The sequence below is a fragment of the Onthophagus taurus genome, chromosome 1 (assembly GCF_036711975.1).
Source record: "Onthophagus taurus isolate NC chromosome 1, IU_Otau_3.0, whole genome shotgun sequence".
NCBI classification, from domain to species: Eukaryota; Metazoa; Arthropoda; class Insecta; order Coleoptera; family Scarabaeidae; genus Onthophagus; species Onthophagus taurus.
In genome coordinates, this window is record NC_091966.1 from 18847001 (window position 1) to 18991179 (window position 144179).

General features: G+C 33.0%; 2 protein-coding genes across 5 annotated transcripts in view; both read left to right on the forward strand.

Moving 5' to 3' along the window:
* Positions 1–2543: 2543 nt before the first annotated feature.
* On the forward strand, positions 2544–65290 carry LOC111423045 (uncharacterized). Of its 4 annotated transcripts, none has more exons than XM_023056302.2 (4): positions 2544–3068; positions 63841–64005; positions 64085–64284; positions 64345–65290. In XM_023056302.2, the coding sequence occupies exons 1-4, from the start codon at positions 2838–2840 to the stop codon at positions 65105–65107; spliced, it is 1359 nt and encodes a 452-aa protein (XP_022912070.1). In that variant the 5' UTR covers positions 2544–2837; the 3' UTR covers positions 65108–65290. The 4 variants fall into 4 exon arrangements, with proteins under 4 accessions (XP_022912070.1, XP_071054151.1, XP_022912076.1 ...); XM_071198050.1 differs by lacking the exon at positions 2544–3068 and adding an exon at positions 23815–24028; XM_023056308.2 differs by lacking the exon at positions 2544–3068 and adding an exon at positions 56957–57017.
* A 29417-nt stretch (positions 65291–94707) lies between these two features.
* LOC111423025 (PAR-domain protein 1) overlaps positions 94708–144179 on the forward strand; it is a 172078-nt gene continuing 122606 nt past the window's right edge. The window contains exon 1 of the mRNA XM_071198070.1: positions 94708–95494. Within this exon, the coding sequence (XP_071054171.1) occupies positions 95401–95494 (94 nt within the window). The 5' untranslated portion in view covers positions 94708–95400. The remainder of the gene's footprint in view (positions 95495–144179) is intronic.

The window sequence follows — 144179 nt, forward strand, 5'->3', positions numbered from 1 at the left end:
TCTGCCTTCAAAGGAACCTCTTTCAAATAACCCGTAGTTTTCACGAATTGCTTGTCTGGCGACCATGTTCTATTCGTTGCCGCAAGTCTTCAAGATTGTTTACAGGTGTCGCGTATACTAAACTTTTTACTTTCTTAGCCCCAAAATCAAAAGTCTAGCGGGTTCAAATCCGGCGAACGTGCAGGCCATGCAATGGGACCCCCTCGCCCTATTCATCTCCCACGAAATCTTTAAACGACGAAAATGGTTGTGGTAAAACTATCGGTCCCAACAACCTATCCCCTACGACGCCTAACGCTGTTGATGTCTGGTTTCAACAACGGCTCGAGGATTCTCGTCAGACCACACATGATTATTGTGTAAAGTGAATATTCCATTTCTAGTAAAACCAGCTTCATCTGTAAAAAGTATGTCAGCTAAGAATCCTCAACGTTCAGCAGCTTCTCGTAAAAACCATTGACAGACTGTCAACCGTGTGTGGTAATTCGGAGGATTGAGGGCGGGGACACGTTGGATATAGTAAGGGTAAATAAGTTGCTCACGGAGAGTTCTCCAAACAACATATCCACTAGTACCCACTTGAGCCGAAATTCTTTTCACACTTTCTTTGGGATTTTCAGCAACTGTATTTAAAATTTGTTCCTCTATTTCCGATGTACATACGGATCTCTGCCGTCCGGTATTATAAGACCTTTCAAAGGATCCACTTTCTTTTAGATGGTGAAAAAGTGATTGAAACATAACATGTGAAGATAGCCGCCGATTGGGAAATGTTTCAGCATAGAAACGACGTGCTCTCAAAGTGTTTCCATTGGCACGGCCGTACATAAACACCATATCGCTCGTTTCAGCATTTGAATACAAGACTATTGCAAACGATTTCATTTCAGGTTTCGCAAAGTCAAATTACTGGAGTTTGGTTATTTCGTAATTTGAACCAAATGTCAAATTAATGTATCTTAGCAGATACAGCTCTTTGTAATGGCAAAATTTTGGTAAGTAATGGCCGTGCACTCGGTATAACGTTTTGTAATGGAATAACTTATACCACCTGGAAGCAATGGAAATATCATACTACTCTCAAAAAGAGACAGTTTCATACTGCATCGATTTGTGAAACTTATAAAAACCAAAAGTCATAAAAGATTCAACTTATCTAATAATTTACTTTAAAAAATGTCTTTTTTTTCTCGGAAACCTTAAGGAATACAACTTTTTTTTTTGTATTAATATTGTTTAGAATTAAGCTATCGAACCAATTGTTAAATAAAATTTTTGAATTTTCTGAAAAATAGTGGTATTTATTTTCACTGACGTGACGGTCCAACCGGAAGCAATGGAAACATCATACTACTCTCAAAAAGAGACAGTTTCATACTGTATCGATTTGCCTAGTATCAAATTTGTAGTAGTTATAGTTTAAAAGAAAAAACGTAGAGACCAGAAAAATTTTAACATCCTGTATCTCGAGAACGGTTGATTTTCGAACCCATGTTTATTAACACTTTTCGACTTGTTTTCGACTGTTGTACTACCTATAAATATTTAAACGTTATTTTAACATACCCTGTATAATCCCTTCCCTAATATACCGAGGACTTTATAACTTTATAACTAGCCTCACATAGAAGGCGCAAATATTGAGGTCCTAGAGGCTAATTCCTTTCCCTCTTTTTTCCAACTCTTACTTTATCTTTATCCCTTTATTTACTTTTACTCTTGTGTTATCCCAGTTATTATTTTCTTTTGATTTTGTTATAAATAAACAATTTCCAGGAAGCGATATTTTAATTTGATTTATAATAAGAGTCATAGTTGCTTGTCCTTTGTCGTTTCCCAGCCGAGTAATCTATTTGTTTTTATGAATTAACTTTTATTTTATTGACATTTTCCGAACATTTTATTTTATTTTATATTTTATACGCGCAGTTTGGTTATGATGTTTTTTACATATTTTTGCATGAAACATGTTTTTTAAAAGATGATACTGGTTATTGAAATCACATTAAAAATTCCGTAAAATCAGACGTAAATGTTAAAAAGGTTTCTCGATATAGTGATTTAGTTTATTATAACATAATTTACTTTTTGTTCTGATGGTATGATTCGAACAGTTTTTTGTATCTGTTACTGTTATTGTGTTTTTTTTTAAAAGTGTATTACCAAATTATTTGAAAATTTTCGTCTTATACGTTTCATTGTAAGTAAAAATAAAATTTTTTAAGTGTAAAGCGAGAGTAGTTTTATAATTCTATATTTAAACTGTTCTGTGTTTTTTGATAAATTTATTTTTTGTAGTTCTGATGATGCCTACATTGTTCAGGCATGATCCTACTCAGGCATCTGTTTAGTTCAAAAATGTACTTTAATATTAATTTCTCTTACATTTTTTATTCTGTTAATTTTGAAATAATAATGTTAATTTTTTTAGTTTATCTATTTGTATAAAAAGTTATACAAAATATAGTAAGTTGAAAAAAGATGGAACCATAAGGGTAGTGGTTCACCATAAACGAGCGCATGCTCCGAACGAATTCACTGGCGCGTGGTACGGAACTTTCAAAACAGTTCTCTTCGCTATTGCCCGCATTGCCTTTGCGGCGACAAGAAGTGTGTTTTAGAGAACTCCGCGTGTTTTTAAAACCCGGCATGTCTCAATCTCTTCCTCGAGAAGAACATCATACCTTTTCCATTCCACAAGAACTAAAAATCTATAAAGTGTATAACAATTGTTAATTATTTACTAATCATTCCAATTATATTATTAAGTTATTAAAGACTTTAAGAGAGTTATTCGGTTTTAAGTGAACATTGATTTGATCGAAACAAATTTTAAAATGTTGAATGAAAAGTTCGAGTTCAGTGCGGATTTTGACAATAACTTTAAGAGTTGTTTTGCGCGCTCGATGGCAGTGAATTCTCAATACAAGCAACGAACAAATACCGGCACCGTTTCATCGGAGATTTTCGCCCAGCTGCTACCAGGTTCCAATTCTTCCAAGAAGAATAGGGGTGGTTCAAATGCTGGCAATTCGACGGTCGAACCGGTACAAGTTAGGCTAAGAAAGGTAAGTTACAAGGTTATATTAAAATTAAAAATTGTTTGAATTATTAATTAATTTAAAATTATTTTTTCGTTTTTTATTCTCTTTGGTTGTGTTTTTAATTACGTTTGGCGGAGCGTAAAAATGGTAAAATTGTGTTATTCTGCGCAACTACTAGCGGCAAATTATACAGTAGTGTTAAAAGGGAAGGATTTTTCTTTTCTTTTATGAAACATTGACAAAGTGCATATTAGTCAAGCCTATGCAACTACAATTTGATTTGTTTAGATTGTTTTGAAATCATTACTTCACTTTAAAATTATTTAAAAATGAAATTATTTAGCGCATTGGTATTTTTAGTCAACCTATGGTAATTACTCAACCAAATCGAATTATATGAGTTCTTTAATAATTTTGAAATAATTATAAATTCGTCATAATTTACCCCATAGTTTCTGTCATCAACTCCCATGTAAATTACGATAATGTACTTTTGCATATGTATATTATGGAAAACGATTCTACGACAGTTTTATGACAAACTATAAATTAAATTCGCATAATCCTATCGCTTATATGCTGTGTGCTCATTGCGTTAACGTCTTCAGTAAACTTCATAAATCTTGAATAAACACTAATTAATAAACAAAAACTAGATTAAAAAATGTTAATGAAATGTTTGTTGGGACAAATTAAATCGGAAAAAAAATAGAACAAATCTTATCACTTAAGATGTTTCATAATTCAACTCTGCGTGAGGTCTTACAAAACCCGATAAGACTTCCTCATTTATCATTAATCCAAAAATTCATTTTCCACTTGACTACTTTTATTCTGAAAGAAAGAAAGAATCCTTACAAAATTTAATCGTGGGAAGCAAATATCGGGTGTTAATAAAACTCTCTCGGTAATCTAATACGGTCAAATGGGGTATTTTAAGAGACTTTAATTTTAAAACTAGGTACTTTCGTCACTTCATGAAAGAGTGATTACCTTCGCCGACCTCTAATAAAAAAACTTAGTTTTTTTTTGGAGTAAAAGTAGAACATCGACTTCAAGATAGACTAATAAAAATACCAACGAAGCGATTCGGTGCTCTTTTATGATGTCATGGAGGTCGCGTAACAACTTTACTCATGATGTCAAAATAAATTGTGTCACAGTTAATAAAACCACGAAGAATTAAGCAAAATAAACAAGACTCTAAAAATAAGAAAGAAAAAAATTAACTAGGTTGGAATTTTCGTTTTCCATTTTTGGGGTTGTAGAAAATAAGGGGCTAACTAGTTCTTTTACGTGCGACCTTATTCGTTTTCACGAGATGAGTCTTGAGCGACTGTTAGGTATCCTTTAATTGGAATTGACGAGTATGGACAGTTCCGTCATTGCTGGGAGTTTAAATAGAAATTCTTTCCTCTTAAAATGGGATAGCTTTAATTATAATAACGGTCCATTAAGAATGCTCTAGTTATAGAAACTAACAATTTAAGGATGTTAATTTATTTTTATTATTTTTTCGGAGGGGTTTCGTTTAAAAGTCTTTCTCCCCTTCTTCAGGATGTAAGGGATAATTAAGGTGACCCTGACCAATTTTCGAAGAAAGGAAAGAGTTTGTCTGGGTCTAAAAATAACACCTAGAAATTTTCTTAGAAAAAAGTGTAATTTAAAAACTAAATTCTTCTAGAATCCTTTTGTTTTTCTCTTTTTCGTGCGATAATGTAAATACAGTAAAACGTCGGGATAACAGACATCGTTAGAACGGACTTCGGATATAACGGACAAAATATTTTTAACTCATTAATATTAATAATATCTATTTAATACATATTTAAATATAAATGTTATTCATAGATAGAATCCAATTCGGGTTATTCCTAGGTTTCCCCTAGGAAGATCTCGTCGGGACACTTCGAGATGAGGGTGTAGAGATGAAGTAAAAAATTTATTTAATATAATTACTTTTTATTTAAAACACCATTACATGCAACTTGTTCCGGTAGAAGTAATAATATTAATATTTATTTGTGCATCCAAACTATACATTTTTTACACTCGTCATATAGAAAAAAAATTTACAAAGAGAAAAAAAGACGAAAGCACATAACACATAGTAAAATCACATGTAGATCATCATTCTTTGATTTGGTGTTGTCACGACCGACGCCCAATGCCACGAAATCCCTTTAAAAAAATGCATATTCAAGGAACTCCGAATTAGAATAGAAACCTCTCAACAGCTCTCAACAACCTATCAATGTTGCAAACTTGCTCACAGGTAAAAGTGTAACCGTTAAAGGTAATTTATTATAAAACTTGAGCGTAGTAAAATCTACGTCTTTTTATGACTTAGAGAGTCTGCAAAATTTACTCTAATATAATATATCCTTGCGTACCACTAAGGCTATTTTAAAAATCAGGTAGTACCACTGAACAAAAGAAAAACAATAATGATAATGCAAATATAAACTGTTTTGCGTACCACTTGAGAACTTCTCGCGTACCATCAGTGGTACGCGTACCATAGTTTGAGAACCACTGCTTCAGACCAATAGCGATTGACACAGTGCAAAGTAAGCAGTTCTCAACTCCAGCCTTCCGCAAAGTATACTTAAATGCTGCCCCCATGTCAATTTGGGGTCCAAGCGAACACCCAATAAATTTACGAATTGCTCACCCATCATATCTGGCTGAACGTCTCTTAGTGTAAAGACAGCTTCAGCTGTTTTGTTGAAATTCAGATTTAGGCCGTTGCATGCAAACCATTCCTCAGCCTCAGAGCGCGACGCCCGATTTGCTGCAACAACATCAATGATGATTTTATGTCTGCTGATTAAAGCAGTGTCGTCAGCATAGAATATGATTGAAGGCTTAGGTATTGAGGCAGGCAAGTCATTTATGTAAATGTGGAAAAGTAGAGGCCCCAACACTGACCCCTATGGAACTCCAATAAAAATGCACTTTGATATAGAATAGCTATCATTACAACAGACTATTTGTCTTCTGCCACCTAGGTACGATTGAATCATCTTAATACTACAATCACCAAAGTTATATCTACTAACTTCTTTATTAATAAATTATGCTTCACACAATCAAAGGCCTTGCTGAGGTCGCAGAACGTAGTTGTCATATACTCGCCTGTATCATAACAGCCTGTTGCCTGTTGTACAAAATCCATAATCGCGTCTTTCGTGCTACGATTCTGACGAAATCCGTGTTGACATGACGCTTTATGATTTTTTCAGGAGTGAAATTGTTCGATAATTTTCTATGACAAGAGGACCACCTTTATTAAAGACAGGAGTTACCAATTCTAACTTTAAAGCATTTTGTCTCATGCATTGGTTGATTAATTTTATTAACCCTAGGATGCATAAACCGGGCCTCTCAGGCCCGGCGAGCATTTAGTTACTATAGTTATTTTATTGGTTAAGTATCCTAGGGTTAAAGGCGATGATATTACATCTTTTATCAGCTATAATATTACAGCATATAATCCGTATACATCCCTAGAACAAGTACTTTTTAAAGAACAGATTATATCCCAAACCTCAATTACACCGACTGGCTCCAAGCAGAATTTTCCAGGTGGTACAGTGATATTCGATAGCAGCTGATTAAAGTTAGTTGTCAAATTACTCAGCCGAATTTTATTAACCCGTTCACCTACGGGAACATTTATAAAGTAATCATTTACTTCATTTGGGTCAAACATTGCTTTAATAGTACTTTTCTTATTTGATGACTGTTCACTATTTTCCACATATCTTGACACTATTTTGTGCCTATAATTTTTTGTTAGAAAGTTAATTTCTCGCTTTAGTTTCTCAAAACCTGTGACATTGTGAATATCTCTTAAGAAATGCAGGCGATTCCTCATGCGTTGAGATGTGCAGAAAACCAGCTTGTACTACTGCCAACCAGCATATCTTATTACTGTGCACAATTGTTTTTTTCGAAAATGCGCTATGAAGGATGAGTTCATGAAATGTATCAAATTTCTGATTGGCAGTCAAATTATCATGCGATATGAAATCCCAATTTATATCATCTGCAGTGTTATAAAACAACATTGCATCTGACCGGCGTCTCACGGTGTGCACTGCTCAATTTACACTGCATCATTAAAATTAATAAAAATATTATCCAAACAGTTCAAACTCCTGGTTGGAGTATTAAGCAGCAACGGGAAAAAGCAAAAGTAGCGAAGGTGTCAATAAGTAACTCGGCTCTTTTGTCGCCTGAGCCAAAATGAACATTAAAATCACCTTTATAATCACCCTCCGATGTGGTCCAACAGCTCGAGAGCCGATTCGAGTTGTTCCAGAAATTGAAAAAAGTCACCGTTAGATGATCTATACAGAATCACAACAACATCGCTCAAATCATGCAGCTGCCCTGCACAGAATTCAAAATAAATCTCTCGCGATAGACGATTCACTGAATTGATTTCCCTATACTTAACACCATCCTCGACCAAAATCAAGGTTCCGCCATGAATAAAATTGACTCTACAAAAGGATGTGCAGGATTTGTATTTGAGCAATTTAAGGCATCGTGAGTCCACCTCATTTAGCCAGGTCTCGGTAAAACAGAGAACATTATATGTTTTGTCACCGAAGTACGCATCAAGTTCGCTAACCTTGCTACGTATACCCTTTATGTTTGTATAAAACAGATTAAAAAGACTCTCCGTGTCACCACTCTTATGAACTACATTAATAAGACGAGGTGCAGCAGCATCGGACATTACAACACCAACACCACCCGTTAACAGTTGCGTCGGGTGTACTCGCAAGTCCGAAAATTCAAAGTATCTTTACCACTTGTAATACATTTTTTTAGAAGTAAAAGAAGTAAAATACACCATATTTTCTGAAGATTTCACACGTCTTTTTTCGCTTTTACCTATTTATAAAACTCCATGCTAGTCAGCTTTTAACTAGCACTGTAAGATTGATTCCACAGTCCCTGGCAGCAGTAGATTTCTTTCATCAGTCCATTCGGCCGACATCAACAAAAATACTCTTTTCACAGTGGCGTTGTGTGCGGGGATAGAAAACAAATACTCGCATAATTTTAGCACTTGGCATTTGCGGTCAAGATTTTCAGTTTCTTTAAGAAAATAAATCCACCTTTCTACCACGGAGTGTTTAGACTTCCTGTCTTCTGAATCACGCTTAGTTTCTAAAAAGCTCTTCTGATACATATATTGCTGAAAATAATTGTCGCCTGAAATCTCTAGTTCTTCTTTAATTTGGTGTAACACATTCCACTGGTCGCATCGATGAAGCCCCCGAACTTGGTAATGATATGGTCTCCACAAAAAGCGATTAATCTATCTAATGAAATTTGCAGCTGTCAAAGTGTCTAGACAAAACTTTGCAATAGTCTCCCATGTTTCGTTGTTTAGCGAATCAAACTTCAACAGCTTCTGTTTAATTCCGTCAATTCCAGTAAAGTATTGAACAACTAAAGGAAACATCTTTTCAGCTTTATGGTTCGATGTGTCAGTGCCTATGCAGTAAAATGAAACTTCTTGCAATTATTTTATGAATTAGGACAGGGAGTGTATTGCGAGAATATTTTTAACTATCGCTGTAGCTTTGGTCCTGGAGTAGACTGCTTGGCGGCGACTTTGGAGTCAGGATACATTGCGGCATTCAGTTTTACGATACAGTCAAAAGAGCTGAAGGATTGAGTTCTGCAGCAGCAACGAGCAATTCTTCCTGGGTATGTTCTTCAATCATAAATGTAGAAATAGGCTTTGATCTTGATGCTACCGCGATTCTATTTCTATGATTCTTCGTAGAAATGTGATGGCTCATCTGCCTTACCTCCGCGAGTTACTGACATGAAGCAGCTCAAAACTCGTAACAGCATTTTGCAACAAGAAGGTCCATAACGGCGACGGTCATCCCAGTCATCCCAGTTGCTCTATTCCATGTTCATTAGATAAACTCGAGTTATTCAGTGCTAGATTGGTGTATATTTTTATACACCAATCTAGCACTGAATAGAGTAGTAGAATTAACAATACCTAGGTAACACCTAGAGCTAGAAACATTCGGGTTTAGCCGTCTTAAGAAACGTATGCCTAAAGCTGAATATTTCTAGGTCTGGTGTTAGTTCAAGTGCTAATGTTAGCTCTAGTTTTAGTTTTTATTCAGCTCTAGATTGTTGTATATTTTTATTGAAGTAAAAGTAGAACTAACTAATACAGAACGCAACGGTGTGGATAGCTGTTCGAATTTGTATGCATTAAAATTATTCATTCTAACAGTTCAAAGTACAAATTAAAAAATTTTCGTGTAACGGACACTCCCTTCTCCGTATATATTTTTTTTGGTGCCATATAAAAAATGGAATGAAAACAAAATATTTCACCGAATTCCAAATTAAAAACCATACGTTAACGATTAAATTTAGACGAAAGACGAAGCGTTATGGTAGCCTTAACGCGTCAAATGTCGTCGTCTGGTTTTTTAATCCTCGTTTCGTGCGGAATGGTGGAATGCATGAGCCGAGAATAGTAACACTGATTCAAGAAATATCTCATTAATGAGCCTCCGGAGTTCTCTTCTCTTAGCTTTCCTCTACGACTTCGTTTTAAAAGATTCTCTTTTATTTCGGATTTCACAACGACAGCTCGTTTTCATTTTACGTTTGTTTCTACATAACGCCCGTGAGACATACTTTATATTACTTGGAACAATTTGCCAACGAAAAAGAATTTATAGTGAAAATTTATCACACGCCTCGTGAATGTTACCGAGTTGCATTGCTCTAAATACCATCCTTAAATGGTTTCGTAATAAAAATAAAGAGATAAACAATACGAGATGCCTTTTATGGAGATAAACAGTAACAGAGAGATGTTATCTTTATTTTTTTGGTCGACCCTTTTTGGTTTGGACTACCTCAACTTCTTCAGTTCGTGACGTTAATTGCAAGGTCGCACGAAAAAATATCGATGGAATTATTATGTAATCCTTTTTTGGTATTCAAATTGAGTGAAATTCGATGAGTCACCTGAAATGCATCGATATTATCTGTTGGAACGAGGTTGGCGATAATAATTATTTTAAGAAATCGAGATAAAACAAGAGATGAAAAGATTCTGAAATTTTCATCATAAATATCTAATTTATTTAATGATTTTTATTAAATGGGCTCAATCGTCTTAATTAATTCTATATTGGCTTTTATTAATTTTAACAATAACATAATTAAATCTGTACGATAGATAAATACCAGACAAAATATAATTGACAATTCGTTATCTTGACTGATTGCTGATTACCCACATGATTTCGATCCGAAACAGAAAAAGCGATACAATAAATCAACAAACAGTTGTAGGTTTCTTAGTTATTTTGGAGTAGCGTACGTTATAATTGAAAATGTAAATTTGAGAGTTAATATATGCGTGGTATTTATTTATTAGGATACAGCAACATGTTTATGGATTAAATATAATACCTGATTTTATTATGCTTAAAAAAAGTTAAATGTCAGTGTTCCTTTTTTGGTTTCCTTCAGCAGATTCTAAAAATAAATGTAGAATGTATCAAAATACTAGTTCTCAACTCACATCGAATCTACAAATTTCGGAAATTAATTTAGTAACCTTAATTAAAAAAAGACGACAAAAAACATTCAATAGCGTTCGTTTTGTTTTTATTAATTAGGGAGTAAGTTGGCATCTTTGTACTTTTGTTCGGTGCTTAAATTGTTATACAAATATCAGATATTATTAAGTCAACGAGTTTGGTGTTCTTTTCTGACGTTTTTCCTGAAGATGGGAATGATCTTCAAAACTAGCAATGACATGTGATTTTGTTTACATGTGATACACAAGAATTGTGCTCTTGCACTAAGACAAATAACACCAACTCGTAGGGTTTGATCCTCTTGAGTCTTCTCATCTGGTTCGTATTACTAAAGATTTGGATTTACAAGACATGGAGATGGACTAACAGAGTCCATCTCCAGTCTTATTTTTGGCGCGGTTGCCACCTAGGGATGTGGTGGTGGTGTTTACTTCACAACACATTCCTAGGCTAAAAACACCCCACTCTTCCCCATTAGGGTATTACCTAGGGGGAAATACATGGACTTGTCGGATGTTATCCACCCAGCATCACCCAGCTCCTAATAAGTACGCAGGAATTTCCGACAAAGTAGGTATCATCTTTCTTTCGGTTAAGTTTGAAATCACATGAAAATAAAAAAATTAACTTTTTAATTCATTGTAAAAAAAGTCTTAATTTACCAGAACCCAACCCGCTCAGGTGTCTTTTATGTAGCTGCATATCAAACTACCGGTAGGTGTGTCCATTTCTTTTTTCTTCTGGACCAGTTCCTGGGTCAATAAAGCACTTACTTTTGATCCGTACCTCTCCTCGGCCACCATATGGCCCACAATATTTATATATTTGTTTCCGGTGTTATTGGTCCAACCTCGACAGCCAGTTTGTCCGTAGTCATCCTCCATGTTTGATAGCTGAAGAGCGTGTGCTTATCCACTCTGGCGTTTGCGTGGGGCGATGAAGGACAGACCGCCTTACCAATCTTCCGTAGGTAGTTACAGAAGCAGCCGTAGTCCGTCAAAAATTGCGTGGTATAATAGTAATAGCTCCATGTCTGACTGGTACAACCCTACATCTGGATACAATGTATCCATACAGGCCTGAGAACTTACATTGACATGGTGGAGTCAACAATAATTTTTTTTTAATTTGATGTTTAATTTTCCTGTTTCCTTTTTGACATGCACCTTCTAGCTGACGTTAGCTTCTAGTGTTATACCTAAATATTTTGCTGTATTGGTATATGGTACTTAAATATTGTAAAATTAATATGGAGGAATTTAGCCTCAGCTAACTTGATTCTCTACTTTTATTAAGTGATGTTTGTAGAGTTATTGCCGCTTCTTCGTGATCTTTGCTGACGGATATTATAGCAGTATCATAGGAACATAGTAGATGGAGTTAGAGTACTAGTTTATATTACTTTAATTTCAAACTAAGTGTTTTCCTGATTAACTGAAGACTCATTCTAAGATATAAGCCTTCAGTAATTGTGAAAACTGGCTAGGTTAAAGCTTGTTTAATTTGTAGTGAGCCTCTTATACCACATTCTATCAAAAGCTTGAGCTACATCTAGGAATACAGTGGAACAAATATTTCTTCCTTCCAGCGACTTTTCAACAACATCTGTAATCCTGAGAATCTGATCTATGAACTGTCCAAACTGATCGTCTGCATTATTTCTATTATTTTCCATAAGATTCTCCTAGTCGCAAATAACTTCAACCTGATTCGACTGGAAAATTTCTTCGAGATGTTCAGGATATCTATTGGCGTTTTGAGTTTTACTTTTTCCTCACCTACGGCTACGTTTTAATTGATTCTGATGGATTGGTCTTAGTAGCTGTTAGTATTCATTTTTTATTTTCAAGGGCTCTAATTTCTCTAATCTAATCCTATGCAGATTGTTGGATAGTCATAACAAGTGATTTCACTTCATTATCTAACTGTTCATTTCTTAGGGACACCAACAAATTTATATTCTCTTCAAGTTTTATTCCAAAATTTCTCTCTGTCAGTTTATTTACCAATCTTGGAGCCAATTCGCTTGTATAATGAACGTAAGCAACGTAAAAGAATAATCAGACTTCATATCCCAGGCTTATTCCATCTACATAATATACTTCGCTGATACATTTCGTATTATGGAGAAATTTTGTTTGCCTGATGTTAATGTTCCTCTCTTTAGTTGATTGACTGCTTGAAGAAGCACTTTTTCTTTTGCAGTAGTTATAAACAATAAACTGTGGAAACAATAATTTGATATATTGGGACAGCTTGACGCTGTTCTGTTTTATATCCTATTCTTGTAAGATAATAATTGATTTATAAATGACATGTCAATATTTTCTAAACCTAAGACATGTTGCAATTCTTGTTGATGCTGTAAGATCCAATTTGCATTCGAAAATGGTTAGGTTCAGGGGACGGATTCGAATTAGTCTCATTGGAGGAGGTTAAGATCTCATTCTACGGACTTGACTAAACTTGTCGGCCTTTTTTTTTATTCACAAGGATTTTTCAATATGATTTTCCCAGTCGAGCTACTTTCTTATGAGCAACTTACGCATCCTGCACGTCTCAATGTTATTGATTTTATGAATCGCGTTACCAGTATAGCTGATAGCCAGAGCATGAATGTCTATACTGGACTCAAGAAAATCTTCCCCAGATGCCGTTCTCGCACGACCCCTATGCGTATATAACACACCGACATTCATTAATATTTCTGAACAGCGACTTTATTCTGTACATATTATTTGTCTGTACATTATTTGCTGTGCTACATAGATATAAAATGTTGTGAAACATTATCAACTCGAGCTTCTAGTTCTAATCTACGCCATGATCTTTTAACAAATTATTGTTTAATTAATTTTTATTGTTGCTGCAATCATTATGGGCCCTATTAAAAGCCCCAAATAAAATGTAAAATCATGTTAGAAAAAATTTTTAGTATTTTAAAGGTTAAAATATGAATGTTGTGATTTTGAGGTTTTCAAAATAAGATGTAATTTTAATTTAAATTGTGTGTAATGTATTCGTGCGGAATTAATAACACAACATATGGACTTAATTAAAACGTGTATAATGCAGTAACAGTCGTCTTCGATGTCATCAAAAAGCAGTTAAAGAAGAAAATTCTATATAAATACTATTTCAAAACTTCTATCATGATGAAATTGTAAATATTATTATATATTAATTCATATTTCTATATAAGTCAAAAAAATGTTAAATTATACTCAACTTAGCCGTTTTTATGGGTCACTGACAAAATTAGCAAAACGTCCTTCATCTACCGACAAAAAAAATGAATATTTTTACAGTAAATTAAATTTAAACGATTAAAGTCAATTAAATCAATCAAAGTAATCAAAATAATTAAACCAGTTATATGAAAAAGCAACAAAACGAAAGGTAAAGTATGGTTACAGCTCATTCTCCATGCCTTTATTTAATCCGTAATATTTATTATATAATCCGCTTAAGTCATGCAAAAAGCTAGTTATTATTTCTTTTACGCTTGTTTTTGTTTTAATCATCTCTAATATTATTATGTTTTAAACAGCTTACGATTAGAGTTCTTGTTTTGGGATCTTTTTTCTAGATTTTCCAGAAATAACCTTAGTCCAACATCGCAATTGCCATAGTATTCGTTACTATCGAATGGTGTTATAATATTTTGATTAACAAGAACATCCCCCATTATATTGTTTTTTTACCTTCTAACATGTCTTCACCCCTTTTTTTATTTATCACTTTTCCACTAATTCATCATACCAAGGTTCATAACCAGGTGATTTTATGTTAATACTGGTAATTTTAATTTTTGAGTGAAAATTATTACGATATTATGTTTTTGTGTTGTGTTTTTTGTCTGTGTAAGTTACCTAATTTTTATTATTATCTTTAAAAATCAAATCCTCATAGGCAGACTTTAATCGCTATCATGTTCTGACTCAATGTGGCTTTCCAGGTCGTCATCTATATCGCATTCGGCACTATCAGTTGCCTATTCGTAACTTTACTTGGCAATTTTAGTAAATTTTTGTCAATATCAAGATCGCCCAAATGTTCTCATTTTTATGACCCAGACTTCTCATAATCTATCATAGACATGAAAGTTGCATAAAGAATCCGTCGATTTGGAAGCATTCAATTGCATCAGAGGGGATTTTGAATTTTAATATTAATTATTGCAAAAATTAAACAATTTAAGAATCTGAAAATGTTACCAATCCTTCTATTTTTACATAGTTTATCGATTTTTTGAAAGACGGTGTTTCTATTCGATTGAGGGTAACGACCCCATTAGGTGTAGATTGACTTTAATTAAATTTCCAATCTCGTGGTACCACTAAAATTCCTTCTTTAAATTTTTCTTCCATGATATAAAAGTACACCTTTAAAGATAAGTTATGATGAGTCCATATAAACAACGTTTATTGACTTGGATTTTAAGTAACGTTAAAGACCTTTTTTTAACCTTTAATTCTTTCCTTCCTTGCACCAGCCCAAATTGTCCCTTAGTCTCCTTTATCTTCTGCCTCAACTCCCATCTGTCTGCTCATCACTATATTCTCACCCTCAGCAGCTGGTGCAGCTCAGCGCGTGTACCATTGCGCACTTTATCTTCCCAGCGCTTTCGAGGTCTGTCTGCCGGTCTTTTTTCATGCAAGCTAGCGACGGTTCTCTTTGCTAGCCACCCTACTAACATATCCACATTTCATACTACACCACAAATAATACAGTCCTTAAAAAATGTTGCAACGCAAATTTTTGCAAAGCAATTTACCAACGTGCTTGTCATATTTAAGTTGTAAGGGAAATTATTAAGTTGATTTTGATTATCATCACTAATATTTTCTAATTGTAAGTCGATCCCAACAACTTAACACGCAATATATAACTCGCAAGCCGATTAAAAATGCTATTTTTCACACATTTGGTCGTCTGAAGAATGAAGACTAATATCAAAACAAAGACTATTGTACTTTTTGATTGGATTCTTATAAGTATTTTCTAAAAAGTGTAGTAATTATGTCGATAACGTTGGCCTATTGGCCCGCACATACCAAACCTATTATTCCTAGCCCATTCCACTCAGTATTCAGTAAAATTATCCATGCTCAGTTGCTCATTCGAATTTCTCTTCCAGCCATTGTCCGTTTTAACTATGACATCGTGTCGTAACCCATAACAGTACACCTGAAGGCAAACTTCATTTTCCGAAGTGGGATATCCGATTTATCGTTCGATTAATATCAATCTTTTTGATGTAATTATGTTTTTGGTCCAATCTCACGTTGCCGGTTGTAATTTAACGGATTATTAAACGTAGAATTGTATACGAATTGAGAATGTTGCACGATAACTTGACGAAAGAATGTGTCCTCTAAGTTATTGTTCTCTGTTATTATTATTTTTTCCGGTCAATTTTATTACTACATAAAGATTTAGAACAATCGTCTTCGTGTATACGGCTTTCACTTCTAAGGCGGTTGATGATGGTGCATGGAAAATGTTAAAGTGTCAATGAAAGTGTATATTAAACCTTTCTTTTTTATACATTTATAGGGAATTAAATCGAGTATTTTTATAATGATGTATGTTTTATTTTTCTTAAAGCAAAAACAATGAAGATATTTTTAAGAACTACTTTGTTATTTAGCGCCCACGTCGACCTTTCAATTGACATTATACATTCTATAGAAAGTATATTTACACGATAATGTTCTTAATAAAAAGTCAATAATCAATAAATTTAACATTAAAGATTTAAATTATAATTAGTAACAATCTATTTTTAATTCTTCCTTCCGTATTACTTAGAAGTTAAAGTAAACTTTTAATCGTGTCTTAGTTTTCTAATCGATACAATCGTTTAAACAATTTTCTGAAAAGGTCGCGAAGTACTTTCACTCCACACTTTGTACTCGAAGTGGCGCAAATGTTATCAAATAGACCGGAAAACAAAGATAAGACAACAAATTCCATGCAATTTTTTTCGTTATAAAGACCACCTCGTATAATATACATAAATATATACCGGTCGAAATGAAAATGTTTATTTATAGAAAATTTTATCTGAGATGATAGAAATAGTAACAAACATGTTTCGTCGAATCGACTGACAGCTATATGCACGATTGCATTTATTTCCATTACCTCGAATGGTGAACGCTCCCGATTGATAAATTACAGGAAGCCAGCAGTAAACAAGACTTTAAAGTACAACTTAGGGCTTATTTTTGGATGCTACGCCTATTTTATTTTTACAAGGCCCGTAGCATAACAAAATAACCTTTTGAGATAAAAACTACTGTTAAAACCGGCAATCAAACGTAAAAGGTCATTAAGTAAGGAATTTCAATTCTCATAGAAAACAAGAATCTTGTAAAACAAAGAAATCACCAGTTTACGATCCCATTACCTATGTATAAACGTTGTTTAATTTTCAGTAAGCGTAAACAAGCATTCTTAAATGGTACGTTTGGAAAAATATTTGCGGTTAAAACTATAAATAATGATTCGGTCCAGTTTACCTACACAAATCAAAACGGTTTTTCTTTGAAGTAATGGGTTTTTACCAAGCTATTTCACAGTGTAGTTTACCGTGAAAATATTGTGGTTTTTAGTTTAATCTTGCGCCAGATATACCACATTCAATTAAACTATTTCTTTATTAGAAAATTTAAAAGAAAGTTGTCATCGTGTTATAATATAATTTAATCCTCGGTTACTGTTTAAAATTACCTGCAAAACGTTAGTATCTATAATGCGATGATTGTTCGTAGTTGCGAATGCATGAAATTTATGCTGAAACTGTTAACTATAAGAGATTAATTTTAAACCATTAATAGTAATGATTAATTTTTGATCTGAAACGAATTATTTGTATAATTTTAATTATTATGTATGATTTTTAACGATCGATAATAATAATTATAGTAAATTTAGAGAAAGTGATACACAATCAGTCGGAACCAATTATAACGTTGCTCACGTCGCGATTGTCACAGGAAAAACACAACACAACCGGATATTATAATAAACATCGAACTGGCACCGGCTTGAATCCAAGTTTTAATTGGCGCCGGTTATTAAATGAAATTATTATTTTTGCTACATTCACCAAATTGATGTCATTTACAGTTGCAAATCTAGGTGCGCCGGTTTACCAGCTCATAACAAATTAGTTTATCACGACCATTAATAATTATATCTACTCATATTTTAAATTGAAATAATTTTGTTTTCTAATTATAATAAAAAAAATCGAAGTTTACTTAAATGCATAAAATTTAAATACAGACAAGTTGAGGTATCAAGTTGAACTTTAGGTGTACGTTTTTTTAAAATCACCCCAAGCCGGAATCACGGTCAGTAAGCGAGAGCACTGCTTAAAAAAACTTTACACGCCATGCTGCGCCGATACCACCACGATGGTTGTTCCCTTTGGTAAAAGAACAACAGGAAAAAGCGAAATGGATATAGAGGATGCGCCTATTACGTGCGTACAGCTACAGACGAAAAGCACACGGTTTTTAAGTGAGGAAAGAGTGGTTTCCGGCGAATAGGTGATTATGTGTTCCGACAATCGTACAGTACATACATAATACCAAACCCACTCGAAGGAACTTTATTAGACTCTTGTTCATCGACGAGTCACCATAACACCTTGGTGATATGATAATTTTTACGATAATGTTTTCTGATAAACACCTTTAATTGCAAAAAACGTTGTAGGAAATGTAAATGGTAATAATTGACGGAAATATACGCGATAAATTCGTACATATTTTCTTAATCATTTGTTTGTAATTAAGATAAAACAAGGTTTTAAAAAAATCTATGTATTTAGTTACTTATGAGTTAATGTTATCCATTATATACATTTTATCACTTATTTATTAATGTTTATAAAATTGTTAACAAAATTAACAAACCGCAAAGTGGAAGTACAGTGATACAATAAAGTCTACATACACCCCAGAAAATAATATCTCAGCTCCTAAAATGTAATTCAATGAATTTTTTAAACGAACGATATTAGAAGTCTATATTATTTTAATATAAAGTCGAAACAGTTCGACTTGTGCTACGAAGTGAAGGCTACAGCAGTAGATTTAGTCGTACGTCTCTCAAGACGGCTAAACCCGAATTATTCTAGTTCTCTAGGTCTGGTGTTAATTCTAGTGATAGTGCTAGTGTAAAACTAGAACTAACACTATACTTAGAACTAGAAACATTCGGGCATAGCCGCACGTCTCTCAAGACTGCTAAACCCGAATTATTCTAGTTCTAGGTCTTGTGCTAGTTCTAGTGATAGTGCTAGTGTAAAACTAGAACTAACACTAGACCTAGAAAGATTCGGGTTTAGCCGTAATCTGAAGACGCACGGCTAAACCCGATACTTTCTAGTTCTAGGTCTAGTGTTAGTTCTAGTATTAGTTCAATAAAAATACACAACATAGTCATATCTTATGCTAACTAGCGCTACTTACCACTGTCTCTAGAACTAACAGTAGACCTAGAACTAGAAACATTCGGGGTTAGCCGCATGTCTCTCAAGACTGCTAAACCCGAATTATTCTAGTTCTAGGTCTTGTGTTTGTTCTAGCGATAATGCAAAACTAGAACTAACACTAGATCTAGAGCTAGAAACATTCTGATTTAGCCGCACGTCTCTCAAGACGGCTAAACCCGAATTATTCTAGTTCTAGGTCTCGTGTTAGTTCTATTGATAGTGCAAAACTAGAACTACCATTAGATCTAGAACTAGAAACATTCGGATTTAGTCGCACGTCTCTCAAGACGGCTAATCCCGAATTATTCTAGTTCTAGGTCTTGTGTTAGTTCTATTGATAGTGCAAAACTAGAACTAACACTAAATCTAGAACTAGAAACATTCGGATTTAGCCGCATGTCTCTCAAGACGGCTAAACCCTAATTATTCTAGGTCTAGTGTTAGATCTAGTTTTGGTTCAATAAAAATATGCAACATAATGATATCTTATGCTAACTACGCTTCTTACCACTGTCTCTAGAACTAACATTACAACTAAAAGTAGAAACATTCAGGATTAGCCGTTTTAAGTGACACACGGCTAAACGGAATGTTTTTAGTTCTAGGTCTAGTGCTAGTGTTAGTCTAGTTTTATTTGTTATTCAGCGCTAGATAGTTGTATATTTTTATTGAGCTATAACATACATTGATAGACTTTTTTTAGGACTGTATGTAGACTTTTTTGAGTTAAAGATATGATTATGTTTTATGTTCCCCTTGATTAAAAATAACTTATATAGTTTTTATGTAAAATATGGAAATAATATAGACTTCTTTACACACCCTCTTTAACATAATTATCAGAAGTAAAAGGATACCATGTCAATGGAAGTGCAGCATGCTCATGCCAATCTTCAAGCAAGGTGAAAAGAATAACCCAAGGTATTACATGGCAATTAATTTCTATCAAAAAATTAATGACCAGAATGATTCAGAAAGAGGTCAACTGTAGACGCAATCTTCGTTACCCAACAAATAATAATAATAATAATTCATTTATTGATCTAATAACAAAAACCTGATACAAAAATATAGTAACATAGCAAAATAAAAATTCTAATAATTAAATCAAGTCAACTCGGACGATTGTCAAAGGAGGTTTAGATAAACAACTCTGATTTTCACAATCGTCCGAAAATACTATGAATAAGAAGAGAATAGAAGAAAACAAGAAAATAGCTAAATCGAGAAAACACGCAAAAAAACCAAAACAAAATTGTTTTTTCAAGCAACATCAAAAATCAAATTGTAATTGTAACTGTAGGAGTGTAAAATTCACGAGAAGTAGAATCACGAACGCGCACCCTCATACTTCTGCCCTCCAAATAATGTCGAAAGAAATCAACGGTTTCATGGCCAAAACCCATAAACCTAAGAACAGGAAGCAATATTTGATGACTGATAGTGTCAAATGCGTTAGAATAGTCAAGCGTCACCACGGCCCTGGTGACAAGGCTAGAATCAGAGAAGCCCACAATGTCATCAGTAAGATTTAAAACAGAAATAGCGCACGAAAAACCCGGACGAAAACCCGATTGGGATTCAGGCAGAAGATTATATTGAGTTAGGTGTGTTCGCAGCTGACGATTCACAATTTTTTCAACAACCTTGGAAAGGAGTAGAAAACAAATCAGCCTATAATCTGAAGGATTTGGTTTTTTGGGTATTGCAACAGCAATAGACTGTTTCCAGATAGTAGGGTATACATTTTCTGTTAAACAAAAATTTACTACATGTAGAATATACAAATTTTAGTGCTATGCCACCGACTCCAACGGATTGGAAGAGATACTAATCAACGTGGAGTATAGATCGTCCTCCGTTATAGCCCAGAAGGAGAATTTAGTTTGAAAAGTAGTGGCCTTGTTGTATTGTAGTATTGATACACATCATAGTCGATATTAGTTTGAGGAACAGCGCCACCGAAATGTATCTTTAGCACCTTTAATACTCGGAAGAAGAGTTTGGGGAGAGCTGCGAGTCAAAGTATTCGCTTTTTCTCTTATCCGAGTCGTCGCGAAGTTTAATCATTTCTCTAATGGTGGGCGGCAACCAAGGAGGCCGGGGGAAATAACTGAGAAGACGATACGGTTTAACAATAGAGCTTTTATATGTTTCAATGATATTAAACAGGCTTTTGACAGGGTGAGAATAAGTAAATTACGTGCTATAGAAACGACACATACACCCGAATAGTGTGGCACTTATAAGTGAGATGAGTACTGGGGGTTGCGCTTACGTAAGAACTCACGAAGAGAGACTCACAAAAGGTTATACCAATTACGACTAGAGTCAGGCTTCAGTCAATTTAGAGATGGATGAAATAAAAAGATGGAAAACGGTACAGGTTGGGCGAGAACGATATAAGAATTGTATGCTAAACAGACGATGCTGCCTTAACCTCTGCAAACGAAGATAGCCTCCAAAAAGTATGCTATAATTTGAAAAAAAAAACGACAAAAAAGTGCAATATGGAAATTTCTGTAGTGAAAACGCAGTTTGCAATAGTAACCAAAGAACCAAAAAGGTGTAATTAGCGGTTTACAATCGTACCATAAGTCAGGTCATGCGGTTGAAATATCTTAGAGTATACATCACCAGCAATATAGGCCGGAAAGCAGAAGTCAGAACATAAACTACAAGAGAAACGGTGGTATCGGGGTACCTCCGGGATGTAATATGGAGGAACAATTGCTGGCCACTCTTTTCTAGACCGCATAAGAAGCGAAGGCATCAGCGAAAATGTGGGATTAAAGATACTTAAACAATATTTTGCAGTTTTGTAAATCATGTTAATTTTATTAAGGAAATTTAGTAGTTTATGCCAAAAATGTTTATTAAAACATCTAATTCATGGTTTTCAAAAATTCACATCAAGGCGTCATCTCTTTCTCTCCTTTGTGGTACTACAGTCCTCGTTGGGCCTTGGCATCCCTCAATTTCCATCTCCATTCTCCGTTGCCACCCTTTTCAAGTTTCTTATTTGCATTAGCCGTTTAGAGTTTGCGTCTACTACTTCCTCCCACCTATTCCTAGGCTTTTGCATGTTCAGTGATTTGAAGACATACAGAAAGGCAACATAAGGCTCCATAGCAAGAAAACGCAACTTTTTATTTTTGAATCGTCTTTTCAAATCATGAGTAGATATATTCCCAGGTAGCAAAAGAAATCCACACGTTGGATTTTTGTTTTCTTTGTGTTGATTTTGATTTGACCAAGACGTCATCCAAATGGAATCTTAAAGGTTTATATGCCACTCACAAATTTAATGTCTATTAAACGTGTAAATATATAAACTTTTAACATGATTTACAAACAAGTTTAAATGAGTGGCTACAACACAGAACATAGAAAGCACTCCTGCTTTATCACTTCTAATATTTGACTCGCATCTCTGTTCTGTAAGATATTACAAATTTAAAGTCGTCATTAATATGAGTGATATAGGATTTTAAGTTTTGATGTGTCGTTTTGTATGTGTTTCCGAAATGAAACTCATTACTTCGGGAAACGTGCTATTCCATAATGGGATCAAATTCAGTTAGCAACTGAATTATTTTTAAGAATTTACCGTTATTATATTCAAACAACTTCTCGCAAAACACTTTTATAAAATATTTTAGTAATTGCCACGATTCTTAGAAGCATATCGTTCCAATGATTTGTTTCGATATTAATAATTCTTTGAGCGGCATCATCTATACTTTTACAACACTTTAACCTTTGGTTAATTTCTAGCCATCATTTTTGGACTTGAATACGATTTATTGAAATTTTATGCTCTTTTAAAGTTTCGCCAAGGCGTTTCAACTTTTGCAATAGAAGCAGTTAATGCAGTTTTGTGAAAGTGAGTACGTTAGAGAGTCTCATAAAACCAGATCTCCATTTCTTAAAATTTTTGTAAAAGAATTTGCACTAAAATGTCGCCCCGTATTCTCTTTACGGTTTAGGTGGTTTTTATTTTACCAAAAACTTCTTTTGGCGTCTCCTAAAATTCCTAGTCATAATCCTGGATTGCTCTCAAAGTTTTTAGCACCTTTTTTGTTGGTGTCAGAATGTTTTTGAATTAATTTTAACTTCTTCATCAATAACATCTGACAATTTGATGATTTTTTAAATCGCTGTTTTATTATAAAGGATTTTTGGACACCGATTAAATTAAAAATGTGGAGTTTAAAGATTTTTATTCAATTAAGTCATTTCAACGTAATATAAATATTTTAACGTTAACGAATAAAAAAAGTTATCAGTTACTGCTGTTTTAACCGTTAAGTTAATTACCAAAGAAAACGCGTGGGAATAATGGTCGGTGTAAGTACAATGAGCCTCCCGCGAAGATGTTCTCTTTGATATTCTCGGAAACGCGTAAAACTCGACAAAACCTGGACTTTTCTTTTATAGCGTTGTCGTAGTTGATCTAAGATTTCTGTTTCTTTCTTTTAAGACTAGAACGCTTTCAATTCGTCGCTAATCGAATTCGATTTATTTTTTTTGTTTTCCTCGTCGTCGGATAGCACAAGCTGAGTGTACCCATGAAGCCGTTCTGCATAATTATACAAGTACGGTCTAACGATGGTCATAATTTATGATTGTTCACTGTTCGCACAGTTTCTGCGTTGTTACGACCTCACAAACTTGTATATAAGTTGCCTTCCTACTTATTCTATAAAATGTGAAAGTATGAAACGTGAATTGTCCTCTCGTATTGCGGCTGAAAGTTCTTATTACCGGCTTCTTGAATGTGTGTGTGAGGATTAATTGGATTTGTGTTCGATTAGAGTGTGAGAATACTTGTTGGTTTGTTTACACAAGCTTTTATAGTGAGTAAGCAATTTAAGTTTGGAATTGGTTTAATTAATGCATAAATGATTTCGATATAAATTGCTTATTTAAGTTAATAAGACTACATATTTTATGGTATTTATGTGTCAGCAGATTTTTTAAATGCAAGGTTACTTAGTTTAAAGAATTTGCTGTTTAATTTACATAATTATCACTTTATCCTTTCAATTTACACGTGTTAATAATATTTTATGTTCATAGTATTTACTCAGATTATTATTTTTTTGTTCTACATCTGCTACTTTATCATTAAAAGAAATAAGAGAAAGGGTATTCCCGTTAAGTCAATTTCCGTTCAATGTTTGGTTCCCAGAATAGACGGAAACGATTAAATTTTTACGTTTTGTATGTAAATGTAGAAGTCATCGTTGTTATTGTCGTCAACGTTGTAACTTTTTTCCTGCGTTTTAAAATAACTACTAATCTACTTATGATGTTAACTTCCGATTTTAATGATGTTTAAGTAAGTTGATGTAGACGAAAGTTTTCAAAGAACATGTAATATAATGATCCTTGTAGCCGAGTTTTATGCGTACAGTGTCGGGTCGGAAAAGGAAACAAGGTTATGCGTGTAACAACGTCGTGGAAAGTTTTTTTCTCTACTATGCCGTTGGAAAATTATGACAGGCGGATTACGCAGAACTTACAGGATGTCAAAGAAGAGAATCTTGCAAAACTAGAATTGGATTTCCTGTTTTTCTATTCGCGGTGGACTCTTTTCAATGTTGGTGGTCTTAAAAAATCCCGTTAACAACATACTTTGTTAATCTCATAAATTTAATCTTTTTTATATCATTTACTAAATTATTCCATGTAGATTTTCTCAGTTCATCTATTTTAGAATTCAGTCGTGATTCTCAACAAACCCAAGTCCGTTACATTGAGGGATTGGTACCAAGGTTGAATGTCCATTCTCGGACGTTAGAATGAAACCGAAGACTGACATCTCTAATAGATCACGTCCGAATACAACAAGTTACCAACTCACCCGAGGTCGTTCTCCATTATAGTAATTCTTTCCTGCCTATCTACCGGGGTACTCATACGTTTTAATAAACCTTCTCTATTACTGAAAAAAAAAAGAACGGAATGAAGGAAGAAGGAATAGAATGGAAGCCTCGAGCAACTAAACTGAATAGAAATACGCTCTATTGTATCTTAAGTAACTCAATATAATGAAGAAAAAAAAGTTAATTTTCGTAAAAACGGTGTTTTTAGATCTATTTATACTTTGGTTCTTTGAAGTTTGGCCCAAATTACAACGATGAGGCTTAGAATGTGCATTCCGGTCTTTGCTCATTACCGATTTAATTTCAATTTCGGGCTCGTGCTCGTGTGAAATTAACACTTTATGTTTGAGTGAGTAATGAAGACAATTATGAGCAGGAAACTTCGTACGAACATGCTACTTACTTAATTAATGATGACAAGTAATAGTTTAATACATGCATTTATTACGATATAGAACGATAAGTTTTAAATTAAATCTATTAATTCAAAACTTTACGCTTCCATTTTATCCGAGCAAGGAAGATTAAGTCTTATTTCTGCTCAAAAACCATTTGCGTTATGTCAAACGCTATTAAGGATCAAACGTTAACACGTGTAAAACGTCATTAGTCGCGACTTAAATGCAAAAAAAGGGTGCATGAAAGACAACATTCAGTGCGAAACTTTATATCTCGCCATGTGCATGCACCGTGCTGAGACCGTTAAGTTTTGTCTCTTGATTCGTTTTGGACAACAAACTGTGCTGCTGCGGTTGGTAGCGCGAACACGTTGTCTCTTGAAAGGTTTATTGCATCAATTACTTAGCTATCGCGCTCCCATTAAGGAAACGACTATTTTATGGATCAAAACTCAGCAACCAATTGACTCATTGACTATTTTAAGTGTTTTCAACGACCTCGCCCTTAATACAATTAAAATTAAAGCAAGAAAATAAGATAGATCAGAAACGAAAAGTTTACCGAACGTTTAAATCGCAGACGATTATCATTCAATGATAAGTAATAAGTTTGGAAATTGTTGCAAAATATTTAAAATCATAAAGAATTCTGTAAAATTTTATAAAAACCTTTGATATCAATAAATTAATTTAGAATTAAATTGGAAAACTATTTAAAATAATTTGAAGGTTTTAACAACTATTTAGAACCGTTTAAAACCTAACCCAAACTCTAATTAATTTGAGAATTGAGTCAATATGATTAAATCTAAATTGAAATCGATAATTTAATTTAGCGATTTGGGATTCCAGTTTCATCGTAGTGTGGATAATGAAATAAAAGTAAGTTTTACGATGATGATTGTTTATTTTATTTGTTTCGGTGCGACAATTGTTTCGACCAATATGGTCTTCTTCTTAGGCACGACTAAAAAATTATGAAAATTCTAATTTATGAGGTTTACATTCAAAAAAACGCAAGGTATATTTACCGTCAAAAGAGATTAGATGTTGAGACGGAGAAATAAAGTTGATTCAGTAATTGATTTACAAAAACGGTCGCAAAGGGGTTGTGTACATTTTAATTGATACATTTTCTCGAATCGGAACGTTGTTTACATTAAAGTTTGTTAAATGAAATCACGTTGAAAAGTGAGGTTATAAGTTTTAAACTGTAAAAAATTTAATTATTATTATTATTATTTCGATAATTTAAGTCTGCAATATTATAATTATTAATACAGTTTTAACATTTTATTTCAACATGCTATAAAAATACTTAAATTATCGTAACCAGACCCCGGCATTTTGAGTACAAATAATTATTTATTATAACCATCCTCATATCAATATAAAATAGATTCCACTTGAATAATATGATGCATTACAGTATTGTCGGAGTTAATATCGATGTCATATCAACTCTAGTTCCATGATCGCAAGCAACCTTGGCATTTTGAGTTCATGTTTTGAGTACATTGCATTACTAACCATCTTATGTCGATATAAACTAGACTCAATCGCCACGGCCGCAAGCGACTTCGGACTTTTAAATTATACTGACTTCCATAAAAATTGCAACACCTAGAATTTATTGAACGATTTTATTGACATTTTCGTCAACGATGTCTTTCATTAGAATAAACAAACGATTAAAATTTGAAAATAAAAGAACAGAAACTAAAAAGTTTTTCAATGAGTTGCTTCGCCACGATTTGTAATGCATTCATTTAGACGACGTTGCATGCTATCAATCAAGTGATCTATAGCTGCCTGTGGTATATCAACTCAAGCTCGTGTAAGTTATCTGGAGGTTGTGGTAAATTACCCAGTCGCCTACCGACCTCATCCCATACATGTTCAATGGGCGGCAAATCAGGCCACAGAGCAGGCCATGGGAGGACGGCAATGTTAGCTTCTCGCAAAAAAACATGTTGTAGCCCTTGTCGTATGAGGGCGCCCATTATCTTGTTGAAAAATGGGATTTTTCATCCCCTGAAGATATGGAAGCGCAACGGGTTTTAGCACATTGGCAATATAACGAACGGCGTTTAACTTGCCATCAATGAAGACCAAGGGTGACCTGCTACCGTAACATATTGCGCCCCATATCATCACTCCTTTTGTGGGCTGTGTTGCGTTCCACCAAAAATGTTGGATTTTTACGTTCTTCACGCATCCGTCTGACCCTTCTACGACCATCGTGGGCCCACAAGCAAAATCGAGACTCGTCACTAAACACAATTCGATGCCATTCTTGCGCCTAATTCGCTCTTTGGTTGCTCCATTCTAGCTTGCGTAGACGGTGAAGTGGTGTAAGAGGAAGACATAAAAATGGATCTCTTGTGACCAAAAATCTTAAGCGACGTTCTTCGCGATCTGTAGTCCTGCGGGGACGTCCAGATCCACGTTGTTGCACCCCTTCCTCGGACTATTTGGACAAACATCTTAATACCGTTGTAACATTGCGGTTTATACGATGAGCAGTTTCTCTTGGCCACGTTCAAAATTAGTCAATTGGGAAAAATGTTGATGTTGACGTACTCTTGGCATTGTTCAAGCCAGCAAAGTTCAGAACGAAATTGTTAGCAATAATTTGCAAAATCGCCAGTTAATTACACACTGATTTGTTTATTTCTTCAAATTTATTGTTACTAAGTGCAAAGGAAAAAACAAAAAAAGAATCAAACTACTAGCTAGATTTTATTCAAATTTTAATCGTTTGTTTGTTCTAATGAAAGACATCGTTGACGAAAATTTCAATAAAATAAATGCAATTTTTATGGAAGTCGGTATACAGCGTGTCCCGTATCTTCCGCATCAGAGCAATATACGGTTGTAGAATACATTATTCTGAAGCGATCTTTCTAATAAATTTTTTTCGAAATGTTTATAATAACCGCACGGGAACTGTTTAACGACGACCAATAACGGACAACTTTGATTCATCGAAAAAGTTTATTTCTCTTTCCATGACGAATTTATTGGTGAGTACACGTGGGAAACGAGTTATCATCGGCGTAGCGGACCGGCCGAGGGTGGCACCGATTACCTGAGTCTGATTTGCGATCTGCTGATTGGACGAAAAACAGTTCCTTTAAACAGTTCCCGTGCGGTTATTATAAACATTTCGAAAAAATTTTATTAGAAAGATCGCTTCAGAATAATGTATCCTACAACCGTATAATGCTCTGATGCGGAAGATACGGGACACGCTGTATATGATGTTTTATTATAGTGTTGAAGTTTGTGTCGATATCATATCAATTCCAGCGTCTTGACCGCAACTGATCTCGGCGTTCTGACTATAAATTAGTATTCATTATTATGTTAACCATCTTTATGTCACTATAAAATAAACTACATCGTCTTGGTTGCAAGAAACCTAGAAGTTTCGAACAATATCATGTTTTTTATAAGTGTAGTGACCAAGTTAATTTCAATATCACATCAATTCCAACGCCTCGGTTGCAAGTGACCTGGGCGTTTGGAGTATATATGATGCTTTATTATAGTATTGGCAAAGTTTGTGTCGATATCATATCAACTTCAGCCTCAACCAACTTTAGCGTTTTCAGTACAAATAATTATTCACTATGTTAACCATCTTTATGTCGATATAAAATAGATTTCATCGCGTAGGCCACAAGCGTCTACGGATGTTTGAATAATATGATGCTTTCTTACAGTATTGACCAAGTTATTATCGATACTATATCAACTCCAGTCTCCCAGCCACAAGCGACCCCGGCGTTACGACTATACATGATGCTTTATTATGGTGTTGACCAAACTTGTGTAGATATTATATCAACTTTAGTGTCTTGACGTTCTGTGTAAATATGATGCTTTGTTACAGTGCTGACCAGGTTTGTGTTGTTATCATATCAACTCCACCGTCTCGGACTCAAGACCTTGTAATTTTGAATACAAATAATTATTCATTGCAAAATTAACCATCAAAGGAATATCACTAAAGAACATAGATTTTGGTCTGGATTTTCAAATCAAACCTTTATGATAGAAAGAATTCCGAACAGCATTAACAAGTCTTTTGATAGAGGCTGAAAAAGACTGAATTAGATTCATGTCCTTTTTCACCAATTGTTAATCATAATAGGGCAAAAAGATCTGGCATAATTAAATTCAAACATTAAACTTTTCCAGTTCATATGTAAGATGCGTTAATAAATGTTTTATCGATGTGATTCCTGACATACACATTGACAACAGTGCAAATAATTTGTGTACCTATTGATACATGACCATCACACGAACACATTGTCTAAAAACTTGTTGAGTAATTACTTCTAAAGAGAAGTAATCTTATCGTAAAAAAGAAGCATCTGATTCCAAAATGATTCCACATTTAGCACCAAGAGCTGCGTTAGAAAGCTGGTAGCTGTCCTGTGAAACATTCAGAGATTCTGATGTGTTATTTAACACAAAAATACTTTAGGATAAAAGGAGAAGTGCGTATTCTAATTTTAAGGAAATAAAGGCTGGAAAATAAATTTTTGTATCACAAATAACGTGCGTCAATGTGCTTACTCCATGAGTTAAAAACTGATTGTTTAATGTCCAAGTCCGACAGACTGGGCAAAAGTGTTGAAATATGTATTTAAAATATATAAGTTCTAACTAAAGGATGTTCTAAAGAAAACTAAAAACTACAAAATTTATTGCGGTTTTTCCAATGTAATATCAATTTCGTGTTCCTACTGTGGAAGAAATTTGTTCTTTGCTATTGACTTTTTTCACTCGCGTGACTATTCGTTCCACTTAAACTCACATTTGAAACAACGAGAAGATAGATTATACTAACAGGTTGAGTACTTATCTCAAATCGGTTGTCTATTACTTCTTTTTCTTGTTGGTCCGTTAGATATCTCTTTATTCTTTCGTTTGGAGTACGTCCTTTAGAAGTTGTTCTTCATTTTTAAAAATTTTTCAGTACATTTTGGACCTCTTCTGTTTTGGGTAGTGCTGCGATGAAGCCTGTAGGTATCTCTTTGTGTAAACTCTCAAGCCTTTGTTTGCCGTCTGGCGGCAAACAATTAAATCATGTACGTATCGTAACCACACAGTTTCTTCGAACAGCTCGTAAAATTCTCCTTTTCTGATTAAGTAGATGATGGCAGGTGAATCTATCTATATGGGACGTACCTCGGCAAATTCTTTGGTATATTTTCCGTTGTAAATCCTTCACGTCTGATAAAAGGTGATTCCATGTTGACGCTAGCTTATCTGTGGTGTAGATCCAAGAGAATGTTGCCGATTTTTTCCACAAGATGTATTTAATCTTTATCGTATAGGAAAAAGGCAATTTTTCTTATATTTTATTATTATGCTTTTCTCGCAATTTACTTGCACGATTTAGTGTAATCTCATGTAGTCTCAGCGATCACAATTAAATTTTTTTACGGTTAACTGCAAAAAAAGCGATTCCTCATAGATATTATGTAAACTTTTCTCCACACTTAGGTTTAATGTCCTGTTTTTTAATATGTCTTTTATTTTATTATGATTTTAATAAACTTTCGTGCCTCATCTGTATCATTAATGAGCAGTTATTTAAATGAAATAAGATGCAGATATTTTCGTAGACCTTGGTCGTTTATGAAAAACGTCGGTATTGGTCACTATTTTTTCAATTCCATTTTTAGTTATTATCTTTAAATTAGTTTTCCTATAATTTGGCGGAGACGTTAATGCAATTCACTAAATAATTATGAATACTATAATAGTAAAATGTTACTAGCGAAAAAGCATCAAATTCGAATTCCTCATGTTAAAACGTTAAAGGTAACGGACTGTTAAAACTTTAGAAGTTATTGCTTCATAATTTAACAGCAATAAAACTAAACCGACACATGTTCGTTTTTATATGTTGTGTGGTGAACCGTGGAAAATATACGTAGCAGATATTGGCGATTGACGAGAGTGAAAACATGTGACTATACGCAAAATTTTAAGTACATCTGTATGACACACAAGTGCGAATTTCTTTTGAATTAAAAAAAACTGGACAGTTGATGGTCATTCTGAATGACGAGGTAAATGACATATGTTGCTAACAACGAATCATCATGGTTTACTTCTTAATCTCAATCAATCAGTAAAAATCAAGGGTTGATACTTTTTGTAGTTAAGCAGACGTTAAACTTGGAATAACTTGTCTACCCAGGTTAGGGATTAATATTAATTAATTATCATTGTTTCTTGTAAATTCCATATTAGAACTTAAAATTAAAATCTGATATTAATAAAACCAACATAATATGGTCAGTTGTTTAATTCATCTTCTGCAATCTTGTCAGTCTTGAATTAAGACATAGTCTAGAACAAAGAGAACAACAGCACCAAAAACACCAGCCTTCACGAGAAAAGCAATAAGATCGGAGTGCGGGTGGTAAAATTCGTAGTTTTCAAGGGATATGGTAGTAGGGGGCACCTTTTTCGTAAAGAGCTGTAGAGGAGCAAATATTGACTTGGCTATTTTTAGCTAAGATCGAAGATAAAGGCTACAATATCGGATACGAAAAACGAAAAAATTGAAAGGAGAAAGAATACAGATTCATCACCGAGAGGCTGCAGGGCGAAGATAAGGTAAAGCAGTTTCAGGAAGAGATAGCAATAAACCTACTAACCAACGAGGACATGATAGCACGAAAAAGTGTATAACACCTCTCAGAAGTTATAAGTTCCCCTAAACAACAGAAAAGAAGCAAATGGTTTGACACCGACTGTGATAGAGCACCAACGAGGAAAAACAACGCCTATAACAAAATGGTCAAGAAGAGAACGAGAGAAATGTTGTAGAATTCAAAGAAGCGAGAAAGCAGGAGAAACGAATTCACAGAACGAAGAAGTGAAATGACGCAAACATTATTGGTGTAATGGTTGAGAATCTCGGCTTATCTTAAAGGAGTGAATCTATACTTTTGCTTGATCGTTTATAATTTATAATTATATTTTATAATCATATCTTTCCTTGATAAAGCCGAGACCGCATGAGACCGCAAGATTAACCCCATCGCCCCAAAACTGATTAACATATTGCAATATCAATATGTTAACATTCAAGTAACGTTGGCTAAGCTGAGCTAACCTTAACAGAGAGTATCTGGTTTCGCTTAATTAACCCAAGGTCGCTTACATACAAGGCGCCATAATAAGTTGACCAGTTTCGGATTGATATGATATTAATTGTAGAGCCTCAGTCGCAAGCAACTTCGGCTTATCTTAAAATAGAGAGTTTATCACTTCATTGATTAAGCTGAGGATACTTATTATTATTCCAAACGGATTAACATAATGAAACGCCTCGCCTGCAAGCGACCTCGGTTAATCTTAAAATATCTATGACTTCCCCTTATTAAGTTGCTTGAGGTCGAGGCGGTATAGTTGGAATCTAGTTAATCATAGACTCCATATTCTTGTATTAGCCGAAATCGCTTGGGATTTATTCTAGTGTCACGACCTCAAGCAACTTCGACATCATAGAACCTCTGTTCTTAGCTTATCCAAAGTCACTTGCGATACTGCGATATGATAATTCATTATGGGTGAGTATGGCATAGATTCTCAATACACATATTAACCAAGGTCGCTTGCGACCGCGACAATGCAATAAGTTACCAATTCAGTGTAATGAATTCGGGTTTATAAGTTATTAATTATAACTCCTTGGCCGCAAGCGATCTCGGTTTAATGGTACGAAATCATTGACTCTCTATTCTAAGCTTAATCGATGTCACTTGCGGCTAGGATACTGCAATGTATTAATTAGTTTTGAATTTATATTATAACTGTAGCGGGATAATAACTGGTACTAACGGAGAGAATCTTGCAAGCGGCAATAAAGACGCGATGTCTCGACGAATAACTGCAGCTCAGAAGTTAGAAGATGGGTAACGCTGGCTAGCAAGTGCTATAACCCGTTACACTAACAACTCTCTAGCCGTAATGTGAGTAGAAAAACAATAATAATAATTTACAAAACCCTTATACTATCCGTCCTTATGGACAATTAAAAGGCAACACGCCGAATGGTCATTTTCGAGAGGATAATCTTTCGAATAATTTTCAATTGGGCGGGTGAGAACGGAACATGGCGACGCAGATACAATTTTGAATTATGTCAACCAGATGTCATAACAAGACTTACGGTATATATGTGCTGAGGAGAATCGTGCATTTCAAACCAGAAGGAAGATTGAAACAAGATAGGTCAATACTCAAGTGAGAGAATGGGATAAAAGCCAAGGTTTGATTTAGAAGCTGGAGGGCAGCTGCACGGAATAAGTATGAATGGCGGATGAAGTTTTGGGTGCTAAGTTTTGGGGGTTACTGTATCAGTACAGAACTGAACCAGTATTGTATCTTGGACTAACACATGTTGTACCTTCATCGAGATAGTTTAGTTCGGCATCAATTAATAACTCCTGATTTCTCATAATCATATCTACAAAAGATTCAGCTAGACAAGCTAGAATATTTTGGCTTGTCTCTTACTGCTAATAATTTCTTTTTAACTATTTTAACATTTATTAGTATATGCGACTTTCCTTTCGGTCGTCTAAATTTCACTTTACAAGCTGATGTGTTCGGTTTGAGGACGAAATATCATTATGGGCGAAATATGATTACCGATTGCTTTAATTTTTGTTATATTTTGGCCTCGTTCACCTCTAGTGTTTTGGCCCAGATTCCTTAGGTCCTATAATTTTCGGAGAAACTTGCACAGTAATTAGATCGGTCTCCTTTCTCACTTGTTTGTTTCAGCAATTATATTTTGAGATCTTATAGGTGACGTCGTATCGCTGGACTTACTTTGAAATCCTTAGTGATAACAACAACGAGTTCGATTTTGGTTTTAACTTCGGTTAAAAAGGTGAGGAAAAAATTAGCAGACAAATTTTAGTCCCAAAAAGTCCAGAAAAAATCTTGATAAACAAATCTTCTTTTATCTTACTCAAAATAACATATTCTGCCTCAAATATTCTTTTTAATATCGTCGTTATTACCGTTATCTTAATCGTTTCAAAGACGCGCTTGTGGTTTTTTTATTATCCTCTCAATTTACTTTTAGTTTATAACAGTACACGACCTTCTCGTTTATATTTAAATGACGCTCTATAAAGCAAGAAATTGCAACGATGAAGTTAAAGACGTAAGAAGTCAATTAAATCGTTATAGGACAGGTGCCAATTAATCAATTTATTACCACCGGCGTAGCGATTGCGTGAAGGAAGCGATAATATAACCATTATCCAGTTTAGTAACGCGTGAACTCTATTTACTTAAAAGGATTTCGAACACAGTTTACTCACGACACGATTTATCACACAAAAAATGGCGTCATTTCCTTCCAATTGGCAAATTTTCCTTCCTAAAAATTACCATACAAAGCGAAGCAATACACCAAAAATTCTACTGCAAAACGCTTCTTATCCACCCGAAACAGCTAAATCGTTTTTACGACTATTTTTACGATGTCTGAAATGTGCTTAAAGTGGTATTATCTATGAGTCATTCTGCATAATTATAGTATAGTTGCGTTAAAACCTGACAGGATGCGTTAAAAAATACGCACACTCTTATTGTCCCGAACAAGCGGATATGTAAGCCATCTCGTAAACACAATTGAAATGCAGAGGTAATTTGCGAACGAATAATATTCGTTCGGTGATATTCGTTCTTTTTGTAATTGCGGTACTGGTCGTAATCGTTGACATTGATCGGGAGGCTGAAACGATGCCGTAATGGGCAAGTATACATTTAGTAACGACCTTGGCATCAAAATAATAAATACGGAGAACGAAGAACGTATTTTTTGCAGTATTAAAGTTTTCATCAATCTTATAAATACAGTTTAAACGCTTTAACATTAGTTAGTACAACTTAAATCTTGTTTCCTATAAATGTATTACTTCTATGCTTGATCTTTAAATACAGGAAGAGAGTGTCCGTTATATGTACAATGTTTAATTTGCACTTTAAACTGTTTGAATAAATAATTTTAATACACACAATCTAGCACTGAATAATAACTAAAACTAGAGTTAACACTAGCACTAGAACTAACACTAAACCTAGTACTAGAAACATTCGGGTTTAGCCGTGCGTCTCTTAAGACGGCGAAATCCGAATGTTTCTAATTATAGGTTTAGTGTTAGTTCAATGAAAAATATACAACAATCTAAAGCTGAATAACAACTAAAACAAGAACTAACGCTACCTGTGGTATGGTTGTTTTCTTTAAAAGATTTTACCACAATTAAAAACTCTTCGTGTTATATTTTATAAATAAATTATATTTTACAATATATGTATTATAATTTTAGATACAAGACACGGAGTGAAGTATTTTATATAACATTGTATAAAAAGTCTATTATTATTATTTTCCTTCTTTTGTTTTTTTTAGTAACTCGGTCTTTTGAAAATCATACAAAAAATATATCGTAGCACATTTGGGGTTTAGGGAGTAGATTTTGTAGACAAGACACTACAAATACTCCCTCTTCCAAGAAACTTAAGGTCAAACTTCAGAAAATTCCTTTTTAATTTTCAAAAGGAACATGTAAAGATTTATTTGTAACAGAATTCCGATACAAACTATTATCGTAATTGCGAATACGAAAATTTCCCCCGAAGATGTAACGGCTGGAACTCTGGAAATAACTTGTCAAGATGTTTTTAATATTGATATATTGATATTAAAGGCAAAAAATGTTTTGAGGAAACTAAAGGCAAAGAAAGAATAACGGCAGTTTTTTGCTGCAATGCTGACGGAATTGAAAAATTAAAGCAATGGATAGTAGGAAAATCAAAACCCTAAGATGTTTAAATAAATTCGATCGTTCCCATTTGTCGTGCCATTATACTGCTGAGAAAAATGCCTGGGTAACTTGTATTAGTATAGCATTTCGAGAATGGCTTCTACGTTTTCAATGTAAAATGGCACCTCAAGACAGAAAAGTGTTGTTAGCAGTGGAAAATTGTTCAGCACAACGTTATGGGAATTGATTTGTGCAATGTTAAAATCTTTTATTTTCCGGCGTAATTGCGGCTATGAAGAAACGATATCGTGCTCGACTTATTAGAGCAGCTATTTTTTTAGAGAAGCAGTAGACATAGACATAGCAGTAGTGAATGTAGACCAAGAAACAGAAAAAAAAGAAGAAGGCGAAGAACATGACGAAGAAGAAGTTAATATAATAGCACCATCAAGAGATATTAACATCACAATTTCAAGATGTGCTGATTCAGAAAAGAATGTTGCTGAAAATTCTTTGAATAAAATTACTGAGGAATGCCTAAGACGAACAATGCCCATTCTGAGACAAAAGCAATAAGTGATTATTTGCAAAAAGAATAATGTTTATTATAATATAACGTACTTATTGTATTAATTAAACTTATTACACCGTCGATGCTAATATGTTTACGTGAACCTACCCCTAGACCCTACCCATTAACATTCATTATAACGAATTAGTTCGTTATATCGAAAATACAACAACACCTCATTATAACGAACGGTTTGCTTTCCTTCCTGCGTGTTTGCGATATCGAGGGTTTACTGTAACGAAAAATTCGCCTGGCAGGCGTAGAGGTTAGCCATACGCTAATTCAGCTGAGGAACAACTCAGATCTTCTTTAAAAGAAGATCTAAGGACCAATAGAATAATTGGGAGATAATTGTTCCACCTGTAGCTAGTTCCTTTGGCAGCTATGGCAGTTTTAAGGGTTCTGTGGAACGTCTCTAATATGCCATTACTTTGAGGATGAAAGGCCGAAGTGTAGATCTGGTCGTAGTAATCTATTAAAATGACGCAATAGTTGGGATTCAAATTGCCTGTCTTGATCCTGTGTAATAGTATGTGGTATGGCGAATCTTGAGAAATGTTGCTATAATAGCCTTGAAGCTATAGTAGAGGCTGAGGTGTCGAGTATAGGGTAAACTTCTGGCCATCTGGTAAAACGGTCTATAGCTGTAAGAACAAAAGAGTAACCTAAATTAGGTGTGAATGGTCCGATTAAATCTATATGAATATGTTCGAATCTACCTGCTGGTAAGTTGAATTTTTGTGGTGGCGATTTTGTGTATTTTTGAACTTTTGATTTCGCCAAAATTTAATTTCTTTAGTTAAGTGTAGCCAAAAGAAACTAGTTTTAATGTTGTTTAGCGTAGATTTGAAACCTAGATGAGCTATAGAATGAAATTTATCAAAGATGGTTTTGCGAATTTTTTTGGTTATATAGATTCTTGGCGATTTAGAAGAATCTTCGCACCAAAGATCTAAATTAGAATTTTGAATTCTAATTTTAGATAAATAGTATACTTTAAGAGGATGTAACGATTGTTTTTGAAGTATATGTGGAAGTTCTACGTCAACATCTTGAGCTTCCTTAAGAACTTTAAGAGAGGGATATAATGAATCTATAACAATACGTAAAACTAGGTCTGGCACAGTATTTAAGTCACCTTTTACATAATGAATATCAGAAGTATATTCTACAATATAATTTATGTAACGAGTTTGGCGTGGAGATTTTTCTGATTTTGAAAAGATTGAACTAATTAAAGGTTTATGATCTGTAAACACTTGAAATTGGTTGCCATGTAAAAAATGTTTATAATGTTTGATGGCAGGTTAAATTTCCAGAAGCTCCCTATCAAAAGTTGAATAGTTCGATTGAATTTTTGTTAATTTTTTTGAAAAAAATGCTAAAGGACTCATCAGCAGTAACACTAGACCTAGGACTGGAAACATTCGAGCTTCTAGTTCTAGGTCTAGTGTTAGTTCTATTTTTAATTCAATAAAACTATATAAAAATCTAGCGCTGAATAACAATTAAAACTAGAACTACCGCCCTTGATTTATAAATCGTATAGACAACGCGAGGAAATCCCGAGATTATCTATGAACATGAAATAGAGCAACATGGGGAATAACTCGAGTTGGATATACAGATAATATTAATAGTATGACTTCAAAATATTTTGTCCGTTCTAAGAAGGTCCGTTATATCATGGTTTTACTGTACTTATTTACAACTTCAGTCTTTGTAAATTTTGCAATCTCTAGTAATATCGTAGCCGTAAGAAATTTTGAAGTATCTATTTTACGAGGCGGGCAGTGAAACGCGTTATTTTTACCAAAAACGCATTCCTCAAGTTGCCATTTCACTTCCTGTCGGGCATAAACAAATGATCCGTAAAAGGCTTGAAACATATTTCTGAGTTTCACACATGCCACGCACCTATCGGAAGTCGACACCGGCAAAGTTGTTCGGACCCGTGACGTGTTATCTTATGAAAATGAAAGCTCATGTAGCCAGTGAAATTGGAATACTCATTAATATAGATGAGCAAAAAATACAAAATATTTCTTAGTATATCTTATATTTTTTTTACTTAACTAAGAATAAATAATACATACTTTGTTGCGACATCTAATTAATGCAGCACATATTTTCATTGCATCACTAACTTCATACCCAAACATATTATTATAGTTTAATTGGGTAAACATCGAAGTCATATAACAATTAAAAGCAACCAACATATTTGCATATCATTCTTATTAACATTGTAAATGATTAACCTTGAAAAGTAAAATAATATTATCACAAAGATTGACATTTTTGAAGTGGTTTCATCGTCGTAAATTCTTGTAAATTACTCCGTGACAAATACGCTGTGTAATAATATTAAAGTCCTCTGTTCGTCGATTTGTAGAAAGCGTGAGATATAGTTGATGGTGGAAATAGTGATGAAAGAAGTTTTCTACGGGAATTTACCCGAACATTCTTAACTTTGTGGAATTTGAAAAACTTTGCGCAGATTGAGTGCCCCGGAACGTGGTTTATCTATTGTAATTTATCACAGAGCGTCAATAAATTCATCTTTTTTCCAATGCGTCTATGCACCTGGGAGTAGTTGCCAATTGCAGCGAAGATCAGATGAACCATGGATATAAATTAATCGACTCGAATTGCGGTACAAACCGCGTGCAGGAAGTCGTGTGCATATCTGGAGAGCCGCCATTATAAATCTGCGCGTCCATCGTGGTCTTATTGTCTATCTCCCGGGCTAAATTGCAAGTTATGTTGCTCTTGTAATCAACGCGGGATAAATATCAAGAGAAAGCCGTCGCGAACTCCTCCTGTCTTACCCATTAGGAGACCAATTACGAAATTTTATTTGAACCGAGTGGGAGAAAACGACATCAACAACGCACAACCTGGGAATAGATTTTTTTCTTCTCTGTTTTTTGAAGCCATTATTCTTCTCGGCGCCTTTCTTTCGGTGAAAGTGATGGTTATCAAGGTATAACGTAATTGTGCATATAACTCACCACGAGCAAACGTGCAAAAACACGTAAATGTTAAAGTTTCTCGGTAGAGTTCTATTTTAGGATAGGATTGAATTACAATTGCCGCATATCATTATAAACGTTTTACTTGATTCGCACTTCTTGTTAACGGTTACGAAATTTTAATGCAGATAAGAACTAAACTGTGCCAATGATCGTGAGAACTTGTCTCTTAGATTTTTTGTAAAAAATTATGCTTTCACCGTGAACAGCATACAAAGTAGTTTAAAATTCGAGATTCTTCATCAGCCGCTCAGAGAGACTAATGTGATTTAACCTTGAGATAAGTTATTTAGTGAATTCCAAGAATTTGTGATAAAATTAAAAACGCCTCTAGACTGCTCGTTTATAACTAGTAATCCTAACAGATGTCCAAAATCCCAAACATATCTTTTGAACGGCACGTGAATTGTAAAGGATATTCACCCCGCGTATACCCGAACTAAACAAGCAGAAGAGTTTAGCGTACTATAAAATTATACGCCCTGTTGAGTTCGGACGGCCGCTAGAATTCCCGGCATTGATGCAAATGACCTCGTGTTTTCTTGAAAAACAAAGCGAAAACGTAAGCCGTGTTCGTCCTCTTCCATTCCGTTCCGGACAGTGGAGGACGTGAATCACTGCCCAACCGTCACCACGGAAGGTACAGGTGAAGAACAACTAACCCACGTACCCAACAATTCAACGTACGTCGTTTTCTGTTTTTACCGCGGCATCCTCGTTTTCCTTTCTTTCCACAACCGTTTATTGTTCTCTACCAACTTTAAAGCCGTGTTTTACTCTACGTGCTACGTGTACGCATCCTACATACTAAAATAATGAACGATACTTTACAAACGATAATGGATTTTATTGTGGGTATTTTGAGATCTTGTTAAAAATAATGATCCCGATATTGTAATATAAAAAAAACGAAATTATACAATTATGCAAAGTTATTCAAAATGTATAAGGTGCTTTTGCCATGCAATACTTGTCAATTATATGAACGCGATTGTTATCAGTTCAATATTAAATTTTTAACAATGTCGTAGATATGTATCAAATTTTTAATTATGTAATTTTTAATTCCATAATAATTCCACAGATTTTATATCAATTCTGTATGACTATCGATTTCATCGTCATATCGATAATAATTGCAAGTTGTAACATTCAAACAGTATTATTCTGCCTATTTTTGAAATAAATAATCAGTCAAATAAAACAAAGAAAAAATAATCGTCAAAATCTAAAAACCCTTCATTGACTGAAATTGATACATTATTGCATTCTATCTCAGCTGAAAACATTCCTTCAACATAGTTATGGGTACCACTGCTACCTAGTGAAAATATCAAGGATAATAAGGTAACAACCTCATTCATTATCACGCCGCAATTGTCAATACTATATACGTCTTTGTGATATATCTCACAATTCAGTCTTTAGAGGTCATAGAGAAACCTATTATCAGACTCTGGTGCAAGTGAAACAAACGATAACTTTACAAATTTAATGTTAATACAATTTTTATTCAATTTTTCCACTTCATGTTAAAAACTATAACTGAAAGGTTGTTAAATTATATAAATTATATAGACGTAGATCAACTGGGTATATCATTGCAAAAAAGTGATGTTCAGAAATGTGTACGTGAAATTAATACAATTGCTTATTTTTTTCCTTGTGTGAGTTGCAACTGGATTTCCGTCCAAGAATATGTAGCATCGTTTTTGTTTTAGACACAAAATCTTTTTTTGGTTTTACCAAGAATTGCCGTCTTTAATGTAAAAGCTTAATGTTTATCTTTTATGAAGGAGTATCGTGAGCTGGAACTACCATCACAAAATTAGATCTTACTTTTCAAGCAGCATCCTGTCGGATCCCGTATTCGTGAAATCAGACTTTTCCACTCAAGGTCTTTGTTTATTGATACAACATTTCTAGTGAAACAACACTCCTAGTGCTGAAGTGAGTACGAAATTGCAAGGTTGTTGTTAAAGGACTGTGTTTCAAATCTTAGTAATACCGTTAGGGTGTCGAAATCTTTTGATTATATGATTTCGTTTTTGTGTGTGAATTTGTTGTTTACATTGCTCTTTCTCTTCTTAGTCCATAAATAATGCCACAAAGTGGCCATTATCTATTTTTGGACCTCTTCTTACTCTTGCATCTTTTATATCTTTGTTGTGTTTGTTTTCTATCATTGCGTAATCGATAATGATCCTTCGTTTTTGCTTTGTACTACCCTTAACCAAGCCTCTCATCGCTGCCTTACTCCACTGTATATTAGTACATTTCCGTTCAGTAGCTTATAAACACCATGTTCCATTTTCTGTGTTTTTGTTATTCTCATTATATCACCTCAAACTCCATCTCCAACACCATTTCCTTCCCAGCAGTAATCCAAACATTCCATATAGCCGTACTACAAATACATGTGTCCTCCCTACCTAAGGTTACCCTTTGCCCGACCATCTCGTTTTTCTCGATACTTTTTGTCTTCTGTAGTGTCCCCTTCGAGTGATCTTTTCATAACTGGTTCTGCTGTTAATGTTTCGTTATTCACCAGTTTGTTTTAAATGTTATGTATATCCGATATATTGGTTCTGGCTAAATAATGTGCGTCAATGAACATATAGTATACGACTCAATATAGAGCACATTGAGTCGCCATTGAGTATCGTGGAAAACATCGAACAGAGTCATCAACATATTACCAAATTATATTAATTATGCGTGAACATTTAGACTTTATTCAACACGTTATGCTACACTATTGGTATGATCTTCGTTTAGCCATGTTTCATCCAACTAATATATTGACCGACTTTGGCGACGATAATCTTTAATTGTCCTCAAATACCTTCTTCTCCACCTAATTATATCATCACGTTCTATCAACACACTCTTTCGATCTCTATACCTACAATAATTAATATAAATATATCATATTTAATCATATCAGGGTACCTACAGCATAAATTTACTTAAATTTTTTTTATATTGATTAAAACATTGGTACTAACCTGAAGTTTACCATTTTCATAAATTTGTACAATGTTGAACAAGTCATCTATGGCAAATCATCACGCTGTTTCATTTCAGTCAATACTTTATCAAGGGTAGGAAGTTCATTTTTATAAAAAAATGTGTGAGTTAATTGTCTCATCGAATTCTTGACAGTTTCATCATAATCAGCAATTAATGAATGTCTTCCAGAACTTTGCTTAGGTGGAGTGACTTGTTCCTTCTCCTTATATTCTTTTATAGTGCGATGAATAGTAGACTGCGCCAGTCGTAAAAATAAGATAACATTATATATACCTATGATGGTGGTGTCTTTTAATACCAACCTATCATACTCGATATTCTTGCGACAATTATTTGATTTTCATTGTAGGGTTGTCTGCTCGAAGTTTTTTGAATATATTTAACATATTCTGCCTCTCAATCACAGATAGATGTCCTAACTTGAGATATTTTCGCCTTCTCGGCTAAAATATTTGCAATCCAGAAATAAAACGCACTCATAAAAATACTGACCAATAGCAACCCTTCTATTTGGCGCTTCAATTTGAAAACACTCCTCCGAATTAAAAAATAGAGTATGCGAATTCTTTAAAAATATCTTTGGCATTAATTTTGTAAATCAATTCGATTTAAATATAAATCTACGGCTCAGAGTGTTTTAACACAAACTTAAGGAATCGCTGCACTATTCAAATTTTTATCAATTAGTATATTAGTCTATTGTCCAACTACTTCTACTGAGCTGATAATCTCCTTCTTCACATTTGTTTGTGAGTATCACAAACTTAAACGCTTTATTTACGGTACTATTTGAAAATGGTACGCTTTCCCAATCAATGTTTTCATTGTCATAATTTTATTTTGTAGTATATTTTTGTTATGCACATACAAGAACATACTTTTAACTTGATGTATAGCTAATATTTCAATACCTAGTTTTCATATAATCTCAAAAGGTTATACAGTTCATCTTTGAAATTATGATCATCTCCACATATTTAATATTAATACTTGTTTCTCCAGATTGCCTTTTTGTTTACCTCTATACCTCTAAAATTATGATAAGAACCGTCACCGTATGGTGGTCATCTGTATAAGCGGAAATACTCAGATATGCATACTTCTATGACGGCTTCGCACTCCAGTAGTTAGCAAAAATCAAGTAGTAACAATACATAATATTATTGCTATGGGGTGTAAACTGTGTAAAGGACAATAAAGGGTAAAGGTTATATTTATCCTTTTATATAATTTTTAATACACAGATAAGGTATATTGACTTGTTTATTGTTGTTTGTCAATAACGAATAATTATAAAATAACTTATACATTTTGGTAACTAATGTAACATTGTAACTCGGTTCGAATATCGCTTTGCAACATGGTGTTTTAAGACTTTTAACCATGTGTCCCAGAGTAAAACACTTTGATATTACATTACATTACATAAATTATATATCGGGTAGGTGGATCAACCAACCTTGCACCGCAACCCTAAGGATCTATTGTACCCCAATACATAACGTTATCAAATATCACCGTGCAGTGCAATGCTCTTAACATTACTACCTTGCTCGGTGAAAAGTCATTCAGATCCTTTGGGGAGATAAACTCCGACTTAAAAATCGAGAATCTACGAATACGATTAACAGCAGGGCATAAAACATGCTCAACCGTCTCCTCGTCATCCGCACGTAGTCGGCTTTTAACATCGTCGGCTAAACCCAAGTCGATAGCAAATACTTCCGCCTGAAATACAGTACAGTACGTACCCATAATGTAAGCTTGCTTAATTCGAGGTGTTTGGCAGTATACTCCTGCTCTGACCCCTTCCGGCGTTTTTGGATCCACCTGTGAATATGCAAATATCTGCCTGAACCAGAGAGTTTTCGTTTTCGATCCAGGACTGCCATTCAAGCAGTACAATCTGATATCGAGCATTAATTATTGATAGTGATCCCGCCAAATCTGACAGCATTGATAGCACAGCATCAGTGCTTAAAATGTCTTCCGCAGCCCATTGGTAGGACATGTCGGAACAGTTTTGAACATATTGCTTAAATCTGTAAATGGTAGATCTAGCCACTTTCTGTATATGTAAATGCAAAGGAGATAGGCCAAGCAGAACATCCAATGCTAGAGTTGGCGTTGTGCTTATCGCACCAGAGATTACCAATCCAGTTACTCGTAGAATTCGTGAAAGTTTACTGATAACTGAAGTCTGTCGGAGTTTCCTATACCAGGCTGCTGCTCCGTATGTGATCATAGGTCTAACCACAGTCACATAAAGCCAGTACAGTCTTTCAGGGGTAAGACTACGACAAGACCACAAGGATAGTCTAGCTTTGTGTAAAACTCTCTGCAAATATCCATTCCATGAGAAGGTTTTGCCTAAGATTGAGTAATCCTAGATATTTGACTTTCTTTGAGAAAGGAATTTCTTCACCTTGGATAGTTGGGCGGCTTAGGCCATCGGATTAGACCAAAGCAGGAGAGATAACACCCCTCCCTGCGGACAGCCATCTTAGTGAACTATCTCATCAGTGAACTATAGTCGAGTCGTCGAATTTGTGCAGTGTTAAATCACCGTGACAGGTACTTACAAAAAAAGGGGTAGTCCGTTCCTTCGTTATGTAACCGCCTACTCCCACCAGGGTCTATAAGGCGCAGCTACACTATACGAGAATAAACCTTTCTTTACAGTCAGATAAGAAGTTATGAATACCGTTCACAGTGCGTCGGCGGCTTTTATTATTTTTTTGTCTCCAGTAACGCGCTCAGTGCGCTACCCCCAGAAGGGGTGTGGTCACTTACTTTGACGAATCCGGACAGGGCGACCGACGATGTGAGAAATTTACCTACTTGTCACGGTGATTTATCACTGCACAAATTCGACGGCTCGACTATAGAAACTATTCCACTATCAAGCATATTGCGGATCCAACCCGCTATAGTTGCTTCCACTCCCCTGTCAAGAGCAGCTCTTTCAGGAGATTGTGGTATTGGGTTGTTGAACACACCTTCTATATCCAGAAACGCACAAACCAAGATCTCTTTATCCTGGAGCGCCCTGGATACTCTACCAACCAAGTTGTCGAGAGACAATTCTGCTGATTTTCCCGCATGATAAACTTTTTCAACGGTTTTCAACAGAAATGAGGTCAAGCTGATGGGTCGAAAGAGCATCTTTGATGTAGCTTATATGAAAATTTTTGATAGTTTCTTCGATATTTATTACTGACAATACAGAATGAATGTGATACACAATTAATATGACTGGATAATAATTGCATTGACAGGTTGATATTTACAAATACAAAATGACTGTTTTTAAATACAGTACCTAACTAAAGTATCCGGAAATAAACTTTTGGGAGCGAAGAATTCCATCAATTCCTTTAAGTTTTCATTTACTACGTATACAATAACATGATCAATAAACGTGATCGTGAACTTTTATTGAAATTGCGTAATTATCGAATTTAGTTAATTTGGTTAAATTACTTGGTTAATTATTTAGTTAAATTACTTCTACATTTTTAATAAGAACAAAATTTGGTGAATTTATTAAGAAGATGACGAAAACTAACCTTCAGGCAATGAACAAATTTAATGTGTTTTAAGTTTGTTATAGCTAACTGCTGCGGCTAATACATTTCTTCAGTGTAAAAAGTGATCAAAATAACATGGCGTGTTATTGCTAATAATTACATGAGTGTGAGAGTCACCTATGTTCACTGTATTCTTTCTGGTTTTTTATTTTATCTGTATCAATTTCGCAATTTTATCCTATTATTTTATTTAATGATATCGTACGGTTATTTAATGTCGATAAATTGGCAGTGTTATGGTTAATTTTATTCGTAAACATTTTCTTACATCTTATTTAAGTGAAAAAATGTGTTCTAAAACAGTATATTGTTTAATGATTTAAATATTTGCATTGAAAATAAATTCTGTAAATATGAGATAAATATCTAATTCTCTTTTGTAACCAAATGAGAATTTCATAAGCAGTAATCGAGACCATTACTTATACCAAATCAATTCTCATGTAAATTAGATCGAAAAGGTTGAGAACTTATTATAGTTCATAGCTCAATCCGTTCCAAGACCTACGCGAAATAGAACCTCCTTGAGCATGATGATTTGTGTTCCTTTCTACATCACGATCCGAACGATTTTAACGCGCACGTACTACTATAAGATTGGAATTAATCCGATGGGTTTGCAAGTAGCCTGCGGGGCTGCGAATTGCAGCATATTTTCGATCTGAGAACGTTCGCTGCTGCCCACTCGTATACTTATAAACGATGGAGCCGTTAAGGTGTGAGATAGAACGTTTTCTGAAAACGACCTGGACGATTTACGTGAAATACCTGAGGGTCGTTTTCGAGGCAATAAGCCCAGCGCCGTACTGCAACCGTAATAATGTCAGGATTTAGAGTTTAATGCATTATAAATTTTGCTACTGAATAATGGAAGCCGCCCCGAAGGGTTTCGCGTGCATGCATAACTAAAACTAGATGTAATCTATATGTTCACAGAAGCCGCTTTAAAGTGTTTTTGCTAAACTATTTCAACTATTTATCTGACTATATTTGACAGTGTATTATCACAAATTTCTATCTGTTCTATAAAAAAACAACCTATTTCCTCTTCAATTATCTTGTCGAAAGAAAGATGAAAAGAAATTTATCTAAAAATAACCGTAAATAATTAATACAATTTTTAACATCAAAAAAAACCCAAAATTACATCACAATTCCAGTCACTTTTTTCTTTCACTAAATTCCAACAACTTCCGCCTCAATTTACGGCACGCTAAAAATGTCCTGCAGCTACCATGTGTTATAAAAGAACCAAAAAAATACCTAAATCAGGAAATACGACAACTTGAAAGTGGAACTCGCAAAAATCACTCTTTCCTGTCGCGATTTTTTTTTATAAATCTTTTGCGAACGGAAGGTAACTGTACAGGTAACCGAAATAAGTGGTGCGTTAAGAAGTTTCGATACGCATACTGTTTTCCACAGTTTTATAAAAAAAGCAAAAACTATCTTAAGGTTAGTGTCTTAATTAAGAATACTTCCAGTAGTAGTAACAAATCAGATTTTAACACTCGTAAGTAAATTCCAACGTAACCACATATAACAGAGATAAACGACATGGCATGTTGTCACGTCATATTTCCAAGTTCTCATTAACTTCACCACCAAAACAACTGTTATTTTTAATTTTAAAATATGCACTAACAAGCAAGAATTTAAAGCGAATAAAAAATGAGGTGTGAAACAGGTGGAGTTAAAGTAACGGGCAAGTATCGAACCAAATAAACTTTTCCATTAATAATCTTAACAAGCTCAGCATATGTTTTAGAAATTGCTAAACGAAATTTACAACACTAATAGTATATCCTTTTATATCATTTCTAATTTACACAACTATGCCATTCTACAATGATACATACAAAAAAAATAAGTAACTTTTTTCTATATGGCGTTCCTTGCCGTTACGCAATTCTTTAGATCGTTGCATGTAGGGGACTTGAAAAGCGACAATGCTTAATTAAGTCTGCCATATTACAACAATAGCGTTTCTAGTAGTGGTTATTGGTTTATTATAAGCAGGAACAAATCCAACTACAACAGTAATTTACCATTGTTTTATTTTTTACCCATTGTAATAATACTCCAGAACAGATTTGTAATTAAAACGTTGGGAAGAAATGGGACTAATTGGTAGAAATATTACATCGTTTGTTAAAAGAATTACGTAATGTAATTTCATTTTCAGTATTTATTAAAATTATTAACTCAAACCCCTTAATTTATAATCTTAACTGTGTAGATAAAAAATAATATTTTATTCAATTACAGTAAAATAAAGTAAGTTAGTTTATAAATCAGTTTCATTACGATAAATGGTTTGCCAACAAGCCCACATCGCATTCCTTGCAGTAAATTCTGGTTTCACGTCGTATTCTTCAGCAACACTCAAAGCACTGTCTGGTTGGATTTACTTTTTTCTTCGCTGGTGGAATGTGCTGAGGAAAGTGATAACCCATAAGCCGTAGCAAGTGCATGTACTTTATGAGAATCTGTACTTTATATTAATTTTAACACATCCAGCTAATTTATATGTGATTGAGTTCTTCAGTATCTCTTGTAAAATTCCATTTTATGATATTGACTTTTCCACGTTGAAAACTAATGACATACTTGTACTAACTGTTCAATAATTGTTAGTGGTACCTTGCACGATTTAAAATTTATTATAGGTCATAACTTTACGGAAGAGTACAGATTCGAGCCTCTGCTCAATATAGTCAGTTGTTGAACGTACTTGTTTTTGACAAAACAATAATCTTGGAAGAGTAGGAGGCAGATCATCCTAACACAATGATTCAACTTTAAGCTTTTATACAAAAACAAATCATATTCGACCCCGCCTTCACTATCTTCACATAACTTAACGAAAACGTGAATTACTTGATATGATTTTAAAGAAGTTGCAAAAATTGATCGATGACAAGAAAATTACACACCTCTCCTATAAATCAACGTTTCATCAAGATATCTTAAGAATTTGATTTATCACGATTTTTTAAATTTATTATGAAAGATTGCCTATCTTTATAAAGCGATAAAAATTCGAATTGAGTTCAAAAATTGTTATCTCAAAAACTAATAGAGATATTCAAGTACGATTTTGTTTTGTATCATAAGAATTCGATTTAAAGCGTTTTTTTAAAGTGCTGTAAATTAGTGTTATCTTTATAAAGCGATAAAAATTCGGGTTGAGTTCAAAAATTATTATCTCAAAACCCAATGATATTTAGAAGTAAGGTTCGTAAAAAGTACACATCTCCCCCTATAATTTTTCAATTTCTCATCAAGATATATAAGTCATACAAATTCGGAGTTTTTACTTCAAAAACAAATAGTGATACTCAAGTACGATTTTGTTCTTGAAAAATTACGCAGCTTCCACTACTATTCGGTATTATTTTGTCATTGGATATCCTAAAAATTCAAATTAACACTATTTTCTTAAAGTATTATAAATAATTGTTATCTGCGTATTACGATACGAATTCTGGTTGAATTCAAAAATTATTATCCTCAAAAACGAATAGAGATTCTCGAGTGCAGTTTTGTTCATGAAAAAGTAAATAACTCAATCTACTAATTGCTAACATTTTATTACTATATCTTAAGAATTTGATTTATCACGATTTTTTTAAAAGTATTGCAACTAATAAAATTGTTATCTTCATAAAGCGATAGGAATTCGGAGTAAGTTAAAAAATTGAAAGATGACGTTTGAAGTTTTGTGTAAAATGTGTAACATCACTGTTTACGTCTCTTGAAACAAAGAATTTATAGAAATTACAAAAATAAATTTTGATTACAACAATGAGTGGCTTGAAACACTTTTGCCTTAACAAATAATAACAACTTTAAGTGTAACACTTTTACAGTGAAAAAAAAGTAAAAATGTTTAAACTAAGGAAGTGCTTCATTAATTATTACGGGTTACTCTGTCCTTCCTTCAGCAACTTTAGGGTACGTTTATGTTGGAGCTGGGATAAACGATAAGAGCGACAATACTAGCGAAAGAAAGAAAATTATGTCATTATTTTATATGCAGGTGTTAATATTGGAGCGACGCGTTGCTATATACTAATTCATAGAAATAAATTTTGCGCTGCTCTCATCATTTATCGTAGTTTCAACATAAACATTCCCTTAGTTATGTCTGTATGTAAATTTTTATAATATACAGTATAAAGTTATGATTGGCAGACGATATACTGTATAATAAAGACTACGTTGTTGATTTTCTTTTTTGAAAGTTTAATCGCTTTTAGGTATTTTCCGTCCAAGTTGTCAAGTGAAGTATGTACCGGTTTTCTTGTTTTTGATCATACTCACCATGAACGGAATGTTTTTAAAACTAACTTTAGTATTTTCATTAGTATCGAAACGAATATACATTGGCATAGTCTCATTATAATTTAGGGCTCACTATCGGTAACGAAATCTCCTTAATATTTACAAGTATAGCTGTAAAGTTTAAAAAATATTCGTGGGTCATAACTATGACGCTGTTTCTTATTAAACTTGCAGATAATGACATCCCTTCATTTGAAGAAAAAGTTTGTGGTGCATACTTTCGGTGACGCTTTTCTATAAGTACAAAGTCGCTCTCTAAAGGAAGCCGTTTTCAAAGTCTCTGGTTACTGTTTTAAACTTTTTATCCTTTACCAGTTGCCAAGATTTAGTGGTCAATTTCAGTCTTCGTTATAAGACATTTTAAGAGGATTACGACTTCAAGCGGATTTATCATTGTTTCACTGTATTCTTAATCCAGAGAAATATGTGTCCCTTGAAATCAGTGCAGTCAGGAATGGCAAAGTTGTGGAGCAAGATTTTTCTACAATAAAATGCTGAGCCCGTTGTTAACTTTGGGTGCCGCTTTTGCTGTTTCTTGATTCTTGTGCGGTATTATGTAACAAATCCTGCTTTACTTTCGCTTTAGTTTGGTTTTAGGTAGCGTTAGCTCAAAAATTAGCAATGTCAATAATTTTTCCTAACCTTTATTTGCTTTTGTTGCAGCGTTTTATGTGAAGTTGTTCACATGTTTTACAAATGTCTGATTTTGCTAATTTAAAGCCAATATTGCATACCGGGAATTTCACATAACTCGCAATATATGAATGCAGAACCATAGTTACGAAACTGCTATACACTTCCACTGTCCCACATAAAATGCAACATAGCTTATAGTACAGGCATTGGATAGTTACAGGCATCTAGTAGTAGTGCAATGGTAGTGCATTGTGGGGTCAATTTGTACCCACAAATAAATATGGACTAGAAGCGTCAGAAGACATTTTTCTACTTCATAAATAATAATAACTAGTCGGTTACTGGGTAAAACATTTATTTTTTAATTCGAAATTTTCATAACAAGTATTACACATTATAACACTGTGATTTCTACATATAAATCGTTTACAGTTTTTCTGAACACATCTGTCAGCAGTTTTTCTAACTTGTGTCCTGGGCAAAGTGAACAACAGGACCGTTTTTTAGGAGTAACAGTAGCACTACTATTGGACTGCCTTGATGTACTAGGTGTTTCAATGCCACAACGTTTCAAATTGTGTTTCACTGGTTCCTGTATTGTTTGTATCGTACTTTTTCTTTTCATGTGTTGTCCAAGGAGAATGATAGCTACAGTTCTTATAAAATGTCGTCTGCCATGTTTTTTTATTTTTTATTGCTTCTGGATTCGTGCTGTTGTACAATACTAATGCATTTACAGCACTTATATTTAGCATATGATAGAATATGGTCACTGGCCACCTCATCGTTGCCCTTTGCATTGAATATGCACTGCATAACTTGTCCAGTGTGTCAATTCCTCCTTTGGTACTATTATAGAATAATATTTCTTCTGGTTTTTTTTTTGTTTCTGGATCTATAGTAGTCGCTTGGTCATGAAATGTACTGAAAAGAACTACGTTTTTATTTATTTTGAGGACGTAAGAAAGCATTTTTGATTGTGGACTAACTCCCTCTATAGTTGTGTGCACAGAACAACGTTTGCTGAGTAAAAAATCAATAGGTATTTCTCTTCTATTCTTTTTTAGTGTTCCCACAAGGGTGATTTTTTTTCAAGAAAACTTTGTCCTAGAGGAATAGAAGTGTACCAGTTAGCAGTGGTCAAATTTCGACCTGTATTATGTATTGGTTGCGTGATTCCTATAACAACTTTGTGGGCCAGATGCTTCCTTACGGGCATATACTTTTCCTCTTAAGAAATAAAAGGTACGAGCACAACAAATACCGAAAACTTTTATACCGTATATTGCTAAATGGTATCAATTTCGTGTATTTCATGTAAAGTTGCATGCTCACTTTTCGTGTAGTATTTCTTACAATTTTTGACGAAAGCAGTCCAAAAATTTGAAATCGCTGCTAATTTATTGGACGGATCCTTTTCAATTTTATTGTTAAATCTTAAATTGGCCAAAAGGTATACGAAACGTCTTTTAGACATCGTTGCATAAAACATAGGAGGTCCACACTTAGTACTCGATAAGTAGAACACCAATCATTGTTAAGATTTCGTCTTTGTCTGTTTCTTTTTCATAAATTTGCAACTTTTTGTTATTTACAATTTTGCTTGGTATTTTCAGGTTGATAACGACTACTATGCAATCTATAATATTATCACTGATAAAATATCTCAGTACGTCAATGGGAGTTTTTAGACACCAAGTTCTTAGCACGAGTACGTGCGGTTGCTGGAGCCTTCTTATACTTACTTGGTAACATTATCTTTTCCTAAGAAATAACTTTTACTCTCATCACTTTCTATCGCATTACCGCTTTCTGTATTGTCTTCATCGCTACTCACTTCAACTTCCGATTCTTCACTGCCATTACTTTGTGCCTCGATCACTTCTGGCTCAAATTCATCATCGCTCGATAAAATATCTGTAGGTATTTCGGGAAAATTATCGTCTTCCAGAAGGGCTAACTAAATAAAACATTTTACTAACTATCCAAAGAAAAAAGTACCTATTAACTTACCTCCAGTAATTCTAAAACGTAAAATAAATTTTTTATTATAAGAATCAGTAATAATTTACGGAACTACACTACTTCACTGACATTTATCTTTGAAATATGTGAAAAAGTCGTTTGTTTACAACAGAACTCGTAGTTCGGTGATTCCCCAACTAATAAATATCTCCAGTACACGAAACTGCAACTACAGAGTAATTCTTTGTTGTTTTGTGAACGACGGGAAGATGGCACTAATTGTTCTTTTTAATACATACCGTGCATACTGAGGTAAGTTTTACAGTTATTTGTAAAATTTTTCTAAATCAATCTCTTACAGTAACGGAAGAATACATGGAAGGAAAAAAATGTTAATTTTATAGTCAAATTTAGAACGGTGGGATCATATTGATCCCATGTATGCACTCCGAAGGTTAAATATCATCACCCTCGTTTATATTTTTCTGGAATAAAACTTCCGTTTATTTCCTTTGAAACCATATTTTGCAGTTTACCCTTTGATATCTAGCCGTCTTATCCAGAAATTTAGTTTTATTTAGTTCTACGTGATTCTTTGTGTTTCTGCTATGTTTTTGAAAATCTCTTCTTTGCTAAGCCAATACATCCAAAGAGATAGAATATTTCTTTTTGATTGTGCATATGTATTTTTTCATTTGTATGTATTTCCATTTACTTTTGGAATAGATTTAGGTATTTCAATCCTAACACATTTTAACATTCTGCTCCTTATTTCTTCATCTAAATCATTCATGCATTCGCTCTATAATGAAAAAGCAATACTATAAAAAACCACAATGACGACCCAGTTTACTTGTATAGAACGGGACCGTTACTCTCAATCGAATAGGAAGACCGCGTTTAAAAAAATCGATAAGCTATGAAAAAATAGAAGGGTTGGTAACATTTTCAGATCTTAAAATTGTATAATTTTTGCAATAATTAATATTTAAACTCAAAATCGCCTCTATAAAAGCTTTGGTGACGTTACGACGTTTTCGTGTAAGATCAAGAAGACACAAACGTGCATCGTTCGGATCTCTTCTTTTAGTGCATAAGATTCTCTTGGTATCTCGCTTATGCACTTTTTATTGATTTTTATTTCAACCAACCGCGTGCGAAACAACGGTGACGTCTCCTAAGTTTTTTCAAATTTTCATTATTTTTTTTTTGGAAAAACTAGTCATGTGAAGTGTCAAGTAAAATTATAAAAGTCTTCAATTTTGCGAAACTATCGAATAAGCCATTAAAAAAAAATGTGTAACGGCCTCATTGAAAATCCTTCACATGTTGATTTTTATCCACGATTTCTATGTTACTTAGGTTCATAGTCTCTAACAACATCATTGTCATCGACTGGAGAATTTACATCATTGTTTTCAGTGTTCATTTTGTTAAAATTGTTCCATACACTTGCAGTTACATAAATTACGAGGAACCACCATCTTATATGACTTATTATGACCATTCAGTTATTATCTCAAAAACGAAAAGAGATTCTCAAGCACCGTTTTTTTCATGAATATGTACACACCTTCCCTTCTATATTGTCAGTATTTCGTCAACATATCTTAAGAATACAATTTTTCACGATTTTTTAAAAATGACGCTAGAAACGATTCAAATTTGGGTTGAATGCAAAAATTATTATCTCAAAAACGAATACAGATTCTCAAGTACAGTTTTGTCCATGAAAACTACACATCTTGTTGTATGAATTGCCAACATATCATAATAATATTTCAAAAATCGTAAAAAGTAGATTTCTTACGATTTTTTAAGCATGATCAAGCAAAGTATTCAAAATTCGGATTGAGTTCATAAATTATTATCTCCAAAACGAATAAAGCTATTCAAGTACAATTTTATTTGTGAAAAAATATACATCTCCTATAAGTCGCAAACATTTCATATTAGATTTCTTATTACTTCTTAAAAATGATTGTAAATAAGTCCATGAAAAAGTACACATCTCTTCCTATAAATTGCCAATATTTCATCAAGATATCCTAAGGCTTTGATATTTTACGATTTTGTCAACATGATTGTATAAAAAATTGTTAACTTCACAAAGTGTTCAAAATTTGAATTGTGCTTAAAACAAAGTTTTCAGAAACAAATAAGGTTTCCCAAGTACGGATTCGTTCATGAAAATGTACACATCTCCTCCTATTAAACGGCAATCTTTCATCTAAACATCTTAAGAATTCGATTTTTCACAATGTTTAAACATGATTATGAAAAATTGTTGACTAGATAAAACCATAAAAATTCGTGTTAAGTTTAAAAATTGTCATCTAAAAAATGAATAGATAGTACTAATTTAAACAGATTTTAAGTTCAAAGTAACTTAACTATTTCAACTAGGTGAAGTTATTCTTTGCAAAGGTGCGGTTCTTACAACATACACACGTTTTAACTGTCTTGCTAACCTGACTTGAGAATTTATTAAAACTATTTTACGGAAGATCATGATGTAACAACGACACCACCTTCACCGTTTTACCAGTTTACTCGTTTAAGGTCGAGATATCCGAACACGAAAGCGATTCGAACGGAATCCGACGCTTTTAGAAATGCCCGCGGTCACGTTTATGTTAACAGCTCGTTGATTTTTGTTTTTCGGTATACTATGCTTAATGTTACATCAGTTACGTTCCCGGATCTCTTGTGATCGTTTCCTGTATCTTATTAGCATCTGGTTGCCTTACGTTCAATTACCCGGTTTATTGCAGGTCGTGCCAAACACGAAACTTGCGTTACTCACCCTGCAATTTTTGTGCTCACGGCATAATTCAAAGTCAAGATCTCTTCAACTTGCCAGTAATAATTGGGTGATTATTTACGCTAACTTTTTTCGTCTTTGTTTGGTTTTTTTGAAATGTTTTGGAGAAGGCTATTGTCATCTCATACAATTTTATTTCTTTTTTGTCCTTTCTATTCATCTGTGATTTTCTTTTTAATCATTATGATTATTATATTATAACGTTCAACGCTTTCATCTAAAGAATTATTTTCTCACACATTGTAATTTAATCACTTCTTCATTTTCTTATTATTTTTTAAAACTCGAGTTCCATTAACCTCGGCTTACCTTCTCTTCGAGGAGGAGAAGTTCTCTCTCATAGGTATCGATTCCGCTCATAATCCCACCGTGAACCCGTCACGTGCAGAAATATTTCATTGCATCGCGATCGTCGGGCGTCGTAAACGAACCTTTTTACCTTCGCTAATGGTAGATATAACAAAAATTACTGGAATTCTGATCGCGCGAGTTGGATTTACGGCAAATTACCGCGTCTTGAGAACGATCTCCGGCTAAGTCGAGAGAATGTTGTGTGGCCGTTGCAATTTTGATAAAATCTTAATCTGATGTCCTATATACCTATTGCTTTTAGAACGCACGTCTAATATTAGTTTGTAGATATTACGCTATGCCTCAACCTATTTCACGTTAGTATTTGTGAGTTTCTCCAACAAGACGCAACTATTCCAAAAATTTTAAACATTTTGTATGGTAAGTGAAAAATTTCTTCACAAATGGATTTAAAATTATCTACGAGGACACCGTAACGAACACCTTTTCTTTTTATTTCTTATTATGACCTGAATATTTTGCATACCACCGATATCTCCATAACAAAGAAGAAATTAATGCTCTGCGAGTCGTCATAATGACCTCAAGGTGAAGGTCAAGGAATTCGAGGGCCCACGTAAAGGTTGTAAGCAAGAAGTTCTTCTTTTAGCACGTTCTTTGGGACAGAGAAAGAGTTATTTGGACGACGGCGGGCGGCGGTGGATTTCGTTTTATTATGCGAATTTTCCAAAACGGATCTTGATTGCCGGACCGAATGGCGCCCATTTTTATGGATCATGGCTATCGGGTTTATTGACTGAAGTAAAGATTTTATGGTCGAGTCATGCCACCGCATCTAAAAAGATGATAGCACTCGCTTCGAGGCGTCAACAACACTGTTCCTAAAGTTATTGAGAGTTTTACGTATCAGTTATACGATACCTTATTCGTAAACAGACTGAATTTCTGCAGATCTCTGATATTGAGAAGTTCGACGACAGGTTTGCGGTTTGTAATGGATTGCCGTGATTACGCATAGTTATGAAACCGCAATTCGAACAGAATTTAAGCATAAGTAGTCCGCATGATTATCGTGGGATTTGTAATATAATTGGACCTATATGTTTACTGTGCCGTTAAATTAACATAAACTGATTAATATTTTAGATTTTAAAGTGCATTCAATATATTTGAGGTTAAAATAGAATGCTCGTGGTCACTAGTTTTATAAATTTATCTTGGTTTTGATATCAAGTCCTGTTAAAATAGGGAGTTTGAAAAGAGAAATTTATTGATATACCTATATGGTTATAGTTTTTATGTCGTCAAATACCTGCGGTCAACCAATGTTAATAAAAAAATCAATTATGTTTTATAGAATAGATAAGAAATTTTTGCTTTAATTTAATTTTTCACAGACATGTTTTTAACAATTTATTATTTTCTGTAATTTTAATAATATTACTCTAGTTATTTATAATTCTTAAGAACCTTTATTGATATTTACTGACATCAGTAATCTATATCGTAAGGACTTTTGCTCTCAGATGTAAAAATATTGAGAAAAATTAAAAAGATGAAACTTTGATGAAATCATAATTTTATATATTGTTGTTGATAGAGCACGGGATTCGGAGCGTTTTAGATAGAAACTTTCAATATAAAAGTTGCAATAATCTTTATTCTTAACAATATTGCTTTTTTACACTTTTACTCTCAGATTCATAAATTTCGAGAAACATTCGCAAAGGTGACAATTTTATGAAATCGTAGTTTTACATCTTGTTGGTAAAGCACGAGATTCAGAACATCAAGAAAAGTTTTAGTATAGAAGTTGTGGTAAATTTTATTCCAAACAATATTGCTCATTTCCACTTTTGCTCTCAGATGCATAGATATCGTGCCCTAAATTATTTTTTTTTGGCATTTCCAGTTTTATGTTTATTGAGGATCATACTTTCGATCGAGATGTTGATGTTCGACATCCGCTTTCAGCCAGACCCTAACCTTCAATTGAGATATAAAACATTAAAATATGTCAAACCAGTCGCTAGTTATAGTTGATTTAATCCAAATTAATTTTTTTATTAGGGGCTAGACTATCGGGCATCCATGCATGTATAAACAACAAGCTGAACACGATGTTATTCTGAAGGCTGTACAAGGTTAACGAGAAAGAATTGAGATTAAGGCAGTTTGTCATTTCTATAGAAGAAACTATGATGAATTGAATTATGTATAGATATTGTTATTACAGTTTATGACCACTTAAAAAAGGTCGTTTTTGTGTTATTTTCGTGTACTTTCGTAATATTTTGGCATTCTAGCGGATTTCGAATCGGGCATTTCCAGATATTGTTCGTCTAAATTGGTTTAGAGGTTCTCTTGTTATAATCAAAATACTGTATATGTAAAATCCTATCTAATTGGAGGTTAGAAAATTTGGTAGCTAATTTCGCATAGGTCATGAAAGCTGTTGTTGTAATAATACTATTTACATTTATTTAAAATTTCGTGAAGACCTAAATACCAAGCAAGGGGAAGACATTGATTAAAGGCTAGAAGACAGAAATAACGTGCGAAATCTTTAAATTAGAAAAGTAAACCACACCGCTGCAACCGTTGAAAAGCGTTTTCTAATGTCGAAAGTCGAAATCTTATCAATACTACCTGGTTCAACTTTGAACGTGGAAATAAACCCCTTCGAGTTACAGCTGCTACAATGAGGTCAATAAAAAGGAATCAATAGAACTATAAACACGATGAAGTTATTTAACACGTCTCAATTTTCCAAGTCCATTTGCATCTAATCACAACCTATATTTCGTTAAATTAACAATTCTATAAAAACTCCAACTCATTTTATTTCAAATAAAAGGCTTTATCATTGCCATCCTTTCGAAAGACCTTAAAAGATATTTCATCAATTCGAAACCATTCATCAAAACAAGCCATTTTTAAACAACTTTATATTACAACTTAACCCACAGATCATGACTAACAACTCTACCTATGGGGATAATTTGAAGACAAAGCTTGGTAACAAATTCACCAAACAGAGTAAAGTAGAGGCCCTAGCAAATCCAATTGTAGATATTATATTTATCAGACATTCCAAAGTTGAGGCTTGCTGGATACCGGTCAGTTTTGTAACCATCTGTTACAAATAAACGTTACTATGTGGTTCTATACTTATTAAATGACTTCGATGAAAAGCCTTAAAAAAGCTGAGAACAATATTAGAATCATTAACACTTTGTCATTAATTGATCATAAGTTGTCATCAGTCATTCCTAACGTGTTTTGAATGCAGTTTACTGGAAAAGCTGTTCATCGCGTAGTATCTCATGTGGTAAATGTTATCTACTGTGATTGTGAAAGAAATATTGTTGGAGCAAATCACTTATTACATGAATTAGCTAAAGTTCTGCTAATAAAACTAACCAAATTAAATAACATCTTAATCCAACTCTGATCTTTATTTTAACCGTTTAGTAGAGAGAGGTGATGTAATTCAATGTGATGTAATTCAAAACTTATCTTAATCGTATAAGAACTAATGTCCTACGAATTGTACGAATTATTAACATAAGCTGAGGCTTGTTCTTCGATCAAATCAACTTGGTAATTATGTAATCATTGGTCTCTTTGTATTAACTCGTTCATAAATCTTAAACAAATTAGGCACAATATTATTGGGCCTTAACTAGATCAACTGAAGAGGATTAGGGGTGTGTGGGATTAAAGCTACTAATGTTTTTTTCCAAACATCATGCAAACTCTTTTAACTAGTCAAAAATATGATCATCCTCTATATAATTGGCTGGTGAAAACAGCTTTACAAAACAGTTGTAAGAAACATTCACGTCTCATCACACTAACGAACCAAATAATAATAGCTCAGCAATTGTGTTCAACGCAAGCTCATTAGTCTGTGGTAAATTCGAACTTCAAAAAAGTTATATCGAAAGAAATTTAACGAATAATTTTAAAAGTGAAGCACAAGGATCGGTTCTAATTTCTAAGTCAGAATTAAAATAATTACAAGAGAAAGGAATGATAATTTATAAACAAATGTTAACCATCTAATAATCTTGGTTGGCACTTTCCAACGAATTGAAAACTTGCTAATGTTTTTTTGGAATATGGAAATCCCGAGACTTACATTCTAAGTTATTAGATATTGGTTGATACATGTTTCCAACTTAAACTTTAAGCTACTATTCCACCAATAAACAGATTCAGAGCGACTGTCAAACGTAACGACTCTGTCGTCATTCCTATTGACCGTTTCTTCTCTATCATGACTCATGAATCTAGTTGAAACCCTAAAAATGTTGCTACTGACATATTTAAAACAAATATCTTAACCACTCTATTCAACATATACATAGATGACATATAACTCCATCATATTTTCATATGCAGCTAAAATTGCCTGAATGTTACAAAGTTTTGACCTAGGACATGCGGTTGAACAACAATAATTTGTAACTATAAAGTCCTTAATAATCCGATCTTGCAATCTTGTTCGAATTTCTTGTTTCCAAGCTCTTTCAATGATGTTTCAATTATTTCGATAAGTGTTGGTTTTATCTTCAACTTTGCAGCTTTCCAGAATTTTGGAATGTAATTTTTAGTCACGCCAATTTCATTTTATTTTTTAGAAATTTGCCAACCGACTATTATTTGTTTTTAACTTTTTATTAAATTTGTTCCAATTTTATTCCATAAATACTCGATATGGTTGATATCGGACGACTGTAGATGTATACGATATTTAATATTGCCCATTGTAATACCCGATTTGTTATATGTTTTAATTCATTAAACGGACTAAACATAACGGACCTCCAAAATGATATACGATATTCGTTTTCTTAGAAATACTTGTGTGCATATCTTACCTCGTAACACATTTCTGACTGTTTCAAATTCAATACTCATAATCTGCCTTTGTCCTTTAATCTGCTTAAATGCATAATCAATTACAAATAGCGAGTTTCTAAATAACACTGAATTACTTTGAAAATAAGTAATTTTTGCTAATTTGTTTAAATTTTTAATTCAAATTTTTACTTAAGTCAGTTCAAACAGTGGTTGTATAAAATTTATTATTTTAATTATTTTCTTTCGTTTTTTAAGATAATTACATGAATAGCTTTCGGACAAAATTCCTCCATAATCAATAAAGCTACAAAATAAAGGTGATTCTATGCTTCTACATGAAATGATGCTGTTCATGCAAGTAAACTTGATAACAAATAGTTGTTGTGGAGGAAGTTAGGTAATTTCCTGATCTCTGTCCGTTCTGTAATGAATCTTATTCTGCCCCTTCTCCACGTATGTTAGGTTTAAATCCAGGTTTGTTTATAATGCTCATATGTATTTTTAATTGTTAAAATATCTAACAAGATTATATTTTTATTATAAATGCGATACTAGGTTTAGACATCACTAACAATAATGTTTTGATACTTATTTTTTCCATGTTTATTTAACTAATCTATGGAATATTTCAATTATTAGACATATTTGTTTATTATGAACATTTTTTATATAGAAGCTTTTATCCAACTTTTTTATTATACGAGTAATCTTCAAATTTAATTAGGATTTTCTAATTAGATGTTATAATCATTTTAAAAAGATTTTCTTAGTTTTAATTTGGTATAGAAGTCGATTTTTAATATTTATGTCTAAACCCGATACGATTTTTTAAACTTAACAGTGTTTATATTTAATTTAGGTTAAGTTCAAAATTGCAACATTCTCAAAAAGACTTGTTTTTGAAGAAATTTAAAAGAAATGCATTTGGTGTTATATGTCATTTTAAAAAACATTTAACAATTATTTATCTTCTTTTTGACGCTCAGTGCGATTTTGTATAGCTGACAGCTTTTCTATTAAATTTAGGTCATAACCAAAATCGCAACATTACCAAAAAAAGCTGTTTTGAAGGAAATGTAAAAGAAATGTATGTGGTGTTATACAATCATATTAAAAAAGATTTTCTTAGCTGTAATTTGGTATAAAACTCAATTTTATACCTTCATATCGATGCCCTGTGCGGATTTTGAAGATGATATATTTTCTACATGAAACTAATCAATGGTCTCAAATTAATTATTAAACAAGTATATCGGGTTAATACGAATTATTTTTCATATACAAAATTTTTGTTAATTTTTAAGGTGTGTATTACATATTTTATTAATGATAATTTATTCTTTTAATTTGCCCTTGGAGTGTGCTGGGTTAAAAATACAGATTTATGATTATATATTAAAGAAGGATTTTGATAAATATTGTTCATTAATTGCTTTAAAATAGCAACAAGTATTTTAATTGTTCGACTAAAACTGTACTAAATTATTACACAACACATTACATAACATTCAATTATGGTTTCTGAAATCCTTAAATAGATTTGAACTAAACGTTCCACTTAAAACATATCTTGTATTAGAAATCATTATGTGCGTATAGAGCAAAAATATATATTCAACCTGCTCTATTGCACACATTTCCTACAGTCATTCTGTTACATAATGAGCCAACCCAGGAGCACTTCTCGATAAAACATATCGATAAATCGAACTCTTTCCCTTGTCGGGTTTTAGAAAAGAAGTCGTTCGTTTTGATCACGGTGTTTAAACGGTAAATGTGAAAGGCAAATTGTAATTGTGCCGTCGTCAGTGAGAACAAATTAATGCTTTTCAAGCACTTTTATTGTTATAATAACGTTCTAATGATATCTACACACTAGGTTGTCACACGGAGTGCTTCAAAGCAACGAACATTTGTGCGCTGGTTGGTAATCGTGTCAATAACTCTTCGTCGTTATGATTACCCCATAAGAAATTGTTGGCTAAAATCGTTTGTTGCATAACGTTTTCGAGGATGGTAATTAATAACAATATGAACCTGTTCGTCAAAAGAGAATTGTTGCATTGTGTCGGAACTTGTGGCTTTTGTAATAAATATTGCAAAGGAATTTCAAAGTTATGAATGGAAGATCGGCGTGTGAAATGATGAAAGGTTTCTAGTGATAGATGGAATGACTGATAGCTTCAACCGCCCACAATGTAGAATACTCACTCGTGTTATGCAATGAGAATTAATTTAATTATTGGTTATTAATCACTTTAAAATGATTTTAAGTTACATAATAATAAAGCTATTTCTTTTATTTTTATTGGATAATTAATAATTTGTCGTTGCGTATAGAATTAAAATTTTTATTTTTCTTATTTTGTTCCAGGAAAACTTCAAGCTCATTGAAGATACCCGACATAACTCTTGCCATAGTACGCCTAATAGTAGAAGGGAATCTTTGTGCTCGTCATCAGATCGAAGATTAATGCCACCCATAGAGAATATCTTGTATCAATCGCAAATCGATACTTTACAATGGCAATTAAAACAGGTAATTACTTATTTTTGAAGAAATCATTTTTTCCGAATTATCTAAAATCTCTTATTACGTTGTTTTAATCTTTTTATAGACTGAAGCTAGTAGAGAAATGTATCGAGCAGTGATGAAGCAAGTTGTAACATTTTTGGAGAGAGCGCATCGAAGTTTAGAAATATTAGGAAAGAAATCTGTCAATCAACCAGTTCATAGATCAAAAAGTGAACATCATGTAGCAACTTTAGAAATATCTCCCAATAAATCTGCCACTTTTAATCCTTATGAAGATTTATGGTACGTTCTTTAAAAATTATTTATTTTTGATGCAAAGATTTTATTTCTTTTTTGTTTTAGGAAGCACAAAAAGCCAGAAGTAGCCCCAGATGAGATACCACCAGAAAAATTAGCACAAGAAGCATTTCGTCTTTTGAGAACTGCACAATCTTTATTAAATACAAGAGAACCTAATTTAGCACACGTTAATAATGAACCGGAAGATGATATAAGTTTCTTATCTCAATTAGCAAAGGAGTTTCCGGCCGATAGAAAACAACCAACAGCAATTTCCCTAAGCCCGAAACTATTAGTACCAGAAAAAGAAAATAGATTTTCAAGAAAATTATCGTTGCGATCTAACGATTCTCCATTTGGTGCCAGGAGACGTTGCGATACATCAATTAACAAAAAAGAAATTTCTCAAGACAACTTCATAGTTCCCATTGAAAAATGTAATAAAGAAAAATATAAATACGAGCCAGAAAAATCCTCCTCGCCTCCAGTTAGTAGTATAAGTTCAGCCGAAGACGAAAGTGGATTTTCGTCAATGAATTCCTTCCAAGAAGTTGGATTGCCAATTATATCTTCGACTATAACCGAAGAAACATTAACAAAAGAAGCTTTGCTAAGAAGTATGCTCCATAATGAAAACACTTATTACAGCCTACAAGATTATCACGTAAACGAACGAAGTAATTTGTCAGAAATGAAATATCAAAAACCGAAACCTATTGATGATCGAAAAATTTGGTCAAAACCAGCGACCCATCAAAGATCAAACTCAGTGCCAGTTGAACCAATTGCCAATGAAAACATTAATATGAAAGTTTTGTGGGTTTGAAATAAGTTCCGCTTCAACTATAATTTTCAATTTTAAGGATTAACCATACTTTTCTTATTTTTCGGCTATCGTTAATAACCGAATTAATGTAGAATTATACTGTGAATGCGCTTGAGTATGTAATCACGATATTTAATTATTTAATTGTAAAGAATGTTGTATAAATACATGAATTTCGTTGACTGTGTTGCGTTTTGTATGTTGAGAAGTCTATATTTAAAAAAAATGTTTCTTTAAGTTTTCTAATAACTAAATAACATTTGTAAATTTCCACGTATCACTTAAAATTGATTAACATAATTTCCATATACTTATTTAATTTGTCCGTTAAATTTGAAAACATTAAAATACAATTAAAAGATATTGACATCCTTGAATTGTGTATCCTCATATCATCGTTCAACCATGAGTTAGACATAACAAAACAAGGAATAGTATTTTAAAATTTTAGTTGAAAAAGTTAATTTACTCCTATAATAGCTTTCTTATAAGTGTCTTTTTTATCTAAATATTTTCTTATAAATTTTACTTTTATTTTGGTTTTTTACATTTCGTATTTATGTTCTTGAAATGGCCATTATATACAGTTTTTAAATATCGTATATTTATAATCAGCAGACCTATTTCAAGGTATACCCAAAGAAATTTTTTAATCTGAATGATAAAAAAATGTTGGAATTTATGTGTTTAACACAATCTTTAGATCTTATATTCATAATCGTTATGGCTGTACCATTATCATCATCTGCAACGATTATACATATACAGTCATTTTAACTAATTTGCAAAATGTTGTTTTCTTATTAAAATCGTATAAAGCTATAACAACGAGTTAAGAAGAGTATCTAGTTTTTAACAAAGAAATCAGCGTATGAAATTTTCGATTATTATCTTGAGATATAACATTGCAACTTAATCAATATTTTACAAATTTTTTAAATAAAAGTTTTCCTTGGTACTCTTTAAAAGTTCGCGTAAAGTAGGTTTCTACGAATTTGTCACAGTTTGCAAAGAAAATTATTAAGTTTTTAACAAAGAAACCAGCTATCAAAAAGTCTGTTATTTCTTGAGATATAACTGTCGAACTTAATTACTTTTAATCTTTTTCTTTCTAATATGGATATCCCCGGAAAATGAGGTCAACGTATGAAAATCGCGATTAGAGAATTATTTATAAATAATACATAAGGCGTTATTTTTCATATTATGTCATTAAGTTTTTCTAAGAGTGTAGTCTTATGTCCGAGATTTTCGTCATTATTTCTAGATAAGGACATATAATTTAATAATTCAATGTCCTGTTGATAAATTTTTGTCATAGCAGTTCGTGTCTTTCTTTCGTTATTGGTGTGGTTTTTGTCGGTTCGTATACCTTTTTATTTTGTATGTTGTGTAGTCCGAATAACCGGATGGCGTATCTTTGTTATTACCCTTAAGCATTTTCTTTTATTTTATTATCATATCCATAGTCCAACAAAGCAATAGTTAGTGCTTTGTAGATGAGTACGGCCGTTTTAGTGGAATTTCCTTATTGCTTTCTTTATTGTTATGTTGCGAAAGTATTTTGCTCTCCGTATTGCTTCCAATTGTTTTTCTTTGTAGTGTTTTTTAAGACGTAGTTTTTTGTCTAAAATCATATCTAGATAGTGGATGTTTTCCGGTGGTCTTCATTTACCATGTTCTATTTGGATGTAATCTCCATTTGAATAACCAGGTAAATGTCTCGTTGTTAAATGTTTGCATTTTTTTATTGCTTCCATACGGGTTTTTGCGTGGGTGACCACTGTCGTGTCGACTGCGTATTGTAGGATATATCGATTTGGGAAAGTAAATAGGAAATATCGAAGAGGGAATGGTCGAAACAATAAATATTGTATAGAGTAGAGTAGGTGATAGAGGAGATCCTTGAGGAATGCCTTGTAACAGAGAAAGCGGGTTAGAATGTATATTGCTGAATTTTATAAGTCTCTTCATTTAAAAAGTCGGTTGGGATTCTTATTAGATATGGGTTTACATTTAAAAGATTCATTTTGTAAATTATTCCCTTATGCCACACGCTTTCAAAAGCTTTGTTGGCTTTTGAAAACTGCTGCCGTGCGTTTATTTTGTAAGTGTGCTGTTCCAATGTTGTTGAATAAGATGGAAAGAAGAAGGGAGGTAGAGTTTTGTGGTTTGCACCCAAATTAGTATAGTATAGGGAATCTACGATGTTTAGGATTCTTGCGTTGATTATACTTTCCTATATCTTTCCGATTACGTAGAGAAGGGAGAGAGCGATTAGAAGCGTTTAATAGTTTTTGGGGTTTGGATAGTCGGTATTAGGTTTGGGTATTGTAATGATGATTCCAGATTTCTACGCGGAATGAGATACTTGTGACTGTAGACAGTAATTAAGGAATCTACGTACATAATTGTGAACCTCCGGATCTAGTTTTTTTTAAATAAGTATTATTATCAGGTTTTGCCCTGGTGTGGTGTTTTTTCCTCTATGAATATATATATTGGTGATATTAAATACCCTGCGTTTTCTCTCGGTATGAATATGTCTAGAAAAAAAAAATTGAGTAAGTCAGATACCAACACGGTGTTGTTGTACATTACTGTTGGAATCGGCCAGGGTCTCTTGTATTTGGTGATTTTCTTAATCTCGTTCCAGTATGAATGCTCTTTGTCCTCCTTAATTTCTGAACAAACTTGTAACGATTAAATTCTGTCTTCAAATTTTTGTCCTTTGTCTTTTCTAAACGAAACGGTTATATGTTACTGTTGGAGATTGTTTCATAATGGATTGCGTGAATTGTTGCAGAAATTTATTAATGGTTTCACCGTTAATTGGTGTCGGTGTGTTGTTTGTGATAAACATCATCAAGTCATTATTCACTCCTTCCGTGTTTGCCTTATTTAGGTCGTATTTAGTTTGTCTTTCAGGTTGGTCTAGAATTATATTTGTTTGGAATTTGAGGGAAATGCTGAGATGTTCTGAACATAGGCCTCCCGTCACGCCAACTTCTGTTATGTTATATTTGAGATTTTCCGTATACAATAATATGTCAGGCATCGTATCGTTGTTAGTCGGCATGATAAAGGTAGGTTTTGAATTTCGGTTATTTCGTGAGATACAACTTTCGAACTTGCTTTTTATAAATGATATAAAATTAACCGTTTTTTTTAGTAATTCTTAAAAATCTGCGCAAATTAGGTTGCTTATTTAATTTTTATGAATCTATCACAACCTGTAAAGAAAAGTACTAAGTTTTTAATATTGAAATCTGACTGAAACTTTAAATAATTTCATGAGATATAAATATTTGAATTCATTCGCTTTTGCCAACGTTTAAATCTATTGGTGTTCTCCCTTATTTTTAGAAATCTATGAATAATTGATTATTTGTTTAATCGTTATAAAACTAACACAACTTGAAAACGAAATTGTCTAGTTTCTAATAAACAGATCTATTTCTGAAAATTTCAGTTTGATGCTGAGATATGAATTTTTGAATATAATCGGTTTTCTGTCGTAGTTCAAAATTACAGGTTATATTCAGTTGTACAATAGGGATGTTAAGATCAATTGATTAGAAAGACCGTCTTTCAAAAAATCGATAATCTAGTAACGTTGTTTTCACGTTCGAAAATTGTTTAATTTTTGCAATAATTAATGTAAAAGTTTAAAATTCCCCACCCCCGACTCCAGATGACGTTTTAAGTAAGAAGAAAGAAATCACAGACGTTACGCTCGCTCCCGTTTTCTTCTGTTTTCTTCTAGCGCATAAGATTCGTAGCATTGTCTCTCTCCAGGAATTTTATTGATTTTTATACGCTCCAATCGTACGGTCAAATCTGAGTGACGTACTTTGGAGTTCGCGCCCTGTAGTTTCAAACTTTATTATTTTCTTTTGGAAAAACTAAGCCCCAGAATCAAAAATTAAAAAATATAGGATCAATCAATCTTAAAAAACGTTCGAATAAGCCAATAAAAAAAAATACTTAACGGCCATATTATATACAACAATTATTTAATATAATAAACAATTATTTATTATATATAATTTGGGCGGCCATATATTATAAAGAAAACAAAATCGTATTTTTTTCCTACTAAACTGTAGCTAATAAACACCTTTCTGTTATTCTGTCTAATCTCCAATAAGTAAATACAAAAGTTGTCTTCAGAAAAGATAATGAGAGCTCGGCGGTCTAATATCTATCGGGTAAACATCAGTTCTAAAAGTTATTCTATTGTATAGACAAGGTGTTTTGTGGGTTACGATGATCTTATAATATAAACATGTAAAATAAAATAATCTCAGATGTTCTATATTCAAACTCCCGATATTTGAAAGCCTATAGTTGACATTAATCGATCATTAATCAATTGATGACAAGAGTTTTGCAGTCTCTGTATCCTCCTTATTAAATAATTTTTAAACGAACATAAGCACGCTGCTAATATGTGATTTGTAAATATAAAATTTCGTCAGTTATGTGACGTGTTAATTAAATTAACTTCCAGGCCATGTGGAATGCTACAATCACTGCAGCCAAGCCAGATTTTCATTTGTATGGCCAGATTCGAATCTTTGCTAAGAAATGATAAATTGGCTGTCGGTTGTGGATGACATAATTCGGGCGAGGAATAAACATAAAGTTACATTGTTATGTCTGTTGGATTACTCTAAAGCCTTCTACCGTATTGATCATGATATATACTCAGCAATTTTAGACCATGTTGGGCTGGATGATAATTGTAAAAACTTGTTAACTGATTTTCTTACCGACAGACAGCAAACAGTGGCAGTTGGTGGGCTTCGCTCGGGGCCGCGTGCGGTGAGTTGTGGTTGCCCACAGGGTTCGGTATTGTCATCTCTTATATTTATTTATTTATTTATTGATATCGGGGAGCAACAACAGGACAAACCCAATAAAGTTGTTCCACATAATTATTATATACGAAAACCTTAAAGTAATATTTAATGTGATTACAAATATGTTGTTATCTTAAATTAACATTATTAATTACATATTTTCATATTTAAATTACATATGATGTGCGCAGTCTTCACATCCTCGCGGACCGCAAACTTAATATTTCGTGGGTTAATCGAAAAAAGATCGCAACTCACTCTATCCGCGGTTCTTTCCATCCTCAGAATAGGCGAGTTACGATATGCGTTTGTTCGTGGAGTGGGCATATAAAAAAGGAAGTCGTACCGTAACTGACGAGGAGGAACATGAAAATCAATTCTCGCCATCAGCGATGGGGAATCAGTATGACCATTGACAAGCTTGTACAAAAATAAAACGTCATTATATGCTCGTCGCTGGGAGAGCGTTAGCAATCCGAACATTTCACAACCAGACGCATAGTTACTGTACACTTGTTGGGTTTTATAACACAAATATTTAATCAGTCGTTTCTGGATTCCTTCTAACCTAGTGATATATACGGAATATTGAGGATTCCAGATTACGCTACCAAAGTTTAAGATGCTGTTGACATATGCATTGCACATACTTATAATTGCGTTGTGGTTTGTGAAATCCTCGGAAGATCGCTTTATAAAGCCCAGCATTCTGTATGATCGAGCAACCACACCATCTACATGAGCATCGAAACGTAGTTTTTGATCTAGTGTTACACCAAGATCAACTGTAGATGTAACTCGACGTAACTTATCATAGTTAAGGATGTAATCATATTTTATGTAATTGTTTTTCCTGGTGAATGTGATGGTGTGACACTTAGAAAAGTTTAAGTGTAATTGATTACTTGTACAGAAATTGCAAATCCTATCAAGATCTGCCTGTAATTTAACACAATCGTCGATGTTTCGAATAGAAAGGTAAATTTTTAAGTCGTCAGCGTACATCAGGCAACGCGAATTAACAATATTATTAAAAATGTCGTTTATGTCAATTAAAAACAGTAAAGGACCGAGATGACTGCCTTGCGGCACTCCGGATGTAGTGTGAATTAAGCGTGACTTATAGCCACCAATATGTACAGACTGAGAGCGATCGGACACGTATGAACCAAACCAACGCAACAAATTGCCAGAAATACCAAAAAGTTGCAATTTACTTACCAACACAGAGTGATCAACTTTGTCGAAGGCCTTACTAAAATCGGTGTACACTGCGTCCACTTGAACATTTTCGTCGAGCGACGCAAATAGAAAATCGGTATATTCTAAAAGATTAGTTTCGACTGAACGCCCGGAAAAAAAACCGTGCTGATTAGTATTAATACTTCCACGAATTTGAAAAAATACACTATCGTACACCAACTTCTCAAAGACCTTTCCAAGTATGGGTAATATAGCTAATGGACGATAATTGACAACGAAGTGTCGATCACCTGATTTAAAAATGGGTGCAACGTTGGCTCGCTTCCACGCATCCGGAAACACTCCCAGCTTAATGGATTTATTATATATCAGCTGTAAAGGAACTGATATTGCCTGAGCACAGTTTCTGACCAGTATAGCAGGTATATACCGTCAGCACCAGGACCCTTATTCAAAGCTACTTGACACAATGCCCCCTCCACTTCAATGAGACCAAAGTCATGAATGAGTACGCACGGAGAATCAACCGTCCCCACCGCATCATAATGGGGAGCAGACGGTGCTGCGAAAATTGCACTAAAATAATTCGCAAATAACGAACAGATGGCATCGCCGCTCAATGCCTCAACAGTATATATTCCATATATACTACTCAATTCCGGCGCTCGATCAAACATTGTCAGAAACATTATTACGACGATGACACGCAAATTTACTTATCATTTACAGAGAGGGACTTAAGTTTGGCAGTTACCCATTTCAATTCTGATTTGGCGAACTTGGTTGACGTGTCTCGCCGGCATGGCCTTGATCTCAATATAGCTAAGACGGGGCTGCTTTTATTCTGCCCCAAAAATAAAAGAGATAGGATTAAACAAAAAACGATAGATGGAGTAAAGTTGTCTTTTGGTTCCTCGGCAAAAAATCTTGGCATATTAATTGATGAAGATTTAACGTTTGTAAATCACATATCAATTTGTATTCAGCGGTCATATGCTCGATTAAAAATGATTTATACTTCTTGAGCCTATCTTAATATAAAAACGAAAAAATTTCTTTGCGAATCTCTCATATTAGCGAACTTTAATTATGGGGATATTCTGTATTCCCCTTTTTTAACTTTACAGTTGAAACAGAGGATACAGAAGGTGCAGAACTCTTGTCTTAGACTTGTTTATGGCATTAAACGGCGAGAACATGTCACCCATAGGTTGGTTGATGCGGGGTGGCTGAATATGGAAAATCGGAGAATATCCCACTCCGCGTGCCTGTATTATAAAATAGTTTTGACTCATACGCCAGATAAGATGGCTTATGAGTACAACAAAATAACTAATGTGCTTTAGAACTAATGTGCACTCGGTAAACATAAGATTTAAGGGAATATTAACACCTCCAAATCATTCTTTTGAATTTTTCAAGAAATGTTTCTCTTATCAAATTACTAAGGTATATAATAATTTACCTAGAACATGTGAGGAGTGTTCATCGGTCAATCCATTTCAAAAGAAATATTACCGACACCTATTCGCATGTCAGTTATGAGCCCTCTTGCTCTTATTTTTTTAGTTGTTTTCTTTTTTGAGTTAAATGGAAGAACGGACTTGGCCCGAATTTCGCCCTTTGCAAATATATTGTTATCTTTCTTTTTCTTATACAGGATGAGTCAGAAAGAATGGGAAATCCGAATACCGGAGAGACTAGACACCAAAATATGACGATTTAACGTAAGATGTCGTATACAAATGTCGGTGGTTTTTAATACACCCTGTGTTGAAAGTTAAATTTTTATTTCGAAATTTCTTGATAATTTTGAAGGTTTTTGTACTATTAACATAAAATTTGGTAGATAGATGTTTTCGAGCATGAGAAATACGAATTTGATATTTGTTTTGTGATTACTCGTAGAGGGCGCTAGATACACACTCTACGTTTGAGATATCAAGTCATGACTATTTTGTCAGTTGAGGTATGGTGAATTAGAACCAGAAATCTGAAGGAGTTTTCAATTCTGCACAAAAAAGGTACTCTTGCTTACATTGTCTAAGTCTACTGGTTTCCAAGTTATCTGCTTTTAATTCAATTAAATTAAAAATTAAATTAATTAATTAAAAATAATAAAATTAAATTAATTGTTTCAAAGAAATTTTAAGGTTAACATTTAAAATCAATAACACACAGTAACTTAGCAATTAGTAACGATAATAATCGATAACAATAACAATTAATTAATAACAATAGAATATTGTGACCATTTTCAAAAATCCAGTGGACTTAAATCTGGATTTCTCACTATTAAAAAACTCATTATGTGTTGGCATTTTCAAATTGGTAATAACTTTATTGTTGGTAAAAATGATTATTGCACACGGAAATTAGATCAATGTTGACAATTAACAGGCAATTGTCGAAACATAAGCGGAAAAATAACCCAACTTTGCTTATGTTAAAAAATAAATATTTTAGAAGAAAAAATACATTTAAACATTTAAAAGTAAATAATTCGAAAACCGATAGACTTAGACAATTTCAATAAGAGTACCTTTTTTATGTAAAGTTGAATGCTCTTTGTGATTTGGAGCTCTTATTGGTCCTAGCTGTCGAGCCAAAAAACTTATGATTTGATTTATCAAACGAGCAGGGTGTATCTAACGCCCTCTACGAGCAATAACAAAACAAGTTTCAAATTCGTATTTCTCATGCTCGAAAACATAAAACTACCAAATTTTATGTTAATAGTAAAAAAATCTTCAAAATTATCAAGAAATTTCGAAATAAGAATTTAACTTTCAACACCCTATGCCTCGGAAACCACTGACATTTGTATAAGAGATGTTACGTTAAATCATCATATTTTGGTGTCTAGTATCTCCGGTATTCGGATTTCCCATTCTTTCTGACTCACCCTGTATAAATATGTACAGTTTTGTTCTTATGAAATGCAATAAAGATTATTATTATTATTATTATAAGTAAGATAGGGTTGGGTCTTCAGCAAAAAAAAAAATTCTACTTGACTAGTACAATCACAGAATATATATGTTTTTGAGTTTTAATCCCTTTATTGTTCGCTGTCTATCCATAATAAAATCGTTTAACAAGTGCCAAATAGTCATAAAATGGTCATAAAATCAATAAAGGATTTGGATTATATATGTTTTTGAGTTTTAATCCCTTTATTGTTCGCTGTCTATCCATAATAAAATCGTTTAACAAGTGCCATATAGTCATAAAATGGTCATAAAATCAATAAAGGATTTGGAGTAGTAGAACAATATCATCCACCAGAGACAACATTGCAGTGATACCACTGTAACCGATTCGAAACCAGATTGAATCACCAGAATTTATTACACAGAGAAACAGTGATTCTGCGGCACGAGATATCTTAGTCAATTTTGGTTCATTTTGGTCCACTGAATATAAAAATAGTAATTTATTTGTTGAATTGACTCTAGTTTTTGAGATAAAGTATTAATTTATACAGAAAATTAAATTTTGAGAAAAGAGAATATTGTTGAAATCTATATTTTAAAATTATTTATCCATTCGACTTAAAACAAAAAATAAAACAAAATTAACTATAATAAACAAAAACATATCGATAACTTTTAAGAAAATCGTTTTCTGTGTGATTTTCTATTGTGTTTTTGATTAAGGCAATCTCTCTGTAAATTCCAGCAATAATCCGCCATCATATGGTGGTCCCACCGCCCTTTATATCTCTCTTCCATAATCTTGATATCTTGGTGAAACCGCTCCCCTTGTTCTTCGCTGTAGTCACCCAAATTATCTGGAAATTTGTCTAAATGGCTGTGCAAGTAATGCAATTTCACGCTCATGTTAACTCCCAGTTTTTGGAATTTTTTAAGCATGTTGTCTACCAATTCATAATGTGTTTCAGCATTGTGGTTTCCTAAAAAATTTTCGACAACCAATTCGAAGCTTGACCATGCTTCCGATTCAACTTGATTCATATGGTTTTTAAAATCTTGGTTTTCTATTAATGTGTCTGTTCTACCAATGTGTTTCTATTAATGTGTCTTATTAATTATAATTAATAGGACACTGACCGAATTGTGGGCTACTCGGAGTAGAGACTTTTATAATTTTGGAGAGAAATGTGGCATTTGTTTAGCATTATTTTTGTTTGCGAAATCTGAAATTTTGTGTTATGTTTGTATGATACTTCCAAATCAGGGTGACGATTGCATACCAAAAACCATTTGCAACTGTTTTTATATAGCAACATCTTAGCAACCTACTCAACAACGCGACTCTGCACTCTCTCTGTCGCCTCTTCATCTTTACGAATCTTAAAATCAAATATCAAAATTATTGAGCCACAAAAGCTGAGTCGGTGAAGATTCTGGAGGTGTGTCCAAACATAGCTCGACAAGTGCGCAGCAGCAACATGCGGCGTTCGCAAGCCACAATTCTACCACGTGCAAATTTTAATACCAAAAAATGATTGCGCAATAATGATACGCGGCATATACACTTACTAAAAATGTTCACGAGCGCCAAGCATGCCGCTCAAGTTGTCTGATTCATAACAAGGTTCTATTCAAAAAGTGGTTGAGCATCATTGCTCGAGAGCACTTATTATTTGATGAGAAAGCTAATTTACAAATTTTAATTCTGTCTCGGGAACATTTATTGCCATGCTTGCATGGTCCAAAACTTAATTAATTATTATTTTCTGTATTTACACACAGTTTCTATTCCTCCTGAAAAGAAGTTAAGGGTAGTTTGAAAGAAGAAATCGATAAAGTTGTCTGTAGTTATTATTAACTAAGAATCAGCTTGTGATTAAAAATGATTTAGTAAAGGTGATACAGCCATAGCGATAGGGAAGTTGAATATAGAATCGGAGATTATCTTATTATTGAATATTAAAAGATCAGCTAAAACTAAAAAGAGTTAAATGACTAAACTACACAAAAAAGTACCACAAATATAACTGCTTTCTTTCTAATTAATGAGTGCCCCCATCATGAATGGTAGCTATTACAAAATCCAAAGCTGAAAACAATATTAACCCTGCACATGGGGGGTATACGAGGTGGGGTATCATATACCCCAGCTTTTAAAAACTGAAAAAATTGAAAAACAAGAAAGACGCGATATCATGTTCTATGTAAAATTTTATAGAAATAGTATTTTATTTCCGGGGTATGTCATACCCCACCTAGTATGGCATGTGAGATTAATTCACCTCGTATACGGAGGGTTAAATAAGCAGGCTGGCTCATTAAAATACTAGAATTGGCTGTTTATAGTATTAATAACTACCGAAAACTAATGTATAACTTCAATAAGAAATAAAACATCTCAATATCATTAGTACGAGTCATCCAGTACGAGTTCAGAGTGACCCATTATGCAATTAATCACCTACCCAGAGGGATGAAATATGTTGAGAAAGGTTTCAAAACCAAACAATTCACAACCGCTTCCGTTATAAACGTAGCCATAACATTCGATACTGTCTGTGCCGGAGGACTAAAATTCAATTTCGCATATCGTTGAATGACGTTACGGAAGCAATTTGTTTTCTGCTGTTTTCAACATTTTTAGATACAATATCCATCTCGATTAAACTCAGAAATAGCCATGTTTACTGACGACATTGCAGTGGTCTTGTTAATATATAGGGGAAAGGACGCAAATATCGACCATTTAAGCACCAACAGTTATAATGACTTTCCATTTACAGCGATGAAGATAAGCTCTTGCAGGTTTATAGAAAAATGTCTTATTCAAATAAAATATCTAATGAATTATCTATTTCTTTTTCAGTTCTTCTCTGACTGGCGTTTGTTTGAAACTTGTTTTCCCTTTCTTGGATAGCGAAGTCTTGTCCTCATCGTTTGTCAGCTCATGTCCTAAAACTTTCTTTAATCTAAACCTGTGGAAGAAACTGATTCTGTCGATGAAGAAGACTCTCGAAATCGTTTACATTTAGGCAGAAACCCTTGTGTGTTGAAGGTGTATTCTCCAAAGATAACACAAGGTGATAGGAAAAGATGGGTTTTCTTCGTAGATTGTATTTTTTTACACCATTCTGGTCGATATTAACCTACCGGCGATTCAAACACATTTCGTTCATTAACACAATAAGAAAACTGTAGATACTACAAAAACGAGATTCTCGATAAAAAGATATACGTACCTCACCTTAAGATATGTAGACCAAATTTAATAAGAAAACGATGTAAAATAAACGGATATCTGCACTCTCGTCAACTGTTGAAGGATTCGGCGCCTGAAATATTCGAAAAGTTAGCTGCTCTATCGTTACATGGGGCATACTCTCGTGTTTCGTTAAATCTCGTAGTTGAATTTAAAATTTAGTAGTCGATGTTTGACGGCGGTTGATATTCGCCTTCTTTCCCCTATAATTTGATTGTGATTTTTTCTTTACTTATTTTGACTGTGTTGTCCAACAGCAAAAATATCAATAAAGATTCACACTAAAAATTTTACATAAACTGTTCATGCATTTATTTAATATTATTTAAGTTACGGTATGTAACTTAATGATAAAGTTAATCTTGAAGGAAGAAAGAGATGATAAGCTACCATTCATCAGTAACCAGAACGAACAATGGTCAAATCAAAAATTGAGTATACTGAAAGAAAACGCACATGAACCAATACGAAACGAATGATGTTTGTAATTTGTGTTCTTTTCCAAAGAGCCAGGTGATTCTGCAACGGATAAGATTTGAAGAATGAAGAACAACTTCTAAAGGACATACTTCAGAGGAATTGTTATTCGTGGATGGACAGTTATTTGGCAGATACAGCGATTATTTCATAACATTATGGTGAAGCAGTCGTCAGTCACAGACTATTGCCATACGAACGCTATTATAAAGTATGTTTCTATAACAGAAAAGTATAAGTACGAAGGCTTTCACAGTCGAAGTTAATTAAACTAAAACTAGAACTAACACTAGCACTGCATTTCAAAAGGCTCTAATGTTAGTTCTAGTGATAGAGCTAGTGTTAATTCTAGTTATAATTTAAAAGTTTATTCGTTAACAGCCACCATTACTAGAGGATAACCAGAGAGGCTATCGAAATTTATTGCCAACATTAATTAGCCGCACCTGGAAAATATTACTGGGCTTGACGCGATCAAGGATTTCGCTACTTCACACCGAACGCGGAAATTAGCGAATAATAATTAGTTCATCAATTAGTTAATAATTAATTACTAATTATTTTGATCTTGTTTATGAAAAATGTTACAACACCGCACACGGTAAAAAATGGATGTAAAAATACATTATACTACATTAAACTACAAGATTGACTTATGAAATAATACATGAATTAACAACGTTATTTTCGAAATCCAGTTAATACCAAGTAAAATGACAGGAAATTAGTATATTTACAAAATATTACATTTTTTTAATATGAATTACACAAAGCATTGTAAACTATAGGAAAAACCTGTAAATAAATGGAAAATCAAGTAAAACAATGTAAATGTATTTAATAAATTGGGAAATCATGTAATATTGTTAAAAATTACTATTACGAACATGTAAAATACGGGATGGCCCCACCACCACTTTCTGCGTTCACACAACTGTGCGCATGCAACTACGCACAACGCGTTGACATCATTGTGCCGAGTACAGTCTAATAACGTATGAATCGTCGAACGTTATACGTGCTCTCTTATAATAATAATAATAAACCACTTTAATCTGTCCATTTAGTGTTTGGTTGTTTGGTGCCCTTTAGTACGTATACAGGTTGTACACAAAGTTTTTGTGTTCCAAGTTTGCCGTCTGTTAAAATTGTAAAAGTTTACACTTTTTCCACTATTCTTTTAATGCTTTTGTACTGTAAAACATTATAACAATTGTGGAAAAACTATTGGCTTTCATAATTTGGACATAAAACGAATTTGGATAAGTAGAACTTCCATAATGACATTTATATTTTTACATTTATTTAAGCTTAAAATTATGTAAATGTACAGGGCTGAATAATGAATTATTACATAGCAGATGAACTACAATATTCATAGCACAAGTAATTTTACATATAAATATAGTCATTTTTACGTGTTAATACGTGTACATTACTTGGGTTAAGAAGTAAAGTTACATCAATCACAAACGAAAAGTACAAACATAGAAATGGAAAATGCGCTTGTTTAGATATGTATTTATTTTGCTATTACATACGTGTAACTTTTTACATGAATATCCATGGCAATAAATTACCAGTACTGGACCATGTAATTATTTTTTACTGTGCACCGAAAACGTAGAAGAATGTTTTAATAGACGCACGGCACCATCCGCAAGATTCTAGTTTTATTTCTACGATCTTCTTTCTGAAAATTTTTAGAGCCATTTCCGTTTTCATATCCAATTTATCTGAAAGAGCGAGACGCGACCGACGGTGCAAGTGAATGGCACAATACTGTTTACTTCACTTTGTACTCTGTGATTGAATGCGCTTTGAATTGAGATTTCACTGAATTATATGAAATGAACTTGAAAAGAATTCCCATTGAAATAACTGTTCTTAAAATAACTGAATAATTTTGTAATGTAAACCTCTATCATTGTATTTGACTTTTCGTAAATTGGCAATTATAATTACTCCAATTAATTATCAGAAACAAAACTAGAAGAGCGAAAACACATAATTAATTGCTGTTTATTATGATAACTTGTTTATTTTATCATAAATCATTACATTGTGCTGCAAACTTTAATTTGTTTGTGTACAGTAGATCAGTTGAGTGTTTTTAGTTAATTTTGGGATGTTGATTTCAAATATGCCTTCCATTTCATTGTAACGCGTCACGTTTTTTTTTATTCAGGTTTCTCACGCCTGCGAGACTTAGGACTTTATAGAGCAACTATAGATGCAATGAATTTGATATTTGGCACCTTAATATAAGCTGAAGTAATCTATCTTTTAGTGTAGTGTCATATTTGCACCACTTCCGGTTATATTGGAAATTGTTACTGACATCACTATTTTTAAGAAAACTTTAAAATTTTATTTAGCAGTTGGTTACATAATGTAATTCTAAATAACTTTTATTTGAAACATTTTTTACATCATTTATAATTACCAGAAAAAAAAAATTAAACGAATTCAAAACTCATTGATATAAGGTGAAGAGATAACATTTATAAAATTTCTAAAACAGAGTTACAGCAAATTAAAGCATATAATAATAATTACTAACCAAGTACTTTATGTGGATTTTCGCTAAGTTTAACAGAATAAACCTTTATAAAACAACTTACTATAGTTAAATATATCTTTTTATTTATACTTTGCATAAATAGAAATTACATTACTTAATTTAATTATTAGTGCGGTCCCTGAGGCTGATGCTGGGAAACTAAATAGTGTCTGTCTAAATTTTTGTGAGGAATAAACAAAGATCTCTTTCGGAAATATTCAGGCGGTTTCTTTCTTTGGTCATAATATGATTAATTGCACTAAATCCTGATTCAATAAGATATGAGGTAGGGAAATGTATTAATATTGAATAACATTTTCCACATATTTGGATATATGACCGGCATTTTTTTTATTTTGCCAGAGGTTTTCATTCCATCACTGTCCAATTTTTGTTTACTTTCTTCATCATATATTTATATAGAACTTCATTAGTTCATATATACGAACTATGTTGTTCAAGCCCATTTTGGTAATTGGAATATGATTACACACTTCACTAAATTCTAAAGGTTGGTGCTTGATTTGACTCTGATGAATTCCCTTCATTTGAACTTGGACGTATTGAAGCTGGATTAGCATCACTATGTGGTAGTGGAGTTTGTGCTGATGGTACCACCTTACATTTTAAACGTAAACATGTACGTAAACAACCTTCTATTGTGTCTATATACTTTATTTGCACATACGTAACAATTGTCAATTGTCAACCACGCATGTAAATTCGAATAACATTTTATACAAATACAAAACGGTGCCCATAAGACATTTTGTACGATTAGCATATTAATATTGCTGGTACAGATTGGCAATATGCAATGTAATTTTCCTTTTTCTTGATTTTAAAGTATATTTACCACAAGCGTAGCAAAACAAATTGATTTTTTTCGAACAAACAATCATTATCACTCAAGATTAGAACAACAACACTTTATTACGAATCTGAATTGCAAAAATCAATTTTAACTTCACCTGTTAGGGCAGTCGGATAAACTATACAACTGGTATAGTGGGGTCTTGTCTTTAAAAGCCAGTTTTAAAAACTGTTGTCAACATTTTAATATACTGGTTGTTTCATAATATATGCGCAGGACTTAAGATGTAATAGCTTGTCCAAAAATTTTAAAAAAAGTTTCTATCAATTTACCTCTAAAATGCATAATTTTCGATATGTTTTGAGACGCTCATTTGAACCAATAATGTTTTCTACACAAAAAAGGTACTGAAGGTCATAAGCTCTCAAGTTGACCATTTTCGAGAAAAATCGTTGTTGAATGTTGAATAACATGGTCAACTTTTTTGAAATAAAAATTTTATTTTACTAAAACGTTAGAATAAGTAACAAAAGCAAACGTTAACAGTTAAATTAAATGTTCAACTGTTTAAAAAAAATTCTTCGACGCATTGACTGTCTAACACGCAGAAAAATTCCCGGACTGTTCGGAATTATGTTACAAGATACAACAATGCGCTCTCTTAATTGGTCAACATTTTCAACTGGAGTAGCGTAGAGTAGGGTATTCAGATGGCCCTAATACAAAAACTCCATACAATTAAGTTCGGGTGATCGCGGTGGCCAAGGTTGCAGACCTCCTCGTCCGATCCAAACTCAGGATTTTGAGCTATTTTGTCTTGCATCCATGTACAAAAAGCCAATCTTGGCGGATAATCTCTTGGCAATAAGGCTTGTACTCTTTGGATGTGGTAGGGATAGAAAAGTTGCCTTTTCAAAATTTTCCAAACCGTCGAGTGAGATAGGTTTAAGTTGTGAGCAATTTTTCTGGTACGGATTTTCTGTGGTCGGATTTTCATCAATTTCGTTGAGGGCAACCTCTTCTAGTTGGGGATTTGCAACTTCCATAGACTGCCCATTATCAGCAGTATTCCTTTTAAAACTTCCATTTTCCCATAGTCGTTGGTGAATGCGAAGAAACAAGTTATGGTGTGATACTGGGCGATCAGGATGTCTTTCTTGATACAACCAACCGCCTTGCTTCTGCCTAATTACCACCGCACGGTAAAAAATGGATGTAAAAATACATTATACTACATTAAACTACAAGATTGACTTATGAAATAATACATGAATTAACAACGTAATTTTCGAAATCCAGTTAATACCAAGTAAAATTACTGAAAATTAGTAAATTTACAAAATATTACATTTTTTTAATATGAATTACACAAAGTAATGTAAACTATAGGAAAAACCTGTAAATAAATGGAAAATCAAGTAAAACAATGTAAATGTAATCAATAAATTGGGAAATCATGTAATATTATTAAAAATTACTATTACGAACATGTAAAATACGGGATGGCCCCACCACCACTTTCTGCGTTCAGTCGGCCGAATAGCGTTGCAACTACGCACAACGCGTTGACATCATTGTGCCGAGTACAGTCTACTAATAACGTATGAATCGTCGAACGTTATGCGCGCTCTCTTATAATAATAATAATAAACCACTTTAATCTGTCTATTTAGTGTTTGGTTGTTTGGTGCCCTTTAGTACGTATACAGGTGTACACAAAGTTTTTGTGTTCCAAGTTTGCCGTTTGTTAAAATTGTAAAAGTTTACATTTTTTCCACTATTCTTTTAATGTTTTTGTACTGTAAAACATTATAACAATGGAAAAACTATTGGCTTTCATAATTTGGACATAAAACGAATTTGGATATATAGAACTTCCATAATGACATTCGTACTTTTACATTTATTTAAGCTTAAAATTATGTAAATGTACAGGGCTGAATAATGAATTATTACATAGCAGACGAACTACAATATTCATAGCACAAGTAGTTTTACATATAAATATAGTCATTTTTACGAGTTAACACGTGTACAGGGTGGGCAAATTTGGGTGTTATTATAGACTATCTCAGAAACTATAAGAGATACGAAAAAAGTAGGTGCCATGTCCCGGTCTCTTTTTTCGAGACTGATTCAATCCCGCAAACATCAAACCTCTATCTTCTTTTGTTTTTAAGTTATAGCCAAAAAATCAAATTTTCGTGATTTCAAAAAATGCTCATATTTCGTTCATTTTTCAAATTATAGGAATGGGGTTGATACGTTCTTAAGACACTTTTTTAAGTGGAATATACTGCCGTTGAAAAGTTTTAAATATACTTGATGATTTTTGAGATACAACACAAAGTTGTGTTTTTTTAAATACAAACTATACTTGATTATGATGTTAAAGAAAAGAGCATATTTTTAGCTTTCCAATGATGTATCGCATGTATGGTGTATTTGCAGAAAATAGCGTTAATTTTCAATTCGAAAATAGTAAGCGCTAATGTGTAAAATTTTGATTATAGTAGGCGGGTCCGGACAGTAAATACTACCTAGTGGCTATAAAATGTGGTTTTGCACGAATATGACAGAATAAAGTTGGTTTTGTACCATTATTCAGGATAAGTTGGTTTTGTACCAACGAATAAAAACTTTGAATAGTTCATTTAAATTTCTCAGCATCTTATCCCTGACTTTGTTTACCAATAAAAAATGATTAGCAAGTAAAGTTTGTTTATTAAAAATACAAGAAATGTATTAATTAATGAATAATTAAATATGGACAACTTCAGGAACTAAACAGTCATAACTGTCATCTTCTTCTACTCAACTTACTGGTTGTAAGATTAGAACAGTTCGGTATCAATGAATGAAATCTTCGGTAGTACTTTCCCAGTTTTCCCCAAACATAAGATGTAGAAGCTTCTTGATATCAGCAATCTTTTCTTTTGAAATTGGGTGAGATAGAGGAAAATTAGGGATCATAAACTGGGAGCGAACTTTCCATTGAAACACCGTTTGAATGGGGATATGAAGACTTATGTATCATCTTCAAAGCGGACTCCAATATATTCTATATTTAATTTTATCATTTTATTTAAAGATAATGCGGAACTTCTTATACGGGAAACGTTGCTATAGTAACTAAGTAGTATTTAGCGTTTTCCTCGCCTACTATAATTAAAAATTTGAATTTTAATCTTTAATGTTTTAAAAATTGAAAAATAACGCTTATTTTCCGCAGAAACATCATGCGTGCGATACATCATTGGAAAGCTAAAAATATGCTCTTTTCAGTAACATCATAATAAAGTATAGTTTGTATTTAAAAAAATACAACTTTATGTTATATCTCAAAAATTATCCTCTACATTAAAAATTTTTCAACGGTAGTATATTCTACTCAAAAAAGTGTCTTAAGAATGTATTAACCCCATTTCTCTAATTTCAAAAATAAATAATGAATAATGAAATATGAGCATTTTTTGAAATCTCTAAAATTTGACTTTTTGGCTATAACTTTAAAACAAAAGAAGATAGAGATTTGGTCCTTACGGGATTGGATTAGTCTCGGAAAAAGAGACCGGGACATGGCACCTACTTTTTTTGTATCTCTTATAGTTTCTGAGATAGCCTATAATAACACCCAAATTTGCCCACCCTGTACATTACCTCGGTTAAGAAGTAAAATTACATCAATCACAAACGAAAAGTACAAACATGTAGAAATGGAAAATGCGCTTGTTTAGATATGTATTTATTTTGCTATTACATACGTGTAACTTTTTACATGAATATCCATGGCAATAAATTACCAGTACTGGACCATGTAATTATTTTTTACTGTGCATAAAGGTAATGCATTTCGCACATTTCAGCGTTTTTAATTTTGTAATAAAAGTTTACTTTTTACAGGTACAAACTAATTCTTATTTAGACAGGAGGTAGCTTTTGTTATAAAATTGAAAGCCTACTTGTTAAAAATAATTTATACAATTTTTTACACAAACGCTGAAATATGCGAAATGTTACCCCGTTACCTTTACGGTTTAGAGAATTTTGAAAAGACAGCTTTTGTATCATTTTTTAATTTTTTTTATTTTGCAATTATGAAGTTAACGCTTGCTTTTGTTACTTGTTCTAACGTTTACATAAATTTTGTAAAAGTTATTTTTCTAGAAAACGGTCAACTTTAGAGCTCAGAGCTACAGTACCTTTTTTGTGTATATAATATTGACGGTTCAAATGGGCGTCTCAAAACCGTACTTTTCCTAGTGGCGTAGAAGTTGGGGAGAAGAAGAACCACTACCCCTTTAAAATCTTCACCAATTATGACTTTAAAAAAATCTTTTCTCGCACAAAACTTATTATGAGTAAAAAATGCTTACAAACGCTGTTTTCTGTACGATAAACGGTTCCGGAGATATTCGCAAAAAATGATTTTCTTTATTAAATTTCAACATCCTCTATCTTGAAAATTTTAGAGGGTAAGTTGATAGAAACTTTTTTTCAAATTTTTGTACTAGCTATAACATCCTGAAGTCCTGAGAATATGTTATGAAACACCCTGTACAGTAATACCCCATACTTACGCGATAGGTGGGACTGACAGTAGCCGCGTAAATCGAAAATCGTGTAAGTCGAAATTCGATAAATACATATTATAAAATCAAGGATTAATAAATTATGCGAATATTTTAGGACTTTCTCGTAGCAGCATTAAAGTTCTAATGGGTGTCTTTCCTGGGCACTACCGATTAAAGGCACATCTCAACTTGCTGGGTCTAGCCGACGATGTTGAATGCCGACTATGTGCGGAGGACGAGGAGACGGTTGAGCATGTTTTATGCCACTGCCCTGCTATTAATCGTATCGGATTCATTTTTGTGTCACAGTTTAGCTCCCCAAAGGATCTGAATGACTTTTCACCGAGTAACCCTATATACATTTTTGCAACTCACACAACTTGAAACAGTTTCTCAGACATTTTTACATAAATTTGGTATACCTACCAATCTTTACTAAAGTTCTCCGTTTCCAAGATAATCACTGTTTAAGGACACTGCAAAATTTAACTATGCTCAGTAAACATTAGTAGTCTTTAATTACACTAGCCTACAAAAAAGAATTCGTAAAATGTACATTTGGTCCCCTAAACCCAAAAATCACATTTAAAATTTTTTCTATGGATACGTTTTGGAGCTATGGTTTTGGAGTTTTGGACCGATCTGGTCGTGCTGTTCATCAAATTAAAGAGTATTGTATAGCCAATAAATGGTATTAATACTTATTCCAATCAGTTCAGTAGTTTTAAAACAATGGCCCATAATATGTGAAAAAGGGATTTTTTTTAAACAAAAAGTGAACCAAAAATTCATTCAATATCCGTGTGTAGTCGCAGAAAAATTCTTTTTTACCTTCTACGTAAAGTTTGCTCTTTTAAGAAGACAAAAAGGTACGCAGGATAAGAATATATGGAGAAATTACCAAAAATTATGATCTTCTATATGTGAAGGCACAGCTTTTGTTCTGTACATGAAATTCCGCGCAACTAGACCGTTAGAAATGTTTAGGTTTCATGTTTCGTACGTTTCTAAGATTTTACGTGTAGGAGCTATTCATCCCAATCTTTCAATTTAAAATAATTTCAAGATGGCTGCCACATTCAGTGTACCGGAAGTAGCCTACAACTTTGTTATTTTAAACGGAATGCTACAATTTTTATTGGATATTTGAATTGAAAAACTGTTTTGTTTAATCAAAAATCACAATCCAAAATTCACTCGCAAAAAGAGTACCGCAAAAAGTCCGTCTTATTTTTTACATACAGTTTGTACTTTTACAATAGGAAGACAGTATTTACGACCAAAGCCTATAGAGAAATATCGAAAATATGTAATTATTTGTGAGTCAAAGTACCAAAAACCAGCTTTTCCTATTTCTGTAATTTTTCTCAAAAAAGCACGAAATACAGTGATTCATTTAGTTTATTTTGATTATAACATTTAGGTATTAATAAAATAGTATGCACAAGTCTTAGAAATAACTTTGCCCCCCGCTTTGCCTTCTGCTTCTTTGAGAATCCGTCTCTCTTATGAGGAACCAGATATAGTCTCCCATCATTCTTTCATCCCAAATTCGCTGATAACGCCGCTCAATGTTCTTCATTTGTTGGTGGAACCTTTCGCCAGGTTCGTCACTTACGTCACCACGATTCTCAGGGAAGAAATTTAAGTGTGAGTGTAAAAAATGAATTTTTAGAGACATATTTACACCTGCTGGAAAAAATTAAAATAAAATTAAACATATAACTGAAAATAATGTTATAACGTATATTTATAAACTGCCTATATCCCCGTAGCTTTTGAAATGTACATCGAAATTAAATTCATAATAAAAAACGTGTCATTTCTCCATTGTATTTTTATTGTGAATCTAAATGTCTCTTAACTCGAACCTGCTGGGATGCCGGTACTTTACGGATACCCGGAATAATAATAATAATGATCCACATCCATTTTTGCATAATTCTGAAGCAAATTTTCAACAATTGTCTCATAATTCGGGCTTTTATTGTTTCCAAGAAAATCAGAAACAATTAACTGAAACGAATTCCAGGCTACAGCTTCAACGGATGATAAATAGGTTTCAAATTTGTCATCTTTTAAAAGTTCTTTTATTATTTATCCGGCTAGCCGGAAGCCCATCCACTACGATTTATATGGCAATTAAGACATAAAAAACTTGGTGTCCATTGTTCTTGAAGATTCCAAAATATTGGAGATAATTTTCTTGTACCTGTAAATTTATGCATGTTTTTCTTGACGACATATTCACCACACACATAACAGAAATTAAGCGACTGTTCCCTGAAAAATTATAAAAGAAAAGCTAATAAAAGGTGTTTTATGGAAATATAACATATGTTTTCGACATTTTCCTCTCTATTTACTTCGATGTATCCTAATTTGTCAAAACAAAACTGACATTATAAATATATCTGTTATTTTTTTTAAAGTTATTTGACGACAAGGTTTTATAACCTATTTGTCAAGTTTGACGTACAATTTCACAGCCGACTACTGAATTTTCGATGATTTTAAGTAGCATTAACGAAATACGTGTATCCAAAATCAATCTTATATCTAAGGGTGCGTTTACGTTGGAGCTGCGATAAACGATACTAGCAAAATAACGAAATTGTTGTCATAGTTTTATATGCAAGTGTTTATATTGGAGCGACGAATTGTCACAAGCTTGACAGCCGACTAACGATAACAGCGACGCTAATTGTATTCCCTATTTTCTTTGCTATTATCAGGTGTGGTCGGCATGGATATCGACTGTTTAATTAGTGAAATTTTTGTTAGATTCCCCTTGTGGGACCAAAAATTATCGTAGCTCTCGTTCCAATATAAACACCTGCATATAAAACTATGACAACAATTTCGTTCTTTTGGTAGTATCGTCGCTATTATCGTTTATCGCAGCTCCAACGTAAACACACCCTAAGGCAACAAAATCACGGTAGACCATTGTTATAATTAATTTAATACATGATATTTAAAACACGAAACTTTAAACTTACAGAAAAACATAAAATTTAAAACAAATTGAGTCTTCACAATCTGGGGTGTAAAAGTGGACTGAAGGAAAGGTCGGAAAGAACATTCGCAAAATGAGAAAAGTGAAGGAAACAAGTGGGAGAAGAAATTTTTTAATCCAAATTTGAATTTATATGTATTTCAAGAAATTTTTGTAGTTGTTAACATTAGTAAGGTCATTAAGTAGTGAATTATTATTGTGATCTTTTGATTTTTTAATGTTTTTTAAAAGTTCTAAATTTTCTATGGTGGTTTTATGTTTTTGGTTATGGATATGTTTATAGACGGTGCGGCGGATGAGCCTTTAGTTATATGTTCTTTGAACCTCCTAGTAATGTTTCTGCCTGTCTGGCCTATATAAAGTTTATCACAGTCACTACATCTGATTTTGTAAACTCCGCAAAAACCAACCAGGACCAATTTGACCAACTTTGTTATACACGTTTCAACAGATTTTAAATTTATTGCAATTGTTTGGTATAGATTTTAAATTTTTCAGCCATTTTTAAACGGGTATTGAGGTCATCGATATTTTTTTCAAATAGCAATGCCACATTTCTATTACGGAATATAAAAGAGGACTTCTTCTGAATCTATTACTGTCAATATTACTTGATATTGGTTATATAAGAAAATTTTCGAGAAAAATTACCTTAAGTGTGGTTTCTACCTTGTTAGGTCAAAAAAAAGTATAATAAGGTATAAAAGACGAAGGGGTATGAAATCGGAGCGCTAATCGGAGCGAATATATATACCTCCTGTAACTACACATACTCAGTATGTGCGTTAGAAAAATTGTTGATTATCTTAACAGCGTCCTCAGTACGAGCGTAAACACTGAATACAAGAAACAAACTTCGAAGCTAGGAAATAAAACATTCGCGATGTTTAAAGCGAAAAAATTCGGCGAAGGGAAAAATGATCACCCTGGCCATAAAGTCACAAAACGTCGATTCTGTGGTAACCGGTTTACCAGTGAAAATTAGGTTTCACACGCGAGTTCGTCGACAAAAAAACTTCAAAGTTTCGGCGATTGTGAAATTACCGTAAATCCGACGCATGGATACCGAATAATTAATTTTGTTCATGTATTTTCCATGCTCAGTGCCCTACTAAAGTGCAAGAAGTGTGAAAAGGACGTGAAGTTTAATGTGAAAGGTGAGCAAAGTTTGGGATTCAAGATCTGTGTCGTGTGTGATTGTCTGAAATCGACTCTTGTCCGAAAATATCGAACAAATCGTTTGAAATCAATCGACGACTGGTCTTTGTAATTCTTCTTCTTGGAATCGGCTTGCAAGGAATAAATCTTTTCTGCGGCATGATGGATTTGGGTCAAGGAATAGCGATAAACACCTATTATGCTTGTCTGGAATATGCGTGGACTGCTGCAAAAGCCACGACCGACGTGCTCCTCGGAAAAGCTGCAGAGGAAGAAAGGACAAAGAATGTTGCAGCAGGAAATGAGCCATCTCATTTGACCGTCTCAGGAGATGGAACTTGGAGCAAGAGAGGATTTTCATCATTGTTTGGCGTAGTCACTTTGATTGGGAAATATTCCAATAAGGTTTTAGACTTGATGGTAAAATCCAAATTTTGTCAAGCTTGTAATCACTGGAGTAGCAAAGAGGGCACTGATGAGTTTGATGACTGGTACGCAGAACATGAAGAAAATTGTACATGCAATCACAAAGGAACCGCTGGTAAAATGGAAGTCAATGGCATTATTGAAATGTTTACACGATCCGAAGAACTTCACAATGTAAAATATACCAACTACATAGGTGACGGCGATACAAAAACTTTCAAATCTCTTCTGGAAATACAGCCGTGTGGTGATGAATTGATAGTGACAAAATCTGAGTGCGTTGGATACATAAAAAGCGAATAGGATTGAGACTGAGATCGGGAAAGAAAAAGACTAAAGGAGTTGGTGGCAAGGGCGATGGGAAGTTAACGGATAAATTGATGCGTGATGCGCGACCTGACCTCTTATTATGGTTTGGCAATTATCCGAAATCCACAATGTGTAAGCAATATGAAAAAAGAAATTTTTGCAACATTTTTTCACAAATGCTCGACAGATGCGAACCCGAAGCACGATAATTGTCCGATCGGGCCTGAATCGTGGTGCAAGTGGAGACGCGCTGAGGCAGAGAACAAGTTACACGAATGTAAACACCCAGCACCACTTGCAACTAATGTTACGAAGACCATATATGAAGACCTGTCGTCAGATGATTTATTGCAACGGTGTGTGGGCGGAAATACGCAAAATAATAATGAAAGTTTTAACTCTATCCTCTGGCGCTTTGCTCCGAAACACATTTTTTGTTTGGCAAAAACAATTCAATTGGCGGCATTTATGAGTGCATGTATCTTCAACGAAGTGTTCACACCCCTGTTACGCATTTCCGCGGCATCAAAAGAGTCTAGATAGGCTAGAAGACTCGAACGAATCGCTCAAGAGGAATTCTTCGAAAAAGAGGAAGGTGGACTCTATGGTGCTGGCATAGCAGACTAAATATAAGAATGAAAATTTTCACAAACTTCGGTAAAACTCGAAACTACATTTTTTAAGTTTACGGAAGTGCTCCAAAGCGTTCTAGATAAGCAATCGTAATGAAATTTGGCAGACAAGTGCATCACAAGTGTGTGCATCAATTCAACTAGAATTATTGAAAAATTTTTTTTTATAAATGACAATCTGCAAGAAGTAATGAAAAAAATGTAAACCTTTATTTCAATGGTTCACCATTTTTTCGTTTTTCATTTTTTCTTCTTGATTCTAGTCCACTTTATTCGCAGTATAGTATAGAGTAGGAATATGTTTGATTTTTTTGTTTCAGATTATCTATATCGGCAATAAGACTTCCGTAAGCCAAACAAATCTTCGCAAAGGTGCCACCATTCATCGATCCACCCACACCCACCCGTTGCATCTGGCTTTTGAAAAAAAATATGAATGTTAAATAAAGTTAATTCAATCACTACACCAAATTTCAGCAGTGTATATTAAGTATTTTTCCAGAAAAGAATGTGAAAAATATCAATAGTTTTTAGGCCCCACAAGGTAGAAACCCTCCTTAAAGTTTCATGACTTTCCATTCATTTGAGATAGAAAAACAGCAGTAGCTATGCGTAACCATGGCAACCAACTGTTTCAGATATCAAAAATTAATCATTGTCTTAATAAAAGATCCAAAACAACTGGTTGCCATGGTTATGCATGGCTACTGCTATTTTTCTACCTCAAATGAATAGAAAATCATGAAAATTTAAGGCAATTTTTCTCGAAAATTTTCTCATGTAACTAATATTAACTTTAGCTGTACCAAATTCAGAAAAAATCCTCTTTTATATTCCGTAATAAAAATGGGGACTGCAATTTGGAAAAAAAAGTAATGACGTTATAACTAGTTTGAAAATGGCGGAAAAAATTGCAAAAATATTGATCGTATATTGGAGTGAAGGATTATATGGGAGAGAAACAAATTTATATGTTTTGTTAAAATGAGGGTAAATGATATTATTTAGGCCCACTTTTACCACCTCTAGTTAAAGTGGTTGTTAACTTTAACTAATGGTTAGCTCAAAAATCGGCTTTTACCACCATATTTACCTTGTTGATAGCGCTAACTAATAGTTATTTTCGGAATATCCTTAACTATCGGTTTGTGGGTCGGGTTAAATATTTACCTCATTGATAAACTTGGTTCAAGGTATTTTTAATCAGATAGCGTAACATAAATCTAACCTAAAATCATAACAAACGCTTACGTTCGCTCAAAACTCCATAATAGTGATTAAAACGGTGTTATTGTCGTGTTATAACAGTGTTACACATCGATAGAATAAAAATCATGGATTTCGAAAGGTTTGAAATTGATGAGAAAGAAATCTTGGAGAAAATTAATTATCTATTTCCCATTCGGGGTAGACGCGTAATAAAAAACAGAATAGACCACGTCCGCCATCAAACTGATGAATTTATTAAAAGATTTCGATTATCAAAGGAATGTGTTTTCACCACATTTTAGCACAAATTGATAATGACATCAAACCACGAACGAGGAGGTATTATATATGTATAGTACCTAGTTTTTATCAATAGAAGAATTAATAATTAATTTTTTTTAGAAATTCTGCAATCCCTGTTTCAAATAGATTGTTGCTTACTTTAAGATTTTTTTGCTACAGGCAACATGTTGGATGTAGCTGACTTTTGTGGAATCAGCGAATCATTAGCTTCAGGTCAATAATAGAAGATTAATAGTTATCAATTATTTTCCGAACATATAAAAATAAACTTTATAATTATAAAAAATAATAAAAAAAAACGTTATTTACAAATAAATATGTACATTATTATTATTTAAATATCGTCAACAAGTATTTAAAAAATAGATTAACTGTCTTTTTCTTTTCTTAATTTTTTTATCTCCACTTCTTTTTTCAATTTTATCACTTCCATCTCTTTTCTTCTCATTTTCTAACATTAATGTTGTTAACTCTAATCTTTTCTTTAATAACTCATTATAGGTATCGTGGACAGCTTTATTGGACACTACACCATATAAAGCAGATCAATTTTTTATAAATACGTAGTAGGTTAGTTAGTATTTTGATTGTACTTTTACTTTTCCTTGTTGTTTGCAAAACCCAAACGTTATTTTCCACGTACTAACGTGGCTATTTTTATTTTCGAGGACATTTTTATGATCCGCCACCAAGTCAAGTAAAAGTTTTATTTCTTCAGGTTTAAAATTTGCCCCCCGAATACGCTTTTCGGCCTGATTTGCGATTTTTATTTTTATTTTAGCAGAACTGACAGGTTTATGAGAATTACCCACCTATTACCGAAGGACAAAGGAGATAGAAACCTTTAATACCTCTTTTACACGTAGTCACCAACAGTCATTATAATATTCCCCTAGATTTTTACGTTAACTACTAGATAGCCTATCCATTAATTAGATCGAAATGGTAAAAATCGTTTCGCAGTTAACTAATAGATAAACGTTATCCGATAGTTAGACTAACGACCAGTTTAACTAGAGGTGGTAAAAGCGGGCTGTAATCGTGAAGCGTGAACTTTGTTGTATGTTTTTTTGTAAATACGTTATGAATAAAAAAAAACGTGACGTGTTATAGAAAAAAATGGAAGGCATTTGAAATTAGTAACCCAGAATTAACTAAAAACACTCAACTCATAAACTGTACAAAAATCTTGCAGCACAGTGTTATTAAAGCTGAAATTCAAGCATTATTTTAATACAAAAAAAAACAAAAAAGGATTTTGTCCACTTGATTTCTGTATTTTAATAAATACTTGTCACTGGTTTCGCCAAATATAAATTTTTATTGTTCACCGAATATGCCCAAAATTCTAAATTTGCATAGTGGAATATTAATGGTTGGAATTTAATGAATAAAACCGCGATATAATATGTTATACATAAAACCTTTTCAACCAATAGTGATTTACATCAATGTCTGAAATGTTGCAAAATTTTATCTAATAACAAATAAATCCTTTCATTTATAAAAAAAAATGCATGCACCTGTATTATTCAAAATTGTTATTTTTAACTTTAATACATTTAACTTGGCAATGAAGTGAATGAGAGTGAATTTATTAATGTTAATTAAGAGTCGCGTTGAATGAAACGGCTAAAAACAAAACTTTGGAATGACTAATAGCGAAAATGCGCGGGAATCGCGGTTGCAGCTGATTAATTGAAGAGTACGCGGAAGTAGAAGGTACGAAGGCCTCGTGACACAATTAGATTAAATTCTCAATAGGTCACGGGGTAACCGGGGTGACTGAGGCGCGCATTAGCGTCGGCGTCGAATCAGTGAGCGGCTAAGAACTCTCTGGGAATTCTTTAGTAACAAGAAGTAACATTTTGGTGAATTTAAAGGGTTTGTTATTCGGATGGGCGTCGTCGGAATGTTTGGGGAAACGTTTTGTGTTGTGGCTAGACGGAAGGGATCGACCGAATTTTCCGTCGATAAGCCGGAAAAGGGGGCTATAGCGTCCTGTGAGTTCGCGTAGTACGGGTTGTCGTTGTGAAAGGCGCAGGCGCGTCGTCTCTTGCGTCGTGGTGCGTGCGTCGCCGGACGTGTGGACGTCGTCGGAGAGAGCGTCGCCGACATGGTTATGTTCGAACATGCCCCAAAAATCGTAATGTGCTCGTAAGGTAACATGCCTGTTTGGCGACCACTTTCCGAATGTGGTTTTTTTATCGTTTAGAAACCTCTCGGTTCTATTATCAGCCTTGGACTGTAACCCGGCTGCGCGTTACTGCTGTGTACCGGGAGCACCAGAGTGCAGTAATGTCGCCAGCAAACTATTTTAGTACGAATTGATTGCTGAGCGGAGTGCCGTGCCGTCAAAGCGGTGGCTCTCCTCTTCGCGTTATTTATGTGGCCAAGTAGAGCCGGTAACGGCCTTCCGAGCCTTCGTTCAAAACGTGTGTGAGAGTGCCGGTGGTGAAGGTGTGATAACACCGTCACCACTAAACGTTTAAGATTCCAAAATTCCGCGCTCGCCGGTCTACAGTTACAGTGACAGTGACAGTGAGATGAGCTATAAGGACAGGGGTTCGCCGATCCTGCTCGAGAGCGGTCTCAAGAGTTTCCTCGGACACCCCGGACATAATTTTCCGCTCATAAACGGTGAGTCCGAGGGGGGATCCTCGAATCGACCGGCCGTTTAATTAAAGGAAAATCGAAATTTAACGTTCTGCATTTAAGTCACATGGTTTTCAAGGAGCGCGCGTGCGCTCGATCTGCGCGCACAATGAAATTAACTGGAATACGGAAATTAACGTTCTAAGCCGAAATTGGTCTGGACATGTGAGAATGTGTTATTTTTAAATTCTACCAACGAACACGCAAACTGAACCATTTTAAACGATTAAATTAACATACAAAGACCTTTTTTAAAAACCCTTCCTCGTTATTTTCAAATAGATGGATCACTTTTTTTAATACTTTAAAAACCGATTTATTTCAAAATATATTTACTTTTCGTACACTTGTTTTATCATAACATTGAAATTTGTAACATGTATCTTAACCTTTTAATTTATTTATATTGTTCACAAATTATTTTGTGCAACAATTTTTGTTTCAGTGAATCTTTAATTTTGTATCTAATTATAACATTATGTTAATTTTAGTAAGTCTCTGTTAAGAAAACAAGAATTTTTTTCGGATCGCCTTCGACTTTTTCCTAGACGTACGTCTGGGAGCATCTAAATTTAAGTTGTTAGCGTTCATTAATCTTAAATGTCACGACTATGTTTTGAATGGTACTAATGATAGGGTCACAGCTTCGATGGGTTTCGTCACTTTTAGAGCTCCTCCTGATCTATCTTTCCATCGAGGAGACAAAACCATACGAAGCTATCCAAAAACAACGTGACAAGAACAAGAGGTGTAAAACTTACATTAATGCTTAAATATATTATTAAAAATAATGTGGTGATAAAAAAATGATAACTTTATATTTTGCGATAAAAATTGTTTTATGGGGTTTTATTTCTTATGTTAAGAAGGGAAGTTTTATCGACTTTCCTCCCCTTTGACATTTAAACAGTGCCACCACCAAATGCTTCTACCGAATACCTCAAATCCATAATAATGCCGGCGTTCCGGTTCGAGTATTTGAAGAAATAAATCTTGGGTATTGCGGTGGCATATAAAGAATGAATTTTAAAATCGATTTTTAACCTATATATCAGATAAAAATGATATGTTCCATTTCAACAAAAACAAAAATAAAACTATCGTCTAGACTCTAGACATTAGATAAAACCGAAATTTTATACTTTTCATTGTTTAATAATTTAGATAAGAAATATAGTATCGTACAAAACAGCAAAAGATTATTTCAGAAAAAAGGGTGATTTCGAAGAATGGATAACCGTACACATGCATATTGATGGTTGGGAATCTCGCTAAAGTTCAACTGCATTTAGTTGGCAAACGTGCGACGCAATTTGACATTTACCCACCGCCTGGCGAATTGTCAGCATTGATGGTCACGTGGTCCAGAGCCGAAAATAATTTTTGGATTGTTTGCGGTTTTCTCAATCCTCTTTATTAACAGACATTCCGGTCAGAATTTATGAGTACGCGTCGTACTAAAAGCTTCGAAAATAGAAAGCGACTCCGAATTTCACCCCCGACGAAGAGCTTGGTAGCACGCTCGACAACCACCCCCAATCGATATCTACTTGCCTCGCTTTGCCGCTGACTCTGTGAAATATTTAGTCGATACGTTTTTCTTGGCGTATAAGGTTTTCCTTTTACGAAGGGTACTGAACTTTTGAGTTTCTCCTTACTTTTCAAGTAAAGTATTAATACTACTCTATTCTGATTAAGGTTTGTTCAAACCTTTTTATTTATCACTGTTTTATGTAAAATAGTAAAGTAATCTTAGTAATTTTAAATATTTACAGTTTCTTTTACACTTTATAATAAAAAAAAAGTAAAAAGAAATTAGCCCACAAAGTGCTTTTTTCAGAAAAAAAAAAGTTGTTTACCAACCTTACATCAAATTACGTGGAAAGATGACATGAGTTGAGGATTTTAATTATGGAAAAAGGTATACTTAGCAAAGCGGTGTATTAACTAAAGGAAAATATAGATCTACTTCTGAAACAACCTCTATTATTGCCAAACGTAGCCAGATGATCCTTTTCTTATCCAAACTTTATAGCCTCTTTTATTAGACATTAAATCAGCCCGTGGCGACCTTCAAACCGGGTCATCGATTGACCAATAGATTAATTTTGTGCAAGATTTTCTAATATTCTAAGTTAGCCCATAACAAATTCTTTTTATTAGTTTGTCATAGATTAGTCAAGACAACTTTATATCTTCTTGATACCTTATAACTTAAACTTTACATGTCTTTCAAGTTAATGGCAGTAAAAGTAGTTACAATATCTTATATTACTATCAAGATTATAGCTAGGTGACCAATCGAATACGCTGTTTTATACAAAATAACGCACATTAAACGATCTATGCGACACAACTTACAACCACCTGAATTATTGAATCGTAGGGTTCCCGCTGTAATGACTTATACAGAGATTCATGGAATTACAGTTGGGTAGAGATATATTTTAAAAAAATAACCTGTACAATTATATATTTTTCATCAAATTATAGTCTTAAGTCTTCGAATCCATCGATCTCGGTCTAGAAAAGTTCTATTTTAGGCGTGAATGTTATTTTTAGTATATAGATCCATTATTTACTCTAACTGTATCTATGGAAAGACAGAAAATATTAGAATATAATAAAGGGTTCATGAAAACGACAAGTGGGTGTAACACTTTTTGTTTCAATATCTATACTTTTGCTACATTATATTTAAGTATTTATCTTGAAACAACTGGTTTATATAAAAACAGTTGAGTATGTGTTTAGATAGTGTGCCACTTCTGGATGACGAGTTTGATCGAAAACTTAGTAGAAATGATTGATTTGGATCTATTTAGTCGTAAATAGTACTTCTATAAAGTTTATTTTTACCTCTTGGCGATTAATCGTCATATTCGGCTAAATCTATATCACAGGAAGACCCTCTACAGATAATTTGGAAACGTATTAACAAATACAGAGCTTCTTATCTTAAACAAATTATTCCTCGTAAAGAAATTAACGTTAACAAGAAATGATTGTAACGGCCATATTATTTTGTAATAAAAATAATATTTAGAACCACATAAAATTTATATGAGCGCCTATATTTACATACATTATACATTATTCCTTTGTGACTAACTTCTAGACTAAATTCTAAAACCGGAAGTGTTTTCTTTTTATCAGATTACAGACCTAATTTTTTTTTATACAAAGGGAATTAACCTAACCACAAACGTTCTTTTATAAACTCAAAAAGTTTCGTTTCTTAAATTCTAATCGTTTTTTTCTAACAATTTTTTCTTTAATTATTTTTAACAAACAAATTTAAATTGACATATTTTACATGTATATAAACTGTAATGTTCACCTTAGAAACTTAAAATTTCGATTAACTTGACCCTAAACGTCCCTTTATAATCTGAAAACATTTCATTTCTTGAATCTTCACTGTTTTGGAAAACTTCTTTTTCCTGCTACCCAGTTTTAATATAAGCACAAACATCAAAAAGTTTCATTTCTTAACTTCACGCCGTTTTGGAGAACACATATTTATATTTATTTCGATTTTTAACAAACGTTAAATTAAATCGTGGATTTTTAAATATTTACATAATTTCAGAGGTGTACAATTTTAAAGCTGAAATTTTAACCACTAAACCTAAACGGCTATGTACGGAATATCTCGTGATAAAGGTGTTTATAAAAATAGCTGGGTTAACCACCACTACATATTTTAAATGTAATAAGATGAAAGGGTTTTCCCTAACCCACTCATTTTCTACTAAAATGGCTAAAATCTCAGGAGTACGCTTCCAAACTTGAGGTTTCCAACGAATTAAAAACCTTGATTTTGTTGCTATTTATCCTAAAGTATTCGAACGATATTTTTATTACGTTATATTATTAGTGATATCGTTACTTTAATTGGAATCTCCTTCTTTTAATTCTATTTCTCCAACTTTTCATGTCTCCAATTATTTATAATGACTGAACCCTATTTCATCCACTTTTGTATGTTTCTCCATTTCAATGCCTTCGAATTCTTTGTCTTGTCTTTTATCAAAATTGTGACAATTTTTATTGAAACCTACAGGGTTTTTGAAGAATAATCAAAATAAATGAATTTACACGGTTTTTTTAAAGCTATGAATTTGTTATATTTTGATCATTTTCAATACTTTTTAAATCTACATTTTTTATATTCCAATTTCAAAAAATGTCAGGACTTCCATTGAATTTTTAAAGAAGTTATAAGTTTTGCATACTTTTCTATTTTAAATACTTTTTATTTAATTAGTTTTCTATAATAATTTCGTATTCCTTCTAAAATTTTCATACTTATTAGGTGTAAGAGTCAAAAAATTCCATAGTCCAATGATTGTTTTAAAGTTCTATTATTTTTAATTAAAACTCGCCCTCAATTTTATCAATTTTTACGTATTTTACTATTTTAGTATCTGCAACTATTTTTACGTCGGTTTCATTAGAATTTTCAGTGTTTTTTTTTCATTCAGGAATGTACAACATTTTTGGTATGAGTTCTAGCAATAATACTAACCCATATAAAAAAATACGGGTTTCTTTAAATTGTAAAATTAATCACCATAATATAATATTCACCATACCTCGATCAATATTGGGCAATATATATTGTCCAATAGTTTTAAATATTGTTTATTTATAAAAAAATGATTAAACTATACTATTAATCAATAACAAGTATAAAATTTATAATAAATGTTCAAATATTTCTCCACCCACTTCAATACATTTATTAACCCTTTTACTAAAACTTTCTTTACATCTTAAAAGGTGTTCTTGGCTACTATTTCTGCATGCATTTCTTATCCGCTCTTTCATGTTTTCTGGCGTAGTCGATACTTCGCGATAAACATCCTTAAGGACGTCCCACAAAAAAAATCAAGAGGTGTTAAATCAGGTGATCTGGCAGGCCAGGAAATTGGACCTTCTCTTCCAATCCCGATCTAAAGCTTCACGTGCAATATGTGAAAAATGTGCTGGACACCCATCATTTTGCAGCTACATATTTTGTCTTTCTTCCCTGCTCAAATCTACAAGTAACGTTGGTAAGACGTCATCTAAAAAATTTCGGAACTTCTCCCCATTCAGCATACCATCAATGAAGTATAGACCGATCAATTTATCACCAATTATGCCACACCAAACATTAACCGACCAAGGTCGTTGATGTTGTGTCTATTGACTAAAGAAATTGACATCCAACCGTATTCGTTCTTGTGCCCATTGACAAAATATTAATCGATTTTCAAAATCACCTCCATAAAGCTGTTGATGCGATGAAATGTGGTATGGGTGATACTTGTTGTACTTTAATATTCTTAAAATGCTGGTCTTCGATATTCCGGCGTCAATTGCAAGTCGTCGAGTGCTAACTTGAGGATTTACCTCAACGCTAGCTAATACCGCAATATCCTTTTCTTCCGTAGTTACAGTTGCTCGCCGAGTTCTTTTTCTTGATTCCACATTTCCAGTGCTAGTGAAATCATTCACAACTCTGTAAAAGCTACTTCTCGAAGGGGTATTTCGATCAGGAAAACGTTCTCGATACAAAGTTATACTATCAGCAACTTTTCTGCCACTTTCTCCATAAATAAAGATCATTTCGACTTTTTCGGCCACACTTAGAGTATCCATGATTTAACACTTTGCCTTAATGTAAAACGATGGAATGCCAAGCAGTTTTTATGCAAATTTACTTTTACCTGCTTCATTTTAAAACAATTCAACCAATTAAGTCTCTGAAAGCGATATTCTGAAAACGCCGACATATTATTCTATTATCAAATTGACAAAGGCGAAGAAATGACCTCTTTCTAAAGGTATTTCCGACGAGCCGGGTCACCCGATGTACCCGATGTACCTCTTCTGGACTTTTTTTTGTTGAGCATTCTTAAATAGTATTCTAAGAACAAAGAACTAAAGACAATATATTGAAGCGTGTAGGAAAATGTTTAAATATTCATAAATCTTATTTGTTCTTGCTAGATTATAAACGTTAGTTAATTGTTTTTGAAGAAGTTACTTTTATCCATAGATTCAGATTTTACAATAAAATATTTTAAAAAATTGGTCGTGACCTTCATATACCCTTGAAAATAAAGTCAAGGTCAAAAAATGTTATCGCCATATGGTTTCCCCCTTCGCACAGAACAACTTTTATTTGTTCTGTGCGAAATTCATTTCATCATCAACTTTTCTCGAAAATGGTTCATTTTACATAAAAATGAACCGTTTTCGAGATAATCACTTGTCTCACGTTAAATGGACCAACCTGTATTTGGAGCGCTTCAACGGCCAACGACCTTGGCTTAATGAAATAGAATCATAAATTTTCTGCAGAGGTCGCTAGCGCACGAGGCGCTATAACTGATACCATCTCGATACAATATTGGACAATGTATTTGTAGGGCCTCGTCCGTAAGTGACCTCGGCTTAACATGGAACGGAGAATGTATGATTTCGCTTGATTAACTCAATACCGCTTGCGGCCGAGGCGTTACAAATGATACCTTCTCGATGCAGTATTAGACAATGTATTTGGAGCCCCACTGCCGCAAGTGACCTCGACTTAACTTGGAATGGACCCCTTACCCCTGAAAGCCTGTTCTGGCTCTATGTGACTGTGGTTAGACCCAGAGGTATGGAGTCGTTACAAAAATGTAACGAAATGTTTTTGAAGGAGTCGAGATCGGTTTTGTTAAAGACGACTCCGGTTCCGACTCCGACTCCACACCCCTGGTTAGACCTATGATCACATACGGAGCGGCAGTGTGGTATAGAAAAGTCCGACAGACTTCAGTTATCAGGAAAGTTTCACGAATTCAACGAGTAGCTGGATTGGCAAGCTCTGGTGGGATGGGTCAACATGGATTTACACATGGATCAAAAACTTCGGAAGGGTACATACTGTAGTGTATTCCAGGTGAAAGTATTTGTTATTGACATGGGTGCTAAAATTCTTCGAGAGATATGAAGAACTTGACAGTACGGCTTTTCTCAGACAATCAAGCCGCTCTCCAGGCGCTGCAAGCCGTGAAAACAGTGTCGGCTCTGGTTAATGACTGTAAGAGAACATTAAACACACTGAGTTGTGATAACAGAATTTCTCTGATCTGGGTCCCAGGTCACTCTAGCGTTGCTGCCAATGAAGCGGTAGATGAGCTAGCACGAGAGGGCAGCGCAAAAGCGTTTGTGGGGAAGTAATCATAGGATTGGACTGAGTGCTGAAGAGAGACTTCGCCTGCTGTGAACCAATTCTACTGGAAAGAGAGAGGCTAAGGTGTGTATTAACATCGATACTGTCAAACTCGGGAATATTTTAGGACTTGCTCGTAGCAGCATCAAAATTCTAATGGATGTCTTTGCTGGGCACTGCCGATTAAATGTACAACTCAACTTGTTAAGTCTAGCGGACAGTGTTGAATGCCGACTATGTGCGGAGGACGAGGAGATGGTTGAGCGTGTTTTATGCCACTGTCTTGCTGTTAATTGTATCAGATTCTTGATTTTTAGATCGCAGATTATCTCCCCAAAGGGTCTAAATGACTTTTCAACGAGCAAGATATTAATGTTCATTAAGAGAATTGGACTGCACGGTGAAATTTGATGACGTTATCTATCGGGGTACAATAGATCGTTAGGGTCGCGGTGCAAGGTTGGTTAGTCCGCCTACCCGATATGTAATCTGTGTGATGTAATGTAACTTGGAATGGCGAATGTGGGATTATACTCGAATAAGGCGCTACAAATGATATCAGCTCGATACGATGTTATACATTAGAGATATTAGTGATAGAAGAATGTAAGATTTTGCTTGGTAAATCATACCAATACCCGAAAACTATATGTTTCCGCCTTGATGCTCGGAGATCACTTGTGGATGGCGCTAAAATTAGTGCCACACCGATATCGCATTGGACAACGCATATTGCAATGCCTTGGCTTAACTCAGAAGTGAGAATATGTATGCGCTTTTTTAACCTCAAAATAATCAATTTTTTGTTAAATTTTACTATAAGTCTATAAGTTTCAAATATTCGGCAAGAAGTATCTTCGACCGATAACCGTGGGAGCCAAATTTAAAACGGTCTATTCGGGGTGAACGGTCAAATAAAGTACAGGAACAACTTTTTACAATTTGCTAATATATTTCGGTTGTCGAATTACAACCTTCATCAGAGCGAATTTACATTTGCTGTTAAAGAGAAAAAATTTCTTAAAATGATAGAAATTTTATAAAATAGGTTAAAAAACTTACTTGTTTATGAAGTTGGTAAACAAAAATTTTTTCTCTTTAATAATAATAATATTAATAATATTAGCAAATTGTAAAAAGTTGTTCCTGTACTTTATTTGACCGTTCACCTCGAATAGATCGTTATAAATTTCAACTCAACCTTCTGTCTACTATAATTTTAAAAATGCCATACCTATTTTTAATTAAATTTTTAAAGATAATACTATTTTTTGGTTTAAATTTAATCTATTTCTTATCAATTTTTAGAATTGACAATTTGCAATTTTTTTATCTCAACACAGTTTAACAATTTTACATTTTTTGTTGAAATCTACAATATTTGTTGTGCAATTGGTGACAATAACATGATTCTACAATGTAATCATCAGATTATCTCGAATGTAACCTCTTAAGGGCTTAATTATTTTTTTATTTACACTAATAATAATAAAAAACTAATTGGTTGCTATTAATTGGCTGTAAAGAGGGTTGTTTGTAATCTACAATCAGTAAACTTGGTGTAGTTTTTGAAAATACCATGACTATTTTAAACGATATTTAATAATTTCTTAGAAGATATAAAAATAAATTTGATTCATTTAACTAATTTGCTTTATTCTTTTACAAATGACCTAAAATTACACTCTTTATAACAATAAACCTGAACGTAGATTAATTATCTTATTTGCGTCAACTTTAAATGACGCGTTCCATTTCGTTTTACGTGTTTAATCTCTAATCTAAACTCAAATACTTTAAACCGAGAAACTCGTCTAAATTTGACGTTATGAATGAAAGTTAAATACGTAAATTTGCATAAAGCATCGTTTCGCCATATCTTGGGGTTACTTTTAAGAGCGACACAAAGATATATAGGACTTGCACGAGATCCAATGCGCTTAGACACGCCACGGTAATAGTCGTTTTGAATAGAGGTCGCTTAATAGAATAATTAATAGTTGTATGACTGAAGCTATTTGTTGCATACTAATAGCTAAACTGGGCGAGTTTTGAATTGCTTGCTTTAAAATTAAAGTTTTAAATGGAAAGGAAATGAACGACATGAAACCAAATAAGAAATGAACCAACAAGAAATTTTGTAAATACGCCACGATTTCGTGTATGTAGTTAGGTTTTAATGCCAAAATGCATTGGAAGTGTAAACTAATAAAACTTTCAAATTGAAGATGTTAATTAAATTTGAACCGATAAAATTTGATCTTGAAATTTTCGATTTTCAGGGAAGAAAAGCGTTAAACCGCAAACTTATCTAAAACCGTTTAGATTACGATAACAAGATATACAAACGTGGTTTCTGTGTTAACCAGAACCGCTTTACAAATAACGAATGTGGTACAATGAGAGATTTATATTTAACATGTTAGTGTGATACACTAAATTTATTTTTCAGGCAATTAACCATCTTCTATTCATAGCATCTCTACTTATTACTTCATATAAACACAATTTAATAATAAGATTTAAAAATAAACTATATTAATAATACGTAATACTTTTTTGTGTCGTTATAAAAATCACTCCACAGCTGAATAGTCACAATTATACGTCTACGAATGAGTAATACGATGCGGCGCTTTACGATCTAAACAAAAAGTTAAATACAATGACATCCATTTATATCAAACTGCATACATAGCGCCGTTTCAGTTGTTAACAGTATTGACGTTCACTTTAAAATGTAATCGACTATTTTAAGTTACAATCAAGTTATCATTCAAGGTTCCCGAAGTGTAAAATTTCATCACAAATCTGCCATATCGCTTGAGATTTTAGACTTTACACATAGGATGAGAAGTTTATTAAATTCGTTATCACGGACACTCCAGACAAATAACATTTCGAGCTCTAAAGTGTAGATTAGAAGATACAAATAAAAAACGGAAACGTGTATGTACGTTTTTATGACGTTTATACGAAAGGTTTAATTAAAAAAAAATAGATTGACTGCTTGTAAAAATAAAGTTCGTAGTAAAGATGTGCGTTAAAATAGCAGTCAAGGCTGGCACTTCAAAAAAATGTAGGAAGCCTTTAAAATTTAGGTGTGGTGAAACTGAGTTGAAAAATCTTTACTCATCTAACGGTACGATAATAGACAGCGACCATGAATGAAACATGTTAAAGAAAATACACTTGTTGACAGATACAACAAAAACAAGTTGATGGATAACTATATTAACAGAAATTTGAGTTTTAATCTATTTTTACTGGATTGTAATTCCTGGAAACTATCTTTACTATAATTGTAATGTTGCAAGAATCATTACAAACTATTATAACAAAGTGGTCTTACGTCATTTGTATCGAGTTTAAATAATTAACTTTAACGATTAACTCGTTAAAAGAAGATGTAATAGTTGGTTAATTGATGTTAAAGAATACACTATAAAATTTGTTGCTCGTGTAAAAAGTACTATTTACCAATATAGTTTGGATAATAAAATTAATGTCCATCATTAAATTTATAACGATCTGCAACCTTTTCAAGTAAGAAAAATATATTAAAAGTTTCTACAATGTAGTCAAACTTGTTGCCAAAACATTCAACTTACTTTGTATTTAATTCCCATTAAAATACGTTTACGTTTAGAAAAAAATTTCAATTGAATAAACTATCTAATTTTTATAATTTAAATTGACTCATACTTTAAAAGGCACCGTTTTTTATTTTAATGAAAATTTAAGTTTTTACTTTTTCGATACTTTTATTTCTTGTATTTGACGACTCGGTGCTGCTGATGCGAAACAATTATCGATAAGCATTTATCGTTTTTATTGGCTAATTATTTTCTTTATTTATTAGACCAGTCATCATAGATAAAATAATGCTCTAGTTTCTAAAAAAGACCAGAAAAGATTATGATATAAAAGATGATGCTGTTTTATAAATTCCAGTGAAAATGTGAAGTCACAAACGTTTCAAACATTTTATACGAAGATGAAGTTCGCTAAGAACACGTAAATGGTTTTATTACATATACAAATAACACGCAAATACATACAAAAAAAGAACACGCATTAAAATCCAAACTAAACATTTTTTGTAAAGTCTTCTTCATAAAGACCTTTGGAACATATGCCTAATCTACAAAAAATTGAAAGGTTTAGAACAATAAACAAAATCTTGAAATCTACAAATAATAGTGTTTTAACTTTCAAAACAGTATCTGAAGACATCGAATTAATATTATATTGTCTCTTTTGATTTGTCGGTCTCTATTGTCTTTCTACTTCTCCCACTTTCAACCGTTGATAAAACTTCCTAAAAGTATGACGCATGAAATCCCGTTTTTTCTACGTGCACGAATTTATCTGTTGGATATGTTCATCTAACTTTATAGCATTGCTCATTTATTGTTGAATTTATGTTGTAGAATTCATTTATGTATAAATTGTACTATTTTCATTCTTGTTTTACTGATGAATTTAATTATTACTTTACCTAATTTCTTTACGTATTTACATTTTTTTTCCATTTTCTACAAATATTCGACTAGCATTAAAACATTTTTCATATAATCAATTTAACCAGAAAAGAATATAATTGCTATGGATTTTTCTTGATTTTTACGTTATATTTCCTTGCTTCGTTTATTAACTATTCAAACATACGAAAGATTTTTAAAGAGCACTCTAAGCACTTCTAATTATAGTGCTCGTCACAAAATAATTTAAAAAGTAAAAATACGTCCTGTGGTAAATGGACTATATCGTTTCAAGATGTACTTTATACGCCGTTGGACCTCGAAAACTTCCATGTGAATAGTAACAATAGTTATTTTAGAATGTTGAGAATAAATTTACACTAATACATATTTGTCGTCAAGAAATAGAAGATAACAACCAATCCTGTGTTCAGAAATGTCTTTAATAACATGGTTTGTATCCATATTATCCATAGCTTGTTTAAATACAGCATCCCGTAGATCTATTGAGAGTAAATGTTTGAAAATCCAGTTCAACCAACCAAGAGTATAATATACGTACGTCAATGGAATCCGGAAAGACGGTCTGTGAATGTTTTGACGGTCTATGAATGACTTTCTGCCAAGAATACTAAATAGTGAAACTTACACACATAATAGTAAAAAGTGTAAAAAATTGTCAAGAAGTGTAACATCCCACGAAGATGAAGAATCCTAAGACATGTAACAATAGTGAATCTTCTCAGCAGGAAAACCAATGAAATCCAAAAGGAAGAACCGTATACTCCATGTATGTTGTTAGTAGCTGTATAATAAAGTACTGCAAGGCGTACGAACTTTACATCAAGTAAGCAAAGTACACTTATTTTTGCGTAAGTATATCGTTTTATACCGTCAATAAGTCACCTAGCATAGGGTGTGCACTACGAACAGATGATCGTTTCCGCGAGAACGAAAGGATATTTTTTGATACCAACGAAATGGCGATTTTTGATCAATTGCTGGAAACACTATGATAACACGATGAAGAAGTAAGGAATGTGAAATGGACTACCGCAAATTGCAGACCAGCATCTAAAGGACGTGCGCATCACAAGAAATGGAGGAAGAAATTAATGGATAGAACAATCCTCTATGACTTCTGTAAAGAAGAAGAAGATACAAGGACCAAACAAATTGCTGCATCCTACATTTCAACTAATTAGCAATTATCGTAGTCAAAGTGTTATGATGTGTTGGACTTACACTATTTATTAACTATTGAAAACTTAAAGGCGTTCTTAAATTTAAAATGACAGGGTATACTAACAGTTTTAGGTGCCGTCATGCAGATTGCAAAACAATTCAAAATGTAGAAATAGGATGTGTGGCTCCTAAACATACCTTGTTGGTTGTCAAGAAATAGGTATCACATTCCATCCTCAAAGATACAACTGGTATTTCCGACTTAACTCCAATAGATTTTTACCTTTCAGTGTATTAACAGAATAGGTATACGTTATGTTAAAGTACATAACGTTATTGCCCATATTCATGAGGCAACAGCAGAAATAGATAACAATAATTTCAATTCGTAGTCTTCTTCTTGTTTCTTGGAAATGGTAACAATTTTAAGGATTTGTTAAGGAAATAGTTGTTTTGTTTGAATTTAGCTTAGCTCGTCTCAGAAAGCGCCTTTTTGTGGTTAATTTTGTTGAGGATAAACAAAAAATAATGTGAATTTGTAAATTTTTCCAGAAAACGGCATTGCTTTTGGGATTTTACTATTCTTCTTTTTTGTCTTATTTTTACAATTAGAAACACATATTTTAGTTTCAACCTATACGCATAAACTTGGAGATTTATTCCTCATAACGAATAATGACTAATAGGCGAAAAAATTTGTAGTAAAAGATTTTCTGTTTTATAGATATCCCTAATATTTATTTTCAAATTAAGAATACATAGAATATTTTAAAATAACATCACAGCAAGTATTCGAAGTTATTTCCCATATTTTCTATACACAATTCGGTCTTGACCTCCACGACCTCCCACTATCGCGGCCTAAACCAGGTGTTGGCGGATTATCTCAGCATCATGTATCCGATTTTACAATATTTGCTCAGAATTAATTTTCGACGCTTACACTATGCTTTTTAAGTGACCCGAAACATAAAAATCAAGAGGATTGAGGCCAGGCGATCACGGTGGCCAGGCCATTGGACCACCATTTTGCAGGAAACACATTATCTAGATGTCGCCGATTATCTCGGATATCTAAAAAACTTAAAAACTTTTACTACTCATTATTTGTCATGAGGAATAAATCCCCAAGTGCATGCGTATAGGTTCAGAATCACCCTGTATATCATTGAATGTGTTCTGACTGCATTCCTGTACTGTCAGGTTCATTCCTGAACCTGTTGATCCACTTTTTGTTTATTTCGTATATTGATTTGGTGAAAATTAGCACAGAGTTTTAAAACTACGTGACTATGGAACAGAAAGATATATTCTTCATGTTCCATATTACTGGTTATGATGCACTGAAGACTCTTTTACCTGGAAGTTTTATACAGAATATGTTATTCCGTAACCTATAACGTCCGGTTAAAAAACTCGACCAAGAAGCCTCAAGTGCTGTTTTCATTAGTTGTGTAATAGTTTCCTATTTGGGTGACGCAAGATTTGCGTAGCAAAGAGACCTACTAAGCATCATTTCATATCGCAGAAATCCATATCGCTGGTTTCGTCAACTTATCAACTAGTTCGTGGCCTTTGTTACCAGATATTTTAATTGTACCAATCGTTAACACAGTGTTTATTGCTAGGGATGATTGTTTATGACATTTATGAATTAACTTAAAGGCCATAATCAATATGAGATCATAAAATCACTTCCAATATGGCTACAAATAAGAAGTATCAAGATATTTTCCTGAATTGAGAACATTTTTTCTATTGTAACGATCGCTTAATCTCTTCAAAAACAAGGCCTCCATTTCAATTTTCAAGCAATTTTCCGCTCACATTCTTGCTCTTCTGCTGCGGAAACTCTAATTTGAACTTCGGAATTTCTTATCGTAATTGTAGATGTATGTGTGATAGATGTTGGATTTGGAAGTGCATGTGTTATGACACCGTACCTCATACCTAAAAGCCTCACTTGATACCTTGTGCATCTTCTTGACGCTCACTCAGGTCATATCAACCAGGTTAGATTTTCCAACAGGGTGGATATCACTGCAAGTTGTGTCCCTAATGCATTTATGGGCCGTTGTGAGGTCGTTCAGAGAGGGGCTATTACACAAAATATACTGAAACATCTCCTTGTCTTTCTCGTAGGGTCGACAAGAAATGAATTAATAAACTTCATGTTTCATTGGTCCCTCGTCCCTGCAACTATGCAAATGACAATCTTTGCGAGCTTGTGCAAGAAAGATTGAACAATATTTTCAATTAAAGTTCAAGTTGGATCTGGTTCAAACGTTAATAAAGAACTATCTCTTTGGGTGTAAGAAGTCTATTACAGTTTTAGTACAATTTTATCAAATAAAGATTTAGAACCAAGACTCAGTGACTTTCTTGAAAAGCTCTTCTTACTATATCTAAACAAATATGCGTAACATCAAAGTTGTGTTGTTTGTGTCTACCATGAAAAAAAGCAGCAAAATTTGTTTAAATCTCTATCATTACTTCTTTGTTCAAGATTCGGTAACTAGTCCAGAATTAATCAGTAAAGAAGTACATAGATGCAAGGAAAGTTACTGATTATAAATAAAAATAATCGACATAATAATCGTAAATCTACCTGCCCAAGTTCATCAAATGTACTAGAATAAAATTCAAATTCAATGCATTTTGAAGTAGTGTATAAATTTAATATGCAACCAAGTATCTGCGTCCAGAAATTCTTATTTAGGCCGATATCTGTATACCATCAGTATCTTCACTATACATTACTCAACATAGTAACCAAAAGAGAGACATAATGAGACATATACAGATTTTTTTCTGTGTCAATTTAGTCATAAATTTTATCGGATAAAATATTGCAGATTGTAAGAAAATTCATTTATTAATAATGTAACGTAGACACTGTTACTCCATAACATCTAAAAGAGTTAATAAGTACACACAACCATCATTCATATTCTCACCCGTAATGAGGTCGAGCGAGCTGAATCTACTACGGAAGCTGCCAAGAAAGCTTAACAACAAAAATTTTATGCTTGATTATAGTCTTTGGTGTTCTCGTCTTTCTACTAATTTAGAGTAATAGACGTTTCAAAATAAACTTGTCATTTTCAATTCATATTTTAACGTTTAAGGCTGTATTTAAGTCTTTATAAAATAAAATGAAGAACAATAAAAGCTACATGTATAAATATACATAATGAATTATACAGTTGAAGTACATTCTGTGCTCCAAAACTAATCGGTATAATGTCCCATTTAAAATACACAAGTGGTATTACATTAGCGTTGTAATGTTCTTTTAATAGGGTACCTACAATAAAAGTTATTTTCGTTACTGACGGTTTTTTTTAAGACCGGTATAAATATCACGTTCCCGGACTTTGCATTTATTTAGTAGAAGCGGCAGATTTCGGTATCGTTCCTAGAATCAACAACCTCGTTGAGGAGTTATCGTAATCGTTCGTAAAATTTTTAGCACACTTTGTGTCTTAACCTTGACGTTAATGAAGCTGTTTGTTTTCAGTTTCGGTTAGTTTATCAAGTTTTCGGGACACTTTACCAAAATTGCGATTAGATTACATTTTTTCACTTGTATTTTTAAAAATGTTCTAAAAATTGAGATTTGATAGATTTTTCGAAGATTTTTAAGATAACCTGGTAGGCTATTCCACTTAGAACGTTTAGCAATGTTGTAAACAACACCTATGTGTTACACGTACCTACAGATTATTATCTACGAAAACGTTGTTTGTGCTATTCAGCATGTTTGTTTATTTTGTAATACCTTACATTGAAAAGTACATTTTTACGACAAATATTGCATACTAACAATTTACACTTGAGCTCCAGGTAGTGAGATAGTACTACGTATGTATACTTTAGATAGACGGATATTTCTCAACAAAACTTTACTATGTATGTATGTGACGTTTATCACATGAATTGGACATGTGAGAGAAAATTAATAAATTTAGCCTAAAACCGTTCTCTAATCGGTCCAAGTCGATAAATCTTTAAGGATTTATTAGGCGATAACAACTGTGAGTGTATTAGTTTGGGTTTATTGATTTTGATATTAATCAAGAAGTCATGTTTTGGGCGTTTGTATGCCCTACTTTTTTAACAAACCAACTTAAATATAGTATTTTCTCCAAAATTATAATTTAAACGCAATATAAAAGATCGATATGATTTATTAAATCATTCATACAATTTTAAAGGCAGTTAATACAAATATATTATTAAAGTATTTGTTCTAACTTTATTTCAGCCTGCATCTATATAAAGAAAAATCCAATCAATCCAACATCAAGATAAAGGTAAAAATAAAACCAGTAATATAATTCGTGAACTGTATATATAGTAAAGAGGCGGTTTTGGGAACAATTATAATAGTATAAATAATAAAACAGCTATAAACGAATATGGGTTGGTTTTATCTTACTATTATTATCCTGGTAAATTAATTTATCCAATCATATTAAATCGTAAGTGATCACCGCGTTTTATATCAAAGCATATTTATTGAGAAACAGGTGTACTTAATAGAGAGTTAAAATGAAAATCAAAATGCAACTAGCTGAATCACCGTTAGATACATTTATGATTGGACTTAGACCACATGCAATAAACAGACGCACTCCATTCAATAAATTCGGGATACTAACGGGCCCATATGATACTTTTTTCAGAGTTCCTGGCAAACAGTCAGGAATTTCACGTGATTTCTGAATAGGCCCCTCTAAAATAATACACGCACTAGCGTTGGAAGGATGGACGCATGGACCAGAAAATAGACCAGTATGCAAAAACCAGCAATCATAATAATGGCTAAAAGAATCTACTGCCGTCATCATTTTGCTCATTTCGCCTAGCCACCAGTATTTTCTGCCTCTAACAGATCTCTGTATATTTAGCAAGTAACAAAATCTTACCTCATCCTATAAATAGCGCGGGGCGTGGGTTATTTTTGAAACTTTCAATCAACTCGTTAACGAATGAACTTGCGCTTTGCACAATCTATTTACTTTCGATTAATGTTCGTATATCTAGTTTAATGGGTTTACTGTTTAACATTTATAATCTAAAACTACAATCACGAATAAATAATTAGATCTAAAAGAAAATATATTTATGATGTTATCTATTTTGTGGAGTTTTGATAAAACGATGCACTCTGAAACAGATGGTTTGTATTAGAAAATATCATCTGTGGTATAATTTGGAACGAGTTTGGTGATTACCAGCCAACATTTGTTGCAGTACGGTTATTTTTAGACATTACAAATGTTACGACAAAGGGTCTAAGGCAATAGTTAAGATTTATTTTATTTGGCGGTCACTGCCAATCAATGTTGAAGGTTTTCATTAGTGGAATGGTTCAATCATTAGTGTTTATTATCGACGTAATTTAGCTTATAATTTGTTTTAATTTTGTTGAAAATTTATCTTTCTCGGTAAAATCACGTAGATTTTGTCATAATCTTTCTATTCATTAATATTATGTGAGTGAGTATATTATTCTTTAATCCTTTAATGTTCACACCAGATTGTGTGATACTAAAAAATTAAACTTTGCCCTGCGATAACTAGATATTAATTAATAAATTTCTATAAATTAATTTCTAAATATTAACTCAAATACTCTAATAACAATAAAAACTCTCAAAAATGACTTAGAATGTTGCTATAGCATCATTATTTCTTCGAATTAAAAAATTTTGTGCTCACTAATATTACTTTAATGACAAGCAACAATCATATATTATTATTATTAATTACTATCTACATCATCATCACTTTCAAAATGAATTTTCAAGGTCTTTTACATTAGAATCGTCTGACAATAAATTATTTACTAAAACATCCGTACATTTAGTAAGATCGAATACATCACGGGGAATTTCGTGCTTTCTATAAAAAAAACAATCAAAAATTAAAAATATTTTTGATGTCTTTAGAAATAAAGTTAGTTATCTTTTGGGTTTAATACTGCATTTCAAATAATGTTACACTTTCTCAGAGACAAGTTCGAAGTGACGAAAACGCCAAGTCCACAATAAATATGTAAGTAACTAATTAATATTATAATAAATTATTATTTGATATTGATTTTCCTATTTGTCACTTTCTTCTACAGTACATTAGGAAGGTTCAAGTCACAAAATATTGTTGTCCTTGTTGCGTAAAAACATTAAAAACGCTTACATTTGAAACATAAGAAAGATAAATAAAGCCAAAGTTGATTATTTACTGTAGTTATTATTAGTTCATTTTATGTACCTTAGGGCATTACTATTTTAATTAGAGTACATCCTCTAATAGTTTTAATTCTTCTCGCCTTCTATATTCTTCTGGCTCTTAATAAAAGAATATATATCACAAACCTCTTCTTATATAGGAAGAGATGACGCTTTAAGGAATCTCATCGTATTATTCATGAATATTTTACATCCTGCTTTTCTTTGTTCATTTCCGTAACCAAAACACCGAGGCATAGGACCTAGTTATATTATTGAATTCGTGCCGTTCAAATATTGTAAGAAATATATTCTATATACAAATCTTTAGATGGACTTCCTCAAATAAGATTCTGGGATTGCCAAAGGTATCAATACCAAGATGATACATATTTTGAAAAGTATGTATTAAAAACAGCTCTGATACATTTAAAGTATAATTCCCCTTTGAACCTGTATAATATGACAGAATATAATTACTCATAAGGATTAGATATTTTTGAATATTAGCAGAAAATTAATTTAATTAATGTTTAAAGTTGAATTCTGAAATGCAATTTTAAAATAAAATTAGTGCTAGAATTTCCTGGTTATGACAAAAAAAATACTTGATGTTTCCTGTAATTTGCTACATGTTAACAATTCATATCTTCTGCGCAAGGTGATGTTGTTATTATTGGTCCTTTTCTCCATTCCATATAGTCCATTTACTGATCGAGCAAACTTCCGGAATTGCAGATTGACTTTCTTGATTATGTACTGGAAGTTTAGGCATTTCCATGCATTAACAGCTGAATTAGTTGCAGGAGTTTGTGTTTTAAATTACAAAAGCGTTTGTTAGTGTGGAGTATACACTTACGTAAATTTTTCCAATAAGGGTTTGAACACCTATGTAAATGCCGACATTTAAGGTCCAGATGTCTATTTAATATCGTGTAGTAAACATCATTGACGAATCTGGAGTGAAGCAAGTGAACGCCTCCTGCTCGAATACATTGTGCTAACAGAAATGTTAGGTGGAGATAGGATTATACCTCTAGACCATAATTCCGCTATCATGTTTTACATGATAAGCTTAACGCCGACGTTATTGCACAATTTTAGATAACCATATGCTTCCTTCGTTATAGCGGTTTTACGGAGTGGACCCATGTTACTTAAGGATAACACCGCAAACTGTCATGTTGCTAGGTTAGTAATGGACTTACTCGAATGAACTACGCTGAGCCCAAACTTAAAGCTCATTGAAAACAACAGTAAAGAACTGGATCCAAAATCAGTGAAAGAATTTACGTGTCTTCTCCAAGCCGATTGGAAGAAAATACCATCAATCATACAAGGACTTGTGGAAAGCATACTAAGAAGGTTAATGCTGTAATTGTCACACGTAAAGGCTCTACAAAGTACTGGATACGAATAAAGTTTACATTTCTTTTCTATCTCTCTATTTCACTACATGTGACCAAATACTTATTGGTAGATGATGTATAACCAAGGCAATCCTTTCTCTATGCGGCAAGTCTAATTAATACAAAGACGTGAGTTTCCAATATTCGCTTATTAGGGATGTTCAATTTTTATCTGATGAACAATTCGAACTATTCGATATGTCCAAGCAATCTGCAGACAAAAAGTGGCTGGAATTATTCTTGCAACGTCATACGGAAGTAAGTGAAATATAAGTCCAACAAATGAATCCTGGTCAGACTATAAAAGTTAACAAATTGAAATGTATTAATGAATTATACATATTAATTGATTAGAATAGGTGTCCCAGATCATCATCAGTTATGAATGTTCTAACAATACTTGCATGTGGTAATGGTATCGTGATCAAAGTCCAGGTTTTGAAATAATAACGACCACTTGACCACTTCGCCCGATATCATCTGGATGCAAACATCGCTGTTGATAAACATCATGTTGCCTTCCAAGTATGAATTGCAATTTGTGGATAAAGCAGTTTTCAAACCATTTGGGATGAAGGAAAGCTGTTGTTTTGTGATAAGAACAAAACCAGCAACTTGAGGAAGACTGATTTCTTTGACAGTAAATAACATACAGAGTTAAACCAAAACTAGAAATAACACTAGACCTAGAACTAGAAACTTTCTAATACAACCTAATCCAACCTTCTTCAGAAACAAGTTCGAAGACTGTTTGCAAGATGGCATTAGAAACGTCAAACATTTTTTCAAAAAAGGAAGACTTAACCCGAAAATTTCTAGTTCTAGGTCTAGTGTTAGTTCTAGTCATAGTGTTAGTATTAGTTCTAGTTTTAGTTTAATTAACACCGGCCGTGAAAGCCTTCGTACTTATAACATACATAGTTATTTATTAGCTATTAGCTTCATGTTATTACTGATGAGGCCTTTTCTTATTCAGCTGTGTCCCATACAAACCTGTTACAACTGTTCCTCTGTTCAAATCGTTATACAATAGTATATACCTTGTATACTATGCTAAACTTGTTATAGAAAAATCATGTGCAATGGCTACATTTGTTACTTTGCTAACGATTATTTTCAAAAGCAGGTATTCTCTTTCTGGTAATCACGACTACGCGACATAAAGACGTTCTCATAAAATAGTATATTACAGTATAAATGAGGAAACTATGATCTTTCATTAACGCGTATGATCCACACGAGCCGAAGGCGAGCTATACGAGTTGTGTGACATGTTGCGCCGTCTTGTTGAAACCACAGCTCCTGCACATCATGGTTGTTCAATTGATGAACGAAAAAGTTAGTAATCATGGCTCTATAGCGGTCACCATTGACTGTAACGTTCTGACCAGCATCGTTTTTAAAGAAGTACGGACCAATGATTCCAGCAGCCCATAAAGCACACCAAACAGTTAGTTTTTCTGGATGTAACGGTGTCTCAACATACACTTGTGGATTACCATCACTCCAAATATGGTAGTGTTGTTTATTGACGTATCCCCTCAAACAAAAGTGAGCTTCATCGCTAAACAAAATTCGCTTATGAAAATCGGGATCAACAGCAATATTGTTTTAGGCCCATTCACCGAATCTATGCCTTGCTAGGTGATCGTGTGGCTTCAATTCTTGCACGAGTTGGATTTTGTAAGCACGCAAACCAAGATGTTTCAGTAAAATCTTCTATAAAGTGGATGGACACATATCCAATTCCTGTGCACGATGGCGGATAGGCTGATTCGGGTCTTCCTCTACGCTATGCTCTACAGCAGCAATGACTTCTTCTGTACGCACTGTACGACGTCTCTGTGGATGCGTATTATCATTTAGAGTAAACGTGGTGCGAAAACGTTCCATAGTTAATCGAATTAATTGCTCTGATGGACGATTATGTTGACCGCAAAATGGACGTAGTGCGCGATACGTATTTCGAACAGAACCATGATTTTCAAAATAAATTTGCACAATTTGGAAGCGTTGTTCACGCGTCTGCACGCGTCAGTCTATTCATGTTGAAATGCCAAACCAAACTAAACATAAATCACTTGACAGCTGACAACATGGCCACCAGTTAAAAAAGTGTTGCCAACTGAAACTTCTATACCTCTATAAAAAAACACCGTTACATACCAGCATCAGTTTAATTGGTAACAGTTGTTACAAAAAATACTTCAAATCTTTGTTGTTCCTAGTCGTACCGAATAATAAGCAACGTAGAGAAGAATTGGTATTTTGTACCTGTTATTTTTTAAATTTAGTAACTGTTCGAAGGAACAACATACAAATACCTGTTCCAAAGTATTAACACCTCTACAGTGTATGCTACTCCATGATATGAAAATTCATCTTCTGACTTCAATGAATTTGTAAACGATCCCAGCGTTTCCTCCTTGGTGGAAGCAGTACTATTAGAAACACACAATTCTCATGCACAAGAGATTCCAGAATCAACTCACAGCAATTAAGAACTCATGAAACACCCACAGACCATTAAACGTAAGGCACTCACAGCATCCAGAACACGTGCGACAAAGAAAACTAGAAGGGAAGAATTTGATCTCCAACTAAGCACAAGCACGTACACTATTGATAATTGGATGTATTTATTATATTTATTTGTCTTATTGTCTCTCTTCTTTTGAAAGCTGCTAATAATTTTCTCACTTTTACTTGATCGTAGTTGTATTCCAGCTTTCAAGTCTTTATATGTATGTCCCCCATTGTTTTGGTATTTGATAGATATTCTTCTCCTTTACTCCAAATTGCTTTGAATTACTTTCGGTATATCAAAATATTTCATATAAGCTGCCAAATTTTGTGTACTAATGCTCTAAAATATTAGCTTTCTTCTAATGTATTTAGAAGTATTTAGAATAATTTATTTCTTATTTTAATGAATACAGAACACGTGAAGAAGCATACTAAAAGAAAAATGGTAAATGTAATTTTACGTTACCAAATGAATTTTTCGGAAATGTAATGAACACGTCCACTGACGTTTTTCGTTAAATTATAATGAAGGTTGCGTGTACGTGAAGTTGATGAACATTAACGAACAATTCAATTAAACATGTTTATTTAACCAACGAGTCGTTTATTTATACAATGTATTTGTTCATTACCATTATGTTTAGAAATTATCAACTTAAGTTATTCATTCAACCGATTGACACATTATATATTATTAAATGTGCTATAATTCATTAATTTAATATATGAAGTACATTATTTAATAACATTTTTAAAGTTGTTTTTATAGCAAGCAATTTGTAGCAACAAGTGTAGTAAATTCATTCCCTACGAACTTGCACCTTGAATATCAACTCAAAAAATTTGTAGTAAAAAGCTTTGAAACTTAGCCAAAGTGTAAACGCCAAAAAGTGTTCACATTTATCTCGTTTTGTGTAAAATATTTAGAAAAAAGCGATTTTCTAAGTAAAACTTCAAGGGAAATTTATTTGAGGAAAAGGTATTAAAATTTTATTTAACATTTTGATATATTATTTAAAATTTTTATATTTTATTTTTTATGGAATCAAAAATCCTGTGGAATCTTATTACATAGTAACTTTTGTATTATTAGATTTATAGCAGTTTCACTAAATTACATATAATTCAATATATTTATTTACGTGATTCCGATTTACGTAAATTGAGTGATTGATTTAACTGATAAAGTCATCTTCAATGAACTCATCTGAATGGAACCTGAGATGACAAATTACGATTGCGTGATACTCATAGAAAATTAAAAATTTTATTGTGATAAATAATTTATTTATAAATCTCTCCGATTGGAATCTCGTCTTGTTGTAATAGTTTTATATAGATCCATGTTACAAGTTTCCTTTGTAGTTGAAAGAATGACACAAAGACCACGTTTCGTGGTTATTGCAGGTGTTATGAAGAGAGTTTGGGTTTAGAGCGAAACAGGAATAATTTTAATTTCATAATAAAATTAGAAAAAAAAAATAATGATAAATTTTGTTTGTAAATGCATTTTGACTTGTGACATATAAATTATTTTTTGGACTCTAAAACAAAACATAAAAGTTGCTATAATTTGTCCCATAAATTGGACAGCAGAAATAGTAAAATACTGGCCAACATTTCATCTTAATAAAGGAACTTTAAAGTTTGAGAAATCACCTTGTTTAAACTTAAAGACTCCACCCACTACATATTTTATTAATAAAACAATCTTGAGTTATCCTCCATTTTAGTTAATCAATCAAATTTCTAATTTTATTGGTATCTTAACAATCTCTCTTACATTATTTGTTTTAATTCTATTTTTAATGACCTTTCTAACTAGCCAATTTGGCATGCAGAACAAATAATTAATTGAATTCTTTATTTAGTATGTACAAAAATTTACTACCAACTATGTTAAAAAATAATCAATTTCGTTTTAATTAAAATTTAAATGCCAATGTAACTAGAAAGGAATTTTTAATAATATCTGTAATAATTAAATTAAATTAATTTATTAACAGGATACACGTAAAAATAACGCGTATCATTTCGTATACACATTCAATACCGTATTATCTCGATTTTCAATCATCGAGACACATCAAAATTGTGTAATACGGTAGGTTACAATTTATAGCGGTTGTAAATGACAAAACTTTCTGTTGTTGGGGTGGGCGCCTGAGAAAAAGTATACAAAAGAACCGGAGCCAAAATGGTTTCGTGCCAAAACTAATTATGGTGGTAGTTTATGTATTGTTTAAGAAAAACATTCCGTTGAGCTTAACAGATGAAATTTTCGGTTGCACATGGTTTTTAATAAATTATAACAGTGAGAAGACTCGCGCGCCTTTATTAATGGTCCACCTGTCTCCCAGTGTTAGAAATACACATTTTTATTTTCGTTTTTGATCCTAAATCGCTTTAATAGTTGTGTGAACTCGCCAAATAACCAGTTAACTGGTTCTCATTTAATTTTGTGCTTTACGCTAGACTATATAGTTGCTAGTTGTAAACCGACTACAAACTGCAACACGGTTCGTTACGATCCCGTTTGTTGGCGATGAACCTGAAATGCATTTTAACGTCGATACTTGTGTCCAAGCTGCGTTCTGCTCTCCTGATACTCTGATGCACCGTTTCAGCTGACGTCATTAAACTGCAACTGCACATGTTCCATAAAATTTTATAAAACCAGCTCAAACCGATTAGTTTTAATATCTTGTTATTATTTTTTCATTTTGTTCTGTTCTATTTCTATTTAATAGATAAAATATTGTTTTGATATTTTTTTGAATATTTTTTTTGTCCTTGATTTAGTAAAAATGTTGTGGAAAAAAAATGTGTATAATCGGAATTAATTAATGGGACATAGCTAGAATAGTACGTGGGTTTCTCGAATTCCATGGTTTTCATAGTATTGACGTTATTAATCGTGTCAGTAAGCCACATGCTTTGTATTTACCGACTTTATATCGGTCAATTAAGTGGAATTTGTCTCCACAAGTGACAAATCATTCTTGAAGGCAACTTTTTTGTAGAAATTTCTTAACCACAATAAATAATTTACATAAAAATAATGCCATTCTAATCATTATCTGATCGGATTATCGTTGGAATCATAACTACAGGTTGTTTCAAAAGAATTATTTATAGACAGTAATAAATGTTGGTTTATGAGGTGTTTCGATTTATGGGTTTGAAGTCCTAACGTTTTTAATTATCGATTACGCGACATCATGTAAGCAACTAACATTGTTATGGTTTGTAATTTTGAATATCAACATTGTTGTTGTGTTCGTTATTAGTTTAAAATTAGAAATTTACTTTAGGGTCAGTGTTTTATTACTTATTATATTGATTCAATTAAATCTTAAAATACAATGAATAATATAAGAAAAGCTACGACGATAAAATCTAGAGGATAAATTCAAGATATTCAAAATTTATCCAAAGTACTGTTTTCGGTTATTAGAATTTTAATTATTGTTATTTTAAGTTATGTTTATTAATCGAAGCCAATCGTGGAGTGAAGAATCCTAAAACCCTTAATTTTTTGTTGAGTTTCATTAAAATACCGACATCATGCTGCTTTTGTAGCTGTCATATAAAGAATACTAAAAACTACTGCAAAGTTATACTGACTCCTGAATCCAGATTGTTTGTCAGGTAGTATTTTATAAGTATCTAAAAAGAATCTTAATTGGTCCGCCACAGTCTTCTCTAACACTTTAGACAAAACCGGAAGGATGGTAATAGCCCTCAAATCTTTAAACTCTTTAACTGGCTTAGTTTTAGGAACAGGAGTCGCCAGATCACATTTCCCGGTCATCTTAGAATAAACTGACATTCTCTAACAAAGGATAATAATATAACAAAGAACATTCAAAATATGAGTACAACACAACCTAACTATATCTACAAAAATATCATACGAACCGAGACTACTATCCGTGCCAAAAGTCAAGGCCCCTCACTTTAGAGATCGATATCTTCGCAATCGCTCAATAAAAACAATTGCGGTAAAGTTTGTTGTAATTACTGAACATTTTCAGTAGGACGCCGTCATGTTGAAAATGGGTGGGTGGATTTTAATGCAATTTTAACCAAAATATGTCAAATAATTGCGTTTGTCGGATATTGTTATCAGTTTTTCAATGTTATGTCTCTCTAATTTTTTTAGAGCGATTTAAGGGAATCATAAATATAAAAGAAACACAAATAAGCCATACGGGGAGAGGAGGGTTTCGTGCAATCGGAATAAATGGTCCTGATATGTATTCCAGAGACTGGATGGATGTTGCGCCTTTATTTCTTTATGTACTGCCCTATTAAGCATAAGAGTCGTATCTGCATATTTAGAAGTTTCGAGAAAATTCGAAAAATTTTGCCATCCTAAGTACTATTACTCCGGAAGTCGAAGTTAACAAAATCTATTTATTTTTTGACATAGAATCAGAATATAAACTTGTTTTTTTCAAATTAAGAGTTTAAAATATGTTTTTGTTAGTTACGACAAATTTACTTAACAGTGAGCAACTAAAATATTAAGAATGATTCACTTGTTAATCGTAAGTGATCATTTTCTGCGTAATACTACCTCTAAAGAAATGTTTATTGTAACTTCAGGTTTTTCACACATGTGAAAATAATACACATAATAATAACAATTAATAAAATACAGTGTAATTTAAACAACATTTTGTAATTGTAACTAAAAACTAGTAATATATTCATCATCCTTTATTGGATTTTTGGAAACAGGCAAATTATTCCAAAAGTTCATTCTGGTAATGAGAATAATTTCACGAAGACGGTTTATAAGTGTGATTTTGACTTATGCCGCGATAGTTAGTCTTGCATTTAGGCCTTCCCAAACCATTCTTTTTGTGCTTCGCTATTAAAAAATTCAATATTGTGGCCTCTTGTTGATTAAAGTTGCATTTGTAGGATAGTAACTGCTTCCCATTTTCAAATTTAACTTACACTATTTTGCTTAAATAGAGCCGTTGTTTTATTCTGCTTAATTTATACTGAGAGATTAATTTCACTTTGGACAAGTTAGCTTTTTGTACGGCATCTTTGTTATCTTCGAAATTATAGACTTTTTTCATTTACTTCAGAGACTTCTCTATCTGGTGGTGGAACGAATCCGCTGACATAAATGTATGTTCCGGTTCAAAATATTTCAGAGTTAAAGATTTTAAAGCGACGTCAGAGGAATTTACTAGATACACACGGAAACTAAAGAAAATTTTGGGCTGCATAGTTGTCTAATCACAAAATAATAGTTTCCACATCTCTATTATTGAGACAAAAGGCATAGAAAGCACTAATAAGGACTTCTTTAGATCGTCCCGTCAATGCGTCATGCCAAACTACTGCTGTGGGAATTTTTCTTCCTATTGGAACAATACTTTCATTGAATGCTATGATACGAGATACGAAAATCACCACTTTGAACATTTCGCATGGCAGAAGCATAATACCTTAAAAAAAAGTAACTAGCAGGAAAAAGAAATATTTTGCCTTTTGAAGATCTGCTGAACATGCCAGTGCATTGGGATTCGATTCAGAATTTGCCATTTCGATATGCTTATTCCAAGAATTACATTCAGCGCAGTCATTTTCTAAATTTTTGGAATCATGGTTAGTGATTCTTTCTTCATTTTTGAATGTTGCGCAAGTAAAGACCTCTTCGTGTCCAAGTGTAGCGAATGAAATATTCATTTTACTTAGTACTTCTCTATACCAATAATAGGAAAAATTAATAGTTGGATGTTATTGCCTTGAAGTTATTATACATCATCAATGGTGATATCACTTGGAAGGTAACTCCTATTAGGAGCGTGCTCCCTCCTGTAATGAGAAATTGCAGGGTTGAACGACTCTATATGCTATCTGATTATAGAACGATCTATCTTGTTCAATGAACTAGAGCGACCTTTTCGGGATTTTTCAGAGATGCCAAAAAAAAATTGTATTGTACCACTATCATCTATGAGCCTGTAGGTAAAACTCATTAACCTAACAGTTTTTTGTTCAAAATCCGTTAATTGCCAAAATTTTGAATGTGTATTTGCACGTTGATCTTTTGAAATTTTTTTATTACAGTATTCTTTGCAGGTTTTTATTGTTTCCTAATTTTTGTTTTTTTTTATACTTTCTAATGACATACTGAATCTTCTGCGTTTTCGGAGCTGTCCTGTTTTTGTATATAAACTGACTTTTCGCTCTTCAGATTGCTCAATTGCGACATCAATCATATTATCGACAATTCCGGTAATCAAATCTATAACATTGCCATTATAGATAGCATTGTTATTTCCATAACTATAATAATTTTCATTATTTGAATTAAACTAAAATTAGAACTTCGAACCAGTTTCTGAAGAAGGTTGCAACATGGCATCCGAAACGTCAAACCTTTTATTAAAAGACGCACGGCAAAACCCGAAAGTTTCTAGTGTTAGTTCTAGTTTTAGTTCTAATTTTAGTTTAATTCACACCGGCCGTGAAAGCCTTCGTACTTATTTCATTATTTGAGTTTGAAATTATTGCATTTTCAGGACGAATAAAAGTATTTTTATGAATAATAATCGAAGGAGTTTTAGTTATCTCATTTTGTGTTTTTAAATTTGTTGATTCAGGGGAAGAAATCGTAAAATCTAGATCATTATTTTTTATCATTATCATTAGTTTTCATTTAACTCGCGATAAAAAGAAAACCGTGGAGCCGAAAATTTGCAAAATCACATATGTTACGTATAAATTTTCAGTGATTACAACAAATTTTACCACAATTTTTATTATCAAGGGGTTGCGAAGATATCGATTTCTAAAGTGAGGGGCCTTGACTTTTGGCACGGATAGTAATAGACAAAAGCAGAAACCGCTCAAGAAAATCCACGGACACTTCTTTGAAAGTAAATGGAGTACTGTTAGGATTTAATCGTTTCGTATGATAAAAATTCAATAAATCCGAGTCAAGCGAGAGATAAATCAGTGATATTAGACTTAACAAAATTAAATTTTCTCAAGGTCTTCCACATGAAAGTGGATTCCATTATACAGCTTAATCGTTTAATAAAAGCTCTTCTCTCATGACGAATAGCATCCATAAAATAATTACGCAACTGTTATAATACTGAAAATGTGCAGGATTTCTCGTTTTCTTATAATGTCTTAAAACAGACTATCTCCTTTATATTGGCAGTAATCCACGGCAAAGAGTGCCTCTTAAGTGTCGTAATAACGAGGGGTACATGGACATTAAGCAAGGAGATCATAACTTCGCCTCCCAGTTTATAATATCTTTTAACGACCAACGTTTCACTTTAGATTAATTGGGTTGCGAACTTGTTTTTGCAATCAGCAATTTATGAATATTTATATCTAAGTTATCATTTTTTTTCAGTTAGGACCTTCTCCTATTGAGAATATTTTTTAAATTAATATCGCGTTTCTGCTGAAAGCTTTAAAATCATGAAGTGTTGGAAGTACTCATTTATTGTCTTCAATTTGTCTACAATTTAATGTTATAAAATTAAAGGCTGTCGCAGATATTTCCTGTGAAAGTGAAATATTCAATTCCTTGGGGCTCGTAAAGATATCGGCAAGATAAGCCAAACATTGTGACCACACTGTGATCTAGTTAATTTTGATGACAATCATATGATGAGTTACTAGGAAACGCCGACCATCATTTTGCAAACTGGTTAGCCGTACCAAAATTTTTCCACGAGTAACCATCGTGCTTTTGTGCAAAATAAACAGCGCTTAAAATGTATTTCCATTTCTTTACAAAAAGTAGAAAAATTCGTGTATATAGTGTAATACCTGAACTTTATTAAATTTAGAAAATTGCTGCTTCATCCAAAACGTTTTAAAGATGAATTAAAGTGAATTTTTACTGTTAATGCTTTTACAGTTATTTTGGTTACAATCCCACATTTTCTTACCACTCTTTCTTTTACGACGTTTTCTTTTCTCCGAGATATTTAGGATTATTTCATCACCATTGTATTATTATTGCTTTTCGTAATGCAGATTAAAATCAGATAATCATCTCTATTTACTACACCCGAAATAGAACTAATTGGTTTCAATTAAGTGCAACATCTTCTACAGTGTCAAATTCTATGAAGAGCGTAGTGATAAGATATCGACAAAATAAGCAAAACGTGTAACCACTACAATACATCACTTATTCTTGTTGACAATTGAAATGATAAGTTACTAAAAAATACCAAGATCTCATTTGGCAGACTAATGAGAAGTACCAAGACATTTCCTCAAGATATCCATCGCACAGTAGCAAAAATAGATCTTTACAGATCTGAACTTTATCAAATTTAGAATTTTGACTGCTTCGTCCAAACAGTTTTAAGATTAAGTGAACTTGTTTACTGTTAATACTGTATTTTCTGATTACTTTCAATTTCTGAAACGAGATTTTTAACACGTTCGAAAAACCCAGAATCGTACTGTAAATATTAATTTATTCAGTCCAATTAATAAAGTTACTGTCTCGGCAGGGCAAATTCTACCACGTCTGATTCAACAAGTAGTAATACCACTAATTTTTATCCTTTGAGTAATTGTCTTCTCTATTTCGTCATATACTTCATAAAGTCTCCTACAACGTCTATTATCTATTATTCTAATTATCTAGTAGGTGTTCGACATCCAGACTTACCAGAAAGATTTTTTGTTCTTCATGTGCGTTATCATCTCTAATAACATCAACCCGGCATAACATCAGTAATGATATGTTACAAGATTGTTGTGTATTAAATTATAACTAAACGTAAATATTGGCTTACAAATAAAAGAAAGTTAATAACATTTTGATAGCAAATATTGCACAATTTGTTATACAGCTGTTTAATAAAGTTCTAAATTATCATAAAATGTCTAAAAATCGTTCAGCAAGACTCTTTAATTTCTTCCTTTTGTTGTTTCTCTGAACCCAAATTAAAAATTGGCAGCACTGGACAGCATACTCCGCAGAAATATTAATATTAACTCGATTAAAATTATATTTTACACTTTTTGTGTCCCAACACGGATGGTCTGCTATCTAAGGTGTTAGACCATATACTTGGCTCAGACTATGTTTTAACCATAGTGTATGACAGTATCCGAAATGGTTATTGTTAAACTGCACAACGTTGACTTATAATAAATGGCTATAATAAAAAATTGATTAGTTATAGGAAGTTACCAAGTATCGAAGACGTTGCGCAGTACAGGAACAACAATTCTAATATTGTCAATACAGTTGATGGAATTAGTTTATGTAGTTTTAGAGTCAAAATGCTAAAACTACATTGTTACTTACATTGTTAAATAAGTCACCAATTCTAAACAGTGGTAAAATGATGATCAAGTACATACGATTTATGGTAATATTTATTAAGATAATATTTATATTAAGGGTTAATAACAAAATGATCAAAAGGTTGTGAGCATCAAATTAGTTCGACGCATATGTTGTGGAATTAATGAGATTATAGTAGGAAAGAAGATTTATATGGTGGTTATGCACACAACTCAGGGCGCGAAGTATGTAAGTTGTGATTTCAGTGTCTCTGAAGGTAAATGTGAGTAAAAATACGGTACAAATGAGATGGGAGAAGTGACAATTTATATGAATTAGGGTTATAACTTGCTGACGGACAATAGATATAATATTGCATATCAAGATAGTCTTATATACAAGATATATACACACTTATATACAACTATTACAAGATATCTTGTATAATAATATTGATTAAATTTTTTATCTTATCTCTGTCATACATCATAAAACAAATTTGTAGGAGTTTCGTTTCAAGCCATGGTCTTCACAAACCCTTATCAAATTCTCCAAGTCATCGGTTAATTTAACAATATTCATTTCTATGTCACGTAAAGGTATAAATAATAAATAGCAATATTATTTATAAATGGTGTCAAATGCTTTATTATATCAAGTAAAGACAAGGCATAAATTCTGCTTTTATGAAGTGATTATCCAAAACGTTCATGAAAACAACGTGTAGCCAAATCCTTTCGAGAAGCATGATTGCTAATTTATAAGAAAATTTTAAAGTAATCTTTAATTTGTACAGCTTATATCTTCTTGAAGATCTTAGATAAATTCTAAAAGATATTAGTGTTATCTCAGGCAAAGAAATAACAGCATAAATTCCAAATGCGTTATGTTCGCTCAACCTAACCCATTTCGTTCATTCGTTCAATTATCAGTAATTATGTTATAACTCTGCCATTATCACATTACATGAGTGAACATTGTGCTTTAGTATCGATTAAAAACATGATATGACTTATATCTGGTCTTTGAAATAAAACTAGAACTAATTACTAACACTTTCACTAGAACAACACTAGACACTAGAAAAAGTGTTTGACGTTTCGGATGCTATATTGATACCAAATAACATCGGCCGTAAAAGCGTTCATTCTTACAGAGTGTTCAAAAAGTTGCCGTACTTTTTTAGATAATTCAATGGGTTATATTTTTTTATTCGTTTTAGAAAATTACCAACGTTGTTCGAACACATTTCTACCGTACTGTCGTCCCAAGCGCGTACCATAACCGTTTTGGTAGTCTATAGTGTTTTTCAGATTTTTTGCCTCTGACATGGACTAACCGGAGTAATCCATTGCATTAAGAAATGGCGGTTTAGGCCGCCAAACTTCTTTGCCCCAAAAACCGGGAAACAGCTCTTTGGAAATGGCGATTGTTAATTTGGTCAAATGAGATGGCGCCGACGCCCAGTCTTTCTGAAAAATAAATCCTGTTGAGCTAGTGCAGCTCAACAATATCGTTCGGGAATAAACGCTACAAGAAGACTGGAGGATATAACTATAGATGTGATTTTTTTTCCAAAAAACCACTGTTTAAAAACGATGAAAGATATTTTATTCAATTATTAAATCGGTGCTACGTTATGTTTCAACCAATAAGTTGGTCTTCTTCAGGCACGTCGTCTTAGGATGTAGAAAATGGAGGATATGATCTATATAAACTTAACATCGTAAAAGCAATGAAGACAATTATGTATTAGGCGTACATAATTTTTGTTGAAGTTTAAAATTTACCTGTGGGTCGAAATTCTTTATATTTATATTCATATGTATGTATGTCTACTATTATTAACACTCAAAAAACAAAAAACAGTACTTTGTAAGATGACGACCGGAATATAATTTGCAGAACGGGTTTTGAAAATTTGGACTTTACTGCAATGTGTTCGATGTGTGACTGTTCGTTTTTTTTGGAAAAAAAATCACATCTATAGTCATACATATACGATGAATATAGAGTCAACATTAACTAAATGGAGGATATAAGTCCAGTTCTGTATAGAAAGATTGCTTTACCTTCCGCCATTAAGAAGTGAGTAATGGTAAATACATAGTCAACTTTCTTCAGGGTTTGCAAAGTTCTAGAGGTGCAGCTGCTAATTTATGTATACCCCAAATAATGTTATGGGTATGGATGAAAGGTATTGATGATTACATTCCAATGCCGATTCCGTTTAGTAATAAAACAGTATCTAATATCGAATCTATCAATCTAAAGAAATAAATGGTAAATGGAAAATAAACACAACACGGCCACTGACATTGTCTTGAATTTAGCTGAAAAACTTGATTTGGGTAGACCCATCACAACATCTACGCAAGCATGGAACTTGCTAATATCTAGCTCGAAAGAAAAACTTATAAAAATGGAACGTTGCGCAAACATAAAACTACTAAACACAAAACTACAAACATAAACAGCATTAACGCCAAAATGGTCACTTTTTATTTAGTTACACCGCTGAACAGGATTTCTGAATCTGCATCCAACAGTTAAAGCGGCATAACCGCAAACAGTTTGTTTACAATAAACTGCAATTGTTACAATATTCGTTTAAAGTTTGCGCAAAAGCTTATGTCAATACGACCGACGTGATAAATGTTTTTTGTGTTTCTGGAACAATCGTAAAATAGATATCATTTATGTCATTTTGGCTTGGCAGCGTCTATATGTTGGAGCATAACCGAGAAATTGTAATCAATGTAATCAAGATGTATTTTTGTTTTTTAAAATGTGGCTAGTTCTGCTCACATGAAAACAGCCTAACATCAAAAAGACCTGGGCCTCTTCCATCCAGCAATTTAAGTATACTCCCAAAGTTCAATCACACTCAATGTAGGAGCTACCCATCGATGTCAGCTCTTCAGTGATGGAAGAAATTATCAATTTAAATTATTTTCTTACAATGTCATCAAGAACACTTAGATGAACAAATTTCAATTGATACATTAACAACTAAAATAATGACCTGTTTAATATCGATAGAACAATGTTATTTATTAATGACAAAGACAATATGATGCAAAATGAAAGTAAAGTTATTAAAAGATTTAATTGAAAAAGCAGAATAATCCTTTTATTTTACTACGAAACAGACTGTAAAAAATTAGAACTGTGGTTCCTCCAGTCTCCTTGTAACGTTCATTCCCGATTGGTATAGCTCAACAATAGTGATACGTATGATATTTAGGGACAAAATGCCAACGTCAATTAACATCTAAAGTACTAGAACTTTTTGAACATCTTCCTGTATATATCATATCTGTTACTGTTCTTATTTAAACATTAATGTTACTTATTCCATCGTCTGCAGTGGAAAGATAATGTACAATTAGAACTTATTACTAATTTTTTATAATGATAATTTAAAATCCTTGTCTCTACTTAAAAATAAAGAGGATTGTTTTCGTGATTTATCCATCAATTTAACCACCAACTACGAAATTTTACACTATAGTTTGAGCACATCGTTTCCTTTTTATGTTGTAATTAACATCACAGTCATTCTTTCTTATTTTTTATAATAGTCTAATAGCCAGCTATAATCATAATCCTTGACTCAAAAATTATAAAAATCTCAATATAAAAATATCACGAATGTCTCACATTATCTATTTACTTTCTATTTTTTCAAATCATATCGTTGTCCCACCTGTAACCAACAAGCTGATGCTAATAACTTTTCACGGTTATATCAATTTCGCTACGTTTAGCTAAATCACGCGAGTAAATAACGTCGAAGTTGCGTTACCTTTTCTTACCTTAGTATTTAATCTATTTTCTTTTTTGGTTCGGTTTCAAAAATAGAATTTGTCGCATAAATCATCGCGCAGCACGTGAATTGCCCCTTAAAGCCGTTTATCATCGTTACAGCACCGCGATTACGCTGCCATTTTTATATCTCCCAAGTAATTACAGATATTACCGAGGTATTGCACAATATGTGATAACACGGTTCTCCCGGTATAAAAAAATGTGTGTGCGTATTTAAAGACTCTGAGTGTGTTTACTATACTGTCATCTTATCTTCACCTTTTTTCCTAACGGGTTTTTTTATAGAATCGTTTTATTCAATAAATCAACAAACTTTTAAAATTGATTTTGAACGTAAACTAATAATTTTTTATGGTTGAATATTTATGAATGAAATTTGAAAAATAAACTAGAAAATATTTCGATTTTAAATATTTTTATCAATCGTGTTTGTTAAAAAAAAATGTTGTCAGTAAAAAAATATTGTGTCTATGAATAGTATTGTTGAACATAATAAAGGTAATTTGATAAGGAGATTAATGATGATACGGCGCCGGTTACTGTCCGTAATATTACGCTGTGTAAGTAGTATTAAATTCCATTCTAATCGTCTAATTATCTTTGAATTTTGATACATATGAATACATATGAATGAATATAAAAAGAATTATTAAAAAAACTCGATAATACAAATTTAAAGTCTAAAAATAACCAGTGTACAAAGTCCATTATGTAGATATTAAAACCTTTCACGATATACACCTGTATCAAAGGAATTTATATTAATGGAGTTATTAACACTCTGATGAAATTATGAAATTATTGCGTTATATTATCTATTTAAATTGTAAAGTAGGTACATCAGTTCTAATTTTTTAGTTTGTTTTGTAGTCAAGTCAAATAAAAGGATTATTCTGCTTTTAAGATTAAATTTTTTAATAACTTTAGTTTCATTTTGTATCATATTATCTTTAATAAATAACTTTTTTTCTATCGATATTAAACAGTTCATTGTTTTGGTTGTTATTGTATCAACTGAAATTTATTACTGTTGTATCATACCTTATCATCTGCTTGTTCCAATTTTTCTTTTAAGTCTAACAAAATTTTCATAGTAGAAAATATAGTTTCTTTTTACTAATCGAATGTTCATGATATAAGGTTAAAGTTTGTTCATCGAAATGTTCTTCATGACATTGTAAGAAAATAAATTTTGAAAGTTATGCGTGCATAGATAATAATTTCCTTCTATCACTGACGAACTGACATCAATGGGTATCTCCTACATTGAGTATGATTGAACTTTGGGGGCATAACTTTAGGCTGGGTTTTTGTTAGCAGAACAACCCACCTTTTAAAAAACAAAAATACATCTTAATTACAATATTGATTATCAATTTCTCACAAGAAATTGGTTATACTTCAACAAATAGACGCTGCCAAGCCAAAATGGCATAATCGACATCTACTTTACGTTTTTTCAGGAAACACAAAAAACTTTTACCACGTCATATTGAAATAGACTTTAAACCAATATTGTAACGATTGCAGTTTGTTGCAAACAAACTGTTTGTGGTTATGCCGCTTTAACTGTTGGATACAGATTTAAAAATCCTGTTCAGCGGTGTAACTAAGTAAAAAGTGACCATTTTATGCCTTTTTTGCTTGGCAGCGTCGAAATACAATGAAAGTTTTCAAATTTCACTATAGTACATATACTAATTATTAACAGTTTATGAACAATTTTTACTGTTAAGGCATAGCAAATAATTCAGTGAAGAATTTATTACACTGCATTGTAAAGAAATTTTAAGTTGATCAGAACTGATTCCAAAAGTAACTCAATGGCTATCTTCCGTCGCTATCTCCCATAGCTTGCTAATTCATCTAAGAGAACAATTGATGCTTTTCCCAGTGATAATCAATTACAGACTTTAGTTTTAGCGTAGGCCCAATTCTTCGCATTATTTCTGAGGCTTTATCAGAATGACAAGTAAGTTTTGAAATTCTGATTACTTATTTATTTTCTAGAGTTATTACTTGTCCTTTTTGAGAATTTTATTAATGTTTTCTTTTGGGTTTCCCATACTATGTTTGCGCAGCGTTCCATTTATATAAGTTTTTCTCTCGAGCTAAATAGCGGTTATAATGAATGAGACAGTGTTACAATAGATCGATAGATTCAATATTAGATACTGTTTTATTACTAAACTGCATCGGCAATACCTTTCGTCAATACCCATAACTAAAATACATAAATTAGCAACTGTACTTCTAGAACTTTGCAAACCCTGAAGAAAGTTGAATTATTTAATACTACTCACTTCTTAATGTCGATCTTTTTATACAGAACTTTTTTTACATCAATGTAAATCAGAACGAGTCAGGACAAAAATATGGAAAGATTATATGAAACCCGAAAGACTATCGGTCTATTGATGCAGCATAGCGCGTCTTCCCAACGGCAACCTTCTCTCTCTTTCCTCTTCATTCTTCCCATATCAACTTGACGACACATTTGTCTTATCTGCTAGCATGATCTACCCATCTCAATCTTTCTGATTTTGTTACTTTTACTATATCTGGCTGATTATATAGTTCTTCCAGGAAAATAAAATTATACTAGCTTAAGATATTCAGGATTCCAATATTCAAGCCCTGTTTTCCTCGCCATGGTCGTCGTCATACACCCGACTAATTCCGAGGTATCCTGTTAGTTTTCATACCAGGTGGACTTTTTACAAAATTTAAGATTTGGTGTTCACTATACTAAACCCTCCTTCTTTATCCGAGCTTGGGACCGGTACTGGCAATCGCTGAGCTACTTGATCCACCCAGCTCCTGAGGCGGAGTAAATAATAAGTAATAACTGCATTGGACAAAGCAGAATCCCATTGCCACTATTTTTGCTTATTTGCCTTGCTGTCGCGCTTGTTGATTAGAATTTTTTAATAAACGGTGACTTATATTTACCTTCCGATAACTATTTGACCAAGTTGATACATAGTACAAGACACTTCACAAGATCCAAAATAGATGATACTATAAAAAAAGCGTATCATCAATAGCTTTATCGAACGAATCCCTGATATGAATTGATTTCAGAGATTTTGACAGAGTCACTGATGCAGAGTTAAATATAGTTCAATTTAACATTTAGCCAATGTTCTAGGTACAAATTTTAAAATTCCAGATACTTGAGATATTTACAAAAACAACATTTCCAGGAAAAGCTAGCGAATATGTTCTAAAATCTTTAAACTGTTACGAAGATTTAATTCAGGTATTGAAGCTGACTTCAACAGTTTTTCAGTATATCTAAGACTGAATTCGTCAAATGCATCAAAAACTTCAGCTTCTCTATTTTTCTGTATGTGACAGCCACGTTACCTGCATAGTTTTGGAAACAGAAACTGTGTTGTTTAACGACAGCGTGAATTTCAAGAATTTTTTTTTCAAGTTATTGCACATTAATGGTCCATATTAAGGGTAAAACCATTGACAAATCGAGAGTTCTAAAATATCTTTGGTACAACTCTTACAATCGCTACGCTGATAAGAGTACAAACACCTTGACAGAAATAATAAAAGTAATAAAACTTTGCAACGTTTTTAGAAGAAATAATAATAACGCGTCCTCTTCGATTTTTTGTAGTTAGCAACTGGTTTACTAATGCAGACTGCTGCTTGTACTAATTGGATTTTGGAAGTTTTGGCAGCATGCCTAGTTGGAATAGATAGCAACTCTTATCCGCTTAAGTCACTAACTTCACATATATAGTATTTAGTAAATCAGGATTGTTGAAGCGGTACAATTACATTATCCATCATTTTTAAGTGGTGAGAAAGTGTTGCAGTAGTCGCCCTACCAACGAAAGTAACATCAGGTGTTATCATTGGTTCATATTTCGAGTTAAACGTCGTTGCACTGACGTAATATTGTATATTTTGCGAATTGACAACATATTAAAAACCAGGAAGTGTTAAATAATGAGGAGTATTATAATTGCCGTCCGAACGTACATTACACAACAAGTAACCATACTGACCTGCAATAAAATTATCTTGTTTTACTTTGTAACAATGGATTACATGGCAATCCTGCCTGCTCAGTGCAGAGGAGAAGATTCCAGGAGTGATAAAGATCAATGGAGTCAAACAAAAAGAAAAATATCTGATGTTGTTTACGGATAAAGGTTATGAATTGAAAGCAAAAGATGTTTTCAACATTTAATATTTCTAACTTTAATTGCTATAACTCTACTGGGTGCTACTCTCCTGCTTACGTTGGTATTTTGTTGAAATCCTTCCATAAGTGACCGGGAAGTCGAAATCCATTCGGTTCTTGTTTGAAGAAGATCTATTGGTTTATTGGTGTTTTGGCGTTCCAGTCTTGTACTCACTTAGATGTTGTAGTTTTTTCTAATTCGAATCCGTCATTAATTAATCTAAGCTAATTTCAAAAGATATTAGATGAAATTTAGGAAATAGATTAAATTGGGACATAAACCTGATGATACTCGGATGTTATAAAGAATACAAGCAATTTCTGAAGCTACATTTTTAAGATTTAAACGTTACTCATTTACGTTCTTTTTCACCATAAAGTTAACATTTCAAGGTTGCTTTATTTCTTGAGTTACCTGTTTCTAAACAAGCTGAATATAAATATAATATTACGAAGTATTTGCATTTTGTGAGTATAAGTGTAGAGAAATACAAAGATCTGATGTCATAAATTAAGCAGTTGTTTTCACACTTTTTCTGGGAAATTTGATTATTAATCCCGGGTTGTTATGGTTTATCATCAAATAGATGCTTTCAGATTTAATTTGACATATAAATCATCAAGTAAATCCCGAAAATAAAGATATGCAGAAATTTTTATTTCATCACTAATCTCCAAATCCCAAAAGAAGTTTCTAAAAATCGTTATTTTTGAAGATTTGGGAGTTATATTTATAACAAAAATAACTTTGTCTAAATGCAATCACATAAAATATGGTTGTTAAAATGTCTTTTAATGAATGTAGATCTTCTGTGACCTTGTGGCCTGATAGGACCACTAATTGGACATCCAAAAATGTACCAAGAAAAAATACACAAACAAAAGCATAAATTAAAACAACTTGACCACAAAATCAAATCAGGAGGTTTGAGGTAAAAAGAAACAAAAAAAAACAATGAATCTTTTATTTATTTGAAATTCGTGAAAAATAATTAAATCTTCGATATTCAACATTTTTCTTACAAGCAAAACGTTAAAGCTCGAAAATTTATAACTCAAAAAGTAAAAATGATTTCTAAAGGCGGATTAAACTTAAAATAAAAAACTTAAAAACTTGAAATTAATTTTTGCTTATTCATTACATTAGGCAATTGAGTACCAAGGTTATAAAAATCTAAAAGATTGAAGATTAAAAAATATCTAATTAATAAAATAATTGGAATTTTCCTATACAAATTTTTCATAACTGCAAACTTATCGATTCTCAAAAATATTTTCACTTCAATAGAAATATTCTAAAAATAATCGAATTAATCTCGCAAAAATGAACTGATAACGAAAAAAAGGTATTTTTCTCATGTTCAAATGTTGACCTATATTTGTAAATCTGTGTAATGGTCCACTAAATTTGAATTACTTTTTGAATTGAACTTTATGAAAACGGGGGTAGGAAACATAAATAAATGTGAATTTAATTTCTCTAGACTACGATAATAAAATGTTTCAGTGTGAAATGAAAAGTGATGACGTATGGCTCATAAATCAAGTTTATAATTTACGATCGTCACTCTTTAATTTTGTTTTGAGTATTTATTCATAAACAACAACGATATCGTTCCAGGTAATTTTTTTGAATAATTGTACGCGATATAAAGATGTAAAGTACACATACAACTTACAACTTTTTAACTTAAATGAATTCTTTCGGAGAAGATTTATAACTTCAATTATTCTTAGATAGGAAACGCAATAAAAGTATTTCTCTAAAAGTTTGATAAAAGTGGTTTTGGCGTAGAAAGAGATATTTGGCAAAAATTCAGTCGAAACGGCGTCGTGTCTAGCACGTGATTAATGTTCAGAATAAAGTAGTAACTATGCACAAAACCACCGGCTGCATTATACAGGGATGCGTAATTTTTGTCACGGGTTATTAACAAAGAGATCTCGTATTTGCGGATCGCCGTCGCTGGCATTTAGCCAATCTTGGACTCATGTCACATGCTTGTCCCCCAAAAATAAAACCGCAAAGTTTTTAAGAAAACCACGAGGTTTATGAAATAATCATGTGCTCGTTCTGGAATCACCGAAAGCTTTTCGCCCACTCAAAACACAACGTCGATTATAGAATAATAAATTCTGTTTTTGTTTTCCCGATTTAAAATTATAAATCTACATTTATTTTTGTTTATAAGCATAAGATAAAGTTTGGTTTCTTATCTTTACTTCTTTTTGTTCAAAGATTCGCGCAGGTTCAAACATCATAGTGCAAATAACGCACTCATCTTAAAAAATCACGATTTTCAAATAAATTTGATTAGACGTCGCCGTATCGCAAAATAAATCATAGCAGAGCATGTTTATTTTGTTCGGTTCGTCATGGATCATCAAATATTCTTGTTGTCCTTTTTAGAGTAAAGAGCATCTATTTATGTGTATGTGTGTGTGTTGCGAAGATGAAGAAATTTTATCATTATTGTTTTTGGCAACGGAAACGTTTTCGAGTAGTAAACCGTCAGGATTGATTTGTATGCTTTGCGTCTGTCGATGCATTTCTGGCAAAAGGAATCCGTTCCAACCTGGTATGAATAATAAAATTATTCATAAATGTGATTTTAATCTGCAATATTGTACTGAGACCAATGGCTATGAGAATCTATGAATAATTTCAATCGATTTGTTATTAACTACAAAACATCAGAGGTACAATTTTCTGTTCATCGAAGCGAATATACATTTGTTTAACATTGTTGTGAATTATTGTTTTTATCTACAAATATTTCATTGATTATTTTTTTATTAAACTAAAATTAGAACTAACACTAGAAACTTTCGGGTTTTGCCGTGCGTCTTTTAATAAAAGGTTTGACGTTTCGGATACTATGTTACAACCTTCTTCAGAAACTGGTTCGAAGTGACGAGATCAAAAATCGAAGGTTATTACACAATCGAAGCAAAAAACGGTAAATTTTCATGGACATTTTAATAAATGGTGTAATTGAAAGTTTTGAGATTTCTTAAATTATAACTTAAAATCAGTAATCGTTGTTTTGAAATCGCTTATGGATTATGCTTATTGGGTTCATTCTGAACAATTTTTGTTAATAACATTTTACGCTATCGCTTATTGCTAAGAAACATAAATTGTGAATTGTAGGGGTTACCTCGCTTTGTAATTAAAACTTAGTACAGGTTAGGATGTTAATCTGTACTAATGATATCTTTGCGATCATTTCAAACATTTTTTATTAATAACTTTTCCTCTATCGTTTTTACTTTCTTAGTTATAATAAAATTTATTGATCAATATCGTACAAATTGATCATCGAGAATTTTTTTTGGTCAAAAACTAAAAATAAGTACTAGTTGGATTAAAATTGTTTATGGATTATGCTTATTAGGTTCATTGTGAAAAATGTTTGCTAATAGCATATTACTCTATCGATTACAGTTAAAACATGTACTAAATAATAATATGGAGAAAACATTAACCTTCAAAATTTAGGGGTTTCTTCGCATTGTAGCTAAAACTTGATACATTTTGAACTGAAAATCGAAATTTTACTCCATCGCTTTTACTGTCTTTGTTATAACAAATATTGTTGTTCAAAATCGTACAAATTGATATTTGAGGATTTCTTGGTTTATAACTAAAAATAAGTACTGATTGGGTTAAAATTGTTTATGGATTATGCTTATTCGGTTCATTGTGAACAATTTTGCTAATTACATAAATTGCATAAATAACTTCAATTTTGAGATTTAGGAGTGTCCCCATTTCGTAGCTAAAACATGATACAGGTTGGGTGAAAACCTGTTTGAATAACATCCTTGTATTCATTCCAAACAATTTTTATTAATAACATTTCCTCTATCGCTTTTACTTTTTTAGATATAAAAAAATTTTATTGTTTAAAATCGTAAAAATTGATGTTTGAGGATTTCTTGGCTTATAACTAAAAATAAGTACTAGTTGGATAATAATAATAATAATACATTTATTGACGTTAATTAAAATACAGTGTACATGTATAAATAGATAATATAAACTATTACAAAAACGCCAACCGTCACAAAACACTGGTATACCTTAGGACCAAATAACAAACATTCAAGCTATATTTCTTATAACTCAACTAATTCAGATACTCTGATATCGAGTATGGTTTAATTTTACATAAATAATCATTTAGATTTTTTTTAAACGTTTTTGTATTGGACATGAATTTTGTTTGTGGATTTTGCTTATTAAGTTCACTGTGAATAATTTTTGCTAATAGCATATTACTTTATCGATTAAAGTTAAAACATGTCATAAATAATAATATGGAGGAGACATTAATTTTGAGATTAGAGGGTTTCATGGTTTTATTATTGGTTTTATTATTTATTTCCTAAAACTTGGTACAGGTTAGGGTAAAAACCTATTTGAATAACATCTTTGCGTTCATTCCAACCCATTTTTATTAATAACCTTTCCTTTATCGCTTTTACTGCCTTAGTTATAAAAAATGTAATTGTTCAAAGTCGTAAAAATTGATCTTTGAGGATTTCTTGGCAGATAACTAAAAATAAAAATCATCTATGAATTATGCTTATTGGGTTCATTGTGTACAATTTTTGTTATTAACATATTATGCTATCGATTAAAGTTAAAACATGTAATAAATAATAGGAAGCATTAATCTTGAGAGTTAGGGATTTCCTCACTATGTAGTTAAAACATGGTACAGGCTGGGAAAAAATCTATTTGAATAACATTTTTGTGATCATTTCAAACAATTTTTATTAATAACTTTGCCTCCATCGCTGTTACTTTATTAGTTATAACAAATATTTTATTGTACAAGATCGTAAAATTTGATGTTTGAGGATGGCATTGTCTATAACTAAAAATTGATATTGGTTGCGCCAAAACCATTTATGAATTATACTTATTGGGTTCAATGTGTTCAACGTAATAAAAACATTTTACGCTATCGATTAAAGTTTGAACATATAATAAATAACAGCCTGGATGAAACATTAATCTTAAAAATGTAGGGTATTCTTGGCATTGTGGCTAAAACTTGGTAGTATTTGCGGTGAAAGCCTATTTCTATAATATCTTTGCAATAATTCCAAATAATTTTTAGTAATAACATTTCCTCTATCCCTTTTGCTTTTAGTTGTAACAAATTTTATTGTTAAAAATCGTAAAAATGGAATAAAATCCTTCCCTAATCACTTCCCTTATCCATCTTTTGTCCTCACCCTCCTCTCCCAAAATCTCCTCTCTGTTCATCACCTCCTCCCTTAGCTGACTACACCCTCTCAGCATGTGTTCCAGCATCTCCCAATCCTCTCCACATAGCCTACATCACCTCTCCACATCGCCCGGTCAGTACTTGTTCCCTCTCTCCTCATTGCCACAGTGGAATCTGGCCGCCAATCTCTTCCCTTCATTACTATCTTCCCATACCTTTCATTATATCTCCCTTCCCGTATCTGTGACTTTATCTTCTGCCTCTGTATGTCCCTGTCGCTATGTCTCACCTGTCTCTACATTTCACCTCTTTCCACGCTTCTGTTGTCGATTCGAGTTCGTGAATATCCCACTCTCCTATAATATCATTCCCCATCTCTCTGCCCATATATCAGCCTCCTCTCCTTAATTTCCCTCCAACACGCTCTCAGAATCCTGCAATGCGGCCTTCCTTCTATCATTTCCTCTTACTTCACTGCTCTTCTCCCAGCCTCCACCCTTACTACATCCACCTTAACCTCCTCCCTCACTACATAAACTGGAGTCACTACATACCTCGTTTGTACATACCCCAGCAATCCTTGTTCTCTCCATTCCCATACTTCTGCGCCGTACATCATTGTGCTCCTCACCAAGCCCTCAAACATAATTTTTCTTTTTCCCACATACTTCCCGAATGTTTTCTCCCCCCATCCCCAAACCTGTCCCATCACCCTGTTAGCTATTTTTGCCATCGCCCTCACGTGCTACCCGACCTTATTACTTTCCGAGAACCCATATTAGGTACGTACTCTTTCACTTCCTCTATATCTCTCTCCTACCACCTCTATTCCTCCCTCTTTCTTCTCCCCCCTTTGTAGAACTTCATGATCTTTGTTTAAAATATCTCTCCAGCAACCTCATCATCTCCACCGCCTCTCTAGCCACGACCACTAAATCATCCGCATACGCCAACGCGTGCACCTTTGTTCCTCCTATTACCACCCCACCCATTTGTTCCCTAACAATTCCTTCGTAGTCGAGAATACCTCGCTTAACACTTCCCCCACATTAACCTTGGTCATTGTCTCCCTGTACGTCTCCTTCACTCTCTCTATCAACTGTTCTGTGATAACTCTCCTCCTCATTTCCTCCCACATCTTCCCTCTATCCACCTTATCAAATGCCGCCTTCAGGTCTATGAACAACGCAAACAACTTTCCTCCCTTCTTGTTCAACTCCCTATCTGCCTGGTGTTTCAATATGTATATATTGTCAATTACCCCTTTTCCTGAATCCGGCCTGCCAATCCGGCAACAACTCTCCCCTCTCCATTTCCTCTTCCAATCTCCTCAGCAGTACCTTCGCATATTTTTTAAATGTAGTGGGGTGTTCGGTCTACAATTGCTCACCATCCTTTTACTCCCCTTTTTATACAGTGAGCATATTATACCCATCCTCCATCTGTCTGGAAACCCTTCCCCTTTCCATACGTCATTTATTACTTTCCATAGCTTCTTCTTCACTGTCTCCGTCTCCTCCAACCATGCCTCATTCTGGATATCATCCTCTCCTGACGCGCTTCCCCTCTTCAGTCCCCACAACACTGCTTCCACTTCTTCCAGTGTTATCTCCTCTCCCCTGTTGCACTCCTCGCTCTCCCTCTCCCATACTTCTCTCTTCCATCCCTCCTAACAATCCCATGAAGTAGGTTCTCCATTCCGTCATTTGTATATCTCTGCTGACTTCCTCTCTTCCCTTTCTCCTCCTCTTTAAGTATCTCCATACCTCATTTTCTTCTTTCAACTCCCTAATCTTCTTAGCCTCCTTCAGTTCCCCCTTATTTTCTTACATTCTTCTTATTATTATTATGTTTGGATTATAGATATATTTATTGGGTTCATTGTGAATAATTTTTGTTAATAAGATATTACGCTATCGATTAAAGTTTGTTGGGTTAAGATCGTCTATGTATTATATTTATTGTTATCATAAACAAAAACGTCGTTAAAAGTCAAGGTATTTAAAGTTATTTTGTACATTTCTAATTTGCTAAAATATCTTATAATCTCTTCAGATTGGTATAGATAGGTTCAGATTGCTAAAAAGGTCATATGTTATGACCTTATTTTTTAAAACAAAGTAATGAAGGACTTTACGTTTTTTATTTATACAGGAAACTTACCAAGTACTCCAAGTAGTATAATAATTATGATCTATTTAAAGCTCATTTTTGATTAATTATGTATTAACATAGTCACTGTAAAAAAATAAGTAATTTTTTCCAGTTTTTTAATAATAATATTTGAACAGATTCGTACCACATACAGACCCGTAACAAATTTTATATAACCAAATTAAATAAAAAAAATACTTTAAAATAATTTTTATATATGTAACTACACCTAACTCGTTGTAATTTTGGTTGCATAACCGTTTCTGATTTATTATCAATTTCTAGTATTAAATTAACTATAACAGCATTCATATCTCTCTAAAAATATATAATCCGGTTAATAGAAACACAAACGAGAAACGTGATACTTTTAAGAGAAGCGATAACAGTTTAAATCTCGAGTGGTGTCACGGTAGCGTGGCATTTCGCGAGCTTTTTAGTCCCCATGGCAACGATGGCTACCAAACATACACCATGTTGCGATTCACGTGAGCTCGCGACCCACGTTGATCGGCGCGTGACTTCGAAATCTCACTCGGCGAACTTGTTTTATTTAGTATGGAATAGACAATGAGCCCAAAATACCTAACGCTAAAATATCCAAGCCCGCACACATACAAAACACCACGTGAATATATGAGACACATCAATTTATATTTAAACCTGAACGAATTTACCTATTCGAACGTTAAAATTGCCGGCTGATTTTATTTTCAATTTGGGTGTTAACGAAGTTTTTCATGATTTGTTTTGTTTCAGGTGAGTTTTCTGGATTGACGAGAGGCGAATGGAAAAGAAGATTCTTTCTCTTTTTTTTTTTTGGTTTGAGAACAAAGAGGATTACTTAGGTTTTATATCGATTGACGAAATTGTATAACTTT

What these genes read in the sequence shown, in the direction of transcription:
- LOC111423045 (XM_023056302.2), top strand. Translation starts at nt 2,838, where the DNA reads ATGTTGAATGAAAAGTTCGAGTTCAGTGCGGATTTTGACAATAACTTT. An exon ending in TACAAGTTAGGCTAAGAAAG is followed by an intron (nt 3,069 to 63,840) that starts GTAAGTTACAAG and finishes ATTTTGTTCCAG; the next exon opens with GAAAACTTCAAGCTCATTGA. An exon ending in TACAATGGCAATTAAAACAG is followed by an intron (nt 64,006 to 64,084) that starts GTAATTACTTAT and finishes ATCTTTTTATAG; the next exon opens with ACTGAAGCTAGTAGAGAAAT.